Source organism: Cyrtonyx montezumae, unplaced genomic scaffold, assembly GCF_038088225.1.
Source record: "Cyrtonyx montezumae isolate F1298 unplaced genomic scaffold, pur_monq_1.0 scaffold_26, whole genome shotgun sequence".
NCBI lineage: Eukaryota > Metazoa > Chordata > Aves > Galliformes > Odontophoridae > Cyrtonyx > Cyrtonyx montezumae.
Genome location: NW_027072003.1, coordinates 1,731,710 through 1,856,146, shown reverse-complemented (window position 1 = coordinate 1,856,146; position 124,437 = coordinate 1,731,710). Strand labels below are relative to the sequence as shown.

The window sequence follows — 124,437 nt, the reverse complement described above, 5'->3', positions numbered from 1 at the left end:
TGCAACCTGTCAGAAGTTCACCGGAGCAGGACAGCGTGATGGCAGCTCCCTGCGTGCGCTGTCTCCTGAGCAGGCGAGTAGCTGCAGCCATAGCAAAGGCAGTCTCACTACATCCTAAATCCCGCATTGTCCCTGGGCCTCTGTGCACGTGTGGGTCTCATTTCTCCCCCCAAGTGGGGCTCCTTCTGCCACTTTCCACGCGTGGGAACAGCTTTTGGAGTAGGTTTTCTTTGGGAGCATTCTGTCAGCTGCAGTTTGGCATTTGTGTGCTCAGCCGCTGTGTTAATCACAAGCAGCCAGTTAAACAGAAACGGTCTGGGGGAACTTAAACTTATCTCATCCCATTCATAAAACAGCTGAGTAAGAGCATGTGCTGGAAACCAAGAGCAGCAGCAGATGGCACGCACAGGTAAGCACTGATGTTGTTTGCTCCACCAAATGCTATGGGATCAGGGCTGGCTTAAGAGCTTGGTTGTTCCCTCACATTGTTTACATCTTTGTCTGCAGTAGTGAAACCTCTCCCATCCCTGGGCCTGGACTGCAGCAGGTGCCAGCAGAGGGAGCTGAGTGTGTTCCTCATCCTCAGCCTTCTGTGGTGGGATGCGGCTCTCCCAGCCCTTGGGACCTGCTGTCCCCAAATGCTTCTGCAGCCAGTGCCAGCCCTGCTCCAGGACTGGGGAGACAGTCGCACAGTTCTGGGTGTGCTCTGATCTGCTCCCACCCGTGCTGGAGAGGCACTGTGTCACCCAGCCTGCTGCTGCCCCGTGGGGACGACGTGCTGGGGAGGAACCGGAGCAGCACTGGGATGTCTTACAGGCAGAGATGTCCCATCAGTGGGGAAGTAGTGCCTGAACTCACGCGTGTGCACTGCCCCGAAGTGGGAGGAGGAGCTCTGCTGGGGCAGGAGGCCCAGCCCTGGTGGAAGGGAGCGCGACCCAAGCTGTGCGCTTGGCTGGGCCTCGGAGAGCTCCATGCAGGGGAGCGGAGAAGAACCTCGAGCTTCTTGTTATCTAATCTGCCCCGTTTTCCCTCCTCGTTGTTTGCTGTGCTGGAGTTTCCTCAATTAATTCTGACAGCTGCAGGCTGGGCTGTGACGTCAGCCCACGGTGGCAAAGCCCAAAAACCTTGAGAGGCATCGAATGGGACCCTGGGGGTGACCCCGTCTCACTCTGAGGATGAGATGGGGCCGTTCTCCCTGACCTCCCCATGCCATCGCCTCCAGTGTCCCCGCATCTCCTGCACGTGTCCCTCCACTTCTGTGGCGTGTGGTGGCTCAGGATGGAGAGAGAAGGATGGCATCTCCCAGCGGAGGCTTTGCGAAATCCCATTTTGTCCATCTCAAAGCAAGGATGTGATGGCAAGTGTGGTGAGCTAGGAAGAGACCTCTGGTCCATCTGCTTCACCCAAGACATCCACAGCACGCTGCTGGGGGGGCTCTCAAAGATCTCCAGGAGGAATCCCACCACTTTGGGACCCCCATCCCAGGCTGAGTCAGCACAGGGGCTGCTCTGTTCTGCGATGGCCGCGGGGTGGTGGTGCCTGAGGAGCAGGTTTGTCTGAACGTTAATGGGATCTGCACGCATAGCGATAAGGAAGCCATTATTTGAAGAGCAAACAAATGAGAACTGCTGGAGGTACTTTTCCCTTTATTTTTTTTGTGAGCCCTGGGTGTGGGGCTGATGCCATCGGCAGGAGTGGGTCCCTCAGAGTGGGGCAGGTGATGCTGTGCCATTGGGGCTGGGATGTGCGTGCTCCTCGGGTTCTGGGATGCACCGTGTGCTGAGCTGGAGATGAGCCTCGAGATGACAAAGTTTTGTTTCACCCCTTCAGTTTCCAGCCCATCTGGAAGCACCAGTCCTGCTGCTTCATGGCAGGTGGATGGGGTCACAGCTGTGTTATGGGACAGCTGCTAATCCCAGGATGGCCCCAGGTTGTGTCTGTGCCTGCTGTCTGAAGAGCGGTGGGATCCTGGTGCTGCTGCTAGGGGCCTTCACCAGATGAACTCTAAACCTCCCCATGCACCACTGTCACCCAAGTGACTGAGGATGAGGTCCCACTGGTGTCCCCCCTTGCAGGGAGCTGTGGGTGTCCATGGGGACCTCTCACCTCAGGCAGTGCCAGTGCCCTCCTTCCTTTTGGGGCTGTGGGTGTCACGGTGAGGGCTTTGTTTTTAAAAGGGCAGCTTATTCCCATCCTTCCCCCCATGGCTTTTTTCATCAGCTTTTGGTTGAGGATTAGGCCCATGTTGACAGAACAAACACTTTGCTGCCCTCAAATCCACAGCTGAGAACAGAAGCCATGTTCTCACTGCGCTGGGGCCCAAGCCAGCACCAGGATGGGGAGCATTGGGTTTGGGGCAAGGGTGCTGCCCCATTTGGGGTCACGGTTGGGGCTGGGGTTGGAGCCCAGCTCCTGCAAGAGAGTGGAGGGCATTAATTGCTGTCTGCTTTAATATCCTCTCCTGTGAGACCGTGGTGGAATGGTGCTCATGTCCCATAGGGTGTTAATTGGGGTTTTCCCCCCACCCCACGGGCTCTGGGGGGGGCTTCTGGTGGTGCTGAGGCTCCTCAGGGGGCTCCAGACTAGAGGGCAGCTTGTGTGTGCTGGAGAATAGCAAATACCTGTGGAGCTGGGAGTGCATCTCCCCGTTCCTTGTTTGGAGTCTTGCCACCCTGGGACCCCACTGAGCCCCCCCAGGTGTGGGTGCTGCTGGGCAGGATGGGATGGGAGCTGCCCCCCTGTGCTGGGGGTGTCGGACCTGGGTGATGCTTATCAGAACAACACATCTCCTTAGGAGCCGGGTGACTCATGGCTGAGTCACAGCTCCTGGTGTGTTGCTCATCCCCGGCTGCTCTGCTCTGAGCTCTGTGTCCCCATGACCCCCCCGCGGTGCAGTGCTGAGTGCTGCAGTGCAGCCCCTTTGCCCTGGAGGAGTGGGGCACGAGGTGGCCTCATCCCCATGGGCAGAGGAGGCTCTGAGCTCTGCATGGAGGAACAGGGGGCTGCCCCCCTCCCTGGAAGCCCCAGCTCTGGCTGGGCAGGTCTGGGATGTTCTGGTCCCGAAGTGCTGCAGCTCCTCTGAGCCTGGGGAGAGGTGGCGGAGTGCCAGCACCCATCCTGCCGTCCCTTCCAGCCAGCACTGTGGCTTTAAGGCTGATATTGATGGATTCCCACTTCGGGACAGAACCTTCTGCTGCCTCTACCTGGGGAGGACAGCACAGGATCACGGGGAGCTGTGCCCAGGAGCCTCTCGTGCTGCTCTGGGCTCACGGGTGCTCCCTGACCCCGTGGCTCCCACGCTCCGGGGCCGTTATGCCCGAGAATCATTTGCACACGTTGGGATGGGGGGGGGGGAGGAGGGGGGGGAAGCAGTGAAGGAGAAGAATGAATTTGCATTTCTTCACGGCAGCTGCTGTGGGAAACAAAGCACGAAGATGTTGTGTCTGCTGGCACGGGGCCCTGCCCGGCTCACCTGGCTGCGTGAGCAGGGCTGGGAACTGCTGCTGGGTGCCCGCAGCGTGGCCGGGGGCTGCTGGCCCCACTGCTGGGCTGAGCGGTGGGGAAATGGGGGTGCAACGTAGAGCTGTGGGACGGGTGGGTTGGAAGGGATCTCAATAGGGCTGGGCTGTGAGCCCGGTACGGGTGGTTGGAGGTCTGCGTGCAGATGGTGCAGCGGGCAACCCAACCCTGGAGCTGTCCATGGTCAGCGGTTCCCCCACTCTGCACCCCACGTGTGGGGTGGGGTGAGCTGTCCTCACCCCACCTCTGCCCGCGTTTGCTCTGTGCTGAGCTGGGCGCACCCTGAGCCCTCTCTTCCTGGCACCTCTGGGCGACCCACGGCCACTTCCAGGCCTTTAATCCCAGGAGACAAAAGCTGGAGTTCAGTGCAAGCCGGGGCTGAAAGGAGCGGGGCATTAAGCAGAGAACAGCAAACACGCAGGTGGATCCCGGTGCTCCCGGCTGCCAGCCCCGCGTCCTCCCCACCTGCGTCAGCAGCACCAGGGCCGAGGAGCCGAGGCCGGGAGCCCCGGCTTGTTTTATCAGGGTGGGCCCCACGCCTGCGCCCGCAGCAATAACCGCGGCTGTTTGCGCTGAGCATACGCACGTCGCCCCGTAAATGGGGTTATGGCAGCAGCTGGGAGATGGGGAGGCACGGGGCGCGTGGCCGGGGGCAATAAAGGGGAGCGGCCCCGCCTGGCTCCGTGCCGTTGGGTTTTGGGAAGGGGGGGGTACGGCTGATGTGGGGCTGGGAGGCGTTGGGGGGGTGTTCCCCCGTAGAACAGCACGGGGCCATCGCACAGTGTCTGCTGCGCATCCCCACGCCGCTCCTCGTGTGCTTTGGTTGGCGGCTCCTGGGGATGTTCCAGCAGAGCCCCAACGCCTTCCCCTGCGGGAGCAGCCCCGGCCCTGTGCTGCGGGGAGGGCCGTGGCCCCGCTGTCCCCTGGCAGCACGGGGACACCCCAGGAGCTGGAGGATGGGAACGGCGCGTGGCCCCAACCTCCTCTAGGGCGGCACTTTCTGGGATGGCCGCCCTGACCTCCATCCATCCGTCCTCTGCGATAACAGCGGAGCGGCCGCGATAAATGCGCTGCGTGCAGGCTGGGGGAGGTGATCCGCAGCGAGCAAACATCCAGGGAAGAGCAGTTAAGATTACAGGCAGCAGGAGGGCGACGAGCACAGCCCTGGGATCCCTGCAGGAGGAATCCCACCCCACGCTGCCGTGGGGCCGCTGCCGTTCCCCAGCACAGCAGAGGGAACCGTGCTCAGTGCAGGGCTGGGAGCTGCTGCTTGGCTCCGTTGCCGGCCCAGCTCGGTGCCCTCTGCGGTTTCGCAGTGACATCAAATCCCTCCAATGGTTTTATTCTCTCTCTCAGCTCCAGGGCCCTTTCTCTGTTCTTGCCGTGGAGGCCGCGATTGCTGCAGCACTGATTCACGGAGCGCTGCTCCGGAACCGCAGTGGGGATGAGGGAAAACCCTCAGGGCCGCGCACGCGGAGCAGAGAAGCCAGGCTTCGTTTCCTTTCCCTTCTCTAGTCCTTCTCGAGGTGTTGCAACCTATTCTTTTCCTCTTTTGCACGTGTAACCAGAGCTGCTTGGAACCAGCTGGGGTTGCACAACTCTGCGGTGACGCAGGCGGCCGCAGCCGTGGGCTCCCGTGTGGGGCAGCCCTACTGCCGGCCCCGTCTGTAGGAACACCACCTTCCCCGTCAGCCCCAGCCCCTGGGAGAGCACTGCTGTGGGTCTGGGGGTGCAGTGAGCACCCGGGGACCTCTGTCCTGCAGTGGACACCACGTGCGCTTTGCCGGCCCTGGGGTTTTCCCACCTTTGCTCCCCATTTCTGGGGCTGTTTCCCTATTTTCGAGCTCTGTGTTGTGCCGCTCACCTCTCCCTGAGCAAAGCAAATGCGCAGTGAGGTGGGGAAATGGTTTTCCCTTTAATCTCTTTTGCTTATCAAAATGTCCGGTGCTGCTGATAGGAGGAGCTGGGGGAGCTTTCCCAGCCCCACTGGAGAGCAGGACAGGGGCTGGGAGCAGGCTTCAGGATGCTCCTACGTGGCCCAGCCCCCTCTGCCTGCTGCCATCCCGTTGCATTCTCCTCCAGTTTGCTCCTGGCTTTCCCAATGATTCAACCGAACGAGGAAGGGCAGGAGCAGCGTGCTCAGCCCACCCCTGCTAACATCCCCTGCTGGAGGGCAGCAGTTCGCATCCTGGGGCCGTGCACTGCCCGGGGAGTGGGAAAGGGAGCGGTGGCCGCAGCGGTTTCCCAGCATGTGCCATGGGTGCGTGGTTCTGTAGGTTCTGCTCTGTGCCTTAACTCCCCGTGGCCGACACACCACACCCACATTTCTGTGCACGAGCAGTGATAAAGCTCCGGTGGCTGCGGGGTTGGGTGCTGGTTCCCAGCTGGGGACTCTGGAGCCATTTGGGGACACTGGGCGCTGCATACGGCCCCAAACTTTGGGGGCACGGTGCCTGGCAGCTCCACATGCCGCGGCCGTGTGGCTCTTGGGGGGATGCTCCCTCTGAGCGCAGTGTTGTGCACTGATTGGAGGGGGAGAAGATGTTCAGAGGGTGGTCCTGGGGCTGCAGTGCTGGGGGGGCACTGGGAGGACCCCTCTCCCCCCACCACCTCCTGCCACGTGTTCCCAGCCTGGCTGTGCTTCCCAAAGCAGGAGGAGCGCTCACCTCGGGTGACAGCAGCCCTAATCTGGGGGCAGTGTTTTCCATAGGATAAGATAACATTACGGCTCTGACCGCCTTTCGATGTGCTTTTATTTCCCTCCCTCCTCCCTGTGCTTATCGGTGAGCAGGGGGGTGTGTGGGGGGGGGGCTGCAGAGTCCTTGGGTGCTGTGGGATACATGGGGGTGTAAAATCATGGGGTCTGGGGGATGGGGTAGCGGTTGGGGTGCAGGGTGGGGGGTTGGGGCATGGCATGGGGTTAGGGGCATGGGAGTTTGGTTTAGCATGTGCAGAACTGCCCGAGCTGTGCTGCGTTCTTTACGTGTTGAAAGTGACCATAAATACCAGCTCGGGGGCTGTCTCGCTCAGAACAGCTTTTTCCTGCTTTTGCCAGTGTGGACAACCCGAACCCGGAGCACTGTTCTGCTGTGCCCCCACTCCTCCCCGTGCAGCACAACGTGAGGAAGAGAAGGGGCCGCATCCCCGGCGGTTTTGGGGTGAAGGTTGGAGCAGAGGGTCCTCATTTGTCCTCAGGTGCTCAGAGCATCCCCGCCGCCCCCGAAGCGCTGCGTGCTGCTGCAATGCGCCCGATGGGACTCTGTGCTCCAGAAGAGCCCTCTGCCCTCACCCTGCACAGTGTGGTCCGGGTGGGAAGGGGTTAATGGGGGTTTGCCCCGTTCCCCTTTGGGGTCCTGCACGGGGCTGAGCCTGGCACCACGCTGCACCCCTCAAGGGTTAACCCTGCTCGGGCTGTTCAAACACCTCCAGCTGAGGTAAGCACGCAGCCTGTTTGTTCAGGTAAATAAGGAAGGAATTGGATATAATAGGCCGAGGAGGCATTTGCTGAGCGCGTCCCCATCGCACACCTCCTCCATCCCTCAGCCACCACTCCCTGTGCCCCATCCGTGTCCCCACCCCATACAGTGCCCACCAGCAGCCCATGCTTTGGAGCCCGTGAGCCGAGTGGGCACTGTGGGGCATCGTCCCCAGTGGGGCACTGCACTCGGGGCCATGCCCACCCCGGGCACCGTGTGGAGCAGCGCAGGGTCAGCTCTTCCCACACGCTGCCAGGACTGATGCTGCTGCTGAGACCCGCCAAGGTAAGAGCCCCACAGCTGTCCCTATAGGGCCCTCCTACCATCCCCTGTACGTTGGCTGGGACGGGTGTGGGGTCGTCTGCTGTGGTCGTCCCATCCCGTGGCTCTCAGGGACAGGTGGGGGCACAGCCATCCCTGGCTCTGAGTTCTGGATGCTCCTCGGGGAGGGGTGTCGCCCCAAATCAACCTGACCACTTTAAGGGATGGTGTGATTTGGGATCACCATGGGAGCACTGAGCAGTGAAGGCACTGCCTGAAGGCGCTGCGTGCTCGGGGGGCACCTGAGAACCCCATGACCTGAGCTGCACCTTCTTAGGGCTGCGGTGTCCCTCTGGATTTCTGTGGTGTTTCTTTCCCGAGTGCTCGAGGCACGTTGGCTCCAGGTTGGATTTTTGTGGTTCTGCTCGGTTAGTGAAACACAAATGCCACTCAGCTGCCAAATCCCCCACAATACGGCCGTTCTCGCGGGCAGGGAGCTGCCTGCTATAAGTAGGGGCTCCCTGGCCCTGCATGGGGAACACCAAGCTCTGCTGCTCACCTGGGGGACGCCGAGCACTGCGGCTTTGCTGGGGACACCACTGGGCTGTGCCTGTCCCCACCCCACTGCTGTTAGCACATGGTTGGGGCAGCCTGACCCGGGGTTTGGGGCACGCAGTCCAGCTGTCAGCCCCATGCAGGTAATGGGGAGGGGTTGTGGGGTGGTAAAAGGTTGGGGGCGGCCCTGGGAACCCTGGATGTGCTGCATCCCTTCTGTGCAGTGGGTTTGCCCCGGTATGGGGCTGCAACCCCATAGCAAGACCCTGAGCTGTCACATCTCTGTGGGCTGCCCCCAGCCCGGCTATGGGAGGGGGGGGAATCCCCCTGCCTTGAAAAGATGGAGGGGTTCAGGGCATTGTCGTGGGGGCTCTCGCATTGTGTGGTGTCTGCTGCTGGAAGAAACCAGGGATGAACCCCAAACCCCTGATAGAAATGGGTTTGGGGGCAGAAAGGGGTTTGCTGATCCCCCCCCTCCTCTCTGAGCTGTCGGTTTGGGATTGGAGCTTGCAAGGTTGGGTAAAGGGGTGTCCCTATGGCAGCGGGGATGCGTGGGGTGGCTTTGGGTCCCGGTGTCACAGCTATGGGGTCAGGAGGGGGCACACAGCCTGGCCCCACTCCCCCACATTGCCCGGGGGGGGGGGGGGGGATGGGAGGGGATGGTTCGGAAGCACCTGCGGATTTGGGACCGTCCTGTGTGCCCCGTGCCCGGCACAACCTGTTCCACCACGGCTTAGGAGTAATTAACGGCCCCATTGTTTGAGGGTCAGGGTGGGGGATTTTTTATTTGTTTTTAATTTCCCTTGCTCTCGAAGGCTGATCCCGGTGAGGGTGTCCCTGTGCTCAGCCAACGGAGCTCGGGGCAGTGCCATGTCCCCATCGCTCCCAGCTCCGTGCCCAGGGGATGCACCTCCAGTTTTCCAGGGAAAAGCAATAAGGGAAAAGGAAAGGGAGTGGGAAAAAGGGCACCCGAAGCTGCGAGCAAACAGGTCCCACCCAGGGAAGGCAAACAACGGCCCCCGCCCTGCGAGTACAGCGCGTTTGGTCGCTTTAGGGCCACGTTCCCAATCCTCCCCGTGCCCATCGTGGGGGCTGGAAGAGGAGGGGGAGGGCACAGAGTTGGGGGACCCCTCCCGCAGCTGCAGTGCAGCTGTCGCCGCGTCCCCTTTGTGCCGCAGCAGCGTGGGGCTGTGGGGAAGGCGGATCTGCTAAAGCTCTTCTTTTCATCCGCAGCAGATAAAGGGGAGGTTTGGGAGCGGGTGCCATCGCTCGGGGAAACTGCTGGGAGGGGGGGGGGGCAGCCCCTTCCTCCTCCTCCTCCTCCTAATCCTTGTCATCGCTGCCCTCACTCAGTGCTGCGGTGCCATGTCCCAAACCATGGGGCTGGGTCCCCAACCCTGGGGTGTGGCTGGTGCTCCCAGCTGCTGCCCAGCGGGGCCGTTCCCGGTGCTGGGAGCAGACCCACTCCCAAGGATGAGCGCTGCTGGGCAGCTCAGCACTGCCCCTTCCCCTCGTCCCTGTCCCCTCGCAGGGAATCTGTCCCCAGGATCCCTCTCCCGGAGTGCTCTGAGCAGATGGAGCCATCCTGTGGGGTGCAATGGGAACTGTGCAGCCCCTGAGCCCCCGGTGGGTGGGGACGGACCGATGGGGGCAGCTTTTATTGTGAGAGAATGAAGGGAAAGTCGTGGTCCAGAAGTGACCAAAGCCACACGGCCCAGGAGAGCCATCCCCAGTGCTGGGACATGCTTGTGAGATGCTCCCCAAGACACCCCCCCCCCAGTGCCCCATACCCAGACTCCCATCTCCCACCCCAAAACCGGGGCCATCCCCAGCACGACCCTAAGACAGCATTCCTCCGAGGGCTCCCTGGGCACTGTGGGTCTCTTTGTAGGATTTTCCCCATCTAACAGGCTTAGTGCTGCTTTGTGCCTGAGCCTCTCCTCTCCCCCCCCCCCCTCCATCCCAGGTCTGAGCGCTGGAAGCATGGGCAGCCCCAGCCCCCCTGGCACCCCCTTCTGCCTGCACTACTTCGACATGCTCTACTCGGAGGACGTGGCGTGGGCTGCCAAAGGGATGGGGGAGACCTCCCAGAGCGGTGCCCCGGGGGGGCGAGGGGAGGTGAAGAAGGAGCCCGAGCAGTGCCCCATCATCGACAGCCAAGGTTTGGGGCTGGGGGGCGATGGGGAGCTGCAGGGGGGGCTGCCCTTGGAGGAGCACTCGCTGGAGCAGATGCAGAGCATGGTGGTGGGCGAAGTGCTGAAGGACATCGAGACGGCGTGCAAGCTGCTCAACATCGCTGCAGGTGGGTGCACCCAGACCCCCCCCCCAAAAATGATAACAACCCATAAAATGTCCCTACACCCATCCCATTGCCCCACACCCATGAAATGGCCCCAGAGCCTTTAAAAGGTTCCAAACTGCCCCAAAGTGCCCCATGTGCTCTGACCCTGAGCCCCAAAGCCCTAAAACCGCCCCAGAACCCCCAAACGTGCTCTGAGATGCCAAACTGCCCTAAGCAGCCCCCAGACACCCCCAAATGCCCCCAAACACCTAAAAGTGCCCCAAAACGGAATGCCCCAAATGCTCTGAAACCATTCTCATCCCCCAAAGTGCCCCAAAGCTTCCCAACCTACCCCCAAAACCCATGCAATGCTCTTTAAATGTCCGTCCTCCCACCCCAAAGCCCCTAAATGCCACCAAAATGAGAGAGGGCTCGCTCATCCTCCCCAGCCTTGGCCCCGCGGGGGGGGGGTGAGCACAGGGTGCCCCCGGCCCTATGGGGTGACGCCGTGCTCGCCGCCCCCAACCCCAGACCCCGCAGACTGGAGCCCCGGCAACGTGCAGAAGTGGATCCTATGGACGGAGCACCAGTACCGACTGCCGCAGCTCGGGAAGTCCTTCCAGGAGCTGTCCGGGAAGGAGCTGTGCGCCATGTCGGAGGAGCAGTTCTGCCAACGCTCGCCCGTCTGCGGCGACGTCCTCCACGCGCACCTCGACATCTGGAAGTCGGGTACGAGTGGGGCCGGGGGGGGGAGCGCTGCTCGGGGGGGGGGGGGGTGGGAGGGGGTGGGGGTGGGCTCCCTCTGACCGCACGCTGCCCGATTTCCAGCTGCGTGGATGAAGGAAAAAGCCGCCCCGGGGGATGGGAGATACTGCGGTGAGTTCTGCGTGGCTTCGCTGGGCTCCCCCAGCCTTGTTTCAGGGCGGGGCTGCTCACCGCCCTCGTCCCTATGCGCGGCCCTATGGGGCGGCTGAGGTCAGGACCCCGCTGTTCTCCCTTGCCGTCCCCGTCCCCAAGCCCGGGGTGCATCCCCCATCCCACCCCATCCCTCCCTGTGCAGGAGGTGACAGTGGATGGGTGGACAGTGAGGTGGACTCATCCTGCGCCGGGCAACCCATCCACCTCTGGCAGTTCCTGAAGGAGCTGCTGCTGAAACCCCACAACTACGGGCGCTTCATCCGTTGGCTCAACAAGGAGAAAGGTGGGTGGGCGCTCCCGGGGTCGGGAAGGGGTCTGGGGCGGTCACCCCGAGCTTCCCATCCCCTCTTCCCTCGTAGGGATCTTCAAGATCGAGGACTCGGCGCAGGTGGCACGGCTCTGGGGCATCCGGAAGAACCGCCCGGCCATGAACTACGACAAGCTGAGCCGCTCCATCCGGCAGTACTACAAAAAGGGCATCATCCGCAAACCCGACATCTCGCAGCGCCTCGTCTACCAGTTCGTGCACCCGCTCTGAGGGGCTGAGCCTGGGGGGCACGGGGGACCCTCACTGCTCTCCGTGACCTCATCGGCGTCTTTCAGTGCCGCAGGAGCGTGGTTGGGGTCATCCCCATGGACCGTAGGGACCTCTTTGTTCCCAGACCCTGTACTTGGAGGGGGGATGAGCTCCGAGGGCATCGCCACGTGCCTGCGTGGGGGGGCAGGGCTGTGTGTGGAGTGGATTCAGGGGCTGGAGGCAGTGAAGGGGGATGAGGAGATAACGGCTGATGTGCTGGGGGCTGTGGGGGGCTGCCCGCAGCCTTGGGATCGAGGGAGGGAACGTGTTCAGGGTCACCAGGGCTGCAGCTGGGGACCTCCTGTCCCCACACTCTGTCCTCCCCTCCCTGCAGCCCTGGGCATCATCAGGATGTGGGGCCGTGGGCAGCCCCCATAGGAGACTCCAATAACCACATGGCATCGCCTGCCCCAGTTCAGGGGGCACTGGGACTGCACTCCATGCAGCCAGACTCTGTCCCCGTGCCATCCCCGGGCTGGGCTCTGGGGTCGGTCCCCCTTCTTGCCAGCAATCCCATAAGCAGAGACACAGCTGCTCCGGATGAACCCCCAGAACTGTTCTCAGATATTGGGAATGGGACTCATCCCTCCCTCCCCGGCGTGGGATGGGGATGGTGGGGCGGGACAAATCTGGGCACACAGCACCAGTGTGCACAGCGGCTTTGGGTTGGCACTGTGGGGACAGGCACGTTGGCTTCGCCCCATGGGGTGAGCAGTGGGGATGGAGAGGTGGGAGACGGAGAGACCCACCCCCATCTGCTATGGGTTCACGGTGCATGGAGACACGGGGCCCTGGGATAGATGCATCCCCCATCCCTCCACAAATATGGGAGGGGCCCTCAACCCCAAATTCCACATTTTGCACAGGGAGTGACCGTGCAACATGGGAACTCAGCTCTGGCCCCACAGGTGTGCAGCCCCATTGAGCCACATCCCCAACCCTGGGCATGGGGATCCCCAGAGACCCCCATCCACAGCTGAGGGCTCTCCCCGCATTTGGGATTTCCCTTTGCCCGCCCCATTCCTGTGCTTTGGGAAAGAGACACAACTGCATCGTTCCCCTCTGGACTCAGAACTGGGGATGGTGGGAACTGCACACTTCACGAAGGTCTGAGCTACCTGGCGATGTCCTTCTTGTATATTACAATCGTTATTTGTGTTTATTTTCTTCACGGTTTTGCCTGGTGGTGAGTTGTGGTTCAGGTTCAGAGGGCAGAAGGGAGGCCCAGACCCCCGTGAGATGATCTGCAGGAGCTTCAAAGGAAACAATTAGCTCATGGTCTGCCTGCAGCTGCATTGAGCTGCCCGAGTCCTGCTGCTGCTCTCCGTGGGCACAGGGGCAGCACTGCACTGTCAGCCCCAAACCCTGCTGCCTACACAAGGGAAAATGTCTTTTCTCCCCCTCCCTTCACCCCATTGCTCGCAGCAGCTGCTGTTTCCCAGGGCTGGTGACCCACACGTCGCTCTTCCTGCAGGTTTGGGGTTTGCAGCAAGGCTCTGCACACAGTGCTTTCCCACCTCCCACTTTCCCCAGTGCATCTCAGGATCCCACTGCCTTCCCAGATCCCCCCAAGGGCTTTGCAAGGCTTTTCCCAGTGGCTTGTCCCACCCCACAGGGTGTGCCCCCCTCCCATAGCCCCCAGCAGCGACACACAGCTCCCCATGCCACTTCCCAGCTGCCCCCAGCGGCAGCGAGCCCCACAGCACATCCTGGGGCTGCAGAGAGCACTGTGGGGAGGGGACGTGGGGGCTTTGCCACTCACCCCACAGTGGGGTCCATAACCCCGAGGGCAGAGTCGGATCGGCGCACGCAAACCCGGACCCGGAGGACGCGTACAGAGGTGGGATATTTTCTCTTGCTGCTTTAGTTGTTGTATCCACGGTCATTACAATCACAATATATATATATTATATATATACTTCTTAAATTACACGATCGATGTACAAAAACCGGGGTGCATTGCTGAGACGGGCGGTCGGTTGGTCGGGGTGTTGGTTTTTTTCTTTTTCTGTCTGACTTTTTCTGTGTCGTACTTTTTTATTCCCATCCGTGTGCTGGGCAGGGGGGGCAGTGCCCACACGCTGCCCTCGGAGCAACGCTGCGTCCCTGGAGCCAAACAATTCGCTAGGAGGGTGGGTGGGCACCCGAGGGAGGGTGGGAGGGCATGGGGAGAGGGAGGTCGGCGTGGCGAAGAAATAAATGTGGCGATGAGGAGGGGTGGGGGCCATGCAGGAGCACCCATGGGTGCTGAGGGGCTGTGCTCCGTGCGGAGTGCAGTGAAGGGATGGAGTGAGCACGGTGTGCAGTTCCCCTCTCCCTGCGGGACCTCAGGAAGGGGTCAGAGGGGACCATCCCAGCAGCACCCAGAGGGTCCCCGCTGTCTTCCAGTTGGTTCTTGGCCAAGAAGAAACCTTCTGGGATCTGCTTTGCTCTCGCAGAGTGCTGCTCCCTGTGGTGCACCCAGGGCACAGCTCTGGGCAACGAGGAGGAGGAGGAAGACGGAGAGATGCAGCCACGCTCTGCAGTAGAGCTGCTCCTGCTTCCCCCCCATGGGGACAGGCGGCTGTGGGGCAGGAGGGGGACATTAGCCCCCGTTCTTTGGGGACGGAGGAGGAATTGGAGTGAAGAACATGAAAACATTAAAAACTAAACGGTGCAAAACCCCATTGCCTCTCTTATTATTTTTCGGAGAGGGGCGAATTATGTTGGTCCCAGGAGATCAGCGCCGTGCGTTTCGGAGCAGTTCCAGCCAATCAGAAGGCGGCTCATGATTTCAGTATCTTTAAAAACCAACCAAGGAGGAGCTCTCTCTGGTTGGGCTTTAAGATCTTGAGGTATCGGCTTTTCACTCGGAAAAAAATCAGCTAACGCAGAACGGACAGCGCCGTCTTTCGCTTCGCATTATCTTAGAAGAAGAAAAAAGCGACTATGCAAAATACTCTTCGGAGACAACTCTTAAAAAAATAAAAGCTTGGTCGGAAAATATGTCTGAATCTCTAAGTGGGAGGAGTGACGGAGCAGGCGGCGCGACGGCGGTTGGCTGGTGGAGGATGGAGACAACGGAGGGTGGGTTGACCTGCAGACGGCGACGAGGAGCACAGCACAAGACTCAGATTGCCTCCACGTAGTTGGCGGGGTACAGCCCCAGCTGCCCGTTGTCCAAGCGCCCTTTGCACCATCCCTGCTCGTCTTCTTCACCCAGCTTGGTTAGCTCGTCTCCTGGAGGAGGAGGGAGGAAGGGAGAGCTTGTTGTTGGAGCATCCCTGGGGGTGTGGGACTCGTGCTGGGCGAGGTTTGCAGGGTGGGAAAGCAAAGAGTGTGCCATGGTTCCTCCTGAGCCCCATTCCTCCCATCCCACCTCACTCAGCACATTCCGCTCTCGGTACGATGGGCTGACGGTTGGACTTAGTGGTCTTGGAGGTCTTTTCCAACCTCGCCAAGAAGGCTGATGGCATCCTGGCTTGGATCAGCAATGGGGTGGTGAGCAGCACTAGGGAAGTCATCCTGCCCCCCTGCTCAGCCCCACCTCGAGTACTGTGCTCAGTGTGGGGCACCTCCATGCAGAAAGGACACGGAGGTGCTGGAGCAGGTCCAGAGGAGGGCAACAAGGATGGGAAGGGCTTGGAGAGTGTGCCCTACGAGGAGAGACTGAAGAGCTGGGGCTGTTTGGGCTGGGGAAGAGGAGGTGAGGGGAGAGCTCACTGCTCTCTTCCAGTATCTGAAAGGTGACTGCAGTGAGAGCGGGGCTGGGCTCTGCTCACTGGTGGCAGTGACAGGACCAGGGGACACGGCCTGAAGTTGCACCAGGGGAGGTTTAGGTTGGATGTGAGGAAAATCTTCTGTACAGAAGGGGTCGTTAAGCACCAGAACAGGCTGGGACGTGGTGGAGTCACCACCCCTGAACGCGTTTAAAACCCTTTGGGGTGCGGTGCTCGGGGACATGATGCAGCAGTGGGTTGTTGAAGTTCGGGCAGTACGGTTTGGTGGAGGTTGGACCCGATGCTCTTGAGGGTCTTTTCCAACCTGAGCCATTCAATGGTTCTATAATTCCATTCTATTAATGCTTCTCTGAGCCACTGGGCTGGGATAACTCTGACACAATTTAGCGGACTTTCCCCCCAAAAGAGGAAGCACCCATGGGACAACCCATTACCTGCTTTGAAGCTGAGCTCGTCCTGCTCCTGCCCGTCATAGTCGTACAGTGCCCTCACCCGCACGCCTTTCCCCACTGAGTCCTCATCGAAGGGGTTGGTGCCACCGTTGGCCTCGCTGGCATTGAAGGAGTTGCTGCCCTCGTCGTCAGACCACTCTGCGCTGTAGGTCTGCCCACGGTCGTGGCTGCTGACGCTGGGGTGGGAAGGAGAGGGGATGGGGGGGGTGGGCAGGCACCCCGATTTGGGGGGCTTCCCAAGGTGCAGTGAGCAGGACCCCAGCTCACAGCACAGCCCTTGGAGGATGGAGCAGACCTGTCCCTAAGGGCATCTCACCGTCCCCACTGGTGACAGCGGGAGTGTTTGCACAGCCAAATCCCAAGCGTTTCCCAGTGTTAGGAGTGGGTTGCACCACCCCGGTGGCACTCACCTCCCGCGCTCTCCCGCTGATGCCCCGCTCTCGCCAGTGCTGCTGGCGTTGGTCAGGGTCACCCCTTCACCCTTCTTCATCTTCTCCTTGCGTGTTATCGTGTGCGTCAGGTCCGGGTTCCACTCCTGGAGGCACACACAGCTCTCAGCACTCGGCCGTGGGGCTGCGGGTCCCCAAACCGGGGTGGGCTGAGCCTCACCTCAAACTGGGGCCAGTTCATGGGCATGCCTGGGCCACTGGTGCTGCGGAACCACCGGAGATCCTCCTGCGCGTCCGAGAGGCGGATGGTCTGCTCCAGCTCCCGGTAGACGTTGGCATAGCTGCGGGGAGAGGTGAGGGTTGGGGTGCCATGGGATGGATCCGCAGGATGGAGGTGGGGTGGGGAGGTTCAGGTTGGTTGGTAGGAAAAATTTCTTCTTGGAAAGAGCGGTAATGCTTTGGCACAGGCTGCCCAGGGAGTGGTGGAGTCACTGTCCCTGGAAGCACTTAGAATCATGGAGATGTGGCACTGAGGGACGTAGTTAAAGGGCATGATGGGGTGGGTTGGGGTTGGACCTGGTGACCTTGGTTGTCTTTTCCAGCCTGAATGATTCTGTGATTCTATTCTACGATGCCCATTTTGTGCCACCCCCTGGGAGGCACCGGGGAACACCGCTCTGTTACCACTCTGACCACTGTGCTGACCACGGAGCCCACTCCCTTGTGCTGCAGGGGATGGGTTTGCCTGGAAGCACCTGGTCCCTTAAGGGCAGCGTAAAGAGACCTCGCATGGGTGCTTTCTGCCCAAGTCAGCAAGGAGAGCACCTACCTGCTGCTCTCAGCCAGGTTCAGGTGCCTCTTGATGTCCAGGAGTACCTCCTTGAGGAAGTTGAGCCTCTTCTCCTCAAACTGCTGGCACTGCTCAAAGACCTGCTCCATGCTCTCCATGTACTGCGGGGTGCACTTGTTCAGCTCATCCAACACCTTCTCGTACTTCTCCTGAGTCTGCAGGGTACAGGAGGTGCCTGGTTACACCTTGAGCCCCCCAGCCTCCCCACAGAGCCAGGCTGGCCCATGGGTCTCCATGCTGGGGAGATCCTCTTGAGCCAAGAACTTCCATAGGGAGAAATGAGCCTGCAGAAGAGATCCTGTCCCAGTGGGAAGGTAAAAATCTCCGCTCTGCTCACATTCATTACTGCCTTCTAAACAGACAACCAGGGATAGGGAAATGGGAATAAATGGGGGCAGTGAAGCGGTGGTGTCCATTTCCACTGCCCTGTGCTGAATGAGCCTGCAGCAGGGGCAGCAGTGGAGCCCTCACCTTTTGCACATCCTGCTTGCACTTTTCCACTTTGTCCTGGAGCTTCTTCTGCTGCTCGGGCGTGTTGGACTGGTCTGCTTTGCTGTTGGCTTCCCGGGTCATTGCCAGCTTCTCCTCCTTGCAGGCCAGGTGGTAGGCTTTCTTGGCTGTCTCCAGCTAAGGGAGAAGAGAGGATGGACATGGAATTAGCAGGGACATCATAGCACCAGAGACAGCTCCTGCCCTGTCCCTCTGCATGCAGAGATGAGACATCCAGCTTGGACCTAGAGCTGGGCTTGGGACATGGCCATGCCATGGTTCTCCTCTCACCTCCTTCAGCTTCTTGGCCCAGGGCTTCTGCGCTTTCCGGAAGCCATCCTCAGCCTCCTTGGCCTCCTTGAAGCCCCCCATGATCTGCTTGTGGTAGGCGTCCTTCTGCCAGTTCTTCACCTTCTCAAAGTCATCGTTCAGCAGGCTGTTCTTCACCTCCTGGTGCAGCTCGCTCACCTTGTCCGCCTCCGTCATGATGGCACCCCACGCCCTCTCCAGGCTGCCATACTGGGGACCTGGGGGGGTAGGGGATGGGTGAGCACCCCCACACAGCCTGGATCCCCCACCCCATGGTATCCAGGTGTCCTGATACCTTTCTCGATGAGCTGCCTCCACCGCTTGGACCAGTCGGTGAGCTGCTGGGCGTAGGACTTCTCGATCTTGGCCCTCTCATGGACACAGTTCATGAGGTCATTGCAGAGCCGGTGCCCGTCATCAATCCGCTTCACCGTGCGCTTGTAGTTCCCCACCTGGGTTGGGACACGGGTGGGGGGATGGAGACGGGGATGGGGATGTGGAAGGTGACAGGGATAGGGGTGGGGATAGGGACAGGCAGAGCCATGATCATGGATGCCCCAGCAGGATGCAGGGATCTTTTTCTCTGGGTCTTAAAGCCACCTCTTTTTGTCCCTCTCTGTCTGTAAGTGCTGGCAGGGCAGGAGCTCCCGCAGCCCCCCAGGGTCACCCCCCCCACACACACAGCCACCACAACAGGGCTGGATTCAGTAAGCAAGGGCGCAATGCTGGGTGATGACAGCAAGCCAGGACACTGCAGGGCCGGGGTTTGGCCAGGGCTCACCTCCCAGAAGCTGTCGGTCGTCTCCTCGGCAGCTGCCGCCGACTCGTCGTAGGAACCCGACATGGCTCCTGGCACGGCCTCGGCCGTCACTGCGGGCGCTCGGGGGCTCTCGGGCGAGCAGCAGCCTCATGCACTGGGGAGAGCAGAGAGGTCAGGGTGGGCAGCGGGGACCCCATTCCCATCCCATCCTCATCACCATCAGGATCCCCATCATCTCCATCCCCATCTCCTGCAGTGAGTGCCGCAGGGTGAGCATCCAGCTGCAGTGGATGGGGATGGGGACAGTGCCCCTCCATTCTCCCTTCCTGTGCCCCTCATATCCCCCACCTCCCGTAAGGTGCCATCCAAAATCCAGACCCGCTGCGGGCATCCAAGCCCCACTCGAGCCCCAGGGTTTCTTATGCAATGTCTGGGCAGGCAGAGCTGCCGCAGAGCCACCGAAACCCTAAAGCAGCTCTGCTGGCATGGAAAAATGCAGGGAGCAATGCAGGGAGCAACACGGGGAGCCCTTACCGAGGGGGGGCCCTGGCTTGGCTGCTGCGCATCCTTGGGGGCTGTGGAGCGGGGGGAGTGCAGCCTGGAGAAATTCTCGTCCTGATATTCCAGCCTAATCCGTCCTGATCTACAGAAAAACGGCATCCCCGGAGCGTCACGTGGGGCTGCTGCATGGCTTAACCCTTCACTGCTCCACTCAGAGCTGCGTGTGGGGCTGGAGGACGTGGGGCTGGGGCTGGTGGGCGGGCATCGCACGGGGGGCTGGGGCTGGTGGGTGGGCATTACACAGGGATGGAGAGGGGACCGCGAACATCACAGTGGCACTGGGACACTGCTCCCATGGGATGTGCTGGGCTTGCCCTGCATGGCATCTGCCACTGGTGTGGGGACAATGCAACCACAAACCACACAGAAGTGCTGGGGCAGAGGGATACGGCCGTGCTCCCCATGCACCATTGCAACCAGAGAGGCTGAGGACGCAATGGGAGACCCAGACAACCCGGGTGACATCCCACACCTGGGAGAGGGGGACGGCATGGGGTGGGACGCAGGGTGGGGGGCTCCCGTTCGCTCCGGCTGCGCACACATCGGGCCCCTTTGGGATGGGGCAGGGAGGAATGAGTGCTGAAACGGTTACTGGTGCACCACGGCCGGGCTCGCTGTGCTGGAACTAACAGGGCCTCGCAGGGATTTAGTGATATAACCAAGAAACCCACCAATCCCTGCCCGTCCTCCCCAGCCAGTTAAAAATAAACGCGTGACTGTCCCTTGCTCCGCCGCAGAGACACAGATGGATGGGGAGCGCGGCGGTGCGGAGCACAGCCAGCACTGCCCCCGTGCAGCCCGTGGTGTGCAGCACCCACCCACGTGCATGGGGCACCCACATGTCCCTCCCTCCCCCCCCCACTGCCACAACATACCCCGGGGTGTTGGGGTTTGTTCACACCTCTGCTTTAGCTCTTGGTTTTGTCACAAAGGCATCCTCATGGGGACAGCCCAAAGCAGTGCTGGGGAACCTGGGGAGGGGGCCATGGCACCCGCGTGCACAGATCCCCCCACACTTGTGGGGTGCTGCAAGGCTTTGCTGCAGCTCAGCGTTTGGTGCTGTTATTTGGGTTCAAGCTGCAGCTTTGGGGGGTTATTTTTGGCTCTGCATCGTTTTCCAGCAAATCCTGCTGCCTTGTTGCCGCTCTCCTGCCGTGCACCCAGACACCAGCCATGCATGCGGGCAGACATGCGTGCACGTGTGCCCTCCGTGCAGGCAGAGCCGTGTTTTGATGCCCCACGGCCCAGGGCAGCAGCACAGCTCCCACCACCCCCAGCCCACCACCTCGCTCTGAGGCGGCTGAGCGCAGTGTGGGGGAGCTGCCAGCCCCAGCCGGGTGCTGTCGCTCAGGAGCCCTGGGCAGAGGGGCTCTGCTTCACTGCCCCACGCGGCCCCAAAGCTGCCGGGAGGGTTTTGCAAGCTGCAGCGGTGAAGTTTGTCTGTGCTCGTGCTCCTGCAGAATCTGACGTGCCCTTGGGTTGCTCCCACAGACGCAGGGCCCCCCTGCTCCTCTCCGTCCTCCCTGGCAGTCTGCTGAGTGCAGAGCTCATCTTTTGAGACGCAGCTCCTGCTGCTGCAGTGGGTCTCTGTCCCCGTGCGGGTACCAGGGGCCGGGATGCAGGATGCAGGCACTGACCCCGTGCAGGCAGGAGGTGCTGCAATGCAGAGGGCTGGCACTGCTGATGATGCAGGCACATCCCCGCGGCTGCACCAGGCTGCACCTGCCCAACCTGGGGCTGGGGACAGGGAGGGTGGCATCACACAACCACATTCACCATTAGTGGGTTTGCTACAGCCACCGTGCAGAGCAGCAGATGGGAATGCGCAGCTTTGCCTTTGCTGCAGCATCAGCTCTGAGCCTGCAGGCCATGGAGCGGTGCCCCGAGCTATGCAGTTGGTTGGGGTGCAGTGGTGGTGTCCCCATCCTGCTGCCTGCACGTGGGGCCAGAGGGGACTGCAAAGCCTCCCAGAGTGGGTTTCCTGCTGCAGAGAGCCCTTTGCTGAAGCAGGATGGCAGCACATGCACTGCAAGGAGGGGAACAGAGCATGGATGGATCCCATGTCCCTGTCCCCATCCTTCCCCAAGGTTTGGGTTTGTGGCAAACCAGAAGGAGCCAGGTCTGAGCCCTGGTGCAGGACTGAGAGTGCTAACGGGGCTGATGTCATGCCAGGATTTGCCTTGGTGCCAAACCCTCCTGCAAAGCATCCCAGCCCCAACCCAGCCCCACTGTGCTGCCCTAGGACCTCATCTGCAGGAGCACGTGAGCAGTCTGCTGCATGCTGATGTCTTGTAGCTCCTCACTGGCTCCCAGCAGGGCCATCAGTGCAGCAGAGAGCCCTGGCGACTCAAAATGAGCCAAGCACCTAAGCTGGTTGTATTGCAATTAAACTCAGAGTCCTGGCTTGTCAAACAACGCCCTTCCAAGGAGCTGTAACATGAAATAGGTGCTGCATTTTGGCTTCCTTCTGCAAGCACACGAGGCCGGGGATGCATGTAGGGCTGTGCTGGGAGGGATTCAGGCTGCATTTCAGCAGCCCCAGTTTGGCTGCAGGAAGGTGATTTCCTCGCCCCTATTGCTGCTAATTGCAGTTGGTGGGTGCAGCAACGGTTGCCTCAATGCCACTGATGCAACGCCACACGAAAACCACTCCGGCTGAAGACAAACGCATTCAGAACAGCAACACCAAGAGCAGGGCCCAACCTCGTGATAACCCACCAGCACCAAGGAGCAGTATCCCAGTGTGGATATGAGCACCTCGTGCTGCTCCTGCCATGGCAAAGCACAGCGGGTAAGATGCCCTGGCACGACAGCAGGTCCACGTGGAAAGCCAGCGTGCTCTGCAAGATGCTTTGCTGGAGAGGAATTGCTGCTAGCAGCACCAGAGCTGGGGCTCTGCATGCTCATGGCACAGGGAACGAGATGCAGCTTCCTTCTCCAAAAGGAGCAGCAATCCCCACGGGATAGGGGAGATGGGATGTGGGGAGTGGGAAATGGAGAGGTGGGGACTGCACTTTGGGGAGTGGAGGTGGTGTGACAATGGTGACAGTAACTCAGGGTGGTGTGGACACCCCGCTCGGTGCCTGGGGTCTCCCTCCAAGCAGGGCAGCTCCATGCATTCCTATGAGGCTTGGAGATTTCTGGGCTGCAGGTGCTGCTGATTCCCACTGGCAGCTTGAGCTGAGCAGTGTGGGGAGGCGTGGGCGAGCTGGGGAAGGCCTGGTTGTGTGTCCACCCCACCAATTATCAAATTGAGTCAAAGACGAGTCAGAGCCTTCCCAAGCCATGGGCTCAGATTGGGAATGGCTTGTTGCAGGGCTGTGTCCTCCTTCCCCCTGTGGCTGGCATGAGAACCCCAGGGCAAACAGCCCAATCCTGCCTAGGTGCTGTTGTACGCCAGGTGCTCCTCTGTGGGGTTTCAGACATGGCAGTGCCATGGGGCTGGCATAGTGCACATGGAGGCAGCGCATCCTGGGGGTGATGTGTGGGTAATGGTGGGAAGCTTCTGAGAGCTGCTCTGTGCAGGATGTTCCCGTGGCAGTGCCTTGTCCCAGTGCAGAGGGAGCAAGGATAGGTGGGGGTCCAGGGAGCAAGGATCTGCAGCTCCCCCCAAACTGGAGCATTTGCAAAGGAGGTTCACTGGCCCAGGGATGCCACGTACAGACTGGAGGGGTCCGTGTCCCACATACAGACTGGAGGGTGCTGCCAATGCTGCCACGTTGCAGTACCAGGGCGATGCTTTTTGCTCTGAGACCTGGCACTGATCAGCTTCACGTTTCGTGTGCTCTGCAGAAATATTTGTTGTCCTCCTCCTCTCCTCAGCGTTATCTCGCTCAGCACGCAGGACACCCATCAATGTCTTCTAAGGGATTTTACAAGCCTTGCTCAGATTTCTGGAAGTATGCATGGCATTTGCAGATAACACAAGCGTTTCTCTCCGGGGGAGCTTGCAGCCAGCACAGGTACAGAGGATGTGCCAGGAATGTGGATAGACACTGGCAGGGTGAGGAGATCTGGAGCAGGATTGTCAGCCCCATAATGTGCTCAGGCCTGGGGAAGGAAAACTGTTCCAACTTGCCTTGCAGCTCTGCAGCTCTTCTCGGTCTGCCTTCTTAGTACGCTGCTGCAAACAAGGATGCTCTGACTCTTGAGTAGGGAATTTTGCAGTCCCAGAAGTGGGGTTTAGATGGAAATCCAAATATGTGTTTTGTAATTAAGCCGAGAAGTGCTGGAGGACGTGGGGGTGCTGGCACCCTGCTTCCACATCAGGGAGGGGGGAGATAGAGCACCGTGTGCTGGGGTGGGGAGGGTCCCATCCCCTACCCCTCAGTGAACCCAGGGGTGGCAGTGATGGGAGGGGAATGGGGCAGCCAGGGGGCTGCCAGGTGCTTGGGGTTTGGTTGTCAGTGGTGGGGGAAAGAGAGCTGGGGTGTGAGCAGGTAGGAAACAGGGAGAAGCTGGGGGGAAGATGATAAAAGGAGGGGTACAGAAACAGGGTGAGGTGCTCGTCCAGGAAAGGGAACAGTGATGATGGGGACAACACAAGATCTCTCCCCTCCAGAGCACTGGACCAGCTGGGGAAACTGAGGCACACCCACGGTAGCATGGCAGGGTCACAGCCCCAGCACCCTCATGGGCACACTGCAGGGCTGAAGGTCACGAGCATGTCCCCCCAGCTCACAGAAAGGATCAGGTACACCAAACCCTCCCCTGAGGAGTGAACATAAACCGGTTCCTCGCAGCACCCCCTCTGCACCCCCCCACGCACACAACGCACCCCAGCATCCCGCGGTCCCATCCCCGGGTTGGGGGGGAGACCTGGCTGTCCCCTGTCCTTCCCCAGGCTCCCTGCAGTAAAGCACTGCAGGGTCTGCTGCTTACCTGGGCCGGGCTGTGGGGGCCACAGGGGGGGCTCGGGGGGGCTCGGTGGGACAGGAGTGCTGCGCAGCGCTGCGCTCAGCACCAGCCGGGCAGCAGCACTGTGCACGGCCGCGGGAGCGCGCCCAGCCCGCAGCCTCCCGTCGTCAAGGCAACCAGGGATGGAGCCGATGTTTGAAAGGTTGCAAAAACCCATCCAGGGAGGATGTGGACCCCCCACTGCCCGCTGCCCTCCCCCCCACTGACGTGCACGTGCCTCGGCATCAGGTTTCTTGGGTACCAGGAAGGGCCAGAGGGTGCTCAGCTGGCACAGAACAGCGCAGGGTGAGGTGCTCCTGTACTGCTCTTGGGGCACAGTGGGTGCAGGGCTGTGGCAGGTGGCATACAGCAGTAAGGTGTGCATGGGTGTCTGGTCCCACTGGGGCTGTGGGGCTCCAGTGGGGCCAGGAACAGGCTCCTCTCACCCTTCAGCTGTGCTGCAGTGTGGCCCTGGGGGAGCTGAGCAGGGCAGCCTCATCCTTGGGATCCTCGTGCATTAGGTGCAGGGCAGCAGGACAGGACAGGATGGAGCAGAGCTCCCTCTCCTCCCCCATGCTCTCCGGGGAGGGTTTCATGGCTGAGCTCTTGTATAAACAAACACCCCAAAACACCTTTGGAGAGGCATCTGGTGCCACCTCCCTGCCAAATGTGCCAGCTGGGAAGGAGCTGGAGCAAGAGGCAGAAACGTGGGATAGGACTGGGGAAGGGGCAAAGCAGCGGCACCCCATAAGCTGCTGCACCCCATAAGCTGCTGCACCAAGGCCATGGAGCCAGACAGCACTCACCTGCTGCCTCCTCCCAAACCCCAGGGCTTGTGCCTGGGCTTTTATCCCGGGGTGCCACAACCCTGAGCCCTGTGGGGAGCAGCAGGCTGGAGCCAGGGGGCCAACAGGCACTCCTGCTCTCTGCTGCCTGCATTTTCCCCCTGCTTGGGGTGATGTCAGGGAAATTCAAAGCTGGCAGGAGACGAGTGGCTAGGGCTGAGTAACTGAAGCTGCCCACAGGAGCTGTGGTAATGAGGCTGTCTGGCTGTTGGGCTGCAGCTGCCCGGATCAGGTTGCCCACAGAATGCAACCTGCTCCCTGAGGCTCAGCCCAGCTCAGCTTTCCCCTAATGAGCACCTTCCATTCCTTAATGAAGCTCGGTGGGGCTCTCTGTGCTCTGCATGCCATCCGAGCACGTCTTCCCACCTCAGCAGGCCAGAAGGGCCCTGAAATATTTCAGAGCTGGCTATGCTGGCAGCAGGGGACAAAGCAGTGCGAGACCCACGTGAAATAAAGCTCCCTCAACACAGAGCAGGGATGGGCTCGGGCTCCTGTAGCATCATGTGGTCTCTGCTCTTTGCCATTTCAGGGTGCTAGGCTACTGGGTGCTGGCAGTGGGTTCCAGTGCCCATCCCATTGCCCCCTGTGGTACACGGAGCTCTGCCTCCCTGGTGCAGAGCCCAGGCAGTGAGTGCCAGCTGGCTCCAGTGGCAAAAACACAGCCACGACAAACCTTCCCCCAGCGTGCACCATCCCAGCGGTCACTATTTCCTGCAATAACTCATTTCCCCCTCAATAAAATGAGTTTCCCTGTGGGAAGTGGCGGCCAATATTGGCAGGAAATTAGCCTTGATTTATCGGGCTACTTGGAGCTCTGAAATTACGATTCTTCGAGCACCACGGTGAACTGAGAAGCAAATCATCCTCTACTGCCCTGCTGGTGGCTGCCAGCATCCTGCCCACGCAGCCCAGGGCAACTGGGGTCCCTCTGGATCAGTGATGATCTTGGGCAGGGCTGGGGAGGCATGCCATGTGCTGCCAGCACTGTCACCCTGCAGGGCACCAGTGCTGATCTCTGCGTGGTGATGGGGGGGATTTTTGAGCATGTCATCCTCCCATCTGCCTTCCAGGCAAGGAAAGGAAGATACATCTCCCAAATTGCCACAGAGCACCCTGGATACGGTGCTCTGTGCTGAGCTGGTTGGTGCTGGGAGCAATGGGGGAGCCCACAGCCCACTGGGTCCCTCTGCTCTGCTGTCCCCATCCCTTCCCTGCCCTCCTGTTTGTGCTTCCCACTGGGTGCAGGGGGTAGGAGGGGCAGGAGCCGGTGCAGGTGTCCCCTCCATGCTCGTGCCCTGCCTCAGCTACACATGTGCTGCAGGTCCCAGGAACCCTCTCACTTGCTGGGAGAATTCGAACACAAGGCTGTTTTGCATCTCTAATTAGCGTCGAAGGATAATTGGCCCCTCTGCAGCAATTCTGCAGAAAGCAAGCCATTGTGGAGGGCCCTGACGTGGGGCAGGTGCTGCCAGAAACCCAGCTCCCACCATAACAATCCCCTTTTTGTCTGCCAACACCCAACCCGAAGGCATCCTGCGAGCCCCTTCCGGGGCAGGGGCCAGGACATAAAGGCTCCATTTTTCCTGGGAAAAATGCCTCTCTGCACAGAGTGCTGCAGGCAGCAGCCAGGAGGAGCATGTCCTGCTGCTCACAGCCACGGCAAGGTCGGGGTCGCTGCCTCCTCCCCCCCATGCTGCCGTGCCCCATGGGGAAGTGCCTTCTCCAAGGCTCCTCTGCTACAACACCGCAGGATTCTCTGTTTGCATTTGTGGTGTTGCACAAATGCAGCCCTGCTGGCTGCCCCACCGGGGACAAAGTCTGTCCGTGGGGCAGAGCTGCTCGTGAGGTTTTCCACAGCCACCCAGGCAGCCTTTCCTCAATCCCTTTAGTTAAATCCATCCCACACATCCGGGCGGTGCCATCGGGCCGGTAGCATGGCACTGTGGGAAGAGGTAGTGATGGCAAGAGGGGCAGGAGGGGATGGGGACGGCTGCAAGCACCTGGGGACGGGCTCAGTGCTGTCGCCAGTGGCTGACCTGGCATTCAGCAGCTGATAAATTCCCCTTAGCAGTGTTAATCTCCCTCCCAGCCTCTCCTCTCCCTTTTCCAGCTCTTGTCCCTCAGCTGAAGATGTGTGGGGACACAGCAAAGCCTCATCACCAGTGGTGCCACCGGTGTCCTGCCTAACCAGAACTGCCCGTGGGGCATGGGGTTATTTTCTGGCTTGTTAGCCCCCAAGCCGTGTGCTGCCAACTGTGTAAGGTCACCGTGCCCCAGGGCTTGGGGACAGCCTGCGGTGGCTGTGCTGCAGCAACCGCCTTGTCCCAGATATGTTGTCTGTGGTGGTGCAGCACCCAGCAGAGCTGAGGGCTGCAGGAGCAGCTCAGGAAGGCTGCAGGAGTGTGGCTCTAATCCGTTTAGCAAAGCGCTTGCTTTGCTGTTTGTGAGGCAGGAGCAAGAATGGCAGAGAGGGGATGTGTGCAGCACGGCGGGATGAGCAGGACAAGGGCAGTGATCCCACCAGGGCATGGGGCCAGGAGGTGCATTTCTCCCCTGCAGTCATCGTAGCATCCTTGGGTCTGCCCCATGAAGTTCAGCTTTCCCCCTCCTTCTCCTATCAGTGACGTATCCCTGTTCTTCTAAAGGAGCCAAAATGAGGGGATAAAATGGTGGCAAAGCCTCGTGGTGCCACCAACTGCTCTGGGCACCCCTGCAGACACATCCCTCAGCCCTTCATATCCAGGGGTAGCTGTGAGCTGGAGGGGCTGAGCATTGCCCCCACTGCCCAGTGGAGCCCCTGACTCATCTTAAGCCTCCTTGCAGTGCGCCCTGCCAGCTCCTTGGCACCACGGTGCTGGGTGAGGAGGGGGTGCAAGCAGAGCCTGCACTTCTTTGAACCCAGGGCTGAGGGCAGGATCCTGAATTTCTCACCAGGCAAGTAAGAGGATGCCAAGTGCATAGCAAGGAGGCAGAGGGAAGACAAGCACAATCGTTCCGTTTGCTCAGTGCTGACAGCCCTGACAATTGCAGGCTGTTCAGGCTGGCTTTTTGGCTCCCAGCCCTCTTTTATGCATTGTGGGGAGCTGGAGGGACCCCGTTCCTGGTGCAGGATGATCTGTGGGCTCTCCACGGAGCAGCATCGCGGTGCCAAACCCCAGGTGCCACAGCAAGCATGGCCTTGGGGGCAGTCCTGGGGCCAGCAGCCCCCTAGGACCCCCCAGCAGTCCCTCAGGAGCCCACGGATGCCAGCAGGGCTGAGCAGGTTGTTATCAAGCCGATGCAGCTTTTGCATAATATGTAGAGCAGGGGCGAGCCACAGGGTGCCACACAACCCTTGTTGCCCCCCTTTGAGACCCTTACTGCTGTTTCCCACCCGAAAGCAGCTCCCTGAGCCCAGACACAAGATAGAAAGCGATCCTCAATCCTACAGAAGTTTGGAAATGGCTTAATCCAGGCAGCAGCGAGCTGTTACACCAAAATCTCACTTCCCAGGTTTGGGAGCATCGCAGGGCTGACACCGCCGTCGGGGTGTACAGGGACACATGCCGAACCCAAGCATCTCAGCCACTCACCAGGACCACCGCTGTCCCCATCACCCACAGCCCATTGGGAGCCCCCCACCGCCAACCTCGTGGAGTCAGCACACGCTGGGAGCCCCGGGGACGGTACCTTGGGAGAACGGCTGCGGGGCCCATGGGAGGGCACGGGGAGGACGCTGGGGTGCGGAGGCTGGGCGGCAGTGGGGGTGGCCGGGGTGCTGGCAGGGAACCCAGAGGCTCCGTCTTGCTCGGGCTGGCTCTGCACATTGGGAGGAAGGTCACGGCAGATGGGGAGGAGGGGGTAAAGATCAGCACGGAGATTACAGAGGCATTTTTAGCCAGCCAATCGCCACCCCGGCTCGGCATAATGACTCCTTCGCAGCACAAGGTGAAAACGTTACTGCGGGAGCGGCAAAGAATAAGCTTGGGTGGCTGCGGGGGGGTCCTCAACCTTCCTGCACACTTCCCTGTGTGCTGCCACCTCTCCACGCTCTCTTCTCCCCCTTCATCCGATGGCTCACAGCCCCCATTCCCTTCTCCCTCTGCCTGCCCTGCGGCGTGGGCAGACTGGAGGTGGGGCTGGGGGCTGTTCCCAGTCTGATCAAGGGATGCCCCTATGGGAGCCTGCACCCATCTCCCCTGGGGTGCTGAGACCTCCAGGCAGCCTTGAGTGCTGGATGCTCCAGGGGGTAGCTCTGTGGGACATAGCTTGGGTCCTACCATCCTGTGCTGGTTCTGCCCTGAGCCACCATGGCATTCTGCAAGGACCAAAGAAGGACAGGGAGAGGGTCTGGGCTGTGCTGAACCCACAGGTGATGGTCAGTGGGGTGGGTGAGCTGTGGTCTGCATGGAACATCCCTCTGATGCTTGGCCAAGGCACAGGCAGCATTTCTTGGCACAGACTAGCAGCATTTGTGGCACAGAGTGGGAGAACTGTGTGTGCTGGTGCCCAAAATCCCAGCACAAGGTGCTGCTGGGGAGCTCGATGTGCTGGAGAAGGGCTGCTGCTCTGTGAGCGTCCCCAGGGTGTCATGGGTGGCCCGGCTGCCCTCCCATCCCCTGTCCGGATGCTTTAGGTCACTGAGGGGACTGCGAGTGCCTTCAGAAACCTTTGCTCTGGAAGGAGCAGCATGGGTGGAACTCCCTTACCTGCATATCCATCTTGCTCCCTGGGATCTGAGCCAGAGATTTACAGCCTGGCTCCAAAGGGCAGCACCAGCTGTCCAGCTCCTCCTCACCCCTGGCTCTGCCTGCAGGAAGGGTTGGGCTGATGGCAGCCAGGCCACAGTGTGTGCACGTCGCTGCACCAGAGCACTGGGGCTCCAGGTGTCCTGCTGTGGGCAGAGCAGGGCAGGAAAAGCCTTCCTGCAATCATCCCCTCCTCTCATGTCCCCAAGGTGTAGCTTTGTCCTCCCTGTAAATAAAAGCAAGGAAAAAAACCTGCCCATTACAAGACTGCTTGGAAGCACCTGGAGATTGCAGTGTGAGCCTCTCAGGGCGAATGTTTAACCCGTGGTGACTGCTTCACTCACACCAAAAGGCAGCCATGCCCAAGCCCTGCTCGGGCTGCTCTGCACTGCCTCATCCCCACAGGGCTCCTGGTCCCTCTGTGCCACCGTCCCAGAGTACGGCCTGGGCGGTGTTGTGCAGCATTAATCCATGGGGGATGATCCTGTCCATCGGCACCGCAAATCCCATCACTCTGTGACACACGTGGGAGCTGCTGGGTGCTGGGACGGAGCGTCCACTGGGGCTGCCCCGGTGTCCGTGCGGCTCGATGCTGCTGGGGAGCACCGGGGGCAGCCGGGCTCTGTGGGCACAAGTGGAGCAGCTCCATGTCAGCCTGCGCTGGAGGATGGTGATGGAGGGAGGACGGTGAAAGGCTCCACACGGCAGCCGGCACCCTGCACAGCCCCGAGGCGTGCTCAGTGTTTCCTTACTGTCTCTATTAATATTTAAAGGCGGCATTAAGTGACGGGATGACACCGCGAGGGACGCTGAGCCTACAGGTGTAGTTCCCATCAGGCATCGATTCGGACACCTCTCTCGGTGACACCGCACTGGGGGCCTTGTGCACCTCGCTACCGGCAGCGCCGCGGACGGCCGCAACGCCAGGGGGCCTTCGGGAGGCCGGAAGTGAGCGCGCGGCGCATGCGTCTTCCTTTCCGCTCTCGGCCCCGCGGTGACCGTCACGGTGAGGCCGCGCTCTGCGCCCGCATCGGGCGCGCATCGGCTTCATCCCGGGGCATTGTCGCGGGGCAGCGGCTCGGCAGCGGCGGGCAGCTCAGGCCCGGCCCCTCTGCAGCGGGATTTCCTGTATTGGGGGGGATTTAGGCCCCAGGTTGTCGAGGCGGGAGACCCGGGGGTGCGCTAGGCCGCGTGAGGCCCCGTACCGGCGGGCCGGGCCGCGGGGCGCTCAGGCCACCGGACCGGGGCTGAGCTGCGGGCGGAAGCACCTGGTCCTCAAGTCCGTGATGCAGGGCCGTGACCTGCCGTGGGGATTGAGCCCTGTGGAGCGTGCGCTGGGAGCTCTGTAGGTTCCTTCTGCTCGGGTATCCGAGGTGCTGAGCATCCGTCCTTTTGCTGGAGTAAACCTGTGGCAGTCAGATTGACTTCAGTAATGGGTCCTGAGCTCTGTGGGAGCGAGATGTCTTTCCCACACCACAGCTCTTGGAGGATTTCTCAGCTCCCTGGTTCTTGAGCTGAGTGTGAATTACTGACAGCAGTACCTGCGACGCAGCTGAAACATGCACTGCCACAGCTGTGGTAGGCCTTGTCTGTTGTTCTGACTGACGCTGGGTAGTTTACAGTCTTTAATAGGGTGTTACGATTTAATGTTAAAAAAAAGATTTGGGTGCTCAGATGTTGAAATCTAGTTCAGAATCATTTTTAAGAAATGTAATCAGCAGGGTTTTATTTAACATTAGGCTTTCTGTATAAAAACTTTGATCACTTTATTGCTTCTGGTAGGCAGTAGTCACCTGAATGTGTTTATTTTATATAGCCCATATTTACTGCCTGCTACCTCTTTAGATGTTGATGCCCAAGAAGAACCGAATTGCCATCTACGAACTCCTTTTTAAGGAGGGAGTGATGGTGGCCAAGAAAGACGTCCACATGCCAAAGCATCCTGAGCTCGTTGACAAGAACGTGCCCAATCTCCACGTCATGAAAGCCATGCAGGTACGGAGGTGAGGGCAAAATGCTGTGACCAAGCTGTGTGCCAGCTGTGTTTTGGGCATAAGATACTGTATGTTGCATACTTGTGGGTAAATGTCACCACTTGTTACCAAATAAACGTTGTCAGACATGGCCTTGTATTGTCATTTCTTTTGTATTACAGCTGTCTCGTTTTCCTGATTATTGCTGTTTCTTCTTTACTTGATCTGTTCTCCACAGGCTGTTGAAGGATTTTGGTGTGATCCGCATCTCTAGCTCTCTTCTTTTTTGAAGCTCTGATGCCTTTGTGTGTGGTATCATTATGTTTTCTACATGTGGACTTCAGTCTGTTTCTAGATAATCGCCCGTTATCCCTGATAAGCATGAAGTAACTGGGAATTCTCTCTCTAGTCTCTGAAATCCCGTGGTTATGTGAAAGAGCAATTTGCTTGGAGGCATTTCTATTGGTACCTGACCAACGAGGGCATCCAGTACCTGCGTGATTACCTTCACCTTCCCCCTGAGATTGTCCCTGCAACCCTGCGCCGCAGTCGCCCGGAGACTGGCAGACCACGGCCCAAAGGTAAACTGGTTGGGAGGTGACAGCAGCAGGAAGCAGAGAGTGAGGTTAGGCGTGTTAGACAACATAGGTGAGCTTAGTCAGTGGGATGTCAGCTTCCAGCACCGGAAAGGTGCACGTTGCTGTGATTTCTGGGTGTATAAACATTAATAGATGATGCATAGTTACAGGTTTAATTGCATTTATATTTGGCACTGATCTGATGGCTACTGGAGCACTGAAATAGTGGAGATGGATAAGGAAAGTTGTGAGACTGAGGAAAGTGCACAGGGCCTTCCTTCTCTGATAACACAAGGAAGTGGAAGTTCTGAGAGCAGCCCCATTGAAACTGCAGGCTGTGGATCCAGGGGGCAGGTGATGTCTGGAGCTTCCAGAGGGCTTTTCAGAGATTGTTGGCCTCTTTTGGGAAGAGCATGCAGACCACTGCAGTTCTCCATCAGGAAGATGGCATATGTGTTCTCTTGTCAGTCCAGCAGATATGAAGAACCTTGTCTCTAGTTGAAGTATCCTTAGGAAAGCTAGGCCAGGATTGCCTGTATGGGGAACAAGCCTGTGTTTGGATGTAGCACCCAGGCAGAGGCACAAGGTTTGGGGATAGAAAATGAAGGCTGAGCCTAGGTGGTGGATAATTAGTGTGGGAATTCCTCTGGTACCTGAGATCAAGCTGGGTATCCACTGTTCTGCCTTTATCATGCATGCTTAGCCTGACTTGCTTAACAGCATGTTGTCAGTGCTGCCATTGCTTTAAAAAACTTATGAATATGTGTGGTGTGCTGGTTTCATAGTGCTGATTTTTTGTTTCCCAAGGTGAAATGGAGAAGCTGGTCATACAAACGAATGTGCTTGCTAATGTTGCCTTCTGAGACTGCCAGAAGTGCTCTGTGAAGCACCTTTTGCTTGCTTTTCCTGGTTTCTTGTCTGGTAGTGGCAAAGAAACACCACAGTGTAGAATGTGAGGTGTAAAGTTCCCCCAGGGGTTGCAGGGAGGCCAAAATTCTCAAGAAACTTAGAGAAATGAGAGCTCCTGCAGCTGTGGGAGGCAGAACAATGTTGACAGGTCTCTTAGGGACTAAAAATGACCTTTCTTTCAAGGTAAGGAGATGTCGTGTTTTCTGCCTTACCTATGTGGAGTTGGTTCTTCTGGAATGTTACTCTGCCTTCAGACAAGGTCTTAAAGGGGAGTCCTGCATGACAAAGCTTTCTCCTGTCACTCTTGATGCCCCAGAGCTATGTGGTAGCCCTGGCTCAGTCAGCAGGTTCTGGGCCCTGTGCTCAGAACACTGGCTGTGGGCACATACTGGTGAGGAGTTCTGCCTGCAACTCCTGCAGCTTGGTTTTTAGGCAAACAAAACTGTAGCACTGTCTGCTTCAAAAGAAAGAATCACGTTGAAAGTAGGAACATGATGGTTTCTTTGATCTCTCAGCTTTGGATGTTATCTGGTTTGTTCTTTAGAAGCTGTGTTTTTCCAGAGAGCTAGAGAAACTGCATATCTGATGAAAGAGGGGAGCTCCTGGATAAAATTTTTCTTTTCTGGTGTTTTCATGCACTGCTGCCAACTTTCTCAAGTGACACTTGGTATGCAAGCTGGAACATCATGTCTAAAAGAGTATTTGTATTTCAAATGTGTCCTGTGTGTAATTAAACCCTTAGAAATTAAAGATGGGCAGACTAAATAAATATACATATATTTATATAAAGCACCCTCCCACCCACTGGCACTGGGATGTGTTATAATGGGTCGATCCTGATAGAAATGAGGGATGTAGAAGCACTTACAGGAGAAGTTAATCAGTGAGCAGTGTTTCTTTTTGTAGTTGGCATCTATTAGAAGAATTGTTGTTTTCTTTTCTATTTATGGGAAAACTAGTGCATGTAGTGGACCTTGGTCTGGTGCTCTGGGAGAGCACTGAATCTTTGATACTCTGAGGGAAATCCATGAGTTGCACAGAAACAGGCAGTTCCACCATGTCTGCTTCTTTCCTGCAAGTATTCTGTCAGATTTTAATCTCATGTTACATAAATAATCTCCTCTTAGATTTATTCATCTCTTCTGTAGTGTGGGGATTTGTAATGCTGATAGTAGTATTTTAGATTGGGATCAGAATGTCATGCAGTTTGTGGCGTAGCTAGGAACAACTTTGCCAAATATGACAGATTCCCTGTACTTCTTATTTTTTTTCCAATAGTTTTTGATCCTTACTTGAAATAACTGAAGCTGTGTTGGGTGCTGTAAGTTCAGTTTTTACGTTGTTTATGACATCAACCCAAGTGCAAGCTGGTGCACTCTAGAACATCTTACCCTTAAGTGAAGTTTTCCTTGCTCTATTTCTTCTCCAGTTAAGCTTAAATACACTGAGCTGTCTGAGTGTAGCTCTGCTGGTGGCTGCAGTGCTTACCTGGAGGGGGATCATGCTTGAAATACACCATGTGTGTCCTCTGATGTTGCTGTTTTGGCTTACAGGTTTGGAAGGTGAACGCCCTGCACGTCTTACTCGGGGAGAAGCTGACAGGGATACCTACAGACGCAGTGCTGTTCCACGTGAGTGCTGTGTGGCTGCCTGTGTTTACTCTTCGTGCAGTTTTTGGGAAATCGTCTTCAGTGTTTTCCTCTTCTTGAAAAGAAAAGGGAAAAGATTATTGGCGTAGCACAGGTGTTTACACAGCAGGATTCATTTTTACCTGCTTGTGAGTGTCATTCTTGGTCAGGATGTGCTGGGGGATTCCAGGCTGGGGCCAGGCTGTCTTCACAGTGGCAGGACAAGGGGCAGTGGGCACAAACTGGAACATGGGGAGTTCCATCTGAAGATAAGGAAAAGCTTTTCTTTGAAGGTGTCAGAGCCTTAGAACAAGCCTCCCAGAGAGATTGTGGAGTCTCCTTCTCTGGAGGTATTCAGAACACACCTGGACACTTTGCTTTTCAGCTTACTGTCAGAAATGTGCTTTAGCAGGTTGGGCTAGATGATTGTGAGCATTTCCTTCCAGCCCCTAGTATTCTGTGATTCTCCACTTGGGGAGGGTGGATTCTTTGGTTTGTAACTCAGTCATTCCTCTCATCAGCTGGTGCTGACAAGAAGGCCGAGGCTGGTGCTGGAGCAGCCACTGAATTCCAGTTTGTAAGTATTTGTATTCAAATTGGCTTCGTTTATCTGTGCTTTGAGTAAGAAACACTGGATATATTGTATGTGTGTGTGCTTGGGTATGGAGCTTAGCAGCAGCTGCTGTCCCCTATGCTCAGCTTGTTGAGGAAACTGAAAGCCTTACTGCTATCACAGAAAGTCATTGACTCATCTGAGAAGCAAGCTGAGCTTTCTAGAGGAAGTATATAATACTACAGAAACAGGAAGAGCTTGAGATGTGGTAGAGCTCGCCAAGACGGGTTCATTTTTGCGTAGTGTCACTTGTCTGCTCTGTTGGGTAGCTGATCTCAGACCAGATTTAAGCTATGCTTGGAGCAGGAGATGCTTAGTCCAGTAATGCAGTGTTGAGGACAAACTGGGCTCTTCTGTCAGTGGTTTTGCACTGAGTGTACTTGCTGCTGTTACTTGTTGAATATGTTGACTTCTAATGCTCTTCCTTTTCTGTTGCAGAGAGGTGGATTTGGTCGTGGGCGTGGTCAGCCTCCTCAGTAAGCCTCCCTGCTCATGTTTTGTGTATAATAAAATAAGTGAAAATGCCACCTGGGCTGCATCAGTGTTTTATTTAAGTGTGTATGTCTAGAGCTCGCATAACAGGGAGGTGGCTCAGATCCTTAGTATGCACTAAGTTAACTGCGTTGGCTGAACCTGTGTAGTGAATTGTGCATAAGCAGTGCAGACAGGTCAGCATTTCCTGCATTAGGAATTCTGAATTCACTGGGTTAATGAACTGTGGCTTAAAGGAAGGAGAGTTGTGACAGCATGAGCTGAGCAGAGGTGGGAGAGGGAGGTGTGCAGGCTGGGGTTACCCTGCAATATGCAGCTTACCAGTAGATGTCACCCACAGTCTAATGATGGGATGGTGCTAATTGGGAATGCTTTTCTGTTGCCTGGTAGATGCTTATCTCTAGAGCAGCCTTAGTATCACAGGAGTGTTAACTAACCCAGTGTGAAAGGAACTGCTTACAACCCCAATGCAGGGATGAAGCAAATCACAGCATGTCAATTTTCTTAAAACCTGATACCTGAGGGAGTCAGAGCTGTAGGGAGCGATGAGGGGCTTCAAATCTGTCTTAATTAAGCGATCCATCTGCTTAATTGAAGTTCATACGCTGCGATGTAGCCAACCCTAATCCTGACTGAACTGAATCCCATATGACTGGGTTCAGCCAGGCTGTGCTGCACAGCCTGCAGGTCTTAAAGCAAATGTGTGTTAACGTGGCTCTTCTTTCCAGCTGAGCTGGTTGTTTAGATCCAGCAGGGCTTTCTGGAGTCTGCCTGTTGTCTTGTGATGCTTATACACGTTTCTATGCATTCACAGTTGTGATGCTCTTTGAGAAGCAGCGTTACACTCAGCAAAACGTTCAGCTTTGGGAAGTTACACCACCATTCCACCCCCCCTTGCTGAATTTCAGCAGGCAACGATTGGTACGGAGGGGTACATGTTTTCTTTTAAGGCATTTCGCTTAAAGAGTCATTAATGCCAAGATCCACCTGAACAAGCTTTTGGGTGAAGAATGCTGATGGAAAAAGGCTCTCAGAAGAATAAGCGTTGACCTATTTAGTCCCTCCCTACCCAGCAGCATGTCTGGCCCGTGACGGCAGCTCTGTGTGAGCAGGGCAGGTGGAAAACAGCTCTCAACCTCAAATCCTTTCAGCAGCGAGCGTTCCTCCCAGCCTGGCTGTGGCTCCAAGCACAAGCCATAGGGCCGCTTTGCGGCCCCCCCAGCCCCGGGGACAGCCCCCGCTCCGCACAGCAGCGCGGGGATCGCTCCGGGCCCGCCCCGCCGCCCGCACCTTTGTTCTGCGCCCCCCGACCGCGCTCCGCCACTGGCGTAAGCCGCCCTTGCGCAAGTTGGGCGTTCTTCCCTCGCCGGCGTCTGCGCGCTTTGCGTAGAGCCGCTGTCAAAGCGGAGCCATGTGCGCGGCGGGCGCTGGGGGCCGGCTCTGCCCCTCCGCTTTTTGCGTAGCTGTCAGGGCGCCCCGGCACGCAGCCGCCGCCGTATTCTTGAAGGCTCTGCGCCGCCGGTGTCGGGCGGAGGCGTGGTGGCGGCGTCCGTGCCTGCTGAGGGGAGGGGGAGAGCGATTCTGGAAGCCGGACTGCGCCGTCTGCGTAGCGGGCGCGCCGTACAGTTGCAGGGAGCGGCCGCCGCCTCCCCCGCCCGGCGGGTTTACGCCGTTTGCGTAGCGTGCCCCAAGATGGCGTCGCGGTCGTCGTCGGCGGCGGTGGCCGGAGCGCTGGCAGCGGCGGAGGAGCGGCTGGAAGTGAAGGGAGGGATGAGGCGGGCGAAAGGCGGCAGCGTGTAGCGGGCGGCTCCCGGCCTGCGGGAGACAGAGACTGACAGAGAAAGAGACTCGCGGGGAGGCGGGTCCCCCCTCCGTCCCCCCCGTCCTTCCCCGCCCGCCCCTCGCGGGAGCCCCGGCGGGTCCTTCCCCGCCCGCCCCCGCCGCCCCGGCCCTCTCTAGGCCTCGCCGTGCCTCGGGCCGCCCCCTGGGAGCGGAGGATGATGAAGCTCAAGTCCAACCAGACGCGCACCTACGACGGGGACGGCTACAAGAAGCGGGCGGCCTGCCTGTGCTTCCGCAGCGAAAGCGAGGAGGAGGTGAGGGCCGGGGCCGGGCCGGGGCTGAGCTGAGGGCCGCCCCTCCCGAGCAGGAGCGCGGTGTGGGTGCGCTGGGAAAGTTGGGGCTTTCCCCCTGCCTCCCCCTACAACCCCTACACCCTCCCCCCCCCACACCCTCTTTTTTTTCTTCTTCTTTTTCTTTTTTCCTTTCCCTTTCTCTCTTTGCTGAATGGGAGAAAAACGCCCCAGAGCTGTGGCTGAGGGATGGTGGAGCGGCCCGGTGAGGAGCGCTGGGCTTTGGCAGTGGCCTGGACCAACCACGCTGGCAGAACTTCAGTCCAGCGCATCACATGAGATGGGAGAGGAAACCTGACCTTGGGTTTATAAAAAGAAACAGGGGATAAAAGGGGACTGATGGAGTGCCAGGAGCTGCTGTCCAGAGAGGCTGGGGAGGAAGTGGGAATTAAAGGTAAATTGGGCGCTCAGAGAATGGCACTGTTGCCAAGGGCTCGGATTGTTGGAAAGAGGAACTTTGCTCAGATGTGGATTTTTCACTGTTTTCTCTTTTAATACGCTTGACGTGGGCTCGTTGCACTCAGGGCAAACGAGGCTGTGGGTCTTCCTTGCTTATTAGGGAGTCAGGCACACCTCTCTTCATTGACGGGCTGCCGAGTGGCTGCTCTAAAGGCTTTGTTCTCCTGATTATCATATTTGTAGCTACAGGAAATCGGAAGGGGATGCAGACGGTTTGCTGGAGGAAAGTCAATTAGCATACTGTGCAGTTATTATTTAACGTGGCAATGGAGGCTTAGCACAACCTTTGTAGCTGTGCTGTCATGGTGAAGATTGTCAGCATCTCGAGTGTAAATGATCTGAAATAAATATAGCGTAAGCACGTTGTAGCTGTGCCTTCCCCCCGACTTTCAGGAAATTTATGATCCTTTGAACTAGCTATGAAGAAGAATGTAATCACGTTGTGTAATGATGCCAGGGCTTATCAGCTCGCGTGGTTGAAAGCATCTGAGTTTCCTGATGCAACTTTCCCCAGCTGGGGAGGTGAACATGGCAGTTCTCCTTAAGAACCAGGTGTTTGACCATGTTGGACAAGGAAAACTGTGTGTATCGGGGCAGGATGGCTTCTCACCTGAGTGCTGCTCCCTCTGTTTAGTTTTGCTCCCTCTTAGCATTTGGCCTTGTGTGTGCTCACACCGGAGAAATCAGTTGTGCAGCACTGGTCTGTGACATTAAGCCTCACTAATTGCTTTGTAAATGATGCAGTGAGGGATGGAGATTGATTTCCTCCAGCGTGCACACGTGGGTGCTTCGTTGTAAGCTTCAGAAAGGGTGAATTAATGAATTACAGTTGTGTTTGATTTTGAATTGGCCTCCTGAGGACATCACGCAGTCTTTCGAGTGCTGATATCTGATTTATGATACCTGTGCATTTAATGGAGAGCTGGAGCTGCATCGTGCCATCTCATCTGTGACCTGCCTGCTGTGTGGAGTTGTTCAGTGGATTCCTTTAGGAAAGTTGTTATCAAATATGGATTGATTGATTACTTCTATTGAAGTGGAAATTGAGATCTCTTTAAAGGGTCCCTCCAGGCAGGGAGGAAAAAAAAATAGAGCTAGAATATGTTAATAAAAGATCTATTGAAAGTTTACTGTTGGAAAAAAATGAAGGTCAGAAGCAAGCTTTGATTGTGGAATGGAGCTTGCTGTACTGAAGCGTTGTTACTGGTTACTGTTTCTTTTAAGGGCTTAGGAAGCAGTAGCTCCCCTCTCTCCCAGTTCTCCTTCACTTCTCACTGTGAGTTAAAAAAAAAAAAACCTGCTTCTGAGCATCTGATAATTCACCATTTTAACAATTTTGTTAGTGAACAAGAAGTAAGAGGAGTCGTGCTTGCCCCCACAGAGCAGACCGTTCTGCCTTTCTAGCTTTACCCCCTTAACCCTTCAGTTCAGCAGTTTAAATTTCTTCAAGTGTTAGCAGTGAGTGGAGGTTGCTAAAACAGTGCATCTTTTGCTGGGCACTGAGCTCTCACATGGAGGCTTAGCATGATCATTGTCACGCTGTTTCTTTTTTAGTTGAAGCGATTTATGTTTTCCTTATGCTGCTTGAGGTTGCATGTTTCCTCTGTGTTGTTTGGAAGCTGCCATTCTGGATGTGAAAGGAGCTGAGGAGTGCTTTTGGAAGCACGAAGAGGTGTCTTTGTCACATATCCCTTTAAAAAGCTGCAAAGGGAAAACGGTTTTAAGCATGAATCTCAGACAGGGTGAAAATACATTTCTTAATTGGGCTGCGTGGAAAATCTGTTTCTCTGTTGTTTCACAAGCAGTAAACCACTGCAGAGGGATGTCTTTGGGCAGGAGGGAGAATGAAGGAACCAACGGGATTAATTCAGAGAGTGTGAACAGACTTCAAAGGACCTTCCAGCCACCGAACGCTGGCACTCTGCTATTTTCATCTTTTCAGATGCAGTAAAATCCCTGGTTATTGGCTGTTTCAGTGTAAGCAGAGAAGGGGAGTGCTCAGATCAAGAGAGCCCAAGTCTTGTGTTACCTCCAGAACCGTTCCTTTTATTGCCATTGTCGGTGTGTCTCAGTACCTCTATTATGGTGTTATTTTTAAATAGTACAAGCATTTTTTTGTGTGTGGACCAGCTGTTTCAATGAGGAAAGGTTCCAGAACACGTCTCTAACCTCTTACCATCACGGAGCAGATGGAAGCCTGCTTAATGGCAGCATCTCTGTTATATTTTAACAGAAATAAAAAGCAACTGTTTGGCTTTAAGTCCCACACTGGTGTAGCTACAGGTTTAAGCATGCCTGCATTGTATCTGGTGAAAGGACAAGCTGCTCGTTAACAACTGGTATTCTTTAAAGACGTTTGGAGGAAATGCTTCAGAAGGAATAGCATCCAGGATTGGCTGTCTTTTTGTTTTTTGTTTTTTAATTGCGAATGAAGGCTAAATTAAGATGAGAAAACAGAACTTTCACACAGCGTCTGGTGAGCGTTCTGGCTCTGCCGCTCTGTGTGTGTGCCAAGCCGGCACTGCCACCAAAAGCCACGTTAAGGAGCCCCACAACGGCCTCAATTGGGGGAAGTAATTTGAATGCAAACTAACCTTTCTCTTCTTGTGTCTCTCGGGTCACTTTGGAACAAAGCTGTGATGTAGTACAGCAGTTTAAAAATGTTAACTGTAGACTCCTGATGATCACACAGTGTTCCTATGCCATCCTTTGTGCATTTTCTTCAGTATAAAATATTATTTGCTGAAACCACTTGGAGCACTTTGCTGCCTGGAAGTAAAGGGAGCTCAGCATCATGTGATCGTAGTGCTGCCTGTGGAATAGAGTCTCAGAGTCCTTGTTCCAACGGCTCAGCTTAACTCTTGACATTCCCTTCAGCTACGGAAAAGGGTTGTGGTTGAAACTGAATGACATTCTCCCTGTGTGCTGCTAACACATCACCACGTCCCCAGCGGGATACAGGCTGAGCCAGAAGTGACTTGTTTGTACTTCTGCTCTCGCTGCCGTGTTTCTAACTAGTTTTCCCTAAGAGCAAGAGCATGTTCTGCAGAACTGAGCTTTCATCTAAGAAGGGCTTTCTGCCTTCTTGTAATGGAAGCCTGTGAAGCAGTTCCATGGTCTCTTGTGCTCTCCCAAACTACAGCAAGATGCAGAATGGTTAAACTTCTATTTATTTCACTGGAAGCTCCATAAGCTGTTGGGAAACTGAAAAACTGAGTCAGTTTCTATTCCCCTGCAACTTGAGGAAAGGGGTGTACCCACTCAAAGGGAAAGAAGAATGAGGGACTCCTCTCAGCCCATGTGCTTGCATCCAAGAGCAGTGATGGCTGTTGCTTCTCTTTGTAACAGATCTGTGTACTCCCTTTTATCTCAGTGTTTTATCATTAGATCAGAGTTTTCTCCTGGTTTTCTTGCCTTTCTCTCCTCCCTTTCTTTGTGCTGTCACTGCCTCTTTTCTGTGCCCATGGTTGCTCCTTGGCCATGGCTTTTCCCACCACCATGCGTTGGAGCTTCTCAAGGACTCGCTGGGCTGTGGTCTCATGCAGGTGGAGAGGAGCAACTCTTTTATTTCCCTTCTCAGGTATAGGAGTGTGAATTGCCCCCTTGGGCTTCATCATTATGGGTTGGCTTCTTGTTTAGTTTTTTCTTTTTTTGAATGAGAGAAAATCACCTTTGTGATGGATTCTCCTGGAGAAACTGGGGTAGAACTGTGAGTTCCCTGGTTTTGTTCTATGTAATGAATAGTGAACTTGAACATTCAAAGGCTGTGTATAAATAATATCCATTTATTGGGACCCAGGTACTCAGTTTCCTTACACAGCAGTCCTTTCTTCAGCTGGATGCATGACTCCGTGGACCAGCCCAGGCTCTTTGAAATGTGCATATTCATAGCAGGATTTGTGTCTCTGTAGCTGTCTGTACACATTAACTCTTTGTTCTCAGAAATTTCAGGTTAACATGTAAAATTCAGAGGGATACAGTTACCTACTGGGGTGGTTTTTACTTTTTTGTTGTTCTTAACATGCTTCAGGTGCTTCCAATGTTATTTTCATTCTTGACTGGGATGGGTACTTGTGTAATGACATTTATGTAATACGTGGAAGGAAACGTGCATGAAAAGCCTCTCAAGAGTTTTCATGGCTGTGAGATATTCACCTGCTTTATTTTATGAATAGAACTCGTTAATTACAACAGTTAAAGGTATACATACACAGCTGCTGCCACGCAGAGCCACGTGGTCTGTGTAAAAAGAGGCCAAACTCTTCATTTCCCATTGCAAAAAAGGCCGTTCCAAAGCTGGCCTTCCTTCTGGAAGGAGTCTGCCTGTGGGGGCTGTGCAAGCGCTGTGTGGTCAGCACACAGTTCTGCTGGGCAGACAGGGGCTGTCAGGCTCGGGGTCTTTGGGAGTGCCTTATTATCTGCCCTTTGCTTGTGGGGCCTGGCTCAGGCCCTCCAGCTGGCTTCTGCCCTGCAGATAGTTCTTGTGGTTATCTGAAACGCAGTCCTGCTGGAGGGAGAGGGCTCGTGGTTGTCCGTGTCCTGTAGGAGCGAGCAGTCACTCTAAAGTTACAAGAGAGGTGTAGGGATGGTAATGTGAACCTTGGTATTTCGTAGCCGGAATAGGAGTGTGGTATGGGATGATTGATTGTTGTTCTTCTAAGAAGATTGAAAACCAACAGGGTTTTCTTTACTTTTTTTCTACAGTTATCACACTGTATGTGTGATCCAGGCACTTGAAATCACACAGTCTTCTGTCCCAGCTCTTCCCCTTCACAAGACTTGTGCTTTACCTCTGTCAGGATCTGTGGGGTGAAGAACGTCCCCTCGCAGCTTCTCACCATCCGTTTGCTGCCTTCATCTAAATCAAATTACAGCACAGAGCAAGGTGCAGGTGTTTGTACCCAAAACATCTCTCGTCCGAGAAAACTGTATGCTGCTGAGGGAAAGCAGCACTCCTGCAGTGGTCAGGACCACGCTTTTCAGTGGCTTGCTGTTGAGGTTTTGCATTGCAGCGTGCAGGTCTGGCTGCAGCCTGCTAACCACAGGCTGTGCTCCTGCTGCCATGCGTTGTGCTAATGTAGTAACGTGCCCTGAATAGCAAGAGGTCACAAGGAGCTGTCCTGCAAGCCCAGTGCTCTTGGCATGCTTCTTTGGGCTGTTCAGTGTTGGTAGTTTGGCAAAACGTGTGGTTTGTGGCAGTGTGATTGAGGCTGTGTTCCTGCTGGTGGAGTGGAAGAATTTCTGCAAGGCTTTGCTATGGGGAGCGGTGCTCCTCGGGGGCTGACAAACCACACTCCCATGTTCTTAGTGCTTCAGTGTGGTTTGATGCCGTCAGATGGATCCCAGTTTTGTCATTTATAAAAGCACCGAGTAAAAATGTATTGGGGTTGCAAGCTTTGTTAACTTTGGATAAAGCTTAATAAGTTTTTATAGTGCTACGGTGTCCTGGGTGGTGATAGGGCAACCTGGACTCACCAAATACTGAATACAGACACTCCCATTCAGTTAGAGCCCTCAAACAAAGACAGATTGTACAGGAGAAAGTCATTGAAGCTGGCCTCTTCTCCACCCACCTCCCTGAAATGTGCTGTGAGACGTGCTTTTTCCTTGCAGTCTGTGTTCTGATAAATGATGCTAAAGCGTGAAGTGAGCTTTAAGTATTGGGGTGGGGGGGTAATCATACTTCAGACCTCAAAACACTTGGTTTTGTGACTCTATATTGGTAGGAAACATGAAATAATAGTGAAGGCTGTCTCAGCAGGAGTGAGCTGGTTTCTGGCAGCAGGATGGCACTGGGATGAGGAGCACCTGTTTGCCATCTTTGCTGCCTCTTTCCTGCCTGACTGTGCAGGGCTGGCATGTGTGGCTGGAGGCTTTTCCTGGAAGGCTGGCAGGTAGGCAGCTCTAATGACATCGTAGGTTAGCTTCTAATCACACTGTAGCCCTTTTGGTCTTTGCTGTAAGGCTTCCATAGAACCTCTTTCTAGGAATCACATTCATTACAGTGCAACTACTGTTGTTTTATTTATGGGTGGCTGCTGTTTAAATCGAGCGTTGCAAGAGGGAACCTGGGCTTCAGTCTGCCCTGCTGACTCAGATGTGTCTTTGCTCTGTCTGCTTGCAGCTTTTGCTTTGTGGACCACTGCTATCTTGGGGGGCGGAGGGGGGAGAAGTAATGTGATTTAAAAAAAAGAAGAAAAGGATCTGCGTGTAATGAAGTCATCATAGGTCAGCACTGTGTATCAGGGCCCCCAGGCTTATCCTGGTGGCAGCCTCCTTCCCCTTTTCCCATGGAGCTCCTCGCCCCGTGCTGGGCAGCCTTGGATCTCAGCGTCCTTCCTGCCTCTGGGGGAAGGCTGCCATGCTGCCCCGCTGCTGCTGGGGTTTCTGTTTGTTTGTCTGAGTGCTTCTTTGAAGCTTGCTTACCGTCAGGGCTGCAGTGTGGCCCTGCGTAGGAGCCCCTGCTGTAGACTTCAAACTTTTGCTTATTTTTCCAAACTTTCTTTTATTTCATTGTCTGTATGAGAGCTCCTTCTGGGCTGCCTTATGTGTTGCCAGAAGGGCTTGTGTTGCTCGCATCCCTGCTTTGAAATGACATAATTGTCATCCAAATCATGGAAAACGGAACTTGGTTATGTGATACAATACCTGAAAATGCTTTTCCAAGAAGCCTGTAGGGCTTGGCCCCAAAACCTGCCTGGAGATCCCTAGCGTCATCATCCTCATCATCCCATGAGCGTCTGGAGCCGTCTTAAAAACAACTGCACAGCAGGAATAAAACAGAACTGTAAACCTGCTTTTGTGTTTCGGCCCGAGTCAAATCAAAACCAAACAGACAAAAGCAAAACACAAACATGAAATGTCTAGGTTGTGTCCTCACAGAGGTGCCTATGGGTAGTTCCCCAAGTCTTTCATTAAGAGCAGACTTGTGCTGGGTGAGGGCACGAGTGACCGAGCTGCATCTGAGCCAGGACATCGCTCGTCCGTTTTTGCTGCTTTGTTTCTAGAAATCCGGTGTTTTCCTCTCTGTTTTTCAGCACGTTTTAGAAATAAGCATTTTCTGCTATATTTCCTTGACTGTTTTCATTACCACCTCTTTATATGGTATATAGATACATGGATGATTTCGTGTAATAGATCCACAAGCAGTAACGTAGCTGTTGTGGACACAGCAGCTGCCAGGTGAGTCCTTTGAGAACAGCAAACTTCAGAGTTGTGTTGAACTGTGTTGGAGCGGGCTCAGTCTAATTCAGCAATTGCATTCTGTTTTTGTTGTGTTGTGAAATAAAGCTGCAGTTCCCATTCTCTGTCCGTAGGTTTTTGATGCGAGTTAGAAAACAATACTGACCTTGTTATGGCAGAAATGCTGCTCCATCTCTTTGGCAGTGGAGCTCAGGCCCTGCTCAGCTGCTATCTTCCCATGGCCAGGTATGCTGTTCCCGCAGCCAGCTGTGAGGGAAAGGTTTCTGCTGAGGAATGCAGTTCTTATCTGGAGCCAGCATCCAGGCTGCTCCTCCCAGCACTCACTGCTGTGTTCAGCAGATCTCTTTGTTGGCTTTGGGGCAGTTTGTAAGGTAGATGAATCGTAGCCCCTTGTGAAAACAGGGGTTTGGGTTCGAGGGACCTTTTCACAGGGTATCTCTGAATGCACTGCCTGCCTCAGGATGCAGTTTTTAGATGTGTGGGTTTCAGAACAGGACAATGTCTCACCCTCATTGTGAACTAGGGCCCTTTGTGTGGGGAGAGCTCTTTGGTAGCAATATCCTGTTTAAAGCTGTTCTAAAAGAGTGACCTTGTAGGGCACGCTTCCTGCTCTCTCTTGATGGGATTTCCTTTTTATTAAACAGGAAATAGTCTGATTACATAAAAGTGTGAGAATGACAGGTTTTTCCTTCCCAGTGCAGGTTGTTCTTGCTAATTCTATTTGGAAAATGCTCAACTGCCAGACCAGCTGAAGGTAATTTACTGAAACTGTTGCTTACACCTAAAAGTTCCTACTGGTGCTGGTAAAGCATTGTCTCGGTCTGAACAATCCACTAGAATTGAGACAGCCCATTCAGTTTAATTCATTCCCAGTGTATATTCTCATTCAATAGACTGTGCAGGGTTTGGAGGGGGCTATTCAGAAGATGATGTTGCTTCGTGCATTGCAGGATTGGAGGTGTGGGCTCTGAGTGAAGCAGGAAAAGGCTTTGAGACGTCATCTTTGGTAGGACCCACAGCAGGTTGCTGGGCACTCTGACACTTGAGATCGCAGAGCTGAGTTCCAAACTTAGGAAAGGTTAGGCCAGCAGTTGTCAAAACGTTTGTTGTGACCCCTCTTCAGTTTCTGCTTTAAGCTTTGCTGCTCTTGGTTGGAGAGCTGCTGTTCGGAGCCTACGAGTGATCCATGATCTCACCCTGGTGTGTTCCAGTCTGTGGGCTGCCCTTGTCCCTGGGCATTGCCTGGATGGCCCCAGAAAGAAAAAAAATCTCTTTGCTGGTTGGTCAGCTGGCAGGTGAGAGCTTCCAGAGTAGAAAAGTACTGCAGAAATCCCAAACTCATGAGGTTACACTTAGGAGACAAAAACAATTCTGAGTTCTGTGGGTAGGTTGGATCCTGAAAATTAGTGCAAATCTTCTCACGCTCCACTTGTAGGACAACGTTTACGCAGTCAAGCCTTGGGTTTTAGCATCTTGCTCAGTTTAACATCCAAATATCTGCTTGAAACAGTTATGCCTGGTCTGTAACCTAATTGGACTGGTATGCTGGAAAGTTTCTGGAGCAAGTTCTTTGGCTCTGAGCTTTGTGCCAGTGAAATGAAGAAGTATAGCACGATGACTCTAATGAACGAGCTTTGTTTAGAGAGCTGAAAAACAGTTTTGTTTTAGTTTCCATCCCTGCTCATAGATATATCACAAGTAGGTTTCATAAGCACAGTGCCTGTTTTCTTTGAGGGATTTTCATCCAGTTGAGGCTGTTGGTTAGCTTCTTGTTTCCAAAAGGCAACAAGCAGCTTTAATAGTGAGACTAAACTGAACTGCATAGGGCAGAATTACTTTAGAACAAATGCTTTGAGGAAGAACTCCCACAAATAGTCTGTCTGTCTACACGGCCTTCTTGTGGGTCTTTTAGGTGGTTAATTAAAAACTGATGTTTTGCATACACATCTCATTGTGCAACCTCATCCAATGGCAAGGTAACCAAGTACAGGTCCCAGAGCTGAACTCCTTGGTGCTCGCTGCAGAAGAAGGGGCAAACAGGGAAGTTGAAAATGTTGGTTGAAACAATTCCACATCCATTTTCTGGTGGACAGTTACCTGACTTGTACGTGTCATTGCCATAACTGCAGAAGCAATCAAGGCCAAAGGCCCTGATGAAGTTGACTTGAGCTGCAGAGGGTGGAGGTGCTGAGCAGCTTCTCTGCCTCCTTGTGTGGTTGCATGACAGATATCCCAAGCTGTCACGGCTGCAGTGATGGCAAGTACTGCAGTGGGCTCTTACAGTGTAAACATTGTGATGCTGTATCAAATAGCAAATCGTTGTTTTGGTATGCAAAGGCTTAATTTATTCTTTAATGCTCAAGAGGAGTGAGAAGGTAATGGCTGAAATAATTCGGAGGGCCTTGGTGTTGCTGATCGTGCAGCTGGCACTGCTGCTGACAGTGGGCTGATGAGACTGTATTGGAAAAAGCAAAGTGTTTTCAAGGGCTCACATCGGATCGGTCGTGGTTGGAGGTGCCTCCTCCTTCAGCCAGGCTCTACACAGCAGTGTTGCTTTGTATTTATGCATCTGCTGTGCTCTGCTCCCCACAGGTGCTGCTGGTGAGCAGTAGTCGTCATCCTGATCGATGGATCGTCCCTGGGGGTGGCATGGAGCCCGAGGAGGAGCCCAACGTGGCTGCTGTGCGTGAAGTCTGTGAAGAGGTAAGTGCTCACAGGGCAGGAGCTCTGGGAGCCACACTGCTCGCTGTCAGCCAGGGCTCTGGGTGTGTGCATCCAGCTTGTTTTCCTGAAGGTGAAAAGAAATCTGTGTCACTGTGATAACCACATTGTGCATGGGGCAGAACCCAGAGGCATAAATAAAGATGGTAGGAATATAATGAACTAGGTGGCCCTTGAAGGTCCCTTCCAACTCTGAGGTTTCTATGATAATTAAGGCTCTCATCTGAAATGAACTTTTCCTCACCTTTACCTGAAAATAGCTAAAATTAAGCTATCATCGCTTCAATACGTACAGCGATATCCTCTGTGAAGTACACTTAGGAGAACATTAAAAAACTGGTGCTTTTGTGAAGCTGCCTCACAATGGAGTGGAAGTGCACCAGACATTACCCCAAATATAGGGATGTCGATAAGTTTTGGGTTGCTCCGTATTTTGAGCTTTATATAAATACCAGAATTTGAAGGCAAGAGTTATCAAAACCAGCAGTCCTAATATGTTTGTGTTTTTTATTTGGAGCTGTTTCAGAAAGGGAGGCAAATAGCAGCACACAGAATGAATAACCTGTATGGAGAAGGCATGCTTTTCTTTTGAAGCTGGAAGAGATGCTTTTCGTATTTAGTTAAAGGAATTTAAAGTCAGCAATTGGTAATTGACTACATCATATGTAGAATTTATTGTTAGAACAATATCTTCTGAATATGATTGAATAGGAGAGATGCTTGGATTCAGAAACGATTAAATGATTATATGTGGATGACCAAGTAGGTCCGTCGTGTTACATAAGGCAGGATTAAAATGCTTTCAAGAGGTTTATGAATCTTTGTGTTACAGAACAGAAATGAGGAGCTAATTGGTGGGAGTTGGGAGGAAGTGTCTCCAGTGGTTGCAGTATTTAATTGTCTTGTGTACTAATTTTTTTTCCCCTAAGTATTTGGAAATACCTGTCCCTGTTGTGTATTTCTCTTTGGGCATTCTGTAGTCTAACAGTTTATCAGAAAGATATGAAGGCTTGTACAGTGAACTTCTTTTTTCAGGTCCCTCTAGTGCTGGAGATTGCTGCTAGTGAATTTTGCTTCCAGCCTGTAGTGTAGCTCTTGCTTTTTCAGTAACTCGTTAATCTTTCAAATACAAGCCAAAGTGAGTTTAACCAGAACAACGGGAATATTTTTAGCTCCAGAGTCCTGCTTTACAACCTAATCATTATTAATTATGAAGTTATTTGATACAGAAGTCAAAGGTTCATTCAGGAGATGCGTGGCTTCGCCTTTCAAATCCCTAAAATAAATCCGTATCGACCCTCCCTTTCTCAGGCAGCGAAGCTTGGAAGAGTTGCTCTCTTTCCATGACAGCTCAGTGGTTGAAAGGAAGCCTTGGCATGGACTCAATCTGCAGAGAAGGAACTGGTTTGGGCTGGCTGAGATAATCCCCTCTCACTCAGCTGGTGTTCCCTCGCTCACGTGGACTGGTGCCGAGTGAGTGTAATTCAAACTGTGGCAGGCTGGCAGGGTTGAGTCATTCCTAGCGAAGCACCTATGTGCTTGAATGCTGCTCGACAAACAGTAAACACGGTGAGCTCGGGAAGCAGCAGGATGCCTAGCAGGGGTGCTGACCTCTGCCACAGCTCGTCCTGTTGGTGCCATGCAGGGGGGGGCTGCTGGGGTAAAGGCTTTCCGAGGGCCTGTTGTGTGGATAAAATCACCTGAGCACTCCTACAGGGGATGGTCAGACTAGCTGCAAAACTCAGGCCAGCTTGCAGGCTTATAAGGCCTTCCTCAAATATGTTTGTGTTCCAGCTCTCTGCTCGCAGTGTGTACACCCAATTAGAATGTATATCAACTGCCTTGGGCTCAGTGAGCTGTTTACTGTAAAATGTTGCTGGGGAATGTGCATGTGAGAGGAAAATGTTTGCTACACTCATGCTGTAAAGGACTCGTGCAGCCTGCACTACTGATTTAGCAAGGGCAGTGCTCTATGAGGCTGCTTGCTGGCCAACTGGTGTGTGTGCTAGCAGTGCTAGCTGGAACTTGCTGGTGAGAATTAGGCTGCTAATCCTTGTTCATCCTTTCATGTGAATTTCAGCTTTTGTGTGTGTGTGTGTGTGTGTGTGTAGGCTGCAGCAGAGGATGCTTTCTGTGTGGATTTTGCTGCCTTTGCTCCTCTCCTGGGACAGGTCATGGGGGGGCAGCAGGTCAGCTGCCTGCGTTAGGAGAGAGAAAACCCAGTGTTCCCTGTGCCTGTGTGCACACAGCAGTGGTTATCCTGCAGGAAGGTGGCTTGTGTGCTGATCAGTCACAGAGGAAATTTGCAGACTTGCATTTGATAATGTTGGTATTCCTTTTCCTTTTTAATAAGAGCCGTTTGAAAGAGCTGGAAGGACTCAGTCCCCTTTCAGTTGCTTGTGGTCTCTGAAGATGACGATGGACTGGTTTTTCTCAACTCAGTCTTTCTTTTTCCATGGTATGCATTTTCTTTTTAAGATATGCTTCCCTAAACTAAGAATCGTAACTCGTGCATTCCATGTTTTAATTCCATCGTGGGTGCATTTGAGCTCATGTGTGATTGCTGGTTTAATTGTCATGCCAGGAAATCAGACTTCTCCCTCTTTCCAGTTTTCACCATTTCAGAATGGCTCTTACGAAAGCGGGACGTTGTCTGAGTGAAATCTGCAATCCCTTTGTCCCAGTTTGAGTTGAAGTCCTTGTCCTAGTTTAGATAAGGACTCTCCATATTAATCTGTCCCAGCAGATGTATTGAAGCAGACAGGTACCACTGCTTGTCACGCTTGCTGTTGTTTGTGTAAGATGTGAAGTGACGGAGTTGTTGGGCATTGTATTTTAGGCAGAGTGGCAGCAGATGAACTTCTGGCACGCTGCAGCCAGTCACCCACACAGCTGCAAGCTCCAGGTGTGTTCTCAGGTTCCCCATTTGAAAAATGGTGGCATTTTAAGGCACTAATTATTACCAGCGTGGTGTGTTCTTTGTTTCTTCCTTATTGGAATTAGTTTCTCTTTGCTGTTGTGTTCTCTCCTCAAAATGAATGTCATGTTGGGAATAAGGGCTTTTCATGGGTGTGAGCAACTGGTGAAGAACATGTTTTAGAAATAGCTTCCTTAAATTAAACTTATTATGGAGCGACTTTGAAGAAAGCCTCCACATTCATCTGTTAAACCCAAAGGCATTTAATTCTGCACTTCTAGCATCTTTCACATCCTGACCTTTAAATAGTTAGTAAATGCCAAGTTCTGTAAAACTACGGAAGTGTTAGTTGTGCTTTCTTCATGGGAAGCAAAAGGAAGCTAAGTTGTGCTTTATCTGTGTTCAAACAGGCAGTGGATGCCAGTATCAAAAATAGTCCATCGTACAGCACTTTGATCTGGTTGCTGCACAGTGGTTTCCCTCTCAGGGATGCTCTATGAATGATCTTTTCTGCCTCACGTGTTCCGTGAGCGATTCAGGGTACGAACAACGATGTCTTTCAGTGCTGGCATAGAAAGCCCTGTATTTTATCTGAAGCATCACGGCAGGGATTGTGAATGAGGTGTGATATTGAGCTCTTCATAGATCTAGTAATACTCAGTTTGAATAGCAGGCCAGCTTCACTACTTACGTACTCAAACCTCATGAAAATGAGTTTAACAGTTGGAAGTTCTTTACTCTCATGATATTTCATACCTGGGGAGGTATGCATCGGTTGTCAAGCAGGAAAGAATGAGTTAAATATAACCCTCTCTGAGACACAGTGAAGACAACAAGAAAATCTGCCTAGCTGCTGTATAATTGGTGTCTTCAGAACTTGTCTAAGCTAGCAGCCCTTATGGGTGTGATTTACTGCCTTCGGTACTGCAAGCATTAGAGCAAAGATTTGGGTGTTTTACCACAGTCCTTTTGCCCAGCAGTAATCTATAGTAGATGCAGGCTTTGAGCCTAATGGAGCAAAGTAAAATAGCTGAAATTCCAACCCACATTTTCCTTAGCTCAGATGGAAGGAAATAAAAGCTGTCCCTAGGAACAGATGGTGTTGCTGCAGGCTGCTTTTTGCATCTGACCCAAACTTATTTTCGGCTTTGAAACCTGAACCTGCTGTTCTTGGATGTCTTTGGTAATTTTTCTTCATTCAAACAAGTTGTTCTGTGAGCGGCAGAGCTAGTAAAACTTCATTTCCTCCCCATTTTGGTTGCTTGCCCTGCGTGCCCAGCCCACCCCTGCCTTGTGCTGGTTTGGGGCAGCTGGGTGCTGCTGGCAGGGGACGTGCTCCTGCTAAGGCTGCCTTCCAGTTAGGACTACCGTAGGCATTTGGAAGCTGGATTGGGTCTGCTGGATGCATGGAGCAGAGAATGAGGAGCCCATGCTGCCAGCCTGCTGCCCACCCTTGCCTGGGGAGCACAGCTGCTCCATGGAGCTGTGCCCTCACCCCTGCAGATGGAGCACAGTGAAGGGGCTTTTCTGCCTCTTGTTGGTGGGTTTGGTAGTGCCCTCCTTGTGCAAGTGTGTGCTTTGGGGGTTGCAGCACTGCTAATGCTTGGAGGGGGGGGAGCACACACCCAAATAACTCGTGCTGCTGCTGCCAGACACGGCTTCAGCCCATGGTTCTCAATCCAGTTTCTACCAGGGAGAAAATTCCAGTGTCATCTGGTGCAAATTAAGGCTTAGATCCAGTGCCCGTCCTGGATGAGCCTGTGGCTGGGCTCTAACTTTCCAAGACAATGCTCACCACCCTGCAGCAGGGGTTGGGGGGGGAAGGTGCAGAGGGGTTGACCCCCATAGAAGCTCTAAGAGGAGCCTGGAAGTTCTGCTGGTCATGACCTAGCTTTTTTTGCTGGGGGTAGCAGCTGAAGTATTTTCCTCTGGTGTCAGTATTTACAGTACCTGTAAAAATGGGTTGAGAGTCATTGGACTGAAAGATTTCACAGTCAACGTGCTTTGCAGTCACAGAATTGTAGGGGTTGGAAGAGATCATCTAGTCCACCCCCCTGCCAGAGCAGCTCCCTAGCCTGTGTTGCACAGGTTGGTGTCCAGGAGGGTCCCAAATGTCTCCGGAGAAGGTGACTCCTCCACCATGAAGGGCAACTTTCATGGCTTTACTGTTTCTCACTTTGGTTATGGCCAACCTCATGTTTGATTGAATCATACCACTCGTATCACCATTTGCTGCTGTATGTGATAAATTCACGGACAAAGGAAGCCTTGGCACTTCTTTCAGTTACCTAATTCAGTGTGGTTTTCCTATGGCACCTTTGCTTGGAGTCATGTTTTTTTTTGCAATTTGGATGAGTTAAGACTGAATAGAGAAGGCTGTCAGTTGGTGGACTGAATGGCTCTGGCCACCTCTTGGCTTAAGCAGAACAAAAGGAAGGGCTCCACACCTGTCTGTGTTAGTGCAGGTGTGCTCTCAGAACTGGGCATGGGCTGCTGGGCACACTGGCTGTGCAGTGCTCTTAGTTTCCAGTCTGTGTAGTTGATTGGAGATGTATTTGTTCTTAGGTTGGAGAGCAGACAAGAACAAACCTGGCTCTCCTACCTCTGCAGGTAGGGAAGGACAGGAGTCGTTCAGTAATCCCTTCCAGGAGCAAGTGGAGAAAATAATTGGTGTCAAACCTCAATTTGCCAAACCTATTTGATGGTGCTTTATCTTCGGATGTTTCTATGTTGTGAACATGGGAGCCTTGTGTTCCTCACTTCCTTCCTGCTGGCTGAACGATAGGGCTGCTTATCTAAATAAAACAAAGCCAACATTTGAGATTGCCAAAGGAGTTTCCTTCTTGAAGTGAGATCCTTTCAAAGTGTTTGCTGTCCAGTTATTAGTCCATTAGTCCAGGTTAGCAGCAGCAGCTCTTCACATGAGGTAGAGCTGCTCGGCCGTAAAGGTCAGAATGAGTTCTCTGTGCTGGCCATGCTGAGTGCATGCACACGAACGGTGACCTTCATGGAATTGCTCTTTGACTCCAGAAATAGCCTCGTGGTTAATAAACAGTGGCCCACCTATATGGGCCAGACAGAATGTCAGAAATACTGATGAGACAATAAATTCCGTATCCAAAACCAACGTAGGGGATTCAGTTGAAATGCTGCTTCCCAGAAGTCGAGCTCGGGGAGCGTGTGGTGGGAAGGATTTGGGTTTCAGGGGATGCTTGGGGTGGTGGGAGCTACAGAGCCCTCAGTTCTTTTGGGGCAGCTCCACCAGCAGCTGGTGGGAAGAGCTAGGAGGGCTGGGAACTGAAGGCTCCTAATTAATGTGAGGTCCTCCTTTCCAGAAGCATGTGACTGTAGCAGTGGAGCAGTAGCTGGACAAGCACAGAATGCTATTGCAGCTGCTCAGGACAGAGAATTTGTGTAATTATTAAGCATTTAAATATGTAACTGCCCTCTCTTGGATGCTTTTCCCTAAGCCTGGCTAACTCACTCCGAGCGATGTAGTGACACTGCAGGAGCAGAGGCACTGCTTTGCTGCCCTGCTCACCACGTGCTCCAGCTAACAGGGGTGGTAGCTGAGTGTGCCTTCCTTCCAAACGTGGCTGGGTTGTGTGCCAGGTTGTGCGTGCTGTTTCACACCAATTAAGTCACCGAGCAAAATCCTCTCTCGCCTGTAGCACTCGAGTTCTGGGAGGAGAAGGAGGGCTCTGGGGGCAGGAGAGTGGGGTGGCACTGTGCATTGGTGAGCGTGTCTGAGCCCCAGTGGTGTGCGTGGATCTATGAAAAGTGGCAGCAAACCAGATGAGGGCTGATGCTCTGTGCGTGGGGCACAGCTGGTGCCCACAGCTCTCTGCTTTATCCCTGTGTTGGTCTCAGCAGCCCTCCTTCAGTGTGCACCTGTGCTTTGTGCTGTATCAGAAGTAGTTTTGTTCCTGCTGTGGAGGCCACGTTACAGCCCGGGAGGTGTTGTGTGTTTGCTGGAGCTTGCTTCAGGTGCGTGGAGGACGTCACCTCGGAGATGTCACGTTGCTCTGGTGGCATCAGTGGATGCCTTACACACAGCATGAAGTTATTTCCCTAAGCTGTAATTCTTAAAAGGCAAAACTGCTGAAACCCAAAGTGATTTTTATCCATGCTCAGACTTTAACAACCTTGAGAAAGGATTCCGGTGGGAATTCAGGATGTATTGATGTGCAATTAGTAACATGTCATTTTTTGTTTTTCCTCTGTATTAAATTAAAAAAAAAAAAAGAAACAACAACAAAATGATTTGAGTACAGAAAAAGAAGGGAAGAAATCCTGGGAACACACACATGGTGGGATCTTACAATACATTTGTATCATTTCTCCTGTGACCATTAATGGGATTACAGCACTGCTAAAGGAGCTGCTCCTGCACAACAAATGGGGAAACACCACTGACCTGTCCTTAAAGCCTTTCTTTTTTCCTTCCATCTTTCCTAGGCTGGAGTGAAAGGGACGTTAGGAAGATTAGTGGGAATTTTTGAGGTAAGTTTCAGATGCGGTTTGGGGCTGGAAAACTTTGTTGTGTAAAATCCTCTTGGAGTGAAAGTCACTTCTCAGTTTGTTGTGAAGTAAGGTAGGTGACCTGCTGGAAGGAAGGCTCGAAGCTCCTCGTTCAATTGGTGTGTGTATATGAGGCCTTTTTGGTGGCATTGCTCATCAGTGATTTCTGCTTCATTTGGGATTGCCAGTGGCAAGTGTAATGCTGAATCTTCTCGGTGCCTTCGTGCTGTCCTTGGTGCCCCCTCACCAGCCAGCCATTGCCAGCTGCTGTAACCACGACCCACGCTGGGCTGTGCAGTGAGGAGAGGTGCGTGTGCCCCTCGCAGGAGTGCAGCAGCACATGGGCACTGAGGTGTGTGGGCAGGGGGTACCACACAAATGGTTTTACACAATAGGAACTAGACTGTTTATGGTTGTCTGCAGCCCCTGTAGAAACTTTCAGACCTCTCATTTAAAAGGCAGTACTGTTGAATAGCTAAGAACTAATTGTTAAGTGAGGGAGGCAGCCCATCAGGCACCATTGCATCCCACCTGCAGAGCACTGCCCCCGTGTGCCCTGATAGCTTTGTCATTGCTCTGATCACTTTGCCTTGCAGAATCGGGACAGAAAACACAGGACATATGTTTACGTACTCATTGTCACAGAAGTGTTGGAAGACTGGGAGGACTCTGTCAATATTGGTAAGTTTGGGTGCTTGGGGAAAAATAAATGTGGTCAAGCAGTTGCCTCCATGGCCTGGGAGAAATCATTTCAGCCATGCAGCTGCCTGAACAGCAGTGTTGTGTTTAATTCTTGTGCTAAGCACAGAGCTTGTCCTTCCTAAATTTAGAAGAAAATGAATGTGGGCAGCATGGATTTATCATTCTCTATTCTCTTTTGAAATCACTGCATTTAAATCAGATTCATAGATGAAAATGAGCCTATTGTTCCTCGCGGTGTTTGTCACTGTAGCACCTGTGAGCTGACTTCCTTGGGCTGTGACCACGTGTGCTTTTCCTGGAAGATCACAAAGTATGCACTCTCCACCAACACTGAGGTTCACTTATCAACTCACCAAAGCTGGGTGGTGGTTGAAGTGTGTTGTGGGTTGTTCCAAGATGATAACTGAACAGAAGTGGCATCCTGCTGTCTTCTGAGCTGACACTTCATTACAGGCTGCAGCCGTTCCTGCTCTGCTAAATGTAGAAGGCTAACATCGTTTTATTGCACCTACTGATTTTAATTCTTTGCCCTCAGGAAGGAAAAGGGAATGGTTCAAGATAGAAGATGCCATAAGAGTTCTGCAGTGTCACAAACCAGTGCAGGCCTCGTATTTCGAAACGTTGAGGCAAGGCTGCTTGGCAAACAATGGCACTCCAGTCATGACCACGACGTACTCTGAGGGCTCTGTGTCTGACATCAGATGACTGAGGACGTCCCCGTGAGAGAGAGTTTGCAAAACAGACTGAAATGTGGATTTCCCTCCCCCCCTCCCCTTTTTCACATGCCTCCTCTATTAAACAAGGCATGGGCAGCAGCCTGTGGCAGAGCAAGTGTTAAGAGTGCTGCAATTTAGTGTGCAAGGTGGGATCTTTTTTTTTTTTTTGATGTTGGCTTTTTTTTAATTTTAATTTTAATTTTTTTTTTTGCTTTTTTGGATATGTATTTTGTAAAATACATTTTGTGCATGAAGTGCCCCTTTCCCCTTACACTGCTTCCGTTGCCTGGTGAGCGAGGCTGCCAGTTTTGCCTCTGCCTTGTGTTCTGGAGTGTCCTGTTTGTGTCATCCCAGCCATAAGCCACTCTTTTTTTCTTTTTGTTTCTTTCTTTTTAATTAAAAGACTTCAAATGTGAGATGAGCTCCTTAAGTCGTTGTACTGTGTGGTGCTGCCTGGGCCCGTGTGCGGTCGCCTTCAGCACGTGTGTACCAACAGCAATTTTTTTTTTCAGATGGAAAATCTAACGTTTTAGTTTTGCAGGATTTTTGTTTTTCTAATCCTGGTCCCCTTCTGAAAAGAAGGGTTCATCATTAATCTGTTTGCCTTTTGTTCTGTTTTTTGTTGTTTCTATAAATACACGTTCTGTGACAGTGCTAGTGGCTGGGCCAGTTTGCTCCCCTTTCAGCAACTCCCCATTTGGTGCAGTGACTCTTGAAGTTGAGGGCAGAGTTTTGATCACGTGCAGACATCCCTGCTGCTCAGTTGCTTCACCTGCAGCTTCTGCCAACGTTTCTGCTTTTACATCAGAATGAAACAGAAGGAGTTGGTCTTCTAATGCTTGGCCAGAAAGAAGTGGCCTCAGAAACGCTACGGTAGGAAACAAATGTCACTGTCTGTGGTAGGAAGCAGGGATTCACAGGGGGCTCAGAGCCTGACAAACTGGAGCATCAATCACCAGTGCTGTTCTGCTGATCCTGCTGCATTCTGCTGATGTCTCTTCTTGTCCACATGCCTTATACCGTGCTGAACTGGATATCGTAATTGTGCTGAAGCATTGGGCTGCACTCACTGAGCGTTACTGAGCCCTTGGCTGGATACCCATGTGTATCCCTGAGGAGGAGTCCAGGGGAAAAAAATTCAGGTGTTCAAACCTGTCCTGTGGTTCTGCAGCACTTACAGTTGCACCATGGAGCACGTTCACAGCGTTGAAGCTCTCCCTCCGTGAAGGTACAGCTGACTCCTGAGCAGAGCTGCCAGTTGGAGAGTGCACCGTTCAGTAGGATTCATAGCTCCCCTCATGCATTGGCACACTTCACTTTTTTTTTGTTTTTTTTTTTGTTCTGTTTTTATTGATGTAAGTTTCATGCTGTCTTGATTTGCCAACAGTGTTGTCTAGTTGGGAAATAAAATGGGAAGGGTTGGGGCTGGGGGGTGGGTCGGGACAGGTACAAGTTTTGGGAGGGGCATTAATTAATCCCTGGCTTGGGACAAGAGGCAGTTGCTGAATTCAGTAACTTCTCTTTTGTCAGAACATAGCCAAGATGTGAAATTAAATCTGCAGTACTCTTTTTTTTTTTCCTCTTTATTTAACAAAAAAAAATATTCTAATAAATACTCACTGTTCAGAGTTTTCTCTCTTCCCAAGAAGCACTTAACGTACGAAAATCTGATGGAAATATCCATGGAGCTTGGGACAAGGGGGAATGGTATCCTCGCTGCTTTGGCAGGAAGCTGTTCATTTTCAGATCCTGTTCTGTTCCTGTACTTGTTCTCCCTGCTTTCATCGATGTGGGGTAGCCAGGCCAAGAGCAGTGCCAGTGATTGCTAACATGAAAAACCACGCATAAGAAAAAGCTGTGAGAGGCATTATTCAAGGAGTAGCCTGGAAGGAGCCGGAATCACACCAGTTCACTTCAGCCTAGAGATGAATGTACAATACTTTCCTGCTCTCTGCTGATGGGCCTGAACCAGACTCTCACAAGGGCTTGAGTCTTGTCTTTGGAAGTGTGCAAGGATTCCAGCAGTCTGCTGTAACCGAGCCCTGAGTGGCACCTGACACAGCCATCTACTGCCTTCAAGTGAGTTCTTGTCTTACTGTACAGATCAGTACATGGAGAATGCTTTGCAACAGAACAGCTGGTACTCCTGAAAGAGTAATTGCAGTTTTAATATCAACAGCATGCACACTTTTTTGTTTTTAAACTAAAAATGTTTTTACAGGGCTGTAAAACTGACAATTTAGGGTAGAATATTGTTAATGACTTGCTAATGGCTTATTTGTTTGGGTCAGAAAAATAAATTGTGCCAAGAAAGTGTTCTAATGTGGCATGAATTGATGCTGTTAACACAGTAACACAGAGCGGCTGAGATTGTGCCTTCTTAACTGGAAACAGCTCCTGGGGCAGAAATGGTTTTCATTCAACAGATGTGAATTTGGAAGACAGAGCTCAGTCCTGTGCCACCTACAAATTCCCGTCTTCCTCAGCATCCGCGGGCTGCAGGAAGAGGCGGAGCTGCGGAGCTGCGTGCTGGGGCAGTTCTGCCCGTGCTGAGTTGGTCCGGGACCAGCAGTCCGCCTGCCTTGCTGTGCGCGAAGGGTTCAGAGCGCAGGTGGTGGAGCACTGCTGCAACCCCAGCACTCACAGCCTGTGGGGTCGGGCTCTCGCTCCCAGCCTGGCCAGATCTGCTGCTATTTTGAGCCGGTGGAATTCTTGCCTCGAGCCGTGGCGTGTCTGGGCTGACCCCTTAAGCCTAGCGTTATAAACCTGTCATTACAACGTGTCTCAGCTTCCTGTTCCAGAGTGCTATTCCTTGTTTGGCTTTACGTGTAGCTGCAGATGTTTGGTGCTGGTTGTCGTCCTAGGCGTTCCCCAGCAAAGCAGCAAAGCCTCTCAGACAGCCTGCAGGTTCACTGCAGTCATCAGGTCAGCCCGAAGCTGCAGGACTCGTGTGCCTGGTTTGCTGGAGCAGTGCTGGGTGAACAGCGGACCTGTTGGTGATGCGGCAGCTCAGCTCAGCCTGCCTCCGTCCCTCAGCACGCCCCTGGGTGATGGACGTGAGGTTTCCAGTGTCGTCTGCAGCTTCCTCACTGCAATATTCCGCTCTCCCTCGTCGCTTTCTGCACTGTCCATATCGGATACACACAGAGAAGCAAGCCTGCCTGCAGCAAGGAACAGGGAGGAAGTGCCCTTGGGGTGCTCCGTGCCCGGAGTGGCAGCTCGGGGCTGCAGGGCCAGTGATGCAGTGGCACGATGGGGAGATGTGCTGCGTGGCACAGAGGGCTTCTCTGTGGGAGCAGTTCCCAATTTCAGCATAGAGTCACTTCCTCCGCTCTCGTCAGAATGAAATCCCGGTGTCGGGGCCTTGTGTCCTGCCATCTGGATGTACAGATTTATTTGGGGCCTTAATGGAGATGGGAAGTGCCTTTGGCACTTGGACACTGCTGCTTAGCGTGATTATCCCTTAAACCCAAACACAAACAGACCCTGGCTCGTCTGATGGAGCAGCCTGGATTACTGCTGGGCTGAGCCGAGGGGTGTGCTGCCCTGTGTTCTGTTTTGTGGACTCCAACACGGGAGCAGGAGAACCAGGAGCACACCCCCAGGGGGATGACGTCTCCCAGTGCTGCTCAGTTCCTCCAGCAGGTGCTGGTCAGGCCCAGGGCTGCTCTCAATGACTTTACCTGAGGCTTAATGCTGCAGAGGAGGTGGGTGTCCCTGCGTGGAGGACTTGCAGATGTCCTTAAACTCGGCGGGGTTGAAACTGCCGCTCTGTCGGGCTGCAGGAATCCTCTGCGATGGGGTTTCAGAATGGTGGGAGGGTGATGCGGCTGCTGTGTGTGAGAGAGGCTCAGGGCCGTTGTGGCAACGCCAGAGGGCGAGATGCTGCCCTTGGAGGCAGCCAGGGAAGGGTTAAAGGAGGGTGGCTCTCCATTGTTCCTCCATTCGCGTACTTCTGGATGCTCCACAAAGCTGGATTGTTGGGTTGCACACAATAGTCCATTGGGGAAGCACCTCCTTCATCTGTTGGTGGTGTCCTGAGCCCTGTGGAGCTCAGCAAGGCCGTGCTGCTTCCCCTGGTGTTGGGCACCTGGCCGAGCCGTGCTCGGAGGTGCTCTCCACTTCGCAAGCTGATAAAGCGTTGGTTGGGTCACCTTTGGCAGACATGATGCTCTGGTGCTCAGCTAACTTGCTTTGTTCCATGCTTTTAAACGGAGCTGAAGCTGTAGGCTGGTGGTACTGATAAACTGAGTTCACCGGGAGCTAATTAAAACCCGATGGAAAGGAGGGGCACTTCAGTACGGATCTCAAAGCTGCTGCTGGGAGGGAGAGCACCCGGCTCCATAGAGCTTTGCTCTTTCTGTGCCCCATCCCTTGCTCATGCACTGAGTTTAAGATGCAGGAAGAACTCGGGAGCATCCACGGGGATGTGCTGGGATTTAAGCAAGCTCTAGGAAAGCATCAGACGCACAGAGAAACGCAGCCTGGGCAGGGCTGTGCGCAGATAAAATCTCTTGCTCAGGAGATCAGGTGCCTGCACATCTGCTGTCTTTGGGCTCTTTTTTCTTTCCCTTTGGGATCTGTTTCTCTTCCATTTGCAGGACACGGTTCCCTCTCACATTGATTTGATTGCAGCAGATTCACTGCTGTGCCGTGGGCTGCCCCTCCTCAGCAAGGTTTCTGTCCAGCAGGGACGCAGTTCCCTTCAGCAGAGCCTTGGATGCACCTTAAAGCAAACGCTGTAAACTGAGAAACGAAAGGGAGCTGGAATCTGCTGGAGCACGGCTTTTCCTCTAGTGCAGTATGCAGTGGCTAAAAATGTGGGTAGGGAATGTCAGGAATCCTCAGCCCCAGCCCCAGCCGGGCTCTGCCCCCCCACTGAATGCACAGCAGCATCTAGTGGCTGCGTGGAGGCTGTGGGGGGACCTCGCTGCTGCCATGCCCCCATGGTCTGATAGTAACGCGGGTGTCCGTGCCCACTGCTGTCGCTGTCGGGGTGGGGCTGAGCGTGGCTGGGGCTGAGGTGACACGAGTGGGGGAGATGGAGAATTTTGAAGTTATGATGAAGAAATCAGCTCAGAAGTGAATCTCGGGAGGCCCAGGAGAGCTGGCTGAGCACCCTGTATGGCAGCAGGGGACGCACCCAGGGACTGCCTGCATCAGAGACAGCACAGCTGTCAGCCCACTCCACCACCTCTAACCATCACACCCACAGGCTGCCCGCTGTCACCAGCTCCTGAGCCCTCTGCTCCCACTGGGGCTGAGCTTTAAACACTGCAGAAACATTCCCAACTCATCCAGGGCTCCAGGTCTGGGATGGGGACACGCAATCGCAGTGTGGCCGATGTCACTCCAGGTGCTCCTGCTCTGCAGATCCGTGCTCTCAGCTGGGAGGTGCCACTGCCCTCCTGTTGGCTTCAGGTGGAAGCATCAAAGTGATGCAGGGAGCAAAGTGACAAGAGCTGAAAGCAGCGTGAGGTCTGCAGGTGTGAGGTTAACAGGATGAATAATCCCAAGTGCTATTATAGCTATTTTATAATGGTACAGTTAGATTATTGTGATGGAAAAGAGTCAGAAATAAAGAGAAAAATGCTCACCCATGTCCTAGGCTCACAATAGAAAACTCCAAAGGAGCAATCTCCAGAAAGAGATCCTTCCCCAGTGGTGTCAGCCCCTAAATGGAGTCTGGGAGAGGTGGAATCAGACTCCACCCCTTCTGGTCACACAGGTGCATTGCCTTCACCTGTGCTCCCGTGGCAGGCTCAATGCTTGCCTCTGGTGATTCGTCAGTGGTTCAGGCCATGATTCAATAGTTCCCATACAGCAGAGAAGTGCCCTGTGAATCCCAGATGGATTTGGGGTGTTTAATTCCCACCATCCGTTGTGTTTTGTTCGCCGCAGAGTTTGGTTCCTCACTCCCGTGCTCGGGTTTCTCTTTCTTACCAATTGGACTCGTCCTTTCTTTGGGGCTCAGCTCTCTGCTGGAGCCTGTGGATAACACAGATGTTCCCCTTCATCCCTGCCCCAGGTTAGCACCAACCTATGTCCTTCCCATCTTTCCATCTGCGGGGACTCCATGGGTAGCACGGATCTCCCCCCACCCCACACTCGGCCGTGGCACTGCTACCAACCCCACACTGCTTCTGGGTGAGCTGGGTGCCTGGTATTGGCTCCATCCCAGGGCAGGGCTGCCTGCATCCCTGAGGGCGTGTGCTGGGGAGGCCTTGAGAAGAAAGAAAGAATAATCAAAACCAGAACAACCATGCAACAAAAACCTGGGTGCTTCAGCGTTGTGTCTGCCCAGGACCCACTGCCAGCTGTGGCACATTGGGATTTTTGGATTTTTTGCCTCCCCGTGGCAGCAGCACATCCACAGCCCTCACTGACACACAGAGCCAACGATGGGGAAACCAGAGGTGACTTTTGGTGAGGGCTGCAGGGGAGGATGAACTGCTGGGGAATGAAGTTAACGCTGTGATGTCGGAGTGGAGACGCTGTGTGCGTGGTATGGGACGGGTAAGGGAGGGCTGCAGTGCGGGGGAGGGGGGAAGCAGGAGGTCCCCGTGGCTGCTGCTGTAGGAGCAGGGCTGAGGCTGGTGTGGGGTGTGTGTGCTTTGGGATGTATGGGATGCTGAGGATGGGTGGGGTACAGTGGGCCCCATGGGGTGAGATTTGCAGCAGGGTTTTGGGGGTGAGGGTTCCCCCTCTCCTGAGCTTCCTGTCCTGATCCATTCTCTCTGTCCCCATATGGGGGGAAACTCTGGGGGCCATGGGGAGGCAGCTGGGACGCTGGAGTGAGACCAGTGAGGGCAACACAGCATTGCAGGGGACACTGGGACCACTGGGGACAATGGGATATTGTGGGAGCCTGGCAGCATGAGGACAAACCTTCCCCCCAAAGCAGGGCTGGAACCAACTCCTCCTAAACCCCACGCTGCCCTTCTCCCCTCTGGCCTTTTTCATTTCCCCCCTGATTAGATATTTCTCCCTTTTTGGCTCCTTTTTCATTTCTCTTTTTTTCCCCCTTTCCCCATTCCCTTATTTGAACACTTCCCCCATATGTCCGCCGCGGGCCCGGTCTCTGCTGCCCCCTAGCGGCCGCACGGCGCCACTGCACCTCGCCCGGAGCCACGCCCCCCAAACCGCGGGAAAAAAGCCCCGCCTACCCCTAAAGCCCCGCCCCCACGCGTGAGCCCCGCCCCTCTGTCACGCGCTGTGCGTGTTCCGGGCGCGCAGGTGCGCGCAGGTGGGGCGGGGCGGGAGCGCGGGGTGGGGGCGATGCACGGGATGGGGGCGATGCGCGGCTGTGTGCTGCGCGGGGAGGGGCATTGCTCGGGGAGGGCGCGGTGCTTGGAGGGGTGCGTGGGGGGGGGGCGGTGGTACCGCGCATGGGCTCTGCGGTGCTGTGCCGTAGCGGGGAGGGGTGCGATGGAGGGCTAAATCTGTCTGGGGGGGAGGGGGAGCAGCACGGCGGCCTCTGGGTGCTTACCCCTCTCCTCCCCCCCCTCCCCCCCCGGTCCGTTCCTCCCATAGGGCCCCACGCAGGGCGGGCACCCCAGGGTCGGGGTGACGGCACCCACAGGTGCCCCTTCCTGGTGTGTCCTCGTTGCTGAGCGCTGCGTAAGGCCCCTCCGGCGCACCCCACACCGTCATTACCGGGGCGGCCTCGGCCCCGCAGCCGTCCGTCCCCTCGTGCCGCCTCTCCCTGTCCCCATGTCGGGAGCAGCCGGCACCGCACCGCCGCCACGGCCATGAGCAACGCGACGGCTCCCAGCACGCCCAGTGCTGCGGGCGATTCGCTGGTGGGCTCCGTGCTGGGCCCCTTCGTGCTGCTCACTCTGCTGGGCGCCGTCCTGGCTGCGGTGAGTGCGGGCAGACCCTGTCCCCAGAGCTGACCCCATCCTCATCTCCATTCCCACCCTCATCCCTTTCCCAATCCTGTCCCTAACCCCACCCCATCCCCAACCTTAAGTCCATCCCCAACCCCAACCCCACCCCACCTGTAACCCCAGCCCTGTCCCAATTCTTAACCCTCTCCTAATCCTTAATCCCAATCCTGTTCCCAACCACATCCCTCTCCCAATTCCCAATCCTCTCTCAACCCCTATTCCCATCCCCAATCTCATCTCAACCCTCAGTGCCATCCCTGTCTCCACCCAATCCCAACTCTGTTCCTACCCTCACTGCCACCCCCAGCCCATCATCCCCATCCTCAACACTTTCCTAATCCTCACTACCATCACTGTTCCCATCCTCAATTCCATCCCCAATCCCAACTCTGTCCCCATCCTCAACCCCATCCCCAATCTTATCTCCATCCCCACGTCCCGCTCACAGCCCGTCCCGCTCCCCATACAGGTGATGTACGTCCAGAAGAAGCGGAGGTGAGTGACTGGAGACCCCCACCCCATAGCCCCCCACTCGTGGCTGCACCCCATCCCCACTCAGCCCCATCCCCACCAGATCTGAGCGCCTGCGGCACCGCCTGCTGCCCATGTACAGCTACGACCCCGCGGAGGAGCTGCAGGAGTCCGAGCACGAGCTGCTGGTGGAGGAGCACCAGGTGAGAGGGCACGTTTTGGGGTTGGGGGTCTGTATTTTGGGGTTGGGGGGGATGCATTCTGGGGCCACAAGCTGCATTTTGGTGGCTCAGGGCTCCGTCCCTCCTCCCTGCAGGTGGGTCCCAACTGGGGGTCCCATGGGGGCTGGAGGGCCTGAGGCTGCCCCAGAGCGGGGCCGGACCCCACAGCACTGAGATCCCACTTTCCTGGAGCCCCACAGCGCTGAGAGCACCGATGGTAATGGGGCACCTCCCACCTTCCTGCACACTGCTGCTGCTGAACCCCCACGAACGCAGCCGGGATGGGGAACGCACTGGGGCTGTGACACTGTGCGGTCCCAGGGAGCACCCACAGGCTCCTGTTGGCCCTATATGGGGTTTGTGGGGTCGGGACACCCCAGGCTCCCTGGGTGGGGGCAAATAAATATTTCTGTGCAATCGCAGTGGTGCTGGTGAAGGCAGAACCCACACACGGGGCTCAGTCCCCCATAGTCCCACACCCCAGAGGAGGTCTCAGTCGCAGAGCATCAATCCCAGCGCGATCCCACAGCAGAGCATCAAACGTCCATAAAACGTTTTATTCAAGTAACTGCAAATAGGAAACCAGACGGCTGTTAACAGTGGAACAAAAAAATAAACAGTAATAAACCCCCCCTCCCCCTCTTTCCCCACAATGGCAGCACCCTGAAACCAATGCTGAACCTCCCCCGGTCCCACTGCAGCTGTGGGGGTGGCACAGAGGGGGGGGGAACCCCGGTGTCCCAATACCCCCACCCAGGAGCAGCAGTGACTGAACCCTTAAAACAACAGTAGAGAACAAAAAACGAGTGAACAAACGCCTGAAATGGGGAGAACTCCCTCCTACCCCACACACTGTGACCCCCAGCAATGCCCCCACCCAAAAAGAAAGGGAGAAACAAAAATGATGACCCCCAAGCAAAGGATGCCTGGCCACCCCACACCAGCACAGCAGCACCCCATGAGCTGAGGGCAGAACTTAAATATCCAGAGGTAGTTGTGAATGAGAGGAGAAACAAAAAGGACTTAAAACAAAAAAACAAACCAAAATTATATATATATACACACATATATATATAAAATAATAAAATAAAAATGAACCAGAACCGATGGGGAAAGGGGTCACCCCGAGCCGGGCACTGCGGGGACGCAGCGAGGGGGAGTGGGGCTGCCCCACTGTGCTGGGGGGAGCAGGGTGGGGGTCCCCCCCACGGGGTTGTGGGGCTGAGCCCCCTGTTCCAGTGCTGCTGTTGTTGGGGGAGTGAGGAAGGAGTGGGGCAGGAGGAGGAGGAGGAGGAGGAAGAAGCCGGGTGCTGCCGGGGAGGGGCCGTGCCCCGTCCCTCTCCCTCAGTCCTGGGGGGTGATGATGAGGTAGCGGTGGTTGGGGAGGGGTCACTGCTCCTCCTCGGATGACTCCTGGGAAATGTTGACCTCCTCCTCGTCCTGCTGCTGCAAAGCAACGGGGGAACTGAGCGGGGACGGCAGGGACAGCAGCACAAACCCCACAGAGCCACTCCCACTTGGACCCCACGGCACTGCCCCACTGGGATGGGGGGCACTGACTCAGCGCTGAGCGTGAGCATGACTCAGCACCCCCCCCCCCCCCCCCCATTCATAAAAACGCACCGCCAGAGCCGGGCACGGCCCCCCCGGGATGGGGTCACTGCTGCCGTGGGGGGGATGGGCGCACTCACCGATTTTTTGGGTCGGCCTCGAGGTTTTATCCCTGGTGTGACTGCGGCTTTCTGAGCGTGCCAGGAGCAAAAAGTGAGGTCAGGATGAGGCCAGGATGGTGCCCCCCCTCCCCTCAAACGAACCCTGGGGTTTCCTCCCATCCCTCTGCTGCCAAACCCATCACCCCAGTGGCACCCCACCCCCCCCCCATGACTCACACAGCAGCACAGGATGTGAGTTGTGTGTTTTGAGCACAGGTTGCAGCGTGCACAGACACCCCCACAGCCCTGCCCATCCCCCCACCCCTCCCCGAGATGCAGCTGCAATGGGTGGGGGGGAGGGGGGGGGGGGGGAACGATGGGGGTCAGCCCAGAATTGCCATAATTGAGCTCTAATTGCATCCAGCCACCTACCCTGCCTTTGGAGCTGGCCTTGTTCTTGCTGCCCTTCGGCCGTCCACGGGGTCTCTTGGGGGTGGGCGCTTCGCTGGGCTCCTGCTGGGGGGTGTGGGGGGGGGAACAGAGGGGGGTGGCACTGCGGATGGGGTCGGTGCCCCCGGGGATGCCGCAGCTCTGGGGCAGAGTGCTGCCATCCTTCAGTGACCTGTGTCCCCCTCCCCCTTTCCCCCCCCCATCGTTAATCTCCCAGCTTAGCTCCTGCTGCTTTCAACAATCCTCTGCTCAGCTTCACCCCCCCGCCCCCCCCCCAAAACACCTATTTGCCAATTCCATCCCGTTGGGAAACCCCAAACCTGGCGAGCAAAGCGCTGGGAATTGGCACACATTGCCTTCATTTGAGGGGGGGGGAGGGTGAAGGGGGGGGCGGGGCCGCGCACAAAGCGTTGTGGGAGGGCTGTGGCAACTACAAAGCCCCCCCCCCGCCCCCCAGCATCTGATCCCTCTGAGCAGCTTGTGCTAATAGGGCTTTAATTAGCCGGGCTGCAGAGGCAGCTCCAGGGGAGGAGCTGCGGGAGAACCCGGAGCCGTCTTCCCCTAACACGGGGGAGGGGAGCTTTGGGGTGCAGAGCTTTGGGGTACTGGGAGGGGTGGGGGGGGCAGTCTGGGGATGCTGCATCACCACAATCCAGGTAGGGGGGGGGCTGGGCCCTACGCATCCCCACCCCCCACTCATCCCCCTGTCCCCCACCCCCCCAGCACCCATCCACCTCCACCCCCTATGAACCTTCCCCCCCCCCCCCCCATACCTGCGGTTTCTTCCTGGGCCGCCCCCGTCCCCTCTTCTCCGCCGTGTCCTTCTCCCCCTTGGTGGCCAGGGGCTGGCTGGGCTTGGCACCGGCATCACTCATCCTTCCCTGCGGCTGCGGTGAGGAGGAGCGGGGAGAAAAAGGGGAGGAAGGTCGGTCAGCGCTCGGCCCCACGGCGGGAGAGGGGGGAGGAGGAGGAGGAGGAGGAGGGAGGGAGGAGGGCGGTGGGGGCCACGGAAGTGACTCAATGGGGCCACAGGGGATGAGTGGAGCATCCCCGGGGTCAGCGCGGCCGTGGGCAGGGGAGGGGGGAACCCCCACTGTGAAGTGGGGGGAGGGGGGAACCCCCACTGTGGAGCGGGGGGAGGGGGGGGTTGCATTTCGGAGCTGCTCGGTGCCCCGGGGCGTTACACAGCAGCTGATGGAGCGGCTCAGAGCCTCACAGGGCTCAGCTCCGCTGCTGGTGGGACAGGGACCGGCAGTATGGTCCAGGTGGGGGGGCTGGGAGAGCCCCCCCCCCCCCCCCCATTGCAGCTTTGTAAACCCCACGCGGTGCAGCCGCACTGTGCCGCCGTCCTCAGCGCAGCACACGATGCCCCTTCCTCCCCCCCAGCACCGCCCCACTGCACACAGACCCCGGGGGTGATGGGGGGCTGGGGGTGCACAGCAGCGGTGCCGCTGAGCATCAGTCCCCGATCCCACTCCGGTGCAGGAAGGGAAGGGCTGTGCGTCCCTGCTGCTCCCACCTGGGGTGGGCACTGCACCCCGTAACCCAGCTGTGGGTCTGGGGCTACCAGGGCTCGCCCCTCGCTGGGTGGCTTTCCTCTCACATGGAGAAATCCCACGGAGGAACGAGTTTCTCCACCCCAATGCATTCCCGGGGGCAGAGGGAAAACCTGTAGGGAAAACCTGCTCATCCGGAGCCACCGCGCAGCACAGCCAGCTCCCAACCACGGCCATACAGAGACGGGCACAGCCCTGACCCCATTCCCAATGTGTGAGGTTCCCCAGCAGGAACGGCACCAAACGCTGCTGCTCCCACCTCCCGTGGGTCCCAGCACAGCACAGGGGGTCCTGCTCCCATACTCTCCCTTCCCATAAGGGTTAGGCACTTCTGTCTCAGGGGACCGGGCCCTATAGGGGATGGAGGGGGGGATGCTGGGCGATGCCATGGGTCACAGCACTCCTGCACTGAGCTCTCTCAAACCCACGCATCAGCTCTGGAAGTGACTCATGAGTTCAAAACATTCCCCCCCCCCCCCCCCCCCACGATGGTTTGCTGGAGACAGAAACCACACGGTCACATCAACGCCCCCAAAAAGCACAGCTCACTGCATCCCGGCCCCCCCCACTTGGAGAAAACAAACCCTCAACTCCACGCTTTAGGTCAAGGAAAGGGAAATACCAATGGGTTGATCCTTTCTCTCCTGGTTTCAGAGAGAATCAGAGGAAACGCATCCTGCTGGCTGCACCACATCCCCTACCCCACACAGCTGGGGGGGCTGCAGCCAAGCACAGCCCCACAGCAAAGCGCCTGTACCCCCCACATCCCACCCCCATCCGTGCACTGCCCATGCCACAGCATCACCCCCATTGCTGCGGGGGTCCCGGAGCACTGCTCTGCTCTTCGCAGTGGGGATATGGAGGTGCAGCGTGGGGTGGAGGGGGGTGGGGCTGCACGTGGGTGATGCTCTGCCCCCCAGCAGCTGTAGGATGGTTGCAGCTCAGCCCCACTCCCGTGCATCACAGCCAGAGGAGGGGAGGGAGCAGCCGGGTTGCCATGGAAGGAAGGAAGCAGCTGAGAAAGAAACCTTTCTGCAGAGCTGGGGTGGGGGGTGGGGGGCACAGCGGGGCTGTGGGGCGGTGGGAACCCGTTCTGTGGATCGATGGGGCCGACGGATGGATGGAGAACCCCCTCTGGCCCTATGGGAGCGGTGTGCCCTCCTCCCCACCCCCAGTGCTGCGCTGCAAGCAGGGAGCAATGCCTGCAAGGCCTTCCCATCCCCAGCTCGCACCCCCCCACAGAGCGAGCATCCCCATCCATCCATCCATCCCAGCTCAACCAAAGCAGGGCGGGCGGTGCCATCCATCCATCCCATCATTTCACGCCCAGGAAACGGAGCCCGACGGCAAAGGGGGAGGGGGGGCCCGAACCGCACCCCCGGACGGAGGGAGGAGGGGAGGAATAGCGGAGAAGTTGCGGAGCCCGTTCGGCGGGGAAGGAGCGCTCATTAAGGACGGCCCCCCCGCCATTAAGAGCAGCCCACCCCCCTTCCTTCCTGGGCATGCATCATAAAAGGAAGTGATAAAAGAAAGGAAGGAGGGGGGGGGGGTGGGAAGGAGAAAGAAAGGCGGCAGGAAGGGCAGCATCGGGGCTTTGTGCAGCGCCTGTGCTGCGGGGGATAATGAAGCCCCGTTTCGCCACCCCCGTGGGGACGGACTGGGGGTGGGGGGGGCAGAAACCGAACCGCGGCCCCATAACTTTGCACTGAGCTGCACACACACACACACAGCGGAACCGTGGGGGGAGGGGAGCAGCCGCACCGACCCGGGCTTGCCCCCCGCACCACGCGGACCCCCCCCACCCCATCCCATGCGAAACGTTCGAGCCCTAAAACCGAGCAAACGGACGGCACCCCCGCCCCCCCCACCCCAAACCCCTCCCCCACCCCACCCCCCCCAGGTGCATCGCCCTGCGGCTCCCCGGTAAGAACAGCAGCAGCAATACGCACCACCCACCGCCTCACGGTGCTCACATCCACCGTTTGGTCCCCGTACACGTTCAGCAGCCGTCGATGAATGTCAATGGGCTCGATTTTTTCCGCATGCAGGAATTCAATCACACACCACTGCTTCATACGCACTTCTATGTCAGACGCCATTTTGTCCGAGTGCCCCTCTGCTGCCATCTGTCGCGCGGTGACAACACGGGAACGGGGCATTGGCGGGAAGGTTCAACCTCCGCCGCCATCCCACCAACATCCGCCTCTGACGTCGGGTTCGGGGGAGGAAAAAAGGGGGAGGGGGGAATAGAAGGGCGACGCGAAAAAAATCGGAGGCATTACTTTCGGAGCAACCCCCCCCTCCCCCCTTCTCGCGCACCACGTATAGCGCAGGGTAACGTTGATGAGGGGGGGTGGGGGTGGAAAGCAGAGAGCCCACCCACGGCCCCCCCCGCATCCCCCTCCCCCCACGAGCGGCACTCACCGTCAGTGCGATCCCGGAGATGGGCGCTTGGAGGGAGCGAGAGTTGCTATCATTATTATTGTGATTAATTATTATTACTATCACGTTGGGAGCGGGTGGACCCCCCCCACGGACCCCCCCCCCACGCACCCCCCCCCCCCGCAGCGGATCTGGAAGGAGAAGGCGGAGGGGTTCTTAAGTTTTAGAGGTCCCCTCTTATTTATAGGGGTAATAAAGGGGGGGGGAACAAACAAACCCGAACTGCTCCAGGAGGAGGAAAAAGGGGTCAGAAGCGTTACAAACAGAGTAAGAAAGGGGAGAAATGGGGGGAGGAAAAATTTGCGGAAAGGGGGGGGGGGGGGGTTGGGGAAGGAATAAATAAATAAAAATAATAAAAAGTGCACTCCCGGCCTTACTGGAGAGGATCCAGCTGCTAAAAATAGCCCAATCGCACTCGAAATTAAATAAGGGCACCGGGGTGAGCTGAGCGCTGGGGGGAGGAGCTGGGGGTGGGGGGGTCGGGGAACGATAGGGCCGGGGCTGTGGGGCGGGGCTGCTGGACGACCCCCCACCCCAATCAGGGTCGGTTGGGGTGGACGGAGAAGCCCTCACAGCTCCTTGGGGGAGAGTGGGGGTCTCCACGTGGGGCTGAGCACTGAGGGGTGGGCACCCTGCCCGGTTGTAGCGTTTGGGGGGGGGGTGCCCAGTGCCCGGTGCTCTGGGTGAGGGTAAACCCCCCAAAGGTGCTCTGACCCCTTTGGGATTTGGGAGCGTGAAGAAGTGAGGTGTTTTTTTTTTTTTCTCTCTATCCCATCTCAGAGCGCGGGGAAGATTTCCACCCCCACCAAAAAAAAAATCCCAACCCCCACTGAACCCAACCAGCGAGGGACGGGGCCTTTGTTTGCCCTCCGGGCTTTGTTCCCCGCTGCCCAGCCCCACGTGGAGCCACCCAGAATGAGCTTTCATTCATTTAAACATCTTTTTCTCCCCCACCCCCCCCCCACCCCCCCAGGACAGGTTTATCCCTCGGCGCTGCGCGGTGATGTCCTGCAGCCCCGTTCTGGACACGTCCCTAAAGTTATAGGGCTGGTGCTGCCAATGCTGAGCTTCCCAGGGGTGTCCCCGTGAGGGGGGGGGAGGACGGGGACTCCACACCCCCTCCTCCCACACCGCCCCGTCCCGGCGCTGAGCTTATTTGGGATTTGGACGCTCAATTCGCACTCTTCCCTGGGAAAGAGGGAAGCAGATCCTCCTCCAACTGCATCCCTGCGTGCCACGGACGGACGGGACCCACGGGGACACAGCCCCACCTGGGACCCCCCCCCCGGCTCAGGCCCGGCTGGGTGCTGCTCCGGAGCCCGGTGGGTGCCTCTCCCACCGACCCGGGGACACCGAGGACACATTTGGGGTGGGGAGGCTGCTTCGGCTCCGTGGCTCAGCCACCCGCAGGACCCCACGGTGGACCCACCCTGGGGGGGTTTGGTGCCCTGCTAGCTGCTCCACATCCCTCAGTGCTGCGGGGGGAGGGGGGGGCACTCCTTTGGGCCCCTTCTGGGGCCACGCCGTGGTTTGGTGCAGCCCCACAGAGCACAATGGCCTTTTGTCCGGGAACATCGCGGCTTCCCAGTAACATGAAACCTCCCCGGGGCTGCGGAGCACAAAGCCCTGTGCCGCTGCCCCAACCCCTTCCCATCATCCCCCCCCCCCCCCCCCCCCCCACCCTCACCGTGCTTCGGCACACGTGCACTGAGCGCGTCGGGGCTCAGCTGAGCGGCGGCCACGGGAGCCACGGTCGGGGGGGGGGGGGGGGGAATGTGAAGGGTCATTAACGGATGACTCCGGGGAGTCTGCACGCCTTATTATTTTTATTGTTTTTAATCAGGGTGTTTGATTGCAGGTTGCACAACCAGGGCAGTGGAGGAGCATGGTGCCGCCGTGGTGGGATCGGGGTCAATGTGGGAGGTGGCATGTGGGGTCCCCTGGACTGCTCCTAGGGGACACCTGTCCCTGTGGGCACCGCCAGGAGGGTGGGGACAGGAGACCCAGAGCAGGGCAGGGGGGTGTGTGTGGACACCCCATCCCTGGAGGTGTTCAAGGCCACATTGGATGGGGCCCCGCGCAGCCTGGTCGGGTATGAAATGGGGTGGGGGGCTTGGCGGCCCTGCGTGTGGCAGAGGGGATTCGTGATCCTTGAGGTCTCTTCCAACCCCATCCTTGGGGCCGTCCTGTGATTCTGAGCATCCCCTGATCACCTCTGCATCCCCGTGGGGCTGTGCTCACTGCTGTGACAAAGGGGACACGCCGGACACGCCGCTCTTTGTCGGGGCTCTGAGCAAAACCCCTTCCTGGCCGAACATTTTCCCTTTTACTCTCAGCTCCGGTTGGAAAAGGGACCGAGGGATCTTCCTCCCTTTCCGCTGCGACTCAGGTGCTGCTCAGGCCTGACTCGTGGGGGTGCAGGAGAAGGAGGGGGGTGATGGGACTGGGGGTGATGGGACTGGGGGTGATGGGACTGGGGGTGATGGGACTGGGGGTGATGGGACTGGGGGCACAGCCGAGCTGGCAGGGCGGGGGGGCTGGTGGCCAAAGCTGCCCCCACTCTCTGGTGCTGCTCCCCGTATCCCGGCCGTGCTTAATGAAGGGGTTTGGAGGGAGGAGGAGAGGATGGGCTCTGTGCCGGGGCAGGCGGCACCGCGGTTCCCTGCTGCCATCTAACGGGGACAGCCGCACTGGGGACTGCGGGAGGGACTTCCCCGGGACCCCCATAAGGCAGCAGGGGGGGTGGGGGGGGGGAAGCCGTAGGGATGGGTGCTTGCTGCTCTGAGACACCCGAGGGCTGTATCCTTATCACAGTTGTGCGTTGTTGGGGGGGCCGCTTTTAAAAGCAGCGTGGGCAGCATGCCCTGTAGGGCTCCTTCCCACAGCCCATCCGTGGGGGGAATCCCAGTGTTCCTGGGGGGAGTGAAGTGGGGTGATGCTGGATCGGGTGGGAGCCCCTGCTGTGGGCTCCCTTGGCTTTGTGTTCTGTCCCGTCGGTCCCAGTTCCCCCCTCCCCAGACCGAGGGAGGCAGCCGTGGGGTAAAGCACGGGGCTGAGCCACGTAGGCTGTTTGATCCTCCCCCCACCGTGAAGGGCTGTGGGGCAGCGGGTGGCACCCAGGCACGGGGAGGATCCACCCCATGGCGTGGCTCACCCATCCCAGGGGGATGTGACGTTGCCCCCCGCCGGGGGGGTGGGGTGGGGGGGTAGGGACGGCTGTCACTGCCCGTTCCCGGCTCCGGTTACACGGGGTTGGGATGAGGCGCCTGGCAGTGCTGGAGTCGGGGGGGTTCATCTTTCAAACAGCGCAGAAATGTGAGCAGGGGAGGGGGGAGGGGGGATATGAAAGGAAGGAGTGAGCAGTGAGGGGCTGGGGGGGTTCTGAAAGGCTGGAAGCTGCGGTGGGGCTGAGCATCACACCCCTCTGTGCCCCTAACCCCATCGGGGGAAGGGGCCCCGTGGGATTTGGAAGGGGTCCCACGCTGTGCAGCCACCTCTATGGCTTTGTTGTGGGGTGGGAAATGCGCTCTGTTTCCCCCCCCCCCTCCTCATCCATGCATCCATCACCCGAACTCTCCGTGGGGGTGAGTGGGGCTGGCAGCTGCCTTCCCCTACCAGCTCGGGGTGGGGGGGGGGGGATTGATGAATTGCTCTCTTAGCAACTGCTAATCAGCGTGGGGGGGGCGGAGCTGAGCGACGCGAGCGTGTTCCCCCAACCTCGGAGCACACAGTATCACGACGGTGCGAGCTGGGGGCGGTCGCCGTGACTCGAGACTGGGAAAGGGGGGGGGAGGGGTACCCTCAACCCCCCACCCCAACTTAGAGGCAGGAGAAACTCGAAACGTGGTGTGGTGTTTTAAGGAGAGCACGAACGCCGCCGGGTGCCGGGAGGGCTCGCGTGGAAAAGCGTGGGTCGGGAGTGGGGGATTTCCCGGAGGACGCGGGGACAGCTCCGCGTGGGACTGCGGGGGGAGACGGTTTGTGACACCGCCGCGTGTGGGTGACGGCCGCGCGGGATCCGTGCGCCCACGCTGTGTCCCGAACACGGGTGATGTGGGTGGTAGGACGGCAAAACGTCCCCATCGCCTTTCTCCCCGTGCCCCGACGGCGAGCTGCAGTGAGGGCGGCTGCCGCACGAAGGCGCTGGCGGCTTTTGCTGGGAGCCAGGGGGATGCGGGGATATGGGATGTGACATGTGGGGGGGCTGGGATGTGAGGATGTGAGATGGGGGATGTGGGATCAGGGATGCGGGGATATGGGATGTGCAATGTGAGATAGGGGATACGGGATGCGGGGTGTGAGATGTAATGGTGCTGGGATGAGGGATGTGGGGATATGGGATGTGCAGTGTGAGACGGGATGTGGGATGTATTTGGGTGATGCTCTGAAGCAGGGAGTGCAGGTGCAGCTCTGGCATGCAGGAGCTGGGGTGTGTGTGTGTGTGTGGGGGGGGGGGGGGGGTGGAGGGCTGGAAGGGACCCCTGGGTGGGTGGGAACACCCTGGGGGAGGTGTGGGGTGGGGTGTGGTTTGGAAGCCCTGGCTGGGTGCTGGCAAGCAGATCCTTTGACATGGGATCCTGGCCAAGGCTGACCCCGTGACCCTGTCTGCTCAGATTGCTCCCGTGCTGTGCTGAGCCCCCTCCTCTCCTGTACCCCTCAAGCAGGGCCTTTGTGGACCCTGCTATAAGAGCCCCTCTCTGGGATCCTGTGAGCTGTGCTGTCCTGGCCTGGCTGGCTGATGAAGGCATATTTATTATTATTATTATTAATTGGTTTATGGCATGCAGAAATGTGAAATCTGGGTCGTGCTTTATTACATCTCCAATCACCCCCGACAAGATGGGAATAATTAACTACACAGTGCTGCTGCTGGAGCGGGTGCTGAATGTATCCTGTGCCACCAAGGGGGGGCTCTGCTTCAGGTCCACTCCCCAAGTGCTGCTGCTGGAGCTGCTCCCCCCATCACCAGGTCTGGGGCTGTCACCCTGCCCCAGCCCCACTGATCCCCGGGACCTGGGACGTGGTGGGGTGGGAGACACTGCCCCGGAGACAGTGCCACTTCTTTTTCTTTTTTAATTAGTAGCAATACGATCATTTCTTTAATCAAAAACACCGTTAACTATCAGACAGGTTACTCAGTCGTTGCCAAAGTGATGCCCAGCAGGGACTGGTGGAGGGGTTGGTGCCATCGGGGCCGTGCTCACCCATCCCATGTCTCTGCTGGAGCCATCCCACAGCAGCACTGTCCCCTCTGTGTCCCCAGGGCAGCCCAGTGACTCTGGAAGTGGGGACCCCGAGGTGCTCTGGCAGCGCTCTCCCACTCGGAGAATGAGGATTTCTGCTTTGCTGTGGGGTTTGAATACAGTGCTGCTTCTCCTCGCTGCAGCTTTCTTGCATGGGGGGGACACACCGACCCCACCCCCCACAGCACAGCCCCCCATTGCAGCAGCTGCTTGATGAGCGACATAATTACTCCTGCAAAAGCAAATCTGTGCCGGCCTCGGCTGCTTGGTCGGACTCCAAGGAAGGCAGCGTTTCCTTGCAGAGTACGAGGCCATGAATATTTGATGCCCGACGAGGGTATTTCTTTCAGGAGGATGTTGCATGAATTATGGAGGAGCACGGGGCTGTTGTTTTGGTGGGGCCACCTCAGGGCTGCCCTGACACCTTGGGGGTCCCACAGACAGAGCTGGACCCCACTGCTCCCCCTCCCCAGGGTGTGCTGCTGGATGGGAGGGACGAGGGCATCAGCTTCACTGCATCAGCAGCGTTTGTGTAATGCCTGAAGATTTTCCCCTCGTTGCCCTGCTGATGCAGAGGCACTGTGTGCAGGTTGGCCATCGCCATTAATTTTACCTCCAAATGTGCTCTGCTTTTTCTCCTTCAGTGACTTTTTTCCCCCTTTTTTCTTTAAAGAGAGCTTGCAGCCCATGAGCACTGCAGGCGGCAGAGACCCTCCTGCATCCAAACAGAACTGAGCAGAGCCGCCTGCTCCCCCCTCTTTGGGAACCCCTCAGGTTTGAGGGATGGTGACATCTTCCCAGGATGTGACACGTTGGGCCTGGCTGCCCAACTCCAAGTGTGGCTTTTGCTCCAGGCTCGAGTGCAGATGTGATGAGTTTGTGCTGTCTCTGCTGGCCTCCAGAGCACCAGCCAAAAAACCCCACTACCTCCACAGCTGTACTGTTTAGACTCGAAATCCGGATTATCATGGCCCCAGATGATACCCACATGTACCCAAAGATGTGTGGGGTGTTTCACGTGGAGCATCCCAACCTGCCTCACACCCATGCAACGACTCAGTGCCCTTTGTGCCGCCGAGCACGCACACTACACGAGTTCACTCTCGATTTCTAGGGACCCCAGGGACTCAGGCAGCATCTCCTGTCCTCCCCCATAAGCCATCATAACATCTGGGCTGGGGTCGATTCCCCATATGCACAGAATGGCTTCAGCCCATTGCTGACCGCTGCCCCCTGTGCTCCCAAATCCCACCTCCCCACAGCCGTTCCCGAGCAGCATCCCTAGGGGGGGCAGGGCATCGCCCAGAGCCGGGTTTCTGGCCAGCACATCTGGGTAGGAAAAACCACATTTGTGCGGCTGTGGCTCCGCTGTAGCTCGGAGCAGGGAGGAGCTGCCCCTGGAGCCGGCTCGGCTCTCTGGCCGTTAGGTGGAAGTGTTGCAGAGGAGAAGAGGGCTGCGAAATCCGGGCGTGATTCTTTTGTCCTCCTCCGCTACGGGGGCAATGAGCTCCAGAGAGGGAATTTCAGGCTGGGCACACGGGGAGGGGAGGAATTATAATCCCTGAGAGGAGGATCCGGCGTTGGAGATGGAGGAGGTCGGGCAGCGGAGGGGCAGCAGTGCTGCCGATGCCCTGTGCTGCTCATGGAGAAGTGGAGCTGGGTATCCCCTGCGTGGGCTCTGTGCCCCACAGATGGCACAGAGGGCTTGGGGGGAGGGGTGGTGGGGGGGGTTGGGGCAAGTGGAGTCCATGCAAAGAGGTGGTTGGGGGTTCAAGCAGCGTTTTGCTGCGGGCCCACATCAGCCGGGCAGCATGCAGGCTTCAGGGTGCAGGGAAGCTGCTGGAAGGGGCCCAGAGCCCCCAAAATGGGGAGGGCAGGGGGTGGGGGGGCTGCCAGGAGCTGGCACAGGTGCAGCTGCCTTCCTCATGAGGAAGCCGGATGGGCTTTTTATTCCCTCCCCCCCATTCCTTTAGAATGCAACTCTTTCCATCAAAATCTGGTTAGTCATGAAGCATATAATGAGTGTTATATATATTTAAAGCGATCTGACATTCGGCATCCCATTATCCTCACTCCTCGAGAGAAACATGGACTCAGAGTGTGAGTGTTGATCCAATAAGAGCTCAGTCAGTACCATTTTCACTCTCCGAAATATCCATATCTATTACCCATATTCATGTTCTGTTTGTGTGTAGGAGTCTCTTTCTCATGGAAAGAAATCCAAAGCTATTTATTTTATTTATTTATTTTTTCTCTCCCCCCTCCCCCCCCACCTTCAGGCCTGTAATTGGTGCATTTTTTGGGCACACCAGATTATTTTGTCGCTGGGTTTTGTTCGGCCTTCCTTTCCTTTCTTTGCTAAATTACAACTCACACTCTTATCACCCAATGCAGGAGAGCTCGGGGTGTTCTGTGGGCGCTTCCCATGCCTGGAGCTGGTGGATGACTGTGGGATGATGCTGGGGTGCCCTGTGCTCCTCATGTCCCGTCCCCAACAACCTACAAACTTCCAGCTGTGCTCTTCCCATTCCCCATTCTGGGTTGACATGGGTGCAAACCTCCTGCCACAGTACACCACCCCAGGGGGGCAGGACAGCAGTGCAGTGCATTCTTCCACCTTCCTTTCCCACTGAAATCCTTCTCCTCCCCTTTTCTTGCAGATTTCTCTTTGGCTCCTGCATCCCCAGTGCTGGAAGCCCCCGACCTGCCCACATCCACCCCTCTGCTGCACCTTCTCCTTCCCCTACAGACAAATGAGACTCCCCAAAGCCATCCCCACCCCCACGCACCCTCCTTACCCCCGCCAGTGTATTTTTCTTTAAGCACACACCAGAGCAGCCCTTGCTGGCACTTTGGCTTTTTAAAATCGCATCGACATTACAGCTAATTACCGCTCTATTCATATTCTGCTTTGAATTAAAGATTTCTTTTCCCCACCCCTCGAACCAGCAGGGGATGGCAGTGCTGGGAGCACATCCCACAGACAAAGCGGGCCGTGCTGCTCCTCGTGCTGCTCCTCTCTGGCGTGAGCGACCCGTGCAGAGGAAGGAGGAGGAGGTGCTGGCTCAGCCATCAATAATTCAGACCCTTCTGCGGAGCTGAGCAGGAGAGTCCGGTCCATAAATGCGGTTTCATGTTTTCCTCTATTCAAAAAATAAAAGGAAAACTGCAAGCAGAGCGTCTCCCGGGTCGTGTTCACAAGGAACGTGGTGACCTTCCCCGCTGGAGGGGAGCCAGGCTGGAGGCCTGCTGGGGGCTGTGCTCCTCCTGTGCTATGGGGCATGATGCTGTGCCTGAGCCCTGTGCAAACCCTGCAGGGTTGGGAGAGGGTGCTGAGCTCCGGGAGCTGCTGAGCTCTGCACGTCCTGGAGGTGAACGTGGAGCTGGAGCTCAGGGTGGGGTGTATTCCCCCGACCCAGGAGAGGAGAGGCACTGACTTGTTCCCTTCCTCCTGCTTGGAGCCTGGTGAAGCCGTATCGATCTCCGTGTCCATTTGCTGACAGCACCGAACTCTCCCCGAGCATCTGATGGTTGGAAATGCCCTGACCTGAAGACCAGCAATGTCTGCAGCAGTGACTTTTGCTGGGTGTGCAGCACCGCTCTCAGGATGGCTCCGGGTACATATGGGTAACCCCACACACATGGGACAACCCACACACGCTGCTCCCCTTATCACTTTATCACTGGGATGCCTCCCGTCCTCCCCCGGAGCTCGCATCCCTCCCGCCTCGTCGTGGCCTTTCCCATCGTGCTGGCATCGGGCTGAGCCAGGTTTCTAAATGTTAATTGTGTTTTGACGTTTCTGATGGTGACATGAGTGCCGGCGATATTTTGGCTCCTGGCTGACAGCGGGGAGAGGATGGTGAGAAATGGAGCTGAGCATCCGTGGGGCTCAGGGAGGAGAGACGTCATGGGGGGGAGTGAGAGCATCCCCCAGGGCTGGGGGGGATGGATACGGATGGTTCCCACTGGAGCTTTCCCCCAGCAGTGCTGTTTTTAGGCAGCTGAGTGCCTGCTTTGCCCCACTTCAGGCTGTGAGCACAGGGGCAAGGCGATGGTTTAAGGGACCCCAAGGTAAAGAGACATGGAAAAGAGGCAAAGGTTCTCATGTGTGGCTGTTTCGTGAGTTTCCATATGAATGTGGGAACCGGGGTGGAGGGAGGGAGGTGCCAAGAGCTGTGGTCTCACTTTGTTGTCCTGAGGTCTCTGTTCCTGCAGATGGTGGTGGTTGCATCAGGATGAAGAGCACAGAGCATCTCTAGTGGAGAACACTGCTGCTGATGCTTCAGCCCAAATTTCTTGCAGTTTTAGCTTCCCTCATGATTTCTTGGGGCCTGGGCAAAGCAGAGTGGATGGGCCACGTGTCCACGTTGTCCTGCTGCAGTAAGACCCCAATCCTTCACCCGGATGCCCCTGAAATCCTGCTGAGGTGGTGGAGGGCTTCACCCAACCCGAAGCAGGGAGGATAAGGCTGACCTTAGGGCACCTCTGAGAGCTGCTTTCAGTGAGGGGATTTGTGCCTGGCTTATCCCACAGCGACTGCAGCCCCCCTCAGTCCCATGTGAGTCCCACGAGCTAGGGGAACTGTCAGGGCCTGGATGGGCTGCCCTAAGGCATTGGGGCAGGTGGGGGTGTCCTTAGTGAACTTGGGCACCAACGTGTGTAACCCCTACTCCTGTCCATAGATCTCTGTCCTGCACCAGGCCGGGACAAATAACCCCTGGGTGCATCCTTCCCTGGCAGCCAGGATGGAGAAATGGGGTCACTGCACCTCTGCACCCCAAAATGGCTCCTAAAGGCAGACACATCCGACTGTTGTTTTCAGCCTTATTTTGGGAAAAGCCCACAGGCCCCAAAGATAGATGCTGAGTGAGAGCTGCTGGCCTGAACCTCTTCTTGGGGACAGGATCTTGTCATCAGCGGGGCAAAGCACAGCCCAGAGCTGTGCTGCCACAGTCCCCTGTCCTCTTATGTCCCTTCCCCATCATTTGAGGAGAAAGCAAAGGGCAGCAGTCCTTTTGCTTGGATTGCAGGGGGTAGCACTGGGGCTGTGTGCATGTGTGTGTGTGGGGGGGCTGGAAGAGCCCATCCCCCCTCCAGGGGTCTGCCCTCCCCTGCACAGGAGCTGAATACCACCAAGAACCACTCCAGCTCTCACAGGAGGTGATATCACTGCAACATCCCGATCTGTCTGCAGGAGACAGCGCTCCGGGCACGATCCCACGAGCATCCAACTCCACGGGAATATTGCCACTGATTTAATGGCAGGAGGGCGGCCGGCCAGCTTTCCAGGAGAATGCATCTTGCTGGAGAGCACGCAGCTCCCTCAGTGCCTGGCCAGGCCGTTGTTTCAGGAGCCAGGCGCTCCGGAGAGCTCTTGGTACACCAGCTCCTCTCCAGCATCCCAGACACAGTCCGTCTGCCCGCGCTGCCTCACCGAGCCCTGAGCTGCTGCATCCTTCCACCCGGGGCTGACGTTTTGCGATTCCGAGCAGGCGATGTGAATCAGCTCTCAGCCAAGATGAGGCTGGAAACCGGGGTGGGAAGGGTTGTGCTTCGTGTTTTGGGGCAGGTGGAGCTGCAGCATCCCCCGTGTGCAGGGTCTGGGGTTTCCGTGGGGTCCACGCACGTGCAAGGTGTGCTCGGCAAGTGCTCCAGTGACCGATTATCTCACACTCATTACTGTGATGGATCGGAGCAGTTAATGTGTCAATGGTCATTACCAGGGGGCTGTGTTTTCTCTAGATTAATGAATCGACGCGACACGATGGGCTCCTTAGAGCTGCCAGAGCCCGGTGGGTTGTTCAATAACAGCAACAAAAAAAGAGATGCACAAGCACATCCATGGGAATGTGCACAGAGTGGGGCAGTGGCATCGTTCTGTGAGAGGCAGGAGAGAAGGGCAGCAGCCTGGCGTGGGGTTCTGGGGATTTCACCGTGGGTAGGTGAGATGTGGGGATGGTACATGCAGTGCACACAGCGGGAGATGGAGCCTGGAGCAGGGACTGCCCCGTGCCCACCCCTGGCACTGGGGGGTCTCGCGGGGCTTGGCAGAGGCTGCTGCGTTTGTACCCCTCTCTATCACACTCCTCTGCTTCTGCAAGTGCCAAAATGAAGAGGCTGTGACCCTTGAGGGTGGGAGCCCCGGGCACCTGTCGGTGCTGCTGCTGCGTTCAGGGCTCTGCGGATGGGAAGGGACGGGAGGAGAGGACAAAGATGAGCAAAATCCATCGTGATGCTCCGTGCCAGGAGGGGACGGGTCCGGGGGGCACGAGGGTGTCAGCCCCTCCCGCTGCCACAGTGACCGCACTGCCGGGAGTGGGGGCTGGCGGGGGTGCAGCTGATCCCCCCCTCCCCGGTTCGGGGAGGGCAACGGGGGCGTGGGGTCCCGCATCAGTCGCCCCCCCCCCACACACACACTGCGCTGCGCTGCTGCTTTAAAAGGCTGGCAAACCCCGCGGCGGGCTTCCCAGCGCTTCTTCATGCAAAACTTCCCCGGCCCCAGCCTTCCTCCTCCTCCTGCTCTTCCTCCTCCTCCTCCTCCTCCTCCTCGGCGCGGCTGCGGATCGCGGCGGGTCCTGCCCGGCTGCGGCTCTCTCGGCTCCGGGCCGGGGCCGGGGCTGCGGGGGGGGTTGTCACTGGCAGGGCTCGTCCCCTCCGCATGCCGCAGGGCCCCCCCTGGCTGCCCGAGCCCCCCCCGGGGCCGGAGGCAGCGGCCGCGGCCGGACAAGGGGTCGGAGCCGCCTCCAACTTCGTGCGCTGCCCGCGGGTAAGTGCGGGGAGACCCCCCCAAAAAAACCTTTCCGCAGAGGGGCTGCCCCCTCCTCCCTTCCCCGCAGCCCCGCTCTCTCTCTCCGCTCCAGCATTTCTTCCTTTTGTTTTTGTTTCTAATAATATTTTTTTTATTAGAGGTGGGGGCTGCGGCGGTGTGGATGCAGCACGGAGACCCTCACTCTCTTCCCCCCCTCCCCCCTCCTCCCCCCGGCATCAGCTTGTCCCCAGCGGTCGGGACCCTCCCCACCTCATTACATTATTAATAGCCATGAGGCAGTGGGGCTCTGCCCCTCGGCTCATCGCCGCACTCCGCGCTGGGGGACACCGAGGGGGGGCACCCCACGGCTCTGCCCTGAGCCTGGGTGTGGGGGGGCACTAAGAAGGGGTTCGGGGTGCGGGGTACTGCCCTCACATCGCCGCAGCGGGCACAGCAGCACGGCCGGGGCCGCGGAGCTGACTGCAGGGCAGGGGGAGCCCGGGGGTGGGAGTCCCCTTTGCAGCTCCGGGGGGGGAGGAGGGGGCTGGTGGGAGCAGAGCTTTACCCGGAGCTGCAGCAGCCCCATCTCCGGGCTGGGAGCCGCTGTGCACTCACGCAGCTCCCGGGTTTGTTCCCTCTGTCTCTACTCGGTGTTGTTTTTTTTTATTTGGGGAAGGGGGTTGGGGGAGGGGGGGGGTAGAGCGGTGCGGCTGGGGGAGCCGAAGTTGACAGCCGTGGGAAAACAGCGGAGAACTCTCCCCGCTCCTCCAAACACAGTCCCACCGCTCTCCTCCTCCTCTTCCTCCTCCTCCTCCTCCCGGTGCTATGAGCTGGCCGTGCTCTGCCGCTCTCCTGCTGCTGCCCCAGGGGTAGAGCGGTGTCTACAGTGGAGACGGAACTGTGGGGGGCGGGGTGAGCCGCAGCACGTAGGTGATGTGGGGCTGGGGGTGCTCAGAGCTGGGCTGGGGGGGGGGGCTAAGGCTGCTGCCGGCGTTGGCTGCTTGGGGAAAGGATGGAACGGAACCGATCTGTTGAATGCAGCGAGGAGCTCAGGCAAATGCCAAGAGAAGTGCCACAAGAAAAAAGCTCGTTTCCTTCCCTGCCATCGCTGGGTGGGAGCGGGGATTTTTCTGTGCTGCTGCGGCGGGAGAGGGGGGGATGCGCTGGGTCCCCCGTGCTTTGTGAGGGCAGCAGTGGGCTCTGGTTGCCCTGGGTTTGGGGATACGGGCAGATCTGGTTGGGGGGCTGCAGCAGGCTCCGAGCTGGAGCTGTTTCTCTGCACCCCAGGGATGCAGAGAGGGGCTTTCCCGGTGGGTCTTCCACCAGGAGCTGAAGCTGCACTGCAGCCGCAGCCTGAGCCAGCATCCCGGGGCACAGCATCACCGTTTGGAGGAGCCCACTGGCTCCCCCAAAAAGGGCGTCACGTGCCTCAACTTTGGCATCAGGCAGGAGGAGGATGGGTTTGTCAGCTCAGCCACCCCCTTCCAGCTCTTCCCAGAAAGGCAAAGGCTTGAAGAAGTGGCAGGTCCTAATTATAACATCCACGATTCTGCTCCCTCCGCCCTCCCCAGCTCTGAGCCCACCGTGGGCACGGTCCCTTGCTCTCGGGCTTCACGTCTCGTGGTGGGGCTGCCTCTTCAGGGTGGCCCTGGGTTTTCTGGTGGCCCTGCACCAAACCTGGCTGAAGACAGGGGTCTCTACATTTGCAGGGCTGAGTACAGGCAGGGGTTGGTGCTGGATCTCAGGGTTCTGGCGTGATGGAGAGTAGAAACATCGCACAGCACTGCAGGCGCTGCTGGGCACTGACATTTCAGCTGCTCTCCCCTTCCGAGCTGTCCCAGTTTGCAGAGCTGTGGGGTTTTGCTGCGTGTGGCAGGGGCACGGCTCCTTCCCTCCTCTTGGAGCTGCTTGCCGGCTGCAGCGGGAGCCCAGCGAGGTGCGGCGCTGCCGTCGATGCTCTGCAGCCGAGCCCTCCTTCCTCGCCTTCCCCTCGCTGCGAGCCAATCCTTCAAAGTGAGGGATTAGCCGTGGCCTGCTTTGCGAAGGGAGGGGGAAGGAGAGCGCTCGCCTGCAGTTAAGGATATATATATATATATATATAGCGTGATAAATATTCCCGGAGTGATCCGCACCCAGTGGGAGCTGCTTTCGTCGGACTGCAGCAGCCTGCAGGGCAGCGTGGAGGTGGTGGCACGCGGCGTGGGGCCGGTGCTGTCCCCACGGCCGTGGGGCTGAGCGCGGATTGCCGTGCATGCAGGAGGCGGTGGGAGCATCATTCCTTCCCGCACAGCACCGAGCGCGGCGGCGGCGGTTTCAGGACCTCGCAGTGCAGAGCGGGTCGGCAGGGCTGGGGTTGTGCAGGCACTGCAAAATTGATCTGTGCGTCCATGCAGCCGGAGGGGCTGCATCCCCGGGGCGGATCAGGTGAGTTTTGGGGTTAAAATCTGGGGTTTCTGCTCGCTGCCGCCTGCTGAGCCACGGCTTTGCGAACACTCGACCTGAATACTTAAGATTTTGCCTGGCGAGAGGGAACTTAACCCGGCCTCCCCTCCTTCACCACATCTAAATTCTGCTGTGCTTCACAGAGGCTTTGCAATTAAAAAAAAAAAGCAGGAGCTAAAACGAAGTTCCCCACAATAGCGTGAGAGTGGGGAAGAGCCAGTGCGAGCTAATTGGGATATTGTGCTGCACACCGACTGTCCCCACCCTCCATAGGATGAGCAGGTGGGCAAAGAAACGGCCTTCATTTCCAAAAACATGGCAGCGAGCGGGGGGCAGCACGCGGGGGGGCATGGCAGGGGTCTGCCCGGGGAAGGGGTGGGTGTGGGATGCAGTGGGAGCCCACTGCTGTCCCGCATTGAGCCTCCAGCTCTGCGTGGGACGTGGATGTCGCTCCTCTCGGCTCTGCCCGCAGTGCTGGAGCTGCTGTGATTCGTGCTCAGCTTGCACTTGGGCACACGAGAGCTGAACCTGCTTGCCTGCAGCAGCCGGGGCTGCACGGAGCTAATGGCAGTGCAAGAACTTTCTTTTGACCAGGGAGCCAAGCAGAGGAGAGAAATGGCCCATTTCTTCTTCCTTGGTTTTCCCTACGAAGGACTGCTCCAAAATCCCCGTGCCACTGAGGCAGCCCTGCTCACGGGGCAGGGTGGGGTGTCCCCCATTCACACCCTCCTTAGGGACTTGATCTGAGCCCCACGCACTGGGGCACAGGGCTCTGGGCTTTGAGGCTGCTCTCCTGGCAGCGGCAATTGCAGACACGGGGGCTTCTGTCTGCAGCACCGGGCTGGGGAAGGGGAACTCTGCAAAAAAAAAACCCTGGTGGTGAACGCAGAGAGAGGAATCCACCTGCCTCACCTGGAGGTGCAGCGGCCTCGATGCCTGCCAGCTGCTTGCTGGATGGTCTTTAAGGTCTATTCTGTGAATCTGTGATTCCAGCCCTGGGAGGAGCAGAGCTCTGGTGTGGCTGAGGATCCGTCTCTGGAGCACCGCAGCTGTGGGTGCACCCAGTGCCAATGGCATCACTGGGCTCCTCAGCACCCATTGTGCCCCCGCTGTGCCTCACTGCAGCTCCGGTGCTCACAAGAGCCGAAGCCCATGGGTGGCTGGGGAAGGCTGTGCTGGGATGGGCTCCTCAGTGGGCATCAGCATTGGGGATGGCGATGCCACGGGGACAGCAGGTGGCTCGGCAGCACGGCCACCACTAGATGGGGGCAGGATGCCACCGTGCAGCACCTCCTCTGCGTCCCCAGGGTGCTGGGGCACCTCCTCCTGCCCCCTTGGCTCTCCCTGTCCCGACATCGTTTGCGGTGCAGTGAGATGCAGCAGTGCTTGCTTCTGCAGCTCCGGGTGCTGGTTGGATTTGTCTGACCCAAGGAAGGCAGTAATCTGTGGGATTTCCTGCTGGGCCTGGAAATGTGCTTGGCTGGGATTAGTCCTTGCACCCTATGCCAGGGCTCAGATCTGAGCATTGCAGGGCTGGGCTGAGGGTGATAGCAGGGTTCATTCCGCACCAACAAAGCTCTTGTTGGAAATGAGAGGCAGCAGCCTTGCTCCTTAGTCTGCCCGGGATGCATATGTGCACTGAGGTGCTTGTGAGCCCTGCTGTGCAAACAGCACCAGGAGCTCAGCTCCACCAGCTTGCTGCTCACAGGTGCGCTCCCCACCCCACCGAGTGCTCAGTACACGTGTGCCTCTCCCTCCAGATGCACAGGGAAGAGCTGCTCTGTGGGGAGGTGCAGGGGATGCAGCTCCCATTCCTTGGGGGAGGGACGGACCCACCTCCCCCCTGCCCTGATTTTTAGGGGTTGGGGCTCCTCAAGCAGGGGATGTGTCTTGGAGAAATGACTTGTCATCTCCTGCCCCTTTTGATGAGTGCTCGGGCTGCTTGCAGTGCAGGCACATACAGTAATTCAGTCTGCATCTCCCTAATGATTCAACATGGGATTCAAACCAGCTCTCCCCTCCCCATTATTTGTGCTTTTTTTCTTGCCTGCCATGATATTTTTACCTTCAGTTCGTTCAGATTATATGATCAAAGGAGGCACAAAAGGGAGAGAGCAGAGAGGGAAAAGCTTACAAGAAGAAAGGCAGAGGCTGAGGGCTCTGGGGGCTGTGGGGCTGTGGGGAGGCAGCTCCTGCTCCGAGTGGGGCTGCATGGAGCTCTGACAGCAGAACTGCAGCTCCTGAGTGCCGGAGGTGCTTCCCCATGCCCTGCTCCCTGCATGGGACAGTGCTTGCAAAGCTCTGGAGAAAAGGGGTCTCTCCCTGTGGAGCTACAGTCCCTCCCCTGTTCCCCATCCCTATGGGGTGTGCTGGCAGGGGTACGTGCCCGTGGGACTGTCCCACTGGGAGGTGGTGGTGCTGGGGCAGTGTTCGTGCCGCAGCACTCCCTGTCTGCTGCCTTGGGAAGAAAAGAGCTCAGCACTGGGTAATTCTGGTTGTCTTAAAAGCCCCAGCTGTCAGAAATGCTTTGGAGATGGGCCTTCAAGTGGCTCCGACGGGCAGGGATGTACATAATTCATGGAGGTGAGTTGAGGCAAGGGCCCTCCCAGCTGGTGAGGCTGCGGAGCTCTGAGTCTTCTCCATGGGTGTAAAGGGGCTCAGCAGCAGCATTACACCCCCCGTGGGGCCAGGGAGGGTCCAGCCCAGCAGGTGCCAGGTGCTGGGCTCTGCACTAGAGCTGAGATTAACCGAAGCTTGGGCCGTTCCAGCCCATCCTGTCTGGGGAATGCATCTGTCTGCTGTGCTCTCTGCTTTTTGGTGCCTTGCATTAATCATGGGCTGCACAGCATCCATCAGCAGCTGCTGCAAGACAACACTCACACCAAAGGGGAAACTGAGGCAGAGGTGTGCTGCAGGGGCATCTCCAGGGACAGAGGACTGCAGGCACGGGTGTGAGCACAGCCCACACAGCGCTGTCCCAATGAAGGCTGCCAAGCAAGTCCTGGGCAGGCTCTGACCCACTGCTCCTCCTTCCTCCCCTGCGGGCGCACAGCTCAGGGGCTGAGCACCTTTGCAACCAGCTGCTCTCAGCTGCTTTTAATTTGAGCCAAGCATTGGCTCACCTCCCTGGGGCAGGCAGGAAGCCAAAGCCTCCCTGCAGCTCGGGTGAGCCCTTGGTGCTGTCGATATTTGCTGCTGAAAGCTGTCGATAACTGCTGCTTGCAAGAAAGCAGCAGCCGATGCAGAGCTCAGCAGCCCAGAAGGAGGCAGCGATGCCGGGGGGGCATTCTGGGTGTGTAATTCCTGCTTTCTTCAGTGCGTGGCCAGATCAGCGTTTGCTTAAACTCTAGTTCAGCTGCAAGCCTGTTTGGTTTGCAGCACGGTGCTCGAGGTGTGCGGTGGTGATGGCAGTGCCCTCATGGATGGCAGTGGGGAAGTTGGGCTTCCCTGTCCCTGGGATCAAGGTGTTTGGCACCTGCATCATTTGGCTTCAGATGTGCAGGGATGAAGGCAAGCTGCTAGTGGCAGCAGTCTGCGTATGGCTGGGCTGTGGATGGGGACTCGAGGCTGTTCCTCATGCAGAAGGGATGCTCTAGGGCAGGAGGGATCAGGGCTGTGGGTGCATTTGGGTTTGCAGCACTGTGAGCACTGTGCTAACACCAGCTCTCTCTCGAGGCTTTGGGATGGGATGGGCCCTGTTCCCTCCCTGCAGCCCATCCAGCCCCCCACTCCTGGAACCAAATGAACCTCTCTGTCCAGATGCAAAAAAAAAGATCCCAAATCCCGCATCATTTCCACTGGACTCTCTGATGAAATCTTGAAACATCCAAATCCCTCTCCGTGCTCCTGTTTAATTTTCTCTCTCTTTATCTTCCCCCTCTTCCCTCCCAAGGGCTCTTCAGGAAGGACCCGAAGCTCTGCTTGGGCTCACATCCCTGCCGCCTCTCCCCAGCGTAGCGATGCCAGCCCCAACACCCCATAGCAGCCCCACTGCTCGCTGCACCTGGGGGGCTGGCTTCACCCATGGGCACCACTGACGGAGCTGCTGGATCCATTATGCCTGCCTGACCGCTGCCGGGTTTCGGGCCGCGCACTCTGCCCCAGCACGGCTTCGGCGATGAGTGGGGCTTCTTTTTGCGTGGAGCGTCTCTCCTTCTGCCTCCTCCTGAGTGCCTGGAGCTGGGGTTGGGCTCCCGGGGGTGCCGCCAAGCCCAAGGGCCAGGGCTATCCGCACATGAACTCCATCCGCATCGACGGGGACATCACTCTTGGGGGGCTCTTCCCCGTGCACGGCCGGGGCGCCGAGGGCAAAGCCTGCGGGGAGCTGAAGAAGGAGAAGGGCATCCACCGCCTGGAAGCCATGCTCTTCGCCCTGGACCGCATCAACAACGACCCCGACCTGCTCCCCAACATCACCCTGGGCGCCCGCATCCTGGACACATGCTCGCGGGACACACACGCCCTGGAGCAGTCGCTGACCTTCGTGCAAGCCCTGATCGAGAAGGACAGCACCGAGGTGCGCTGCGTCAACGGCGGGCCCCCCATCATCACCAAACCCGAGCGGGTGGTCGGCGTCATCGGCGCCTCGGGCAGCTCTGTCTCCATCATGGTGGCCAACATCCTGCGGCTCTTCAAGGTACGGGTCCCAAAAATAGGAGCGAAAACAACTGTGTGGGGAAAGCACCGCGCTTGTTCACGCTTCCTTCTTCCTCCGTGGCTGGGGGCAGGCAGGAACTCTCACGAGCGTCTTTAAAACCATTTTCCTGCCTCCTCCGTGTCCCCAGGGATCCCCTCCTCCATTCCCTCGGTGACAGTGCGGCAGCAGCAGGGTTTTATCGCAGGGGGTGGGATGCTGGCACTCCTGACGTCAGCAGGGATGTGGGACCGAGATCACCTTGCAAGGGATGGATGGGGAGGTTGGCTGGGATGGAGTGCAAGATGGGACCGGGACCTTGGGGGCTGTTCTTGCCGCCTACATCCCTGAGTGAGCTGCTCAGAGCTCGGTCCTGGTGTGTCTTCAGAACCCCCAGATAGACAGCACTCATGTTGGAGGCAGCTATGTTTTTGTGCACACCATCCCGACGTGGCTTATGGGGATGGGTGGTTTGCTAAGAAGGTTCTGGCTTATACACCCGAAATGTAAGGTCACACCTTACACCTGCATTTGTTGCTGGGATGCGGGCAGCTATTGCTCCAACCCAGGCACAACGTGGGGACACCACTGCCTTCTGCTGCTGGCCAGGGTGTGCGGGGGGAGCAGGGTGCTCGGGGCCATGGCATCATCTGTGGGTTGGCTCTTCCTCTGCTCCAACCGCAGGGAAACGGAGGAGTTCATAATCACATCCCCCACGCTGTGCATCTATTTATCCGCAGCAATGTCCTGGGGCCATCGCGAGTGTTTGAACAAGAGCCCCTTCAGCAGCAAAAAGCAGAGAGCAGTGCAAACAGGCTGTGCACCCCGCGGTGCTGCGTGCCCCGAGCCATGCCCTGGGTGCTGCCTTCCCTTTCTGAGCCCCCCCAAACCCTCCCTCCCTGCAGGGCTGGCTGCCTCCCCCTCCTCATCCTCACGCTGCCTGGTATGCGGAGTGCTGGGCCCTCCCGGGAGGGCTGGAGGCTGTTAGCAGAGCCTGAAAAACAGATCGCTGATGGAGTTTGATTTTTCTGGGTCCCTTTTAAAAACGTGTTAATGTTCCAGGCGACGAGCGAGAGGGCTACTCAATAATTAAAATAATATAAATTAGAAGGAGCGGGAGGAACTTAAAAGCTATTTGCCGAGACAAAAAAGATTGAGTGCTTGCTTCGGAGAGGGAGGCAGGGAGAAAAGAGGCAGCGGAGTGACGGGCGGAGGAGTGCAGGGAGCTGCATTGGGTTTGGGTTATTTTCCCCCCCAGTTTGAATGCGTGGGCAAAGCAGCACTGACTCAGCTGAGCCCCGATGCCCCGTGGCACTGGTGCTGCTGGCCCAGCGAGGACGTGTCACGGACATCGGTGTCCCCACTGCAGCCCCCACCTCCCCCCCGGCAGCGGGGACGGGGACACTGCTCCCGCAGGGCGCCGGGTCCCGCACCGCCCGCTCACCGTCGCTCTTTGTTATTCAAATAGTGGGTTTACGGCACGGACATGCTTAAAATGAAAATAAGGCAACTTCCATTTCGCGCTGCCGCTGACCTTTAAGCGCAGGCGGCTCCGCTCTGAGGTTCAGCAAAGCGTTTGCCTCCCAGGGCACTGCTGTACTCACATTGCCTTCTGCTGTTCCCTTGAGAGGTGATGCTTGCTGCCGGGCTGCAGCCGGAGGTTTGGCCCTGGGTCCGTGTGCCTGGCCATTGTCGGAGGAGAAGCCCTTGGTGCAGAGTGCCAGGACACCTTTTGTGCCAAATAGAGCCAAGATAGAGGCATGGGGATGAGCCCTTGGGTGCAGGGTGAGGCTGGGTGGGCTGTGGCAGTGCTCCCTCCGTGCCACCCCAACCCCATCCCGCACTTTGCTGCCCTGCACCCGTGTCTGCTCCATCCCTGTCCCTTCCCTCCCGGCCCAAACCCGTTGGCAGTGAGGGCTGGCACAAACCCTGGTGGGGCTTTTGTCGCTTCCATGCTACATAAATAAATAACGTGTCCTTCGTTGGATGCCACTGCCTAATTAAAGCTGTACATCAGTGGAACAACTTGCAGATGCGGCATCCTCTGTCCAAGCTGGTTTCATCACTCCTCGCAGCTCCGCATGCAGAAAATCCTCCCCCCAAATCCCTGCTCTCGCCTCCTTGCGATAGCATCTCTCTGTCGTCACCGTCAGAGCTTTCTGGCACGCTCCAGCTCCTTCCCACCCCTGTCTGCTGGCTCTCCAGCCTCAGCACTACCCACTTTCTGCCGAACAACCACAGCAATGTGAAAAAAAAACCAAGCCCACCCCCTGCAAATGGGACACCCAAAAGCTGTGCTGTGCTTTGTGTTTCCAGCGCTGACCCAGCTGGTACATGGCGAGCACTCACCCAGGGCAAGGATCTCCCCTGGCGAGTGGGTGCACCGAGTGCTTCGAGGCACTCACTCCTTTCCTGTGTTGCAGTGAGTCGTCAAGCTCTTTTTAGCACAGGGGTGTTGCACAGCATGAATAATTCACCCAGGGGAGGACGGCGGCCTGTAGTGCGGTGTGGGAGCTGTGTGTGTGTGTGTGTGTGTGCTGGCTTTGCTGGCTGGGAATGTAGGGCAGGTGCAGACCCCGTGGGGTGAGTGCTGGGACAGAAGGGGGGGTGGAGGGGCACTGCATTCTGCACCACGCACTGTCACTTAGTGGATAAATAACCTTCATGAAGACGGGAAGGTGGAAACGGGCCGACGGATGCTCTGATTAATCACCTGCTCTGCTCCTGCCACTTCATTTCCTCGTTCTTTGCTGGGTTTGGTTAAAACGAATTGCAGCCCCTGGGACTGCCCCAGCCCTGGGTGAGGAGGAGGAGGAGCTCGATGAGGGACGGCAGCCACTCCCTGCAATCCTATGTTGTGCTGGGATCTCCTTTTTTTTTTGGGGGGGGGGGGGGGGGAAACAGCAATCTGATTTATGTGCTTGGTTTGCTGGGCTGGGGGAAAGGAGTGTGAGGATGGGAGCTCATCGCTCCCTGCCCCAAGCTCCATCCCCTCGAGTGCTGCTGTGCCACCCTGGGGCAGTCAGTGCCATTGGTTTGGGAAGCAGAGGAGTTTGTTATCAGCTCCATGGTGGGGTTGGTTTTTGGGTACCTGCCCCCCGTTTCCAGCTAAAGAACCACTGGGGTTGAGGTCCAAGCAGGCCCTGCAGCCCCCCCAGCCCCTGGGGTGCTCTATGCTCTCCCTAATTAAAAGCTGCCGTCCAAATGGCTCAATGATGGAAATTCTAATTAAATCAATTCCATCTTGTCAGTGAACCAGAGTTTGCATGAGATATGCATGAAATTAATAACGATGGTTAGGGAATTAGCTGCTCCTGACCCCATCTCTGGCGTGGGGGGGGGGTTCTGTGTGGAGTGTGTGGGGCATTGCATCCCTCTGCATCTCCAGTGGGGCCGCTCTGAAGTTGTCACCTTTGTTGAATTCTTTCCAATCTGGAACCAATTCTGCTCCCCCACTATTAGACACAGCACTATGCAGGCTCAAAAGCTGGCAGTAATGGGAAGGGCGTGAAAACTCCGTGCTTTTGTGGTGGAGGTATCAGGGGAGTGTTTGAGGTTGACCACAACGGACTGTTGACATCTGCAGTCCTCACCCCAGCTCTCGCCTGCTCTCCTGCCATACTCTCCTGCCCTGGGGATGCTTCTGAAGATTGAGGGTGTTTCTGATTGATGCCGACACTATTTTTATCCAAAGCAAAGGGGGAAGGAGTTTTTTTCCTCCTACCCCAGAGTTACTGCTTGTTCTGGATGGGATAAGGAAGCCCTGGGGTACAGATCTGATCCCACTGATTTTCACACCACGCTGCAGCAGTCAGCCTGGGCTGGCGATGATCCAGGCGAGGAGCTGGAACCCACACGGTGCCTCTACGACTTCATTCATTGTGCTGTGCCCAAGCCTGCAGCAGAGATGCATCGCCAGCTCCCCCCACCTGCAGCCTTTTTCTTTCTAAGAACCTCGAATTCCCTGCCTGCATTTTGCTTTTATGGATCTGAAAGAACTTTTGTCTTTTATCTGAGAAAATAGCTGATGCCAGGATTTGGGCTATTGTAAACCAGGAGATCAAAAAGGCAGAGGGGGAAAAAGACAGAGGAGATCTATCAAATGGTCATTTGGGAACTGGTCTTTTATTTTCACTTCCACCCAAGGTAGTGTGTTGAGAGAGAAAAGCTCTTTCCATTTGTTTATTAGAATACAGCATCAGTCTGTGCATCTGTGGATATGTTCTAGGTATGTTTCCCAGCAGGGGTTGGACCGAGGGTTAATCCCACATATGTTCTTCACACAGAGCCCAGCATCACTGCCACAGCCCTCGGTGGCTTGCGTGGGATGCAGCATTCTGGGGGCATGGCTGGAAGGTCCCTCTGTCCCCATCCCCATTCCCATTGCGAAACCCAACCCTATCACATCTTCAGCCAACCCTATCCCCATCCCCATCCCATTCCCCTCCTCATCCTCATTCCTTTCTCCTCCTCATCCCCATCCCTTCCTCATCCCCGTCCCCCCTCCATCCCACTCCATCCCCATCCCTATCCCATCCCATCTTCATCCCACTCCATCCCCATCCCTATCCCATCCCAACCTCATCCTCAACCCTCCCCAGTTTTCGTTCCACCCCATTCCACCCTATCCCCATCCCCTGCTGAGGACATGTGGTTTTGTTTAAACCACGTTATAGGGAAAATCTCCCCCTGCTACCACACGGGGAAAAGGCACAGAGAAGGATCTGTGCAGCCCAGCTCCCTCCCCAGACAAGTGATTGCTGGGTGCACACCTCGCCAGCTGAGCAGAATTTTAATCACACCTCGTGCACCAGTTTTCTTGGTCCCTGCTCCCCACTGAGCAGATCATGGCCCCTCAGAAAGGAGCACAAAGCAGATTGTCACCAAGAATAATCCCATTTGTGTCCTCATAAAGGTTCCTTCCTTTCCTTCTGCTTGTTCTCCTTCTCTCCCTTTTTCATCTCCAACACTGTAGGTAGGTAGAGGGGTGCTGCTCCTTTCCAGGGACTGTTTAGCATTCAGGTGGAGTTGTGGGTTTATAACATCAGAATCACATTTAATAGAGAGTGAGAGCTTGGAGTAAAAGAAGGGAAAATAATAGAGAAACAAAGAGGAAAATGTGGTGCAGGGCAGGAGCGTGAGTGGAGGAAGATGAGAGGAGCAGGGGGATCTGGGCAGCTCTGTGGCTTTGGGGTGAGCCAGGATGGATCCTGCTCCCCTGTTGGGATGGGTAATGCTGGTACCTAGCCAGGGAGTTATGGAAAATTCATGCTCCCAGCAAGGTGATGTGGTCTTATAACCCGCACAAGGATGCCTGCACACCTCAAACCCCAGCCCATCCTCGCTGAGCTCTCCTCAGCTGCTGCAGATCAGCTCGTTGCTTAATGCAGGAGTGGTGGTTGGTGACCAAACACTGCCTGAAGGCATCCAGCAGCACCCAGGAGCTGCTGAGCCCGGGGGATCCCTGGGGTTCACTTTAGCTCTCCACGGCTCTGCCAGTGTTTGTTCTGCAAGCTGCGATGGCTGAATTGTTCCTAAACTGAGATCAACTGTGAGGGAAAGTTCTCCAAGAGCTGAGGATGGCTGCTCTGCATCTGCTCCCCCCCGCAGCATGGAGCAGTTTGGCATCAGCGATGCTCTGGGCCCTTCCATTTGCAAAGCACAGTCCGTGGGAACGCAGGAGGGTGGTGGTGGTCCCAGGTAGGGCTGTGACACGGTCAGGCTGCAGCTGGCTGAGCTCCAGCCCCTGCTGTTGTGTTGCTGCAGATTTCCAAACCACGTCCTGCATTTGAGGCCTCACTGAGGGATGCTGAGCTGCCTCCAGAGAAGAGTGTGATACCCACAAGGTTATGGGATGTGGGGCTGATAAATGGGGCTGGCGCTGGTTCAGCTGCATTTTCAGTCCCTACTGAGTGAGGCTGGTGGGAAGGACCTGGGCTTGATAATTTAATAAGCCTTTTCCATCTTTAAGATAAATTAACATCTGTGGTGTGTTTTGGAGATGTAAAGTGCTACATAAGTGCTAAGCATTGCATGATCCTCCAGTGCTAAATCATTCTAATGTACTGGGCAGGGAGCAGGAGCTCTGGTTAATTTAAAAGTCTTATTTATGGGTTGGCTGGACAGGGGCTGTTGGGGTGTGCTCGTGTTGGTCCCTTGTGGGGCAGGAAGCCAGAGGGAGGTCATTGCACAGTGTCCAGGGCAGGAGCAAGGCTTCCTCTTTTTCTCATCCATGTGAGAAACTGAAGCTTGGGAATCCCTTCTGAAGTCTCCGTTGGGTGTCTCTGAGCTTTGTATGGTCCCTCAGTCTCTCCTCTGCCATCTCCAGGTGGCACAGCCAGGTTTGGGTTCCTGTTGGCCCCATGTGGTGCTGGTCCTCTTCCTGTGGCCCCTGTGCCAGCTGTTGGGGTACAGAGATGGTGCACGTCCCAATGTCTGTGGGGTCTGTTTCGCATCTCCTGCACTCAACTGCGGATGGAGCTCACCAGACCTCGGTGGAGCACCAAAGCCTTTGTGTTACCACCACTACCCCACTACCTACTGGAACTGGTTGCCCTCCACCTTGCAGTCTCCCCTCCATGAGCTGCTGGTTCTGGGTGTCATGGGGCACTCTGTGTCCATCTGCGGACCGACCTGACCCTTGGTCTTCCTTGATGTCCACTCCCTGTCCTCTAAAGCTTTGGGAATGTGAGTAAAGTGAGGGCAAGGATTTTGCTTCTTTCTCCTGATGCTTTTTCTTTCCCAATTCCATCCCAGATCCCCCAGATCAGCTATGCCTCCACTGCACCAGACCTGAGTGACAACAGCCGCTATGACTTCTTCTCCCGCGTCGTCCCATCCGACACCTACCAGGCCCAAGCTATGGTGGACATCGTCAAAGCCCTCAAGTGGAACTACGTCTCCACCTTGGCCTCTGAGGGCAGCTATGGGGAAAGTGGTGTGGAAGCCTTCATCCAGAAATCCAGGGAGGATGGTGAGCAGCTTTCTCCTGGGGTGGGGACTTGGAGTGGGATTTGGAGCAGAAAAGGCAATCGTAGCTTGTTTGGGGGGCTGAGCATCCTGACCTGCGGTGTGGTTGTAGTGCGTGAGCAGAGCTGGATGTCGCAGTTCAGGGGGATGAGCTGGGGGCTTTGGGGATGCTATGATTGCTGAGGACACCATGGGAGCAAGGTCTTCAGCTGCCTGTGTCCTGGCTGTGTGTCCCGGGGCGATGTGCTGCCAGCACCACGACGGTGGCGGTACGGATGGGAGCAGGGCTGGCTGCTGCCAGCTCCTTTCAGAAAGCATCTTCAAATCCCATTCCATGCACATGAGGAGAGCTCAGATCTGTCGGGCAGTTGGCTGCCAAGCAAGTGCAATCTGATCCAACCCCCTCCCTCTGCGCGGAGCTGGGCGCCTTCCAGAAGAAAAGACTTTTACAAATAGTCTCAGGTTTTAACAGAAAATAAAGTTGGCACCGGCACACACTTCACCCAATTTTAGTGGAATTATCCTTGAGGGCAGGTGCTTTAACTTGTCTATAGGCTTTGGACAGGCGGAAAGTCTGCGCTCAGCAAAACTCTTTGCAAGGATTTGTCAGGAGCCAGAAAGCGTTTTGCTGACGGGAGCACTGGGATGCTTAGGAGGGATTAACAGCCTCGGGAGTGCTGGAAAAGCTCGTGGGTACCAGCAGGATGCTGAGCACCCGCTGGGGACTGGTTGAGGAGGGCAGGGACCCCCGAGCATCACCGCTATGGGTATTATCACAGCGAGCATCAGCACAGGGAATGGCTCTGTGCACCTCCTGGAGCCATCCCAAGACCCCACGCAGGCAGCATTGGGGCCGATCCTCACCCCTAATCATCACTTCACCTCTGCAGCATTGCATGCACAGGGTGAGCTGGGAGCTGAGGAGTGTTTTCTGAGGCAGTTAAAACCCTGCAGAGAGCAGGCTGCTGCCTATTACTGGCTTAACTGTGTCTGAATGGCACATTAAGTTCTGGCAAAATCGGTGGGACACCAGCCTATCTGGAGCTAGTCAAACTGTGTTATGGCCTTATAAATGGATAAAGGGAATAAAAACTTCTAGGTGACGAGCTCCTAATCAAAGCCCTATAAATAGGAACAGTGTTAATTCTGTCTCTCGCGCGCCGTGGCTCTGGGAACCGGCTGTGCTTTTAATATGCAGAGAAACCCATCTGGGGATTCAACCTGGAAACTGCTCTTCAGGATTTTGACTTGAAAAGCAGCATATTTCCATGGTTCTGCAGTCATGCAGGAGGAGTGTGTGAGGACGATTCAGAGCTGGTGGATGCGGTGACTTGAGGCTGTCTGCGTGGCTGCGTGCACCCCATGGTGGGGGTGCGGAGGAGCGGTGCAGGGGTGCTCACTGTGCTGTGTGTGCACAAACCACGCGTGAGTGGAGGCTGCTGCAGGGGGGGCCTGGGGGTGTGAAGGTTGGGCATGTGTGGTACCAGGGGCTGCAGAGGTGGGGAACAGGGAGAATGATGCTCGTGATGCTGCAGGAGATGCATGGGGGGGCACCCAGGGCTGCAGAGCTGGGGGTTGAGGGAGGATGATGCTCGTGATGGAGGGGGTGGCTCTCAGCAGTGAGCAAAGTGCTGTGTTTGTGGCTCTGTTGGCTCTGCTGGGTTTGTAAGTGCTAACTGCAGCCCCATCTGCCTGGGGATGATGGGAATAAAGCGGAAGGTACTTTTCTGAGGATGAGGGATATGTTGCATGATGTTAAGCATGGTTTGCCACCTCAAATGAAGAGTTTCCTGGCTTGCATTGTTGCTGGCAGGTTCTGCTGAGGTGCCGTGTCCTGCTGTAAGGGAAGTGCTGATGGGTCTGCTGGGTGTCATGGAGTGGTGGCATGATATTGGGCTCGACTAGCTCTGGTGACCCCTTATTTTGGAGCAAGCATAGCATTGCGTGACCCAAAGGTGCTCTGCCACTCCAGCAACCCTCTGTGGGTCTGGGTGTGGGGTGGAGGGAGCCGGGGTGCCTCTGTGACACACCAGGAAGGAGTGGGGTCGGGAGCAGTGGTCCCACTGTGGCCCTCCTGGTTGGAGATACCTGTGGTTAATGCGCATTGCTATAACCAGATGGTTAATGATATGATGGCGTAATTGCAGTATAAACGAGTGTACACGGAGCCGAAATGCATGCGTATTAATCCGGGGCTGAGGCAGTCCTGTAATTTGTGTATCCACATAACCCGACGATTATGTGCATTAGTGATAATTTAGTTATCAAAAAGCATAATTCCACTGTAATTGCGGTAGAGCGGCAGCGTGAGTGCAGCCCGTGCGTTATCAGCACTAACGCCGCTCCTCTGCTCACTTCTGTGTGAGCGCCGTCACACATCAAACCCGGCAGCAGCGCACGGCCACTGCCACTCGGTGCCAGCACGGGGTATGGGCTGCTCCGTGAGTGTCTGCCAGCGGGGTGTCCCCAGCGTTCCCTCACTCCCGTGGGAATGAGAACGTGCATCTTCTTTTTGCTTCTTTTTATTTCTCTTTCCCATTTCCATTTTGCCTTTCCCTTTCCCTTTCCCTTTCCCTTTCCCATTTCCATTTTGCCTTTCCCTTTCCCTTTCCCTTTCCCTTTCCCTTTCCCTTTCCCCATTTCTTCTCCCATTTGTCTTTCCTTTTGCCTTTTCTTTCCCTTTCCATTTCTACTTTTTCCTCTTCTCTTCCCCATCACCCATCCCTCCCCATCCTCCTCCACTCCCTTTCCCTTCTCCCTCCCCTTCCTCTCTCCCTAGTTATTCCTTCTCCTTCTCCTTCTCCTTCTCCTTCTCCTTCTCCTTCTCCTTCTCCTTCTCCTTCTCCTTCTCCTTCTCCTTCTCCTTCTCCTTCTCCTTCTCCTTCTCCTTCTCCTTCTCCTTCTCCTTCTCCTTCTCCTTCTCCTTCTCCTTCTCCTTCTCCTTCTCCTTCTCCTTCTTTCTCCTTCTCCTTCTTCTCCTCCTTCCTTCTCCTTCTTCTTCTTCTTCCCCTTCCCCTTTCTCTTTTCCCTTTTCCGTTTCTCTTTCTCCTTTTCTTTTTCAATTTCTCTTTCCCTTCCCCTTTTCCTTTTCAGTCTCCCTTTCCCCTTTTCCTTTTCCCCTTCCCTTTCTTTCCCTTCCCACTTCCTCTTACCCTCTTCCCTTTTTCGATTTGCAAATTCCCCCAGCCTCAATGCCCCGTGGTGCCCACTGCCACGTTTGAGAAAGAGCCTGATTGCACCTCTCTGTGTCCCCTATAAATTCAGACGGCTCAGCTGTCACCAAATGCCTTCACACCAGCGCTGAGAGCAGGAGAAGGATCCTTCCTCTCCTTTTACAGCCTGTTCCTCTATGTCTGGCTCTCATTTGCACTCCTCCAGCAGCATAAAGCAGCCGGCAATTTATTTCAGCTTTAAGGTGTCTGCGGAATGTCAGGGTGATGTAGCAGGGCTGCTGCAGGGCTGAGGATCCGGCCCCGGCCGCTGTTTGTCACGCAGTGGGGCTGCGGGGTGCAACGCCTGGGGACATGGCAGCGTCCCCCCCGCATCCACTGCTTGTCCCCCCCCCGCGTGCTCCTCCAGAGCGTCGCCGCGCTTCATTTCTCATGCCAAGCCTGAGCGTTGCGAGTCGGTTTTTATTTCCATCAGGCAATAACGCTCATTGCTGTAGTTAGCAGTTAGCATTCAAGCTGTTTGCTTTCTGATGCATTAGCAACTTGACCTTCAGTTTCAATTGTGTGCGAAGCCTCGTGCTAAACCCACTGCAGCGTCACGGTGCAAACCAACCCCTCACCGGAGGGCTGGGAAGGAATCTGCCCCAGGGCACGGGGCTGTGCACAGTGACCCACGGCCCTGCAGCTGTGGGCTGCAGCCTGACCCTGGAGAGCCATTAGGTTTTATATATTGCAATTACTCCTTGGCCCCCGGGGGCTGCACTGATGGCTGGACAGTCACCGTTCATCGGCGTGAAGGTTTCTCAGGTGCTGGGGTTGCAAAGACACAATGCCTGCAAAAATACGTCTTTTATTCAGGCGCTGCAAAGCATCTGAAACGCATTTTCTCTTTCCTCCAAAGCGCCCTGCAAAGGCAGCGGGTGTCGTGCGTGTTTGCATCAAGGTTGGCCCCGAGGCCACCAATGGGGTGTCCCAACCCACGCTGTCACTTTGAGGGGACAGAGCTGCCTGCTCTGCCTTCCCCTGGCTCCGTGTGCCGACACCTCTGCTGTCACCCGAGCTCTTGGAGATGAAGAATGAGATTTATGCTTATGTAATTGAACCGGTGCGCACAGCGTGTTGTGCCACGCGCCGTAATGTGCCGTGCTCTGTTTTGTGAAGAGGGCAATATTTCTGGGCAAATGCAAGACTCCTTAGTCATGTGCCTGGATCAATTTTACACTGTCATTTCCCCCCCTCTATTGTTTTATCCTTCGCTGAGTTTTCTATATTTTTAGTTAAGAGCCTGATATATATTTGTGATGCATTTGTTCATTACCATGTGACATCCGTGGCTGTCGTTCCGCTTGGTGCCAGGCTCATTACTTTTGGCTGATGCATCAGAATGTCACCCCCAAGAGGGGCTCTGCCACTCGCAGCAGAGTGGGGAGCTTGGGTGATGCCAAATGTGGGCACAGAGTGCCACGGACAACGGGTCTGACACGTGGCTCTCCGTGGGTACCTGGGGAGCTCCCTGTGCTGTGCCCTGCGGGTGGGATGCTCGTGCATCTCTGAGCATCCTCTGCCCAGCGACCACAATCCTGCAGCAGAGCCCTGCTCACGTGGGACACGTTTGGGTCCCAGCATCCTCCTGCTGCTGCAGGCACAAAGGGCGTGGGATGGGACAGGGAGCTCCGCGGGCCCTCTTACATGCTCCTGCAGTGTTTCCTGGGCATTTTTTTTTCCTATTCCTTCCCCTCCCCCCTGGCGTCCTCTTCTCTTTTTGCTAAGTCAATGTTCTGTGCCACAGTGCAGCCAGGAGGCTGCTCTGGATGGCCCTCCTGCCTCAGTTTCCCCACCTAAAATAACCTTGCTGCCCTCAAGCTGTTTGCTGGTGGGTAGCAGGACCCCCCAGATCCTCCCCACTTCCCTTCAGACCCAGGGCTTGGGCAGTCTGCCTGCAAATAAGGCTGACCTTGCCTCTTTGCTCTGCTCCCCATTTGCACGTCTCACTGTAATCCCTTTGTGCGCTGGAAAGCAGGGGAAGGAGAGTGGCAGGACAAAGAGCAGCTATTAGCTGTGGTCAAGGCAGGCGCTGGCTGGGAGCCGGCTCTGGGCTTTGCAGGCAGCCCACGTCGCTCGTTAATATTTCTGGCACACGCTGACTCCTGTCCCGTCCCCAGTGGGGCGACACGTGGTGGGACACTCACTGTGGCCTCAGGACGACCACGAGGGGGGGAGCAGAGCAGGGTGCGTTTTACAGGGCGTCCTCCTTGTGGGGGTGGCACCCATGGGTAACCCCGGGGTTTGAGGCTGTGCCCTGCCTCGCTGCCCAGAAGCCCTCGGTGCCATCACAACGCAGCCTCCCTGGGCTCCAGGACGGAGCGATGCGGAGTCGCTTTTATTTCCCTTTCTTTTCCCCTCTGCAAATTTATTAATTACTGCTTTAGCCCCAGCAATGCGGGCGGCTGAAAAGCAAGCACAAATTGCTCAGATCCATAACGTCTGATGAGATTTCAAAGCACTGAAGAGCGGCAGTTGAATGGGATCCAAGGACGAGGAAAGCGGCGAGTGCCAGCAGCCTCCGGTGATGGAGGCTCGGTGTGAAGCAGAGCGTTTTGGGGGTCTGGGATCCCACTGATCTGGTGGGATTGGGCTGGGAGAGCTGCCATGGCCCCCTGCTTTCCATTCCCAGGAAGGTCAGGGAGAGATGCCTGTCTTGCAGTGAAGTGCATTGAGATTTGCTGCTTGTGGGAATGCACTGGGGGCTGGTTTGGGGTGACAAAGTGGGATGGTGCCCCCAGGTTTGCCCACGGGGAAGGAAGGCGAGGTGTTTCGGCAGCAGCAGGACTGGGAGCTGTGGGGGTAATGAGTGTTGCTCTCACTGGGGCCGAGCAGTAGCAAAGGAGTGATGAGAGCTGCCTGCAGTGTGGAGTGGGGCGTTTCATCCTGCATGCCCAGGTCAGACCGAAGTTGTCTCCACTGCAAGGAGCTTTGCCTCTATTGAGAGCGTGAGCTGTGCCCCTAACAGCTCCTCTAAGACATCAGCTCCTGAGGGCTTGAAAGTGATATGAATAACGAACCCGAGGGCAGGAGCTGCAGCCCCTGACTTGCCAATTAAACCTCTGGGCTCGGAGATCTATCTAAACAGCCTCATTTAGGAAAGGGAGGTGGGAAACGGATGTGTGAGGTGGGAGCTCCCAGTCAGTCTGTGCCAAGAGATGGTGGCAGTCAGGGACCTGGTGGCAATGTGGGCTGCTGGGTGAGGGAGCAGCCCGAGGTGCCCAGCCTTGGCCTCCTGCCCCAGCTCGGCCATGGGTTTGCAGCATCCCTGTACATCCCTGTGCCAAGTAAGCACAGGGCTGCTGCTTCTCGTGCCAAGCTGCTGCCACTTACAACAGACCCCACAGCAGGGCTGTGTGTGCCCTGGTGCCCCCACAGTGCCCAGGGAGTGCTCCCAGCCAGGAGGGGACAACGCATGGCTGAATCAGCCCCCACTTCTCCTACCCAATGCATTTGCACAGTGCTTTGCAGCTCTGCAGGGAGCCCGAGCAAAGCGCTCCCTGATTGATGGTGTACGTTAGCGACAGCAAAAGCTTATTATCTACCTGCAATCAAGAGGACACTTGAGCACTGTGCTTCCCAGAGCAGCTGTGCTCCCACCGAGCCCATAATGGTGGAGATTAAACCCTGACCTGTGTTTGACAACACGTGTTAACCCCACTGTAATGAGGAGAGTCCCTGGGTGAGCTGCTGGTGGATGCTGGGAGGTGACACCATGGGAGGGGGACACAGCCACGTGCTGAATATGTCACTCTCTGCCGCCGTGGGACTGGGCTGTCCCAGCCAGGAGCAGCGAGTGGCTTTGGGGGCTGTAGTGCCAGGAGCTGCAGCTCTGGGTGCAGGATTGCTGGCACAGCATGGCAGCTGTGCAGCCAGACCCATGCTGCGTGCTGGAGGCTTCTTGGAGCTGCCCATCAGCGATGACGGGATGCAGTCTCACGTTCGAGCATCCTTTCGTTGGGTGCCCACCTCCCAGCTGGTTGTGGGTGCTCTTCCAGTCTCCTGCTTCTCTTTGGCTCTCCCTCAAAACTGGGGGAGGAAAGGTGTCCCCAGAGCTCTGCTCCTGCCCCCTCCCCACCCTGCAGGCAGGGTGCAACACCACGCTGCTGGCAGAGAAGGGAGAGCAGCCAGCACGTCCCCATCACCGCCTCCTCCCTTGCTCCTTTGCCATAAAGAAATGTTTTTACTAAGTGGATTTTTGCACGGAGACAGCAGGAGCATCGTGGCAAATCCCCTCCCTGCAGCAGTGTGTGTGTGTATGCACGTGTGGGGGGGCTATGAATAATACAGGCACTAAAAGCTGGGGCTGCTGGAGCACTGAGATGCTCACCCGCTCCGCCCTGCCCCTGCCTCCCCCACTGCTATTGGCCTCTTTTTCCAGACCATTAATTAAGGAGAAAAAAATATATAATCGGTGTTGCCAGCGTTTGCATGGTGGGTGGAGGAGGGCTCTGGGGCTTTCACCTGGGCTGCTTCTGTCTTGCTATTTTTAAGTACAGAGAGCCCCAATTAGCTTTAATATACTGGAAGCGGTTGCAGACACCAGTGTCTGTCCTTAGGGCAGTTTTCCAGCCTTGCTGGGGTTCCCTCCTTGCTTTTCCCACCTGCAGTCCTGGCTGCATCCCACTCCTGTGCCCCACACTCTCCAGCCACTGTGGTAATAAGATCCTCGTTATGCCCTAATTGGCCGTATCCTTTTTTTGTTACCTTCCTCATTAGCGTGATTTAACGGAGCTGCTGCGTAACTCAGCTACTTCAGAATTACCATCGATTTCATCTCCTTTCCCATGTATTTATGGGCCCATCTCTTGTGCCACCTTCTCATCCCCCACGTGCAAGCAGCGAGCCCTTGCTGGTGGTAACATTTGTCCCCTTTTTCTTCTGAGCATTGACATTGCTCATAGCAGCAGAATGGGGAATAAATGCATGGGGAGCACCCAATGCAAAGCCCTCACTGTCGCCCTGGGGAAGTCCCAGAGCTGGATTTGCTGGGGCCGTGCTGCAGATGCTGAGTGCACACGTGGACCCTCACGTCCCTGTGCTGCCCACCCGTGTGCAGGAGCACGCAGTGCCGTGCACTGCTGGGAGCATTGCAGTGACACTGCGTAGTGGCACGATGCTGTGCTGGCCTCAGCACTGTCACACGAGTGCGTGTGCCTGCTTGACTGCGCCAGGCTCTTGGAAGGCTCTGGTGTTTGCAAACTGCTGCTCTGGTTGGAATTTCTCCTCCTATTGCTATGGAAACTGTAATTAAGCTGCAGTGGCTCCATAGGCAGAGCCACCGTCCCCGGGCAGCGATGTGTCTGTCCCGCCGGCGCTGCCGGCTGCTGCCCGCCGAGCTGTCCGGGAATCTGTTTATCCAACTCCCTCCTCTCCATCCATCTGGCTCCCCAGATGGGAAACAAGCAGCAAATTGGCCCAGTTTCTTCTCACTGGAGGAAAAAAAACCAAAACGTCTCAGCGGTTTGGCTGCATTGGGACTGCAGCGAGCAGAGCCCCCGGCCCGATTGGATCGGCCCCTCTCTGCCACTGGGCTGCCAAGGGGCAAATGACATCATTTTGCTGGAGGGACTGAACCCTCCCATCTCAGTAGCTCCCGTCCAACTCCTGCCCCTTTCCAGTGCTGTAGTCTGGGGAATCTCAACCCTCTGCTAATTGCTCTGACCTTTGCTTAAGCAGGGATCTTCTAGTGGCAGGTGAGTATCAGCTGTGTCGTTTGCTATGCAAATCGACACCATCAATTACATCCAGAAGGTCCTGCAATCTTTAATTTTCTCTTTCATCTCTCTCTTTATTGGCATCTGTGGTAATGCTGGAGCAGGAGGGCCCTGGCTTTTTGGAGCTGGGAACCCAGCAGCCACGAGCAGGGATGCATCCAGCTGCCAGCTTCCCCTTGTCTCTTTTAATTTTAATTAGCTGTTTCTGCTCAAGCCCCATGGCTGGCTTGATGTCTGGCTTGGGAGGTTCTCCCCAGCTCAGCAGAAGGAACATGGGGGTCTCTGGGCATGGAGCAGGGCTGCAGGGAAGGGAATGAAACCCTTTGCATGACTGTGCTGCTGACCCAGGGCCATAGGGCTCTGCCAGGGCCGTGGCCCATGGATGACTCTTCCCAGATCCAGTATGTGACAGCTGCATGAGCAGAGCCCTTTGCAAAAAGCCAGCCCTGGTGCTTGAGGTGATGCTCTGTGTGGGGCTGAGCTGCTGGATAGGGAGATGGTGCAAAGCAGGGATGATGTGCTGAGATGCTGGATGAGAGGGAAGGATGCCCTGAAGGCTGCGAAGGAAAGGAAGTGTCCTGGGGACGGCTCGAGTGTGTGCTCCCCAACCTTGGTGCAGTCATCGTGGGACATCCCCCGAATCTGGGACCTCCTGTGGGTGGGTCTGGAGGGCATCAGCTTCTGCTGGTGCAGCTTCATGAGGGCATGGGGCCACAGGGGTTGGCGCAGGGCTGAGCCCCTCGCTGGGGTGCGGATGAGCTGGGAAGTCCCGTGTCTGCACATCACAGGGCTGTGGGATGGGGTTGTCCCCATGGGGTGAGACCAGGGGGTCTCAGTGCTGGACTGTCTGTGCTGCAGGTGGTGTGTGCGTGGCCCAATCTGTCAAGATCCCGCGGGAGCCCAAGCCCGGAGAGTTTGACAAAATCATCCGCCGCCTCCTGGAGACCTCCCATGCACGAGCAGTCATCATCTTCGCCAACGAGGACGATATCAGGTGTGGAGGGACAGGGAGGGGAGGTGGGGAAGGATGTGCTGCAGGGTAGGACAGATGTGTGTGCAGCACGGAGAAGATGCACCTTGCAGTGTGGCATGGAGCTGTCTGCAGCATGGACCCACCAGGGCTGACTTCCAACCTGGCTGCTTTCAGCCTCAGCCCCCCCCAGTGCAGATCCCGGGGTCCCCTCCTCGCTGCCCACCAGCTCTGCAGCCATTCTGGAGCTGATAAACAGCTCTGCAAAGTGCAGCAACATCTTGCAGCTCTTAGAATCACAGAACCGTTCAGGTTGGAAGGGATCCTTAAAGACCACCTAGTCCAACTGCCCTGCAATGAACTGGGACATCTGCAGCTAGATCAGGTTGCTCAGAGCCTCTTGTTGTTTATGGAGCTCTTGGTGACGATGGTGCAGAGTGATTCACATGGAGCTACCCCTGGTTTCCTAAGTATCTAATTTATTAATCAGCAAACATTATGTAAATGTGGGTAAACTGCGATTTTAAATCAGTTTACATCAGATGTGCAAATGCTCCGAGTTCCTTCCTTCCTTCCTTAATAGAAATGTCTGCAAACGTGACATTTACGTGGCTGTGTGTGGAGAAACAGGGGATTTACCTTGCTGTGCAAATGGCAAGCCCCATTAACTGGGGTTTGCAAGCATTTACCCATCCAAATAGGATTATATTGCGTGAAGAGCAGTTTCCACGCACCAGCTTGCACGGGGCAGAGCATGGCTTTAACCAGGACATGTGACAGCACTCATCTGGGCCCTGGCAGTGCTGGGCAGCTCTCTCTCATGCTTTGCCATGCTGATAGAGCTGGGAGTGCACGAGCTCTCCAGTGCTGCTGAATTCCTGCCTGCTGCAGCATAACCTGATTTTTCTTTTAATGCCTAATCTTGGATAATTAAGGGGGAAATTCAATTACCAGTCAGCAAATATGCAAATGGAGTGGGAGAAGCAGCCTGTGCCCAGGCTGGGGAGGACAGAGGGTGTGGGAATGGAGCAGTGTGGTTTGCTCTCGTGTAGCTGGTGTGAATGATGCCTGGTGCTGGCAATGGGAGACGTGAACAGGTGTGAGCCCCACTCCCATGCCACGCTGCTGTCTCCTTCTTGGGATGGGCACAGAGCAGCATCTCAGCCCTGTGCTGCTGAGCAGCATCCATTGCTTTCTCTCTGCAGAAGGGTGCTGGAGGCGGCCAAGAGGGCGAACCAGACAGGGCACTTCATCTGGATGGGCTCGGACAGCTGGGGCTCCAAGATCTCCCCGGTGCTGCACCTGGAGGAGGTGGCCGAGGGCTCTGTCACCATCCTGCCCAAGCGCGTGTCTGTCAAAGGTGAGAGGCTGTGCTCGGTGGGTTCACTCATCTCCTGTTGGCTGTCCTCCTGACGGCACGCCAGTAACCACAGGGCTTGTGCTTTGCCTTTCCCAGTGTGTTGTCCCCAGGTGGGTTTCCCATCTCACCACCTTGCTTTGCTCTGGGACACAACCGCCTGTGATCTTACTCTTCCCAGTTGCTCCCAAGACACTTCCCCTCTGCCTGGTGGCTTTGGGGCCATGCTGGGCACCTCCCTGCCAGCCCAGGGCTCACCCCCTCTGCCCCCTCTTTCCCGGGCAGGTTTCGATCGCTACTTCTCCAGCAGGACGCTGGACAACAACCGCAGAAACATCTGGTTTGCTGAATTCTGGGAGGAAAACTTCCACTGCAAGCTGAGCCGACACGCGCTGAAGAAGGGCAGCAGCATCAAGAAGTGCACCAGTAAGGAGCACGGGGATGCTGCGGGGTCATGTGGGGTATGTGGGGATGTGAAGATGATGGCCCAGAGACCAGGGTGGGCATTAGGAGTGTTCTGATTGCTTTCCCTTGACCTCTCAGCTCATCCATGTCCTTGTTGCCCAGCTCAAGGTAGCTGCGTGGCAATTGGTGCTCCGTGAGTGGTGGGCTTGGTTCTAAGTAGGTTTTGGGGACTAAGCAAACACACTGTGTGGGAATGATGCTCCAGAAATGCTCTTGATGATCCCTGTGCGCTGAGTGTGACCTAGGATGGTGCTTGGTTTGTGTGTGTCAAGTCCTGGTCCCAGGGCCACTCATTGCCTCGCACAATCCGTGTGCTTCTCCCCTCCCTTGGCCCCTTCATCTGCAGGCACCACACCAGCCAGACTTCAGGCTATGTTCTGCATTAGTTAGCAGTGTTTGGGTGACCACCTTTTTCTCACCTTGCGTGTGTCGGGAGCACTGCTGTCCTGTGAAAGCACCCTTATTCCCTTGCCAACAGCTCCTATCTCACCTGAGCAGGCCCCAGGCTGGGGGCTGCTGGCAGAGAGATGTGCAGTGCCAGTAGTGTGGTAGGAGCACCGCAGAGCATATGCTGCTGTGCTGTTTGCCTTTGTCTCCTTGCAGACTGCTCTGCTGATGCACTCTTGTTCTGCTGCAGGTGGGGAATGGAGCATTCTTGGGTGCTTTGACCCCAACAGAGCTCAGTGACGGGCTCCTGACCTTCTCCTTAAACACCACTGGGTGTTTTTAGCCACTTCCAGCTCAAGCAGGCTTGTAAGGATTAGCGCAGCAAACAAGGCAAACAGGGGATCTGTCTTGCTGACAGCACTGCTGCCGAGGTGATGCTCGGAGGCTCAGGGAGGTGACATGTTTACTGAGAGATGGGAGAGATTTACTGCCTGCCTGGCACTGGCAAAGACAGATAACAGCCTGGCAGCTGGAGGGCTGCGACTGGCAGGACGTGCGGACATGGACACGTCCCTGCATCCTTGGGAGGGACGTTGGAGCACAGTGCCATGGGGCAGACAGACCTGGCTGTGCCTGCGAGGTTTGATCACAAACTTTTATTCATCTCTCACTCTTGAAGGCGTTTCCCAAAGGATCTGATCGGGGACACCTCTGTTGGAAGGGCTTTCCAGCACTGCAGCTTCCCCAAGCAGCCTGTTGTGTGGGCTGAATTTGCTCGTGTCCATGCTCTTGGGTATCAGAGAGCCCCTGACTTTTATGGATTGCATCAAGGAATGCCCAGCAACAAGAGATGCATGAGGAGGTCTTGCAAATCACTGATGTCTTCATCTTCATAGTAATGTAGCATTTAAGCAAGCAATATTTCAGGGCCAAGGTGTTAGTGGAGGCAGCTGAAACCGTGACATGGCAAATGTCCTAGGAGCTGTCTTTAAATTATCTGAATTTGTCAGGAAATAAATTATCTCCTGAATGTTTGCTTGGCAGATGAACAGAGAGGGGAAATAATGCAGGGCCTGAGGTAAATAACCAGGCTGTGCCGTGCTGCATGCTCTGCTTTGCAAGGCTGATGCAAGTGCCCATTTGGGGTGGTTTTGTAGTAGGAGTTGTATGGATTTTCCCCATCAGCTTCTGGTGTGGGAAGAGCCCAAACCATGCAGAGGAATGCCAACTTCTCTTTGCTTTTGCATCCTAAAGCCAGGCTGCAAAGTGCCTGCCACCAGACAGGACAACCTGCCAGTTCTCCAATTTTTCTCCCTGTTTTGCTGCTCTCCAGTCTCTGCAGTATGGGGTTGGTTTCTTGTGTCACCCCCTAGCTGTTCTCCAGCAGAGCCCCAGCAGGACCACTGGGACAGGATTTGCCCCATTTGTGTTTGGTGAGATGACAAAATGCTCCTGCAAATGGGGCAGAGATGGACAATGCCTCTGCTTTCCTTAAACCCCACAGCTTTTCCAAACTTGCTCTGTGCTGAGATCTCTGGGGGGCTCATGTGGCCTGGAGGCGTGGGTTTGTTTTGCTCCTGCCAAAAGCTGGTGTCAGTGATGTGCTCAGAATCGCTGCTGATCCCAAATCATCCTCCACTGGAGGAGAAAGGCCCTCGGAGAGGTGCCCGCAAAGGCCCCTCACGCACTTGAAAATTAATTATCAGCCCTGTAGAACGACGCACGACCCTGCTGTTGTAATCAGCGAGGTCACATCCCTTTTGCAGCCCTAATCAGCAGCGAGTTTCACGGAGATTTATTGTCTCTGCACTGGGAACGTGACATCATGAACCTCGGCACTGTGCTCCGCATCGTCTCCTCTCAGCATCAGCCCAATTCCCATTGTGGTGGGTGGGCTGCTGGGGGCAACAGTGGGGCTGGGACACCCCCGGGGCTCAGCGCCTGCGTGCAGTCTCTTACAGCCTTGCTTTAATGGGTAATTATCTTGACAAGATAGAGTGGCTTGTCTGCGTGCTGAGATGAATGTGGGGAGAGGCCCTACGTAGAGGGAGAAGATTAATAGCCCCTGTCAATAACGTGGAAGAAAGGATAACTTGACGGGTTTCGCATGAGTAATCCCCACGTAGTCCAAAAGCATTTTTATAACTTTGAAGAATGGGCTATAAATTCCTCTCCTTGATATCATCTTTTCTTGTTGGTCAGTTCGCTATCAATTTGCCTCAGCGTGCTGTCAGCTGCGCCTCTGTGTCCGGCACGGTTCGTTCTCGTCCCGGCATGGGGACACGGGAACATCATCCTTCCCGCTCTGTGGAACCAGAGTGAGGTCTGGATGCCCTCGGGTGGAATGCTCATGCCTCTTTGGATGATGAGGACTGTGCCTTTAGCTCGCTGGGAAGCTCTCCTCCTGAGGTCAGGGCTCGCTGGTACAGCATCACCCCAAGGGAGATGCTTTCTTAGCTGTAATTAGCAGTGTGTTACATCAATCGATGTCTTCTGCTAAATGATGAACACGTTTCCAGTCTTATTAAGGGTGGTTATGACAGGAGAGGCAGGCAGCTGTTGCTGGCAATTAGTGGGTCCTTGCAGCATCCTGTGAATGAGGCTGGCAGGAAAGGCTGTGCGGTCAGCAAGGAGTGGGGCTGCTGAGAAGGACATGAGGGGCACAGGGTGATGGGGGACTGGGGACGTGACGAAGGATGTGCAGTGGTGGAGGAGGGCACTTGGATGGCCCCTTGGTGCCGATGGTGGAGAGGGTGAGGATGGGATAGAAATCACAGCTCGTTCCTATGTCCTGTTTGGGGATATGGGCTCTGAGATGAGCAGCAATGCTTTTCATGTGTCCACAGACCGGGAGCGGATTGGCCAGGACTCCTCCTACGAGCAGGAGGGCAAGGTGCAGTTCGTCATCGATGCTGTCTATGCCATGGGACACGCTCTGCACAACATGCACAAGAACCTGTGTCCTGGCAAGGTGGGGCTGTGCCCCAGGATGGACCCGGTGGACGGCGTGGAACTGCTCAAGTACATCCGCAATGTCAACTTCTCAGGTCTGGGGCGTTGGGGAGCCAGTCCTGCTTGCTGGGTGTCCGTGAGTGACACAGCACCCACAGCTTGCTGCCTTGCACTGCTGCTGGCAGAGTTCCCCCAGCATCACGCTGCTGCGCCCTTGTCTGTCCTCAGATCTCTGGAAACACATCTTTTCCTCTGCTCCACCTCTTTAATAAACATTTTCTGTCTTGTCCTCCTTATTGTTTCTATTTATCTCCTCCCTGTGATCTCCTCTGCAGTGTCTCCTATTTGTTTTTCCCTCTCGCTTGAATTTTCTCTTCCCTCCTTTTATCGGTTGACTTAACATTAAAACTATTTTTCCCCTTAAAAGAAATGGTAAAATGGCCATGGTAACAGCACTCCTTACGTGGCATCACCAGTGCATTCCAGCTCTTGGTGGGACTGCTGGGCTCATCTGTGGCTCCCCATACGATCCTTGCACCACCACAGGCTCAGGATTGGTTTCCTTTCTTTTTTTTTTCCTTCCCCCCCCCCTTCCTGCTCTCTCCTTTCCCCCTCCCCAAAATTTCTGCTCTCCTTTCCCCCCCCTTTCTGCTTTCTCCTTTCTGCCCCTTTCCTGCTCTCTCCTTTTCCCCTCCTTTTCTCTCCTTCCCCTACTCTTTTCCCTCTCCCTTTTCTTCCCCCCTTTCCTCTCCCTTTTCTTCCTTTCTTTACTTAATTCCTTTTTTTGTTTTCCTAAGCACTTCCCCCACCATGAGCCCAGCCTGGCACTGTCCTGGCAGCATGCAGGAAGTATTCCGTGCTGCAGTGGAGCACCAAAGCCTTGGATGCCATCACTCTTGGCACCCTGTGCTGCTGGGAGCTCTGGGTGCTGAGCTGTCCCTCTCCTGTAGGCATTGCTGGGACTCCAGTGACCTTCAATGAGAACGGAGATGCGCCGGGACGTTATGACATCTACCAATACCAGATCAGGAACTCCACTCCTGAGTACAAAGTCATTGGGCAATGGACTGACCACCTCCACCTGAAGGTAAGGCGAGGGGTTGTCATGCAGCATTTCCCATGACCCACCCCGCAAAAAACCCATCTGGGACTCAAGGGACACGTGGATGCAAAGTCAGGCAGCCAAAGCTGTGGTCTGGCAAACTTCAGCAGGTGTCTGGCTCAAGCATCAGCTGGAGCACATCTTAAATGAAGAAAGCCCAAGGGAGCCTGGAGAAGGGAAGGCTCTGGGGAGACCTCGTTGTGGTCTTCCCAACAAAGGGAGCTTTATGAACAAGAGGTAGTCCCACATTTTCCATGTTCTGAGAGTGATGGGACAAGAATGGTTTTAAATAAAATGATTCAGATTAGATGGTAGAAGGAAAAATCTTTACTCAGAAGGTGGTTAGACCCTGGCGTAGGCTGCCCAGAGAAACTGTGGTCCCCTATCCCTGGAGGTGCCCAAGGCTAAGGATGGGGCAGCCTGGCGCAACCAGTCCATGGCAGGGGTTGGAACGGCATGGCCTTTAAGGACCCTTCCAACCCAACCATTCTAAGATATGACATGATCAGTGGACCTGGTGCCATCTCACCCCCACAGGTGGACAGCATGCTGTGGCCGGGGGGTGGGAGCCAGCTCCCCAGCTCCATCTGCAGCCAGCCCTGCAAGCCAGGCGAGAGAAAGAAGCTGGTGAAAGGCATCCCCTGCTGCTGGCACTGCGAGCGCTGCGACGGCTACCAGTACCAGCTGGATGAGTTCCACTGCAAGCGGTGCCACTTCAATGAGCGGCCCAACGAGAACCACACCAGCTGCACCCCCATCCCCATTATCAAGTTGGAGTGGAGCTCACCATGGGCGGTGGTGCCCGTCTTCATTGCCATCGTGGGCATCATTGCCACCCTCTTTGTGGTAGTCACCTTCGTGCGCTACAACGATACGCCCATCGTCAAGGCGTCGGGGCGGGAGCTCAGCTATGTCCTGCTGACGGGCATCTTCCTCTGCTATGCCACCACTTTCCTCATGATTGCCGAGCCCGATCTGAGCACGTGCTCCCTGCGACGCATATTCCTCGGGCTCGGCATGAGCATCAGCTACGCCGCCCTGCTCACCAAAACCAACCGCATCTACCGCATCTTCGAGCAGGGCAAGAAGTCTGTGAGTGCCCCGCGGTTCATCAGCCCTGCTTCCCAGCTGGTCATCACCTTCAGCCTCATCTCGCTGCAGCTCGTGGGCGTCTGCATCTGGTTCATCGTGGACCCGTCCCACTCTATCATTGACTACGAGGACCAGCGGACTACAAACCCCCACTTTGCTCGGGGCATCCTCAAATGCGACATTTCGGACCTCTCCCTCATCTGTTTGCTTGGGTACAGCATGCTTCTCATGGTCACCTGCACTGTGTATGCTATTAAGACCCGTGGGGTCCCGGAGACCTTTAACGAAGCCAAACCCATCGGGTTCACCATGTACACTACTTGCATTGTGTGGTTAGCCTTCATCCCTATATTTTTTGGGACGTCGCAGTCAGCAGAGAAGGTAAGGAAGGTGGAGGGGAGCGGTGTGTCCGTGGACCTGTGGGCTGCCAGGAGGGGCTGAGCAAGGTGGGATGCTTCCTCATGAATCATAGAATATCTTGAGTTGGAAGGGACCCATAAAGATATGGTCTTGCTGGCTTCGGATGCTGTGGTAGGAAGCATTGATTTGAATCCTCTTGCTCCACTGGGGAAGTTTTTTGTGTGTGTGTGTGTGTGTTTTATCTCATTCCTTCCTTCCTATCTTTCTTGTCTAATTTCCCCCCCCCCCCCCCCCCTTTTTCTGCACACTGTAATAGTTCCTTCTGTGAACCAGGCTGGTGGGGGCTGTCTGCTATTGGGTGAGGAGAATGGGCCCATGGGGCAACTGGGGACTGGGGGCAGTCCAGGCCCCAGTGTCATTAGCACCAAGGAGACACAACCCTGACCACTGCCTGTCCTTTCTCCTGTGCCAAATCAATGCTCTCTGAAATTCCCAAGAGCCAGAAGCAGCTGGGGATGAAGGAAGGGAGGAGCAGATCCCTCAGCACTTCAGTGGAGCACACGGCACCTTGTGCCCTCTCACTTGATTATCGTCTTACTGAGATTTTAATTACACCTGTTTGTTTGGCAACATGATGCTGATGGCACATTCCTCAGCATGGCTGCGAATCACAGAAGCTGTGATGAGTCCTGTGGCCCCACTGGAGCTCTGAGTGCCACTTTGCAGCACTGTGCACGGGGACAGGATGGATAATGTGAGCAGTAGGTCTGCTGAGCCCCCCATCCACCTGCCTCCCTCCCTGTGCCGGGGGCAGAGCGTGCTCTACCAGCCTGGATGAAACCCATGTGAGAACAAAGGAAAAAAAATCTCATGAACAAGGAAAAATCCCCTTTGCCTGCCAGACAAAACGGGAATCGCATTTGTGTTACATGCGAGCAGCTCACGCCTGCCAGCCCAGCTCTGCCTGTGACAAATAAACCTCACTGCTGCAATTCCCTACAAATCCCTGGCACCAACATCCCCAGGGTGAGTGCCACTCGGATTCTCCTTCTGGATCCATCACAATTAGGGTAATTATCCCCTGAGTGCGTCCCCATTGATGCCGAGCTGCTGAGGCAGTGGAATTTGGAAGCTCGCATTGCAAGAGGGCTGGGGTTGTCTTGCTGCAGATCTTTTGCTGTGGACACTGGGCTTTGAACGTGTCCTGGGGTTCTGGCTCTGCTCAGAGCACCTGAGTCTGTACGCACACCTTAAGCTTTGCCTCAGCCAAAAAAATCCCTTACCGAGCTCTGGCTAGAAGAGTGAAGGAGAATTAAAGGAAATAAATGGAGCCTCTTGCAGCATTTCCATTTTGATGAGATGGCAGGGGAGATACTAACAAGAAAGCAGGTTTTTTAAGAAATTATTGCAAAACAAAAGCTCCCTTAAAGCTGTCTTAATGTGCTCGGCATACTGTGGGTAATAAAGATGGAAATGATAATGATTGTAGATTATGCGCAAGGTTGCTCACCTCTTCACTGCAGCTTGTCATGGGATAATTTAGGGCTGCCGAAAGCTGGCTGTCAAGTAGCAATTCGACAATAGGCTGTGCCTCACTTCGGGGGCTTGTAATGTGCAGGGCTTCTCTGTTATTAGGCTGCTAACAAGCTGATTAGAGGCGGAAAAAGTGATGTTCCCAACTCCCCTTGGATGCGGCTCTCTTTCTCGATGCCTGTCGCTGCCGAGCTGTCCCAGGAGGGCTGGAGGTGTTTCGGTTCAGTATGAGGATGTGCTGCTGTAGGTGCCACCATGGAGCATCCCTGGGGTGGCTGCAGGGAGAGGAGCAGCCAGAGGGATTGGAATGGGTCCTGCTTGGTGCTGCTGGCCCTGATGCTTCCGCTCTGGTTTAGGGAAGAAAAATATCCAGAAGGTTCCATTGTGCAGTCTGCACAATGGGCTGAGAGCTGGGGGTGTTTGGATGGACACTGCCCCACAGCGGAGCTGGCGTCGCTCAGTGGGGTGCCCCCAGATCCCCATGGACAGGATCACCCTATCCTCTGCCCCTCTGCTGCCAGGACTTGTCCCCATTGCCTCCACTGCTGTCCCCGCAGAGCACAGTGTGGGTTTTGCTTGAGTTTTCGGGATGCTGTGGGGCAACATCCCAGCAGTGCCCAACCCATCTACCACAACCCCAACTGTGGATGAAAATCCCCATTTTCCTTTGTATTTCCCTTTGCCTCGTGCCTACAACTTTGCATGGAGGTGGCATATTATTACAACAAGTCCCCCAAGCCTTTGCTCAAAAGAACCTCTTATCCCCACCGATCCCAGCGGATTACAGAAATAGCAAGAACAGAGGATCTAAAGAAAGAGACAATTTCCTGCACTGATAAGGCAGCAGCTGAACAGCAGTGTCATTGTCTGGTGCTCTGTTTATCACATTTGCTTTCAGCAAGGGAAAGAGGGACAGCAGATGAATAAGGAGTGTCCAGCAGTTTGCTTAGTGCTGCTGGGGAAGGGATGAGCAGGATTTTCCTTCCTCAGCACCTTCTGCAGGTGCTGGGATCGGTGCTGTGTGCATGGCTTGCTCAGCCTCTTGCAATGTGTGATTACTGCCAATTGATGCTGAACGTGGGGTCACTGCCTGTGCTGGGAACATTGGTGCCTGTGTTTGGGGATCTGTGTTGGGTTATATGTGGGAATTGTTGAATCACAGCCTGAACCTGAGGAGAGCACCGAGTCAGCCACGGGAGCACAGGTGAAGGCAATGCACCTGTGTGACCAGAAGGGGTGGGGTCTGACTCCAGCTCTCCTAGAATACATTTGAGGGCTGACCACCACTGGGGAAGGATTTCTTTTTAGAGACTTCTCTGGAAAAGAGAGCATTTTTCCCTTTATTTTGATTGTCTCTTTTCCATCACAATAATCTGTCTACGTATACCATCTATAAAATATCTTGACTATAATTCCATTTGGTATTCATTGTGTTAACTGCACACCTTACAAGTTATTTAGGGCTGATGAGGTTCCTGGATGCAGCAGCATCCTGGCCCAGAAAAAGACTGTTTTTTATGATCCAGGCTGTGAAGAAAGGAATGCTGCTGAAGTGTTGTACTCAGCCACCACAACACAGGTCTCAAAGGGCTCTGGGGCAGCTCAGGTGTTGTTAATGGCGGGGCAAAGGGGGGGCCTTGGGTTCGAACCCAACTAGGAGAGTGAGAACTGAAATTGTGAGATGTTGTCACGTTGTGGTGTGGCAAAATGTTCAGTGTGAAGCACTTTATTGTTGGCTTTAGACTTCAGGCTAAAATATTCCCCTTTGAGCTGGAAGGAGGGGCTTGCTCTGATGCAACACCAGTGCTGGCTGCTGAAAATGGGTCTGAGCAAATGGCTCATCAGGTGAGGGCAGCTGTGGTGAGACCCCCAGAGTGCTGTAGGGGCTGGAGAGGGGCTCTGAGCAGAGATCCCTCGTCACCAAAACGCTTCCAAGTCTTTAGGCACAGGTGGGAGTCAACAATATGGGATGTAATATGGGAGCTGCAAAGCGAGGCTCCTCCAAACAGGAGAGCGGAGCGGAGCTGTCCGTGGTGACATCGGGGACGTCGCGTCGAGCTTTGTTGGTCCCTAGGGCAGTGTTAGGGACCCTGGAGCTGGTGTCCCAACGCTGCCCTCACTGCTTTTTGTTCTGTTACAGGCCACTTGTGGGAAAGCCTGGAGAGCTTCAGCCAAAAAGAGAAGCGAGAGTGTGGGGCGGGGAGAATAAAGGAACAGATATTCTGGCACAGAGAGATGTTTTGACTCTTTATGATGAAGTGACATTTTTATTTCTAAAATCTGCCTGAATTGGCTCTGTGTGCATATAGAGAGAAGGTGGAACAAACAAACTGGTGCATGTGACAGCAATCAGTTTTATTCTGAGGACAAACCCAACTTTGTGGTTGAGTCACAGCAAGCTTTGGTGCTCTTTTTTTTTTCTTTCTTTTGCACTGAGTTGGAAGGCTTTGGGGGCTGTGTGTTTCCTTTAGAACGGGGGAGAACAAAGAAGTTCCTTTACGTGTTGCACCTGGGTCCTGCAGGAACTGCTGCCTCCCACTGCTCTCGTGGTCAGGATGGAGCTGTCTTCTTGCACCTTATAGGGCTGTGCAGTGGTAGATTCTCCATGCACAGCTTGTCCTGGGGACAATTCTTCACCTTCTTGTTCCTGAGAATCCAGAAATTACCCCAGGAGCTGGGGCACACTGGTGGGTGCCTTTGGGTTCTGTCCCCCAAATCTCATGGGACAGGTGCAGAAGAAACCCTGGGCACCACACAGCCCTGGGATAAAGATCAGAATGTGCACTACACCTCCTTGTTAGCAATCTGCAGAGCAGCCCTGGCATCTGTGCACAGCTGGAGGAAAACAAACAGCGTGTGCACAAAGCGCACGAAGGCCTGGAGCTCACTCCCTGCTCAGCCAGGAGAGACCCAGGCGTGAGCCATGCAGTGCGGGAGGGGATGCTGATGGAGAGGGGATGGGCAAGAGGTGGGGATGGGAGGAGGGAAGGGATCCTTTTGCCTCCCGTCTCTGCCTGCTTCAGATGCCCCCGGCTCGCGAGGAGACTGCCAAACACTTTCCATAGAAAAATGGATTATTCTACAGTCAGATTAATGGGCTTTCATTTCGCAAAACATCTGTCACTGTTAGTCCTGGACAGTGAGCGTGAAATTAGTTTTGACTGCAGAAAGGCAACGTCGGTGTATAATATGTGACTTACATGACAACGGCCCACGATCCATCTGGGGAGCGGGGATTACCTGGTGGGAGGTGGTGGGGCAGTGGGGTGCCCCAGACTCCTTGGACAAAGCGTCCTCACTGTGCCCATCACCGTGGCACCAGAGCTGCCTGTTTCCCTCCACATCCCAGCAGGATACGGTGGTCTGAGCTCACGCCTTTGTGTCTTGCAGATGTACATCCAGACCACGACGCTCACCATCTCGGTGAGTCTGAGTGCCTCAGTGTCCCTGGGCATGCTCTACATGCCCAAGGTGTACATCATCCTCTTCCACCCGGAGCAGAACGTCCCCAAGCGCAAGCGGAGCCTGAAGGCAGTGGTGACGGCGGCCACCATGTCCAACAAGTTCTCCCAGAAGGGAAGCTTCCGTCCCAATGGAGAGGCCAAATCAGAGCTGTGTGAAAATCTGGAAACACAAGGTAATGTGGCTCGTGGTGGGGTGGCTGGTCCCAAAGCCCAGGCTTGCTGGCAAGCTGCAGCCACACTGTGCTGCACTGTGGGAGTGCAGGCAAGAGGTGTGCTCTGGTTATCTGCAATGGCAGAGCATTGTCTCCTGCCCATTGGCAAGGCAGATTCCCTCTCCATTTGTTTTTTTTTTTTTCCACTTTAGAAATGCAATTTTTCCTCACTGTAGCCACGTGGATGAAACAGGACTTCTCCTGCCCACTCCCTCCATCCACTCTGCAAGCCCACATGTGTTATCCCATGGGAAATGCTGGTGGGTGGCTGGAATGGGAAATATGCTGCCACTGCTATGTGAGGCACAAGCTGGGGCTTGCTGAAATCCGTGTGCTTGCAATGAGCACCTGGGGAAGGATCCTAATAGGAAGGCTCTGGTGGGGCTGATGGGGAGATGGGTGCCCCTATGGCCCAGCTGGGGCTGTCCTGGGGACACAGCCACTGCTCTGCTGTGGGGAGAGAGGCCTGGGAAACCCTGAGAAAGGGAGTGTGTGCCTGTTCTGCATTTGGGTTTCTAAAAATAGAGCCTTGCAGGAGGAATAAGTGGTTGGAGCCAATGCTGCTGGGGTGCTTTGAGAAGAGAAATCTCATTTATGCTAAATACGAGAAAACCCCCATGGAAATACAAGTGTTCCTCGTGCTCTACTACAGTTTTTGGATTCCAGCATCAGTGGGACGGAGACCAAACTGCAATTCCATGGATAGCCGTGGTTTCCTTTACTGCTCTTGCTTCCTTTCCAGTCTGAGCTGTTTCATACCCCTTGGCATCTCTGTATAACACATATATCTCTCTCTGCCATGGCTCTTCCTGGCTGTAGCCCTCTATGTAACGTCTCTCCTGGGGGCACTTTCTCTGCTTAATCAACTCTTTCATCTACCAAAGATGTGTGCTGTGGAAGGCAGCTGTGTGGTCAGAGCCCCTTGCTCCCTGTGTTGGAAGTTACTTTTGTCACATGCTGTCACAGCTCCTTGAGGTCTGTCGTCCCACCCCAACATAGCAGTGGGTGAGGGTTCCCCTCTCATTCTCTTTTGTCTGAGAGAGCTGAGAGCTCACTGGGAGCAGACCAGTGAGCCAATCTGGGGAGCCGGGCTTTCCATGACATCACCGTTGTACACTGGCACATCACCTCCCTCCAGTTAAGAGCATCTCATTCATGATCCAACCCCACATCGTTCCCATGTGCTCTGCTGCACTGAACATCGTTCCCCCCATGGGACTCGTAGCAGCAGCCTCTGAGGCTGAGACGTGCCGGGAGCAGGGAGCTGAGCTCCTGTCTGCTGCGTCTGTGGCTCCGATGTGTTGTGCATAGGGAATTGAGGAGCTGGGTGCTCAGCAGTGAGCAGCAAGCCTGGCACGACATTGCTGCTGGTGCAGGAGGCACCGAGGGGCTGTCAGTGCCAGGCAGAGGGGCTATTCTCCGCTCTGTCACCAGCAGGTCACATATCCTTAAATAAACAACAGAATGAATAATTCACAGGGCTTTGATATGGGCAGATTGGCTATGAAAACACTGCAGCTAACAAATAGCTCTGTCAGCTCTAATTTCTTATGGCCTATCTAATTGTTATCTGAGAATACCAGTTGAAAATCCGCAGTGAGGTTCATTTGTCAGCGAGGCACCAAGACAGAGGGAGAGCATAGGAGGGGGAGAGCTGGCGTCCACGTGTCCCATGTGGATGGTGGAGCCCGTGGGCTGCATAAAGGACGCCTTTGTGCTGCTTGTAGGGCCCTGGCATGCCCCGTGTCCTTGGCTGGAGGTGTCTGCTGTCATCCGTGGGGATGTAGTTGAGTGGGTTCTGCAGAGCATCGTGCCTGGCTGCACCACTGAGAGGAGCCAGGAGCTGTGAATCGCTGCCCACAGCTCTCCCTGATCTGTGGTTGCAGCTCAAGGGCAGTGCCACATCCCTGCAGGGAGACAGACAGTTTCTTATCTGGTGGCATTTTCCTGGCTCTGGGCTCGGCTGTGGCTTGCCTGGTGCATCTGGGATGTGTGTGGCTTTGAAGATGTTGCTCCCTCCTGTGTTCGGTCCCGTGCTGAGGGCTGGCAGCTTTGGGAGGGTGATGGTGGGTTTGTGTGGGTGCTCTCTATCCCTGGGCATGGGGTGCAGCCATCCCGGGCTGGGATGGGGTTGTGCTGGCCACATGCCGCCGTGCACTCCTCTTTTGCCATCAGTGGGGCAGAGGAGATGCTGGGAGCTTGGAGCACCTGCAGGTCTGTCTGCAAAGGATAGGTGGTGAGGCTGGGGGGGGGATACATCCTAGAGCTTGTGGCACTTCAGGGCAGCCTGTCTATAGGGTTCATCCCTTCCATCACAGCTCTGTGTTAACATGGGGAGCCAGCACTAGTTGGATCCATGAGCAAACCCCTACTGCGTCCCCATCAGTGTCTTCCCAATCAGATCAGGGTCACGGGATGGGATGGAGAACCGTATTAAGGTTGGAGAAGTCCACCCCCACCGTGCCCACTAACCACATCTCTCTCTTTCCAGCACTGTCCACCAAGCAGACCTACGTCAGCTACAGCAACCATGCAATTTAACTCCAGTGATCACATCCTCCTGGCACAGAGGGAGGCTGCAGGGGGAGCCCACCCAGCGCTTGCAGCAGGGCCCTGCAGGGAGCAGGACGGCAAGGTGACAGCGGGGTCCTGCTCCGGGCCGGGGGCAGAGCTCCCTTTGGAAGATGATCAACAGCAGCAAAAAAAATAAATAAAATAAAATAAAGAAACAATCAAAATAAAGCACCGACCACCGTGACGAAGCGTGGAGCAGAGAGGATGGATCGTGGGGAAGAGGGGATGGACTGCGGCGAATCTTTGGGTTCTTTTTGTGTATCTTGGCAAAAAAAAAAAAAGAAAAAAAAAAAAGACCCAACATTTTCCCTGTTCTGGAATTTGTGAGGTTGTTCGTGGTTGTGCAGAGCCTTCTGTTTTCTTTCTTTTTATTTTTAAATAAATTCTCCTGTTTTCTTTCGTTCCTGTCTTTCCCCGTCCCTCATCACTCTTCCCTTCTCCAACCAAATCCTCTGTGTTGCAAAAAGGAAAAATAAATAAAAAATACATAAAAATTTAATAATAATAATAAAAAATCCTGGATGATGAAATAAAAAAAAAAAAAGTAAAATCTAGACTGTGTTCAAAGTGCTGATTTCTATAGGTGGTTACTAAATGTATGTGATGACCATATGGATTGAAATATGTCTGCTTTATGTACCGACCAGTCAAAAAACAGAAACACACACACACACACAAAATACAAAGTTCAGTGCCTGGATGTTTATGAATTATTCGATGACTGTGTAGAGCATGATCATTTTTATACGAGGAGATTTCTAATAAAAAGACCATGGTTTTGCACTCAGCGTTTGCTGCCTCTTGGTGACTGTTTGGTGAGGGGGTTTGGGTGGGGGGAAGGTTCTGGATGGGGCTCAGCATTCTTCCCCTGCGGGGAGGTCCATGTGAGGAGATGGGACAGGAGGCAGCTCAGCATTGTGGCTGGACACGTGTGCATGGCTCAGGATGGAACCTGGGGCTGAAAGGTATGAGCTCTCCTTGTTTGCCCTTCCCTGGACACACAATGGTATTTCTCCCCCCCCCCCTTTTTTTTCCCCTTCGCAGGTGAGATCAGCTCCACCCCCACCAGGACCCAGTTGGGTTGATTAGGAAGTTGCTGGCTCCCATCCTTCCTGTGGGGATGGACGTGGCCCCAGCTTCAGCCTTGAGAGCAGCCCATTGCAGCAGACACGT

At 55.8% G+C, this 124,437-nt stretch overlaps 7 protein-coding genes across 12 annotated transcripts; 5 read left to right on the top strand and 2 right to left on the bottom strand.

Annotated features, from left to right (window-relative positions):
* Window positions 1-7,219: 7,219 nt before the first annotated feature.
* On the top strand, window positions 7,220-12,058 carry SPDEF (SAM pointed domain containing ETS transcription factor). Its single transcript, XM_065740191.1, has 6 exons — window positions 7,220-7,280; window positions 9,778-10,113; window positions 10,624-10,821; window positions 10,921-10,968; window positions 11,153-11,293; window positions 11,370-12,058. The coding sequence occupies exons 2-6, from the start codon at window positions 9,795-9,797 to the stop codon at window positions 11,546-11,548; spliced, it is 885 nt and encodes a 294-aa protein (XP_065596263.1). The 5' UTR covers window positions 7,220-7,280; window positions 9,778-9,794; the 3' UTR covers window positions 11,549-12,058.
* A 1,677-nt stretch (window positions 12,059-13,735) lies between these two features.
* On the bottom strand, window positions 13,736-28,650 carry PACSIN1 (protein kinase C and casein kinase substrate in neurons 1). Its single transcript, XM_065740309.1, has 10 exons — window positions 28,527-28,650; window positions 18,577-18,709; window positions 18,091-18,247; window positions 17,778-18,013; window positions 17,469-17,624; window positions 16,977-17,152; window positions 16,368-16,488; window positions 16,169-16,293; window positions 15,741-15,934; window positions 13,736-14,806 (listed from the first exon to the last, which is right to left on the bottom strand). The coding sequence occupies exons 2-10, from the start codon at window positions 18,637-18,639 to the stop codon at window positions 14,697-14,699; spliced, it is 1,338 nt and encodes a 445-aa protein (XP_065596381.1). The 5' UTR covers window positions 18,640-18,709; window positions 28,527-28,650; the 3' UTR covers window positions 13,736-14,696.
* A 2,753-nt stretch (window positions 28,651-31,403) lies between these two features.
* Window positions 31,404-35,812, top strand: RPS10 (ribosomal protein S10). The gene is made up of 5 exons (XM_065740337.1): window positions 31,404-31,579; window positions 31,967-32,138; window positions 34,598-34,675; window positions 35,194-35,249; window positions 35,724-35,812. Exons 1-5 carry the CDS (start codon window positions 31,430-31,432, stop codon window positions 35,763-35,765), a joined length of 498 nt encoding a protein of 165 aa, XP_065596409.1. The 5' UTR covers window positions 31,404-31,429; the 3' UTR covers window positions 35,766-35,812.
* A 1,627-nt stretch (window positions 35,813-37,439) lies between these two features.
* On the top strand, window positions 37,440-57,211 carry NUDT3 (nudix hydrolase 3). The gene is made up of 5 exons (XM_065740336.1): window positions 37,440-37,873; window positions 48,164-48,274; window positions 55,668-55,712; window positions 56,327-56,411; window positions 56,968-57,211. Exons 1-5 carry the CDS (start codon window positions 37,775-37,777, stop codon window positions 57,135-57,137), a joined length of 510 nt encoding a protein of 169 aa, XP_065596408.1. The 5' UTR covers window positions 37,440-37,774; the 3' UTR covers window positions 57,138-57,211.
* A 7,370-nt stretch (window positions 57,212-64,581) lies between these two features.
* Window positions 64,582-65,901, top strand: SMIM29 (small integral membrane protein 29). The gene is made up of 4 exons (XM_065740342.1): window positions 64,582-65,010; window positions 65,507-65,532; window positions 65,612-65,711; window positions 65,825-65,901. Exons 1-4 carry the CDS (start codon window positions 64,900-64,902, stop codon window positions 65,864-65,866), a joined length of 279 nt encoding a protein of 92 aa, XP_065596414.1. The 5' UTR covers window positions 64,582-64,899; the 3' UTR covers window positions 65,867-65,901.
* A 716-nt stretch (window positions 65,902-66,617) lies between these two features.
* Window positions 66,618-71,578, bottom strand: HMGA1 (high mobility group AT-hook 1). 6 transcript variants are annotated; one of them, XM_065740312.1, is made up of 5 exons: window positions 71,337-71,578; window positions 68,605-68,718; window positions 67,814-67,897; window positions 67,417-67,471; window positions 66,618-67,172 (listed from the first exon to the last, which is right to left on the bottom strand). In XM_065740312.1, the coding sequence occupies exons 1-5, from the start codon at window positions 71,544-71,546 to the stop codon at window positions 66,706-66,708; spliced, it is 930 nt and encodes a 309-aa protein (XP_065596384.1). In that variant the 5' UTR covers window positions 71,547-71,578; the 3' UTR covers window positions 66,618-66,705. The 6 variants fall into 6 exon arrangements, with proteins under 6 accessions (XP_065596384.1, XP_065596385.1, XP_065596386.1 ...); XM_065740313.1 differs by having other exon boundaries at window positions 67,814-67,894; XM_065740314.1 differs by having other exon boundaries at window positions 67,101-67,175; window positions 67,421-67,471.
* Window positions 71,579-90,382: 18,804 nt separating this feature from the next.
* GRM4 (glutamate metabotropic receptor 4) lies at window positions 90,383-123,814 on the top strand. Its single transcript, XM_065740295.1, has 10 exons — window positions 90,383-90,901; window positions 97,655-97,871; window positions 107,655-107,790; window positions 108,972-109,126; window positions 109,409-109,549; window positions 112,822-113,022; window positions 113,878-114,014; window positions 114,567-115,502; window positions 120,405-120,651; window positions 123,182-123,814. Exons 1-10 carry the CDS (start codon window positions 90,383-90,385, stop codon window positions 123,229-123,231), a joined length of 2,739 nt encoding a protein of 912 aa, XP_065596367.1. The 3' UTR covers window positions 123,232-123,814.
* The last annotated feature ends 623 nt before the right edge of the window (window positions 123,815-124,437 follow it).

Excerpts from the sequence above, each read along its gene's own strand:
- SPDEF (XM_065740191.1), top strand. The coding sequence starts at position 9,795 with ATGGGCAGCCCCAGCCCCCCTGGCACCCCCTTCTGCCTGCACTACTTC. Across the intron at positions 10,114-10,623 it reads GCTGCTCAACATCGCTGCAG|ACCCCGCAGACTGGAGCCCC; the intron begins GTGGGTGCACCC and ends CCCCAACCCCAG. Across the intron at positions 10,822-10,920 it reads CCTCGACATCTGGAAGTCGG|CTGCGTGGATGAAGGAAAAA; the intron begins GTACGAGTGGGG and ends CCCGATTTCCAG.
- PACSIN1 (XM_065740309.1), bottom strand. The coding sequence starts at position 18,639 with ATGTCGGGTTCCTACGACGAGTCGGCGGCAGCTGCCGAGGAGACGACC. Across the intron at positions 16,489-16,976 it reads AACCTGGCTGAGAGCAGCAG|CTATGCCAACGTCTACCGGG; the intron begins GTAGGTGCTCTC and ends CTCTCCCCGCAG. Across the intron at positions 16,294-16,367 it reads TGAACTGGCCCCAGTTTGAG|GAGTGGAACCCGGACCTGAC; the intron begins GTGAGGCTCAGC and ends GTGTGCCTCCAG.
- RPS10 (XM_065740337.1), top strand. The coding sequence starts at position 31,430 with ATGTTGATGCCCAAGAAGAACCGAATTGCCATCTACGAACTCCTTTTT. Across the intron at positions 31,580-31,966 it reads ACGTCATGAAAGCCATGCAG|TCTCTGAAATCCCGTGGTTA; the intron begins GTACGGAGGTGA and ends TTCTCTCTCTAG. Across the intron at positions 34,676-35,193 it reads CAGACGCAGTGCTGTTCCAC|CTGGTGCTGACAAGAAGGCC; the intron begins GTGAGTGCTGTG and ends TCCTCTCATCAG.
- NUDT3 (XM_065740336.1), top strand. The coding sequence starts at position 37,775 with ATGATGAAGCTCAAGTCCAACCAGACGCGCACCTACGACGGGGACGGC. Across the intron at positions 55,713-56,326 it reads GATTAGTGGGAATTTTTGAG|AATCGGGACAGAAAACACAG; the intron begins GTAAGTTTCAGA and ends TTTGCCTTGCAG. Across the intron at positions 56,412-56,967 it reads GGAGGACTCTGTCAATATTG|GAAGGAAAAGGGAATGGTTC; the intron begins GTAAGTTTGGGT and ends CTTTGCCCTCAG.
- SMIM29 (XM_065740342.1), top strand. The coding sequence starts at position 64,900 with ATGAGCAACGCGACGGCTCCCAGCACGCCCAGTGCTGCGGGCGATTCG. Across the intron at positions 65,011-65,506 it reads TGGGCGCCGTCCTGGCTGCG|GTGATGTACGTCCAGAAGAA; the intron begins GTGAGTGCGGGC and ends CTCCCCATACAG. Across the intron at positions 65,533-65,611 it reads TACGTCCAGAAGAAGCGGAG|ATCTGAGCGCCTGCGGCACC; the intron begins GTGAGTGACTGG and ends CATCCCCACCAG.
- HMGA1 (XM_065740312.1), bottom strand. The coding sequence starts at position 71,546 with ATGCCCCGTTCCCGTGTTGTCACCGCGCGACAGATGGCAGCAGAGGGG. Across the intron at positions 68,719-71,336 it reads GCACCGTGAGGCGGTGGGTG|CCGCAGGGAAGGATGAGTGA; the intron begins GTGCGTATTGCT and ends TCCTCACCGCAG. Across the intron at positions 67,173-67,416 it reads CCGACCCAAAAAATCGGTGA|CAGGACGAGGAGGAGGTCAA; the intron begins GTGCGCCCATCC and ends GCTTTGCAGCAG.
- GRM4 (XM_065740295.1), top strand. The coding sequence starts at position 90,383 with ATGAGTGGGGCTTCTTTTTGCGTGGAGCGTCTCTCCTTCTGCCTCCTC. Across the intron at positions 90,902-97,654 it reads ACATCCTGCGGCTCTTCAAG|ATCCCCCAGATCAGCTATGC; the intron begins GTACGGGTCCCA and ends ATTCCATCCCAG. Across the intron at positions 115,503-120,404 it reads CGTCGCAGTCAGCAGAGAAG|ATGTACATCCAGACCACGAC; the intron begins GTAAGGAAGGTG and ends TGTGTCTTGCAG.